We start from the raw sequence: 122,781 nt of genomic DNA, 5'->3' as shown, positions 1-122,781 counted from the left end.
AATGACTTTGTTAGATTGTTTCCTTTTCCAGGAGAGAAGGGGCGATATTAACAAAGAATAGAAACAAAAAGAGTACATATCCTGTGCCGGCACTTATGTGGTAATTCCCCACAGGAGCCGAATATAGGTGGGAATTCGCAGACATGAGGTTAAAATTACACTTCAAGGCAGAAGAATGTATGCTTCACATGAAAGTGTCTGCCTTACGCTTATTTAGGCATCTTGATAACAACAGAATTAATGCCGCTGTGCAGACGTGGCCTCAATGCCGATGAAACCGGAATGTGTAAAAACAAGGCTGTACTTATAAGCCGTGCATTATATTTACACGGATATGATTCTTCTGTCCGTTTCTGTGGAAACACAGGCCGATAAGAGACAGAATTATCAGCGAGATTGACTGGGTGAATTCAACATGTCTGGATCGAGGGTAGTGGAGACAAGGAGGGGGCCCCGGATTCAGTCAGCTAATCTATCAACAGCGGTTGCCCGAAGGATACTGGTCAAGACAGCAGAGAGCCTCTCTAACTGCATGATCCGAACCCACTCTCCTCACTATTGTTCAGAATGGCTAATCTAAATAATTAAAATTTCACCACTGCTTCCCCGAAAAGAAAGTTAAATGGCAAACCTGCAGTATAAACCAAGTCAGCAAAAACATCCCTTTATCAGTACTAAAAAAAGGAAAAGGGCACCGCTGCCGTCGCTGTTTTCCACGCTGCTGATGAATAGAGGACGATTGTGTGTCATTTTCTGTGAGAAAACATGATTATATTTGTCACAATGGTGTGTACCGTGTGTGTGTGAGTTTCCGAATGACGGCAGAATAAGAGCATCGAGGAAGAATTATGGAAATATCGGATGGGTCCCGGACTATCTGTTTCAATAAATCAGCACATCTGGCACACTAAATTCAATCTTTAGTACTGGTGAGCTGTGAAATTAAGCTTCAGATGATTACAATCTGAATATAGCACAAAAGATGTTGAATCCCGGAACCGCAAACAGTGTGTCCAGCCGAGTGGTTCTTTAAAATCCACTTGACTTACTTTGTGTGGAGTTTCCTTGGTGCAGTAGCAGCAACCCGTTTTTTTTTAAAAGGATGTTGTACATGTGTCTGTAAATGCTTGTGTGTTATAGACGAGGTATTTTAATAGCAGGTTAAAAGGCAAAAATAGACCCTTATTTTGAAAGTCTATAATAGTCTATTTAAGAAATTGTTGTTGTTCTGAATTTGTACTTATGGGTTGAATGCACTTGTAATGTAATTTATAGTCTATAATAGAAGGTACCAAACCACAGGACTTTGTAATTCCTATATTGAGGCTGTACATGAAGATACATTACAAACTTACATAGAAATTGAATAGGAAGATATTGGACAGTTTCTGTGGTAATTGTGATTTGTGCAAAAGAAAATGGCAACTGTTGTAAGTTGGTAAGTGATGACACACATAAGTGGAGCCGCAAAGTGTTGTTGCAGCTCACTGGGAAGTGAGAGAGGACGCGTACTGAAACCAGTGTTGCATTAAAACATGATGAAAATAGCAAGCTAGCCAACAAACCAGCTACCTGCTAGTTAGCTAGTCAATTCGATAATGCTTTAATGCTACACTGGTTCTAAAAAATAAATAAAAATAGCAGAATGCATAATGCTCCACTAATGTTACTCCACCTTTAAATGGTCACTACAAAACTTCACCTCAGTCCGCGGCTCTGTGTCCGTTAAGTTTAAACAGGTGTTAGCCTTCTACAACAGCAATGGCAACGGCACACACAAAGATGGCCGCCACTCTGACCTCCCTGTTATGTGGATTTGTTTGGGAATGTGTGATCTGCTTCAATTTTTTACTGATATGAAAACTTGTTTAAAAACTGTGTCAGTACTCTGATGATAATGTGCAGAACTAGAAAATACTTTCTGTCGCACAAGTTTAGGTTTAATAATCATCCAACAATTGCCAACCATGTCTTCTTTTGACCTGAAGGTATAACAGCGGGTGGTGTTGTAATAAGTCCTACAGGGGACAGTTTAATGCTAAGCGGAGCGCCACACATATTACAGTCGACCAACTTCCTTGTTCTCTCTGACGCAAACAAGTCGGTTAAGTTAAATGTTCTGCCCTTTGACCGTACAGCGTGTGCGTGAAACGAGTTATCCTGCTGCTATTGTGACAAAGTCTAAGTAACAACCCAGGTACTTTAAGTTGATGTCTGGGGGTCGGGCATCAGAGAGGAGCCTCCAAATAGAAGTTCATTGTAGCCCCGTAGACACGGGAGAGGAGGGAGGGAAGGAGGGAGAGAGAAAGGAATAGCGAGTCCGCGCGTGCGATCCAGCGCTGACAGCCGTCGATGAGGAAGTGTAATTGAACCTGCTGTGTGTGTGTGTGTGTGTGTGTGTGTGTGTGCGTGTGTGTGAGTAGAGGGAGGAAAGCGTCTCATCGTGGCTCCTGGAGAGAGCGTCGCTCCCCAAATAGCGCGGGCTGGAGACCACATCGCAGGCTACTGGGAATTACCGGGATGTCACGGGGGATAATATCAGTAATCATGCGCCTTATCGGCGCAACCTCAGCGACAAGGTTTGCGGAGAGAAGCGACGAGGAGGAGGAAGAAGAGGAGGGGTAGACAGCCCTGGCAGACAGGTGCGACTCCGCAGCCCGTTTCATTTTTCTGCGCGGTCCAGAGAAGTAGTGGCGCCATGGATACCCGCAAGGAAAACAAGGTAAGGAAAGCCATGAAACCCAAAACGACTAAGCGCAAGGAGAAGAAACACAAAACCGGGAGGTTTGGCAGGAAGAGATCGCTGCGATCTTTTGGGAATTTCATGGGGAGGATCCTTAAAACTTTGGGCACTTTGGCGCACTTTGGAGACGCGGAGCCGACGGACGTGGAGGACGACGACGGGGGCTTCGGGCCAGACGCGTCCGGGGGTTTCAAAGACGACGGCGCGCAGGTCGCCCGGGAGGGAGCCGCGAAGAAGAGCTCCGCGGCGTCCTCCTCGCACGGCTCGGTGAAAGGGAGGCTGTCGTGGTGCCACGGCGACAAGACCCCCGGGGTGCTCGGGCTGAAGAACCACGGCAACACCTGCTTCATGAACGCCGTGGTCCAGTGCCTCAGCAACACGGACCTGCTGGCCGAGTACCTCGGGCTGGAGCAGTACAAGTCAGAGGGGTGCCACGGGAGGGTGAACGGGGAGGCGAGGGGCGAGGAGCCGCAGGCCGCCAGGGGAGAGGTGACCGAGCAGCTGGCGTCGCTGGTTCGAGGTCTGTGGACCCTGGAGTACACCCCGCAGCTGTCCGTGGAGTTCAAGGTGAGGACACACTGGCTGGTCGTGCTGCTTTTTCGTTTAGCAGTGTGCTGTTATTACCTGGTAATACATGCCTCAGAGGGAAAGAGTGTGACGGACACTTAGCTTAATTTCCCGGCATGTCATTGAGGACATGATTAGAAATGACTAGAGAGAAAGAGAGAGAGAGAGAGAGAGAGAGAGAGAGAGAGAGAGAGAGAGAGAGAGAGAGAGAGAGAGAGAGAGAGAGATTTTGTCTTTATAACAAATGGAACAACTTTTTATAACTACACAAATACCAGTTGGGTTATGGCAATTAGCAAGGTGGATAATAGAACGGCCATATATCTATTTGAATAAAACATCCATGGGCCCCAGACCCCAAGGGGCCCCGAGGACCACCCCAAGCCAAATAGTTTGTCAATTGATTTCTGGTTATTTTATTAACTGCTCATTTGTCTGTGAGTGTCCCCTGCTGCAGAACAATAAAACGCAATACCTAGGGGCCTTGGGGCATTTTAAATCCCATTAGCACACAGCTAATTGACACACGGCCGCAAAAGCTGCAGCCAGGTAGTTTATTTTCCAGCGCCGGTGGGTGTCTGGGTCTCTGAGCTAAACATAATTAAGCTGCCGTGAGTGGCCTGCTGCTGTGTGGTCTGCACTCAGCGGGTACTCGGGGAGGACACAAATACATTCACATTGAGAGGGTGGTGGAGAGGGGGGAATAAGGGTTCAACAAAAATGTGTGCCCTCCCCTCTTCCCTGTGAGTTACTCCTGGAGTAAAGATACGTCATTTTCATCAGGTTTTGGTTGCTGCTACGCATTCCTCCCATGCGAGCTCAGCAACTAAGCCAAGTGAAGGCTCAAACGTGGACGTGGTTCAAAGGCCGATGTTCCACCAATGCCTGTCCTGTGAAGACGCTCAGGCCCTGCGTGGGCGTGTGTGCATGTCACGTGAAGCAATGACAATGAAAGCCACTCCGTCTCTCAGTCTCCAGGTTTTTTATTGATTCTTGTTTGTTGAACAAGTAGTGTAGTCACTGATTACACACTGGGTGCAGCGTCTCCACCCGACTCACCTGCCCTTCACTCAGGTGGTTGATCTGCATTCCCAGTGCGGGGGAAGTCGTGCTCCTCATCTCATTCTGAAATTTTTTAAACGCAGCATGTGACATTAATACAAGGTTTCTCTCTCTGTGCTGAGTGGATGGCAGTCAACCGTCAGGCGGGCATCCTGAGAGGTAACTGCTCTGTTGCGTCAACAGACGGCCTGGGGGAAGTTGTAAAGGGGGTGGGGATGCAATATGTGTTAATGTACGAGAGGCATATGACTTATCAATAGAAAAAAAAGGTTGATTTATGACAGTGGATTGAATGGAGCCGTTTTGCTCATCCACAACCACAAATTAGTAAGGAAGTAAAAAAGAGAGAAAGTGCAGTTTGTTCCAAAGCTGTGTTGGAGAGGTGGTTATTAACTAAGAGGAAGAAAAAGAAAATGCAGTTTTGATCAGAAAGAAGGATCATTAATGCTGAGCACCTGCAATGTGTGGCCAGGTTTAAAGCGCTCGCTAACTTGAGCCTGAGCCTTATATGTTAAAAAGTCAACATGAAAACCACAAACAATTACGAGAAGTGAATTAAAAGGAAATACAAAGACAATCAAGATATTTATTAAAAATGACCTCTTCTGAAGTGGCTCATCTTGATCAGGACACCTCAGTACTAAATATGTGAGGAGCTTACTGGTGCTCTAAGTTAGCGCTTATATCAAGTTGAACCCTGGGACGAAGACTGGTAACATCCATCCATCCATCCATTATCTTGACCGCTTGTCCTCATTAGGGTCGCGGGGCGCTGGAGCCGATCCCAGCTGTCAAGGGGCGAAGGCAGGGTACACCCTGGACAGGTCGCCAGTTCATCACAGGGCAGACATATAGACAAACAACCATTCACACTCACATTCACACCTACGGGCAATTTAGAGTCCAATTAACCTATGCAGCATGTCTTTGGACTGTGGGAGGAAGCCGGAGAACCCGGAGAGAACCCACGCTGCCACGGGGAGAACATGCAAACTCCACACAGAAGGACCTGCCAGACCAGTATCCGAACCCCGCCCCGCCCGGGATCCGAACCACAGACCCTCTTGCTGTGAGGCGTCAGTGCTAGCCACTACACCACCGTGCAGCCGACTGGTAACATGTCGCGCCCAAAATATGTCAAAATGTAAAACAATGGTCATTTCTAGGCTTGGAGAAGTTTTGGTAAAATAAATAAACCCAGAATGTTTCGTAAAAGGGGCATATGAAAAATGGTGTCACAAACACCTGCATAATAACAAATACGTGGTTTAAAAAAGGCTACACTGATGTTCTGGCAGACCACAGTGCAACTTGAAAGACACGACTTAAGAAAGAGAGTAAAAATGTGTATGAGTCTTAGTGAGTCTCATTCAGGCCCCTTTTGTCGTAAAAATGTTTTGAAATAGTGTTTGATATCAGTCCTTATACTTATTATAGGTAGAGGTAGTCGCTCTGGTTTTACCAAAATGCTTTTTTGGGACGCCGATTGGTCCGCTTTCACAGCCATGTTGTGTGTGTATGTGTGCATATATACATATATATATATATATATATATATATATATATATATATATATATATATATATATATATATATATTGTGGTGTAGTAGTGTTCCTCTGTTCCTCTGTAGCCCAATAACTATATATTTTCTCATCATAGTGGGCTGCACCAAAAGAAAAAAGAAAAAATCCATGTCTTCCACTCCCGCTTTTTGTGTTTTCTCGCCTTGCCCCATTGAATCGACACAGTGATTTGTGTCTGTCTGCTCATCCCAGGGTGAAGCAGGAGAGAGGATGTTTACTGTAGCCAGTGCATTCAGTCTGGAAAAAGTAGGATGCACACCCCTCCCCCTCTCCCCTCCTGCTGAGTGGCCTCCAGTTGTGTGCACTCAGAGGGAGAAAGAAAGAGATATGTAGGAGGGAGAGACATCACTACGAAACAAAACTACTTCTTCCAACCTGTGATCCTCTTAAGACGCCCCCTGGGTTGAAATTTGGGAGGGAAAAAGGGAACAGTCAACTTTGACAACTGATGGTTAATACCAAGTCCCTCCACACCTGAAGAGGGGCAATGGGCTGCAAGTGGAAGTGAAAAAAATACTTTTTGTAGTCGGACACTTTTCCATTTCCTTTACGGCTGTAATAATTTATGAGCAGGAGTTATGCGGCTTTCAGTAGAAATCCCAATATCTCTCAACCGAAGATAGCAGAATGACCTAAGGCCGTTACAACACGGTGTTAGGTCAACATTTAAATGTTAGGCGCTGCTCTCGAAAAGTGCCACTTGGAGCTGGAAAACAAGTTTCGTTTGACTTTTTTTTCAGCCTTTGAAAAGCCAAACGGCAGCGTGTGTCTATCATGCATGGTTTTCATTTTATCCCCTGTATGATGTCAATTTGTTCCCAGAAAGTTGCTGTCACTGCTACATTTGAAATTCAGAGCGTTGATATAAAAGAAAATAACTGTTGGCAATGCAAAAGATATGGTGGAGTAAAGATGTCCTGAGGCCCCGATCACACCGCTAGCAGCGCCATAGCGCTAGCTCCCCTCTTGCGCCACAAGTATTTCTAGCGGTTTGCACAAAACTCATGTACTCAAGTTTTCTGCGCCAGGCGGCGAGTCGCTTCACTCATCTGTATCACTTTACTACTTTACTTTAGTACTTTTTTTTATCACTGATTTTGTGGTTTGACGCCAGTAGGTGTGGTAGGGCGAGCCAGCTACTTAGCTGTTGAGCTGTGCGACAGGTCCGGAGTATGTGAGAGGGAAGGAGGAATGAATATCTCATGCCGCGATAGTTTCATGTCGTCCACAGATAGAGAGGGAGCGAGGCTGTGACTTTATAACGCCGTTCAGAGACCCAGGTTCGCCGTTAAGGTAAGGGCCACCTTCCGGTGGCCTCCTCATGTAAACACAGTTAACTCTGCTAGCACTGTTTCCTCTTGTTGGCGCTGTTAGCATCACCGACCGCCATTTTCAGCCGTGTGAAGGCACTATATGTGCTCAATGATGAGCACCTTTTAACAAGTGATGGTTGTGTTTCATAAAAAGTGGGCCGTTTTTGTTCTGAGGGGCTCATTCCTTATTGCACAGTAAGAATAATGAGCAAAGTGAAAAAGAATGTAATTTTTCCCCGATTGCTAAAGGTTGCTCGCCTCCGCAACCCATTCGATCGCTCGAAGCCCTGCATTTTAAGTCGGGCTGCTACGAAGTGTGTTGCCAAATGCTGCTCTGCTTGCAAACAACAGCGATCAGCCCACTGGGAGTGCTTGCGTTTAAAGGTCACCGTTTCCAACCCTGCCACCACCGCTTCACTACACATTTTGACATTGATGAAATCTGGAGGGATGAAGTGTCCTTTTATTGGTGCCTCCAAAAGTTGTCTCCATCAATTTAACTCGACGGTGGAGCGAGCTCATTCTTTTTTGTTACCGCCTCACACTCCTGACCTTCTTTTAAAAAAGAAGTTGTGTTGCAGGAGCCCGGATGCATCTTTTTGTGTTTATTTATTTTTACGCTTGATGGAACGCAGCTTCCGGGAGGCCAGAAGGAGCTTAGCCGGGAAGAGGAAGCCTGGTGTTTCGGTGTTTTGGTGTTTGTGAGTACAAATGCAGTACAAGTTGGGTTTGCCACGAAAGGCTCGTTCGACTTCGCCTGGTCTCCCATGCTCGCTTTCGGGGCTGAAAGATGTGAACTTTTCTTTTGCAAAGACTTATGAAACACAAGTTGGACCACTAACAAGTTCGGCGAGCCGCACTCCGTTTACACCTTCAGCCGCCAGGACGAGAGGAAATAAAGAAACACAAGGAGGAGCCGTGTCTGTGTTGAAAGCGCTATTAGACCGTTCTGCACCAGGTTTCATTCCCCCTCCCGTTATGTGTGTGCCAAGCTTGAACGACACACTGTAGGAAACCATAAGGGGTAGAAAAAAGGAATAAAAATCAATCTTTAGCATCGGGGGATTCCATTCCTGCCATCTCCGCATCACACGCGCGCAACTCTTTTTCCCGCCTCATCTCCGTGGTGGAAATGGAGTTTGCGTTCACACGGCTCTTAAAGGTGACAGATGCAGCTTCCAAGACTCCCAGTTGTGCGCACGTGCAAAATAAATTAATAAATAATGTCCAGCCCCAACGGTGAATCCTCAAGAGGATCAGTTTCTCCGTTCCGGCAGAAACCAGGGAGCCTGTGTAGCATTCAGAGGCGATTATTTATTGTCGCATCTCATTCATTCCTCCTTAATTACGCACTGATCGCCTGTAAATTCCACATGGGCGATCCACATAGGAGTTATAGGGTCCGGTCCCAAGATGTTGCATTTTGATTTGTCATAAAAAATAGGTAATATTCACTCCTGCCTGTTTTCTGTTGTTCTGGAGGTGAATCCAGCGTAGCCCAGGAAGTAGAGGGCTGATTAGATTTGGAAGGATGGCTTAAGGAGCAGACGGGGGAAGGACAGGTGCTGCACTGTGTGTGTGTGTGTGTGTGTGTGTGTGTGTGTGTGTGTGTGTGTGTGTGTGTGTGTGTGTGTTTGTCTGGAGCTCAGCTGGGACTGATTTAGCAGAGGGGAATGGTTCTCAGATGACACAAAGAAAAAGAGAGACAATAGAGGAAGAAATAGCGTGTGTGTTTGTGTGAGACAAGAAAACAACAGATGAAACGCAGCATTAGGGAGAGAGAGAGAGTGAGAGAGTGATACGTAAGTGCAGACTGTAAGTGATGACTGTCCTGTGTCCAGAGGTGAGCCGGCGACACCAGGCCGCCTGAAAAATGGAGCAGCCAGTAATGACAGATTCTATCCAGCCTCATTCCAGCCACACCTGAAGGGGTGTGTGTGTGCGTGTGTGCGCATGTGCATGTGGGGTTCCTCTGGTTATGCCTCATCGTTATTTGTCAGCGTCCTTCTGCGTCCGTCATACAGAACTCCGTCCAGGCCTGTTTTGCAGGCCAGACCACAATGTGGCCGAGGTGGAGGTAAATGTTTTTTTTAGGGAGAGGGAGAAAGAGAGGAGGGTCATTAGCTTGATGTATGTCTGAGGTAAGTTCCTGGCCCCACCAGCACTCAGATCCGTCATTGTTTATAGAGTAGGGAGATGGATGTTGGGGTGTAATGGTGTGAGTTGAAGCGAGGGTGGGGAAAGGGTGGGAATGCCAAAGCAGACATGTTCCAGGTCGTGGAAGCAGGGGGAGGTTGCCCCTTATCTCCGCCGACCACTGGGAGGTCGTGACCCCTGCCGCAGAGGCCGCATCTGGTTGAGCATCTGTCTTTTGTCGTTCACTTATCTTTTCGCTTTCTTTGTTTGTAGAAAAGCTGGTCGGCCTTGATTTTTTTGTTTTGTTTTATTTTTTTGCAAGTCAAGGCAGGACATTTCATCAAAAGGAGATTGTTTTGTGATGAATTCTGTGAAATACATTTACTTGTGCTACTACTTCCACTCCTGTTTTGTAATTTAAGTAAAAATAAATATCAATATTATATATCAATATGCATAATATTTGCAAAGTCTATGGATCGCCATATTTTGGGTGATATAAAAAGGCAAATATTTCAATTCAATTTAATATTTTGCTTGGGAATAGGTTGACAAAGGTACAACGATATTAATCAACGCTACAACGTCATCCGAATAGTTACGTTGCTAATCGTTAGACCTTTCTCTCTCTTTACCAGTTGCCACTTGTGTTTGTCCTCTTGAAAATAAATCGGTAAGTTTGGCACATTTGGCAGCATCCTTCTCCAATGCCTTTCTTTTTTTTCAACCTGGCTTTTTCAGCCCCTCCTGCCCTCTTCCTAGCGTCCATCCTCCCTGACGCGTAATGTTGCGGTCGGGCTGGCCCAGCTCTCGGTGGCCTATCTAAGAAAACTTTTTGGAAAAGACGGGCTACGAACGGAACCAACTCTATTTGGGAGGGGTGAACTTCCTTGCATGGTACAACCCATGCAGAGGCTGCGGTCTCAGAGTGCGGTGTGTAGCCCACTTTAAGAGAAGATGGACTAACGTGACAAATGTCAAATAAAATTCTCGACCAGGGTTGAGAATCGGATCCTTGGTCAAGACTGATCAATAGTTTCTTACAAAAGAAAAATCTCCCTCAAGTTGACCGTTACCCCTCCCCCCCCCACCTCCCCCCACACACATCCTCTCCTCAACTGCCTCTGGATTGTTTGCTCAATACACACTTCAGATCCGAGTCGAGCTGCTCAGGTCAGCTTTGAATACCGGCAGCGTTCACAGAGAAGCTCCACGTTATGACCAACCCGCCATTTTGGTTCTTTGTGTCTTTCCCCGCCGTTTCTTTTGTGTCCGTTTCATCTCCTTTACTGGAATTCAATAAAAAATTCCCACACACACACACATGCACACGCACACACACAGACACACACACACACACACACACACACACACACACACACACACACACACACACACACACTCAAACAGAGTTAGGAAACAGCACATGAGGCCTTAATGGAGTTGTGACCTCTTGAGGTCATCAGGTGTCTAAGCCCCAACTCCTGTAACCTCGGCAACTGTCTTTGCCTTGTTTTTTCACCCCACCTATAAATACAATATATATATATATATATATATATATATATATATATATATATATATATATATATATATATAATGTATATTTTTTGTACTTTCTTGCCAGTTTCTCACTTCTCACCACAACAGCGTCGTCCTTGAGAAAAAAGAAAAGGAATAAAAAAACCCTCTCCGGTTCTGTTGAACCTCCGCCAGCGTCTCCTCCCTCACGCCTCTCCTCCCGCTCTCCATCTGCCCCTCCATCCTCTGTCAGTGCTCCCTCACAGGGATGAAGCTCATTAGCGGGCTGTCTCCTCCAGGTAGTCCTCCCCTCCCTCCCGTGTTTATATTTAGACGCCGCAGGTGTAATGTGGTGATTTCTTCCTTTAATGAGGCGTGGAGCCATCGGTCACACACACGGAGAGGGACAGAGCAGCGGAGACAAGTAGCCACCCAGCAAAGTGTTGACACCACCGTCACTTTAGCGTGTCGATTTCTCCGTCTGACTCATAAAGTCACAACTCCCTCCTCATAATTTAATTAGACTGCCAGACCTTTTTTTTTTTCCCTCTCGTAACACCTGTCAGGGTTTTGGACGTCCTCTGCGTGAGTCTGCGTGAGTCTGCGTGAGTCAGCGTTCGGCGCGCTGCAGGATGACGGCGGTCTGATTTTTGTTTACTGATGCCGTTAAGCTGTCCCACAAATAAAGAGTTCTTTATTTCAACAACGACAACAACAAAACAAACAAAAAAAACTTTTAAAGAGTTTGAATTCTGCATGAGTTTCCTCAATATGGCGATATGTTTCAGGGCGCTGTTAGTGAACTACGAGGTTGGTTTAAATCAGTTATGAAATGCCAAACATTTGCTGGTTCCAGATTCTTGACTGAGAAATTTAGGCTTTTCTGTCATAATAAGGTCAATATAGATAGTTGTTCAGAAAGAAAAAGACATCTGAAGATTGCAAGTTGGACCGTGCAAGTATAAAAGGCACCTGTCACTGTTCTTCAATACCAAATAATACATTGATTAACAGATAAAATCATTTTTAGTTTCTGCTCTATCTGACCCATGCATCTTCTGCTCTGAAGTCTGATTCATATTAATAAAGGGCGCTCTGTCTCTGGGTTTCTTTTTTTCCCACCACCACTTATTTTGCCAGAGTGCAGCGACCAAAGAGAATCGTGAATGACTTCATTACTTGATCTTATCATAGCCAAATAATGCCCGGTAGATGTTCTTAAATGAGTCTGCATTAAGTGGTGGTAAGAGAGAGAGAGAGAGAGAGAGAGAGAGAGAGAGAGAGAGAGAGAGAGAGAGAGAGAGAGAAAGAAATGTCCCCAATCTTCTTTTTCTTTCATCTCACTGTTACAAACGATGAGTTCTTATGTTCTATGTGATGTTGGTCTCATCTCATCAAGGAAAGATGTCAGTATTTAATGACTCCTATTGATTCTAACTTTTCCCCGTCCCTCAGAGCATGGTGGCCAAGTACGGCTCCCAGTTTCGAGGTAACTCTCAGCATGACGCCCTGGAGTTTCTCCTCTGGCTCCTGGACAGAGTTCATGAAGATGCAAATCCCAGCCCCAACAACAACAACAACACGAACAGCAGCAGCAGCAAGACCAAAGCCACCACCAAGGTGAGTCCACACGCCATCATTAGCCGCGGGCTATATAGATATAAATATTTGTGCTGTCAAGCGATTAAAATATTTAATTGTGATTAATAGCATTTATGTCATAGTTAACTCGTGATTAATCACTTTATTTTCATGTTAATGCTCTTAACATGAAAAAGTGGATTGTTTCGCTTTATGCAAATGTTTGATTTTATTGAAAAAAACAACTGCCAAACAGGCTGGTTCAAATTAAAATTATAAAGTGCATATATCAGGTAAACAAGAGTTTACAAAATACAATTATTAAATGCACATTTCAGGTAAGGAGTGAGAGAGAGAGAGGTAGAAAGAGAGATCATTTGAATTATTTATTGTTTAATTATTATTTTTGTTATCTGTATAAGTTGTATATTTCTATGTTTTTCTGATCTGTTTTGATACTTTGACAATACAATTAAATGCAGTGATAAAGTGCACATTTCAGGGAAACAAGGGCAAGAGAGAGAGGATATTTTAATCATTTATTGTTTTATTATTATTGTAGTTATCTGCATAAGTTGTAAATTTCTATGTTTTTCTGATGTAATGATGCTTTGGCAATATTGTTGTTGCAACATTCATGCCAATTAAGCTGAGAGAGAGAGAGAGAGAGAGAGAGAGAGAGAGAGAGAGAGAGAGAGAGAGAGAGGGTTAGCATTAGCGGTGTGCTCGGCCATCGAGTGGTATTTCAGACTGGATAGCTACGATAATAGCTCAGTTCACAATGACAAACGGCTCATAGCACTTCGGTCTTGTCGTGGGAACCGTCTGACAACTCGTTAAAAGTAAACTTTCCATTTATTAGCGTCGTATCATTTTGCCGTATCGCGCTCCCCATTCATTTCAACCCGTAACGTTAGCCTAGCTTCCAAGCGCAAACGGCGTGCCTATTTTTTTGCTTCTGGTTGAGCTACAGCCGGTTAAACTACATCCGGCTTTGAAAAATGAAAATGTGTTAACGGCATCAATAAAATTAACGCCGTTAAAATTGGTTTGCGTTAACGCCGGTAATAACGTGCTAATCTGACAGCACTAATATATATATATATATATATATATATATATATATACATATATATATATGTATATATAATAAGCCATCCTTTGCACTTTACTCATTTTGTTGTTTCTGTCTCGTAAAAAGAAGAGTTGTTTTCCGAGGGAGTCTTGGAGCTGGTTCTCTGAGGACCCTCCCAGCTCCAGTTAAGTCTAAACCCATTGGTCCGAGATGATCCTCTGTGCGCAGAGATTCTTCTCACTCTTCTGTGAGATGTCAAAGGAGAAAGCGCAGAAATGGCCGACGTCTGCACGCCATCTCTCTCCCTCTTGCTGTCTTTGTTTTTGTCCCCGATGTGTGAAAGATCCACTTCGCGACCTTGCACTTGAAAATGTGCTGGGACGTGATGCGGCGAGAGGAAATGAAGGGCAGACGCATCAGGACTGAGTTGATGACTTTTTCTTTTTTCTTTTATTTCCATCATGACCAGAGTTGCCAAGGCACCGATAGCCAGTAAAATGTGTCTTTGATGTGTACATTTATTGGATTAGACTGAAGTGCACTTCAGAAGAAATGCACATGAAAACAACAGCAATAGAGAACATAAGAGGAGATTGTAAAATAACTATTATTAACTCACTCTGTATGCCTTCTTTATTCATGTCATGTGTACTCTTTAACTCTTTACAGCTTTGAAAATGGGTCAGTGCATTGTTTTACTGTATATTTACATTTAGCTTAATTACATTTTTCTGCCGATATGTGACCAAATAAGTCCAAAAAACATGGGAAAAAGGAGTGACTTGTTAGACCATTCTCTTTGTCTGTGGCAAGTAATTGAATGTCCAATTTTGCGAGTGTGTTTTTGACATTAAACACAGGATAAAAAGAGCTACTGTGATCATCCAACGTGTCAAACTCCCTGCGATTAATCACATTTGCTCAGTATTTTTCTCCCTGTCGTCCTGGAGTTTGGCGGTTCCGCCTCCACGCCCACCCAAAGTCCTTGTCGATAGAGGAGTACTGTTATGAGCCGAGCTGTCGCAGCACTGTCACCCAGTTGGTGCCGGCTCGCCCTCTTCGACGGCATTGCTAATGGAGGCTGCTTTTGTGGTGCGTTAACCAGCTTACGGCCGCCGCTCTCATTAAGCTGCCAGTGAATCGAGGTTTTTACACAAAAGCCGGCTTTTCTCCACCGCGAGGCGGAGAAGAAGAAAATCACTGGCTTTTTCACACCAGGAAGGAACATTAAACATCTGATAAAAAAAAGAAAAAACAAGGAATGGTCCAGTGGAGCATTTGGAGTTTTTCCATTGGAGTTTTCCCCCCATAAATTTAAGACTTTAATTTTGGAAATGTCCCTACATTGGGCCCCTAATACACTGTAGGGTTAGGGCTAACCTTAACCCTAACCCATGCATCTTTATATCGACTGAGACGAGTTAAAACATATCACTTCTTTGGTTTGCTCAGTGGCCTGACTGAAGTTTACTTAAACAGCAGCATGCCTGTCAAATAGTCTGCTAACAACCGACGTCAGCTCCTTGGGAGCTCTTCACGCGAGAGTAACTATGTTTGCATCCTTACAACCTGTGCATTTCATGCCTCTTTGTCACGGTTTTTGACAGCCTACTTATAACTTCCTCTTTTTTTCTTCTATTCATGTCATGATGTATCACTCAGGAGGTGTGGGGGAATCCTCAAGGAACAAGGGTCAAGGTGAATCCTCTTTAAAATAAGTACAGCTTGGCAGTTGATGTTTTGATTGTCGGGAAAATGTCTACACGACACGTATAAGTTCCCACGAAGCAAATATGAGCGGGAACCTTGTGTCCACTCACATGTTTCTACAATCCGTTTGAGCTGGATATTGACACAGTATGGATATATCTGGATATTTATATTATGTGTGTGTGTGTGTGTGTGTGTGTGTGTGTGTGTGTGTGAGTCTAAGTTTCTCACACAAGCCAAATATATTTTAGCTGAACAGGACACCGTAAATGATATTACTGCTGTAGTATTTTGGATTCCCAATAGACTCAAAGAGGCGGCAATCAATCCATCATGTTTTTTTAATATGGCAACTTTCCAACAAATCAATTGCAATTCAAAGTGTTTTACAAATGAGGAAAAAATGGGGAGAAAGTGATCAGACAAATGCAAAAAAACTAATTCAGTACATTGAAAGTGTTAAAAGAATACAAAAACTAATTCAAGACTGAAAAGAAAAACAGTAAAGAAAGGAAATATGAGCGAAATATATTAAAACAAGTATATGTATAAATAAAAAATACAGAAAGCTTTGTGTAAAATTCTTTTCAAAGAAGAAGTTGTTTGTGCAGCACACCTGCTGTGAGCAGTGTGACCAGTCCGGCAGCTTCACCCGAGCGGCATTACGTAACGCGAGGCTGTGAACACACACAAAGGCAGCCGAGTAATGTTAATCCTCCTTCCAGTGGGACCTCGCTGAACCCGCCTGCTCTCTCTCTCGCCTCGCTGGCGGTGGCGGCAACGCATTCCTCAGCCGGCTGACAGAGCCAACCAAACCCGCGGCGAAACCACGGCTCGGTGCAACAACGGCCTCTCAAAACGGCGTGACAATTGTTGTTCGTCATCTTCGTTAGCTCACAACAGCAAAACAAACAAAAAAAACAGCAAAAAAACGAGGCGTAGCTTAAGCTAGAAGTGAGCGAGGCCTGTTCTTGACTTAGGGTTGCCGCTGTCTTTGAGCCAATAGATCACATGATGTTAAAGGTCAGGATCGCAGTGCGAACCGTTGCATTATGTTCTCCACTTAGCCCCCAGCAGTTCTCAAAATATGAATAAGAGCGGTTAAACTATGGACGGTGAGAAAAAAATCAATAACCAACAAACAGCTTGGTGTTATAGGAGCTCGGCATACATTTCCCAGTGTTCACCAAGTGAGCACACTAAGCGCGAGCTACGTTCATTTTACGTGTCAGGCCCTGCTCCGCGAGTGGGATTTTGAGCGAGTACATTTAAAAAAATGTGTCCATCTCTCCCCATGGACAGTCGGTTTTGCCGATGCAACACCAGTGCCAAATCATTACATATGCATTATTCCATTTTTAAATGTCGATACGGGGCGGATTTTCTGCCCCAGGAGGGTCGACCATGGAGGGAGGGAGAGTGAGAGAGAAGAAAAAAAAAATCATATATATCCCCTTGGACCCCGGAGCCAACTGGATGGACTTTGAAATCGGGCCGGTGGACGTGGTAATGCGAGCATGCCCTTTTATCAACACAAACAGAATTGGCGAGTTTGATAGCTCTCCAGGTGATTTTAAATGACGGCCCCCTGTCACCGCCGATGATGGGTCTCTAAACTGGTGCCTCCCGTTTCTGTGTCAATCATTAAGCGCCCTGAGGTCACATCCACACAGCATATCCTATGATCCAGACGGTCCTCTATATATGAGACGTATAAAACAAGAGCAACTGATTGAAATATGATGGAAAGCTGCTCTCTGTTAGCTTCAGGTGGCTTTTGCCTTTGTCGAAAAAGAGTTAAAGCAATAAATGGAATTATGAAAACACATTTGCCAAAAACAATTCTGACTCGGACATATAACTCACAGCTGGTTCGGCTATCGGTTGACCTCTCCTCTAAATGAGGTGAAGGGAGAGGCGCGGGACCAGCCCCAGTCCCGGCTCGACCAGCAGCAACAACAGCGCCGTGGCTGTTAATGATTGAATATGACTGCAGATATAAACACACTGACAGTAACACAACCAGCATTTCACTCACCAAATGCCCATAACCCTCCGTAACCACTGTGCGAAAGGGGTCATCAGTAAATCCACTAGCAAGTCAGAGATTCTAGGTTCTTGTTCTTGTTCTTCTTACAAAAGGTGCATTACTGTCACCTACTGCCGCTGCATCAATGACCAATCACAGCGCACGTTAATGGTCGTGCCGGGCCTTTTGCCGAAAAACACACTTCAATAATCTTAGCAGCTTCTGAATTCTCAATGGGATAATGCATATTTTGAGAAGAATCACATGAAATGTATTGATAAACTGAGTTTTTTAACTATGTAGTTTAAGCCGCTCTCTATTCCATAAAGAGACAGAGGCGAAATGTGATTGGACAAGAGCTCCGCAGGCCTGAAGCAGATCAACAGAGGAAGACGACTGTGCAATGAGAAAATAAGCTAATAGGAAAAATTAATTACAATACATGTTGTGTACATTTGTAGTGTAAATTTATATAAATTATAAAACAGGTATAACTTTATGATTCTGTTTAGCAGAGGAGGCTTATCAGGCCCTGACGGACCACCACTGCTCAATTCCCTTCTCCACTCTCCATCAAACACGGTGACATCAAAGCAGCGTAACCCCGCCTCCCGCTCGGCCAACGGTCTGATTTTAACCGCGAGTGACATTTCTCAGATGCCACAAATTCCTCCTGACAGAGCGGGAGAGCGCGAGGGGGTCTTTTGAATGAGAACATTGTTTTGTTTTTGACATGACTTTGTTTTTGATGCGTTTCTCAAAAAAGAGTTACCGTTGCAAACAAAAAAAAAGGAGGTCGGGGGGGATTGTGCCTTTTCAGAAGACCGATGCTCGGTCCATCAGACAGAAGTAAGATGAGCGGTGTCAACATTTTTCAGGAGTGATTGTAAGATCTCCTGTATCCTATCAGTGTGAAAACAGTCTGGACAGAGGCGCTGGGGTCAGCTAATCCCCCGGTGGCAATCCTTCTCCTGTAATGCGATTTACAAGCGCAGGGAGGAGGGAGAATGAAAATTTGGGGAAATATTCCCTCAACATATACATTGCCTGGCCAAAACAAAAGTCGCGACCAAAAAAAAAGTCACACACACTAATATTTCATTGGACCGCCTTTAACTTTGATTACGGCACGCATTCACCGTGGCATTGATTCGTTAAGCTTCTGCAATGTCACACGATTTATTTCCATTCAATGTTGCATTCATTTCTCACCAAGATCTTGTATTGATGATGGTAGAGTCTGACCGCTGCGCAAAGCTTTCTCCAGCATATCCCAAAGATTCTCAATGGGGTAAAGGTCTGGACTCTCTCTTTCACAATTTGAGCCCGATGAATCCTGGCATTGTCATCTTGGAATATGCCCGTGCCATCAGGGAAGAAGAAATTCATTGATGGAATAACCTGGTCATTCAGTATATTCAGGTAGTCAGCTAACTTCAATCTTTGAGCACATACTGTTGCTGAACCTAGAACTGACCAACTGCAGCAACCCCAGATCATAGCACTGCCCCCACAGGCTTGTACAGTAGGCTCTAGGCATGATGGGTGCATCACTTCATCTGCCTCTCTTCTTACCCTGATGCGTCTATCACTCTGGAACAGAGTAAATCTGGACTCATCAGACCACATGACCTTCTTCCATTGCTCCAGAGTCCAATCTTTATGCTCCCCAGCAAATTGAAGCCTTTTTTTTTCCGGTTAGTCTCACTGATTAGTAGTTTTCCCAATCCCTTAAGTTCCCTTCGCATTGTGCATGTGGAAATGCTCTTACTTTCACTATTAAACATAGCCTTGAGTTCTACTGTTGTTTTTCTTCGATTTGAATTCACCAAACGTTTAAGTGATCACCGATCATGATCATTCAGGATTTCTTCCTCAAGGACGATGGGTCCCCACTATCCTTCCAGTTTTTAAAAATGCATTGGACAGTTCTTTACCCAATTTTAGTAGTTTCTGCAATTTAGTAGGGATGCACGAGAACCGATACTCATGGTACCTTTCGATACTAAAATATAAAAACGCAGACAATGCCTATTTTTTTTAAGTACTGTGAGCGCCGGCGCTGCGTCTTTTCTGGAACTGATAAGGGCAGTGTATGCTTCAGTGTCATTGTTTACATTTAGACAACAAAGATGGCAACTGCGGCTGCAGCGGTCGTTCCGCATTCTGACCGCATTCTCTACAATCCATGCAGAGGCTTCGCCGTAGCGGCTACTCCGAACTTCCTCGCATGGGTTTTACCATGCGAGGAAGTTCACCCCTCCTTAATAGAGTTTGTTCTGTCCATTATGGAACCAACCAATTCTATTTGGGAGTGGAGAACTTTCTCGCATGGTACAACCGGTGTACCATGCGAGGAAGTTCTCCCCTCTCAAATAGAGTTGGTTCCGTCCGTAGCCCGTCTTTTCCATAAAGTTTTCTCAGATAGGCTACCGATAACTGGGCCGGCCCGACCGCAAGGAGGATGGACGGTAGGAAGCCAGGATGAAAAAAAGAAAGGCATTGGAGGAGGATGCTGCCAAGCTAACCGATTTATTTTCAAAAGGACAAACACAAGTGGTAACTGGTAAAGAGAGACGAAGGCCTAATAATTAGCAACGTAACTATTCGGCTAACGTTGTAACCTTGATTCATTTAAAATATTTTAATAAAGAAGTTCATGTTTCAATATCAAGTACATGGAATCTTTTTTTTTTAATTGTAGTATCGAAATTGGTATTGAGAATCTTGTTATTTTACTGGTATTGGCACCAACTACTGAATTTTTGGTATCGTGACACCCCTACTCTTTAGATGTTTTCTCTGCTTGATGCATGCATATGATTTGACCCTTCACAAACAGACTAACATCTTTTCCACGACTACGGGATGTGTCTTTTGACATGGTTGTTTAAGAAATGAGAAGCAACTCATTGCACCAGTTGGGGTTAAATAACATGTTGCCAGCTGAAAGATAATCGGCCATGCAGTAATTATGCAATAGGATGCTCATACCTATTTGCTTAGTTAAATCCACGTGGCAACTTTTCTTTTGGCCAGGCAGTGTATTTCTGCCCCATCTTTCCTCTTCGCATATCCTTGGTCCATAATTCAGCGCGTTCAAATGTGTTCTTTTTGTTTTAAGCCTCTTTTTTGACGTAATGTCTCGATCTATCCTGCTCGTGAGTGTCGAATGACTGAGTAGGGCCTTCTCATCGCCTGTCTGTCACAACCACCCCTCTCTTTCTCCTGAAATTTCTTTAGATGGTGGCCGTTTAGAGATGAAGCGAGACTTGCCTTGCTGCAAATGGCGTTGCCCAGATGTTTGTCCCTTCTGAATTGCAGGCCTCTGAAATTTCCCCTCAGCCTCATTGTCTCATTTGTTTCAGAAGATTTCGTAAAAGAAAGACACGGTGAGAGATTGGGGCAACTGAGAGTAAGAGGGAGAGGGCGAAGAGGGTTGTGCTCGTGCAGAAGGAAGAAAGGCCAGAGGACATTATTATGTTCATTTTTGAGAGTAGTTATGCTGGAGAAGCTGCTTGGAGATGAGAAGATGGATACTACAGGGAGAATATAAGAGTATTTGAGTCTGTCGAAGTACTCTTTCAGCCCAGTCCTAAAACCCGAAAACAAAAAATAAGTTTATTAAATATTAATAAACTATCAAAAAGAGCACTGCATCACATAAGAAAATTTTGAGAAGGAGTGAAATGAATGCAGCAGTGACGCATAGTTCTTCCTTACCACAACTTGACGCCTACATTGCCCACAATGCAACTTGCAGGCTGGCATTCATTTCAGAGGTCAGGGTGGTTGTGGCTACAAAGCGATGCCGTCTTGTGTAAAAGTTTTTACGCGGTCACAACGGTTCATGTTCATGTGTTCATACAATCGGACTGATTTTTCCTTGCACAATCCTAAAATGCCTTTTGATGTTCTTTAGTAGCTTGATATATGAAATCCCTGGATCTAAAATAACTTGAATCAAAGCGAAACCAAGGCACAGCAACAAAAAATTGGGCAGATTTTTGCGAGCAGAAGGATCTGAATTTAGGGAGTCATCACCCGGCCGTAGAAAAAGATGCCGTGCTGCGGGAGGTTTTAAATTATTAAATAAAAGCCATATCGGGGGCGCAACAGTCGCACAGGCAAAGGAGATCCATAAGCAGCTGCAACATTGAATGAACACTCGAGAGATGGCAGCGAGGCGGGTGACACCCTACTGAACCCACCACCAACACCACTTCCTGTCCTCTCTAATCTTCACTTACATCCTCCTGGTGTCCCCTCTCCATCTCTCTCTCTCTCTCTCAGTGTGTGCTCGTGTGGGATGGCGGACGGAAGAGTTTTCTGGGGGAGCTTTTTAAAACCCTCTCTTGCATGTTTGACAAGAGCAGACAGTGATGGCCTCGCCTGCTCTCTCCTTCCATCTTAGCTTCCCATTTTTACCAAGCACTGATCCTCTTTTAGGTCAGGAGAGTGTGTGTGTGTGTGTGTGTGTGTGTGTGTGTGTGTGTGTGTGTGTGTGTGTGTGTGTGTTCTTTCAGCTTGCTTTTCCATAGACACACACACGTGTACAGATAAAAAAAGTACAGTAACTCTGGGTGGGCATTGCCACCAGCAACAAGCATGCAGGTACACTTTCTCTGTGAAAGCTTTTTAATGGATCGTACTACGTGAAAGAAATATTCAGGGAATTTCTTTTGGAAACATTTAATTAAATACATTAATGTTTCAAAGGACGTCCTTCTTTAAATAGTTCAAGAACATCTGAAAGATAAACTTCTGTCTGTGCCGAGCGAGAGAGAGAGAGGACGGGAGAGGGAATGAAAGTGAAAGTCAGACGGAGAAGAGAGTGGAGGAAGAGAGGAGGGGCGTTGGTAGAGAGGTTCCTCTAATGAAGATGAGGGGTGACTTGAGGACTGGATGGGACGTTAATGGAAATTGGACCATAAATGCTGCAGGATTTGGCCTTTTCAGCAAGAGTTCGGCACAAATGTTGAATTTAAAGACCTTCACATTCCATAGTGTCCTATCTTTTTTTCTAAAAAAGAGGTGAAAGTAAATTCTGAGTTTGAAGGCCTGGAAGAAAAAAAGAAAATTAGTCCCCCTTTCAAACCAACTCTCGGTAATAGTTGTCTACTTCAATGGAGCTTTGTGTGTGTGAAGTGGTTTGTCGACTTCAATTTTGAAGACTCGCTTTGGGCCGTTGCCACCTTTTTGCTCTGTCTCCATCTCGGCTTTCTGCAACCGGAAGTGACACTAGAGGGCGGAGCTTGAGTACATCCCACAAGACATTTGCAAGCGACCAGAATGATACAGTAAACTCTCATGAAGTGAGAACACACTGTGAAAGGGTTGAAGTTGAAAGACGAAAATATGAACAACTCCCAGACCGGACAATGCCTGTCAATCACTAAGGTAGCCCCGCCTTAAAGCATACGCTGCTGTATGGTCTATTTTACTCTAAGTGGGACCATCATTTCTAAATGAACATTCATGCTGTATTGAAATTAAAAATTAAAACTACAGATTGAGACCATAAACTCATGTTCTCATGGACTTCTATACAACCTGACTTCTTCTATCAAACCCCTGGTGGACATCAGAAAAAAATGCAGGTTTAAGACACTTCCACATTCGTGTCACTGTACACAGACAATACTTACTTACAATTCATAGTTGGTTTGGATTTCTTCATTGGATTTGTTGACAGTAACAAAAATTTCCCATTTAGTTGAAATCTTAAAACTAGAACAGATATTATGTATAATTATACACTGTAACTCTATATGTTTACAATAGCAATACACTTCCCAGTATCAGAAGGTCATCTATTAGGATATTTGACTTACACTGTGATGTGTAAAATCATAATTGTCCCCATTGTTGAGTCCCACAGTAAGTTATGTTATGGATTGCAGCCCACCTCCATCTCATTTGATCTAATCCTTGCAGGCAGTCGGATTTAAGCAACCGGTTTCCTGATATGACGGTCTGAAGGAGATGGTATTTAAAAAAAGTCTGTGGATTCAGGTGCGATATCTCACATGTGGTTTTCCTGCGGTAATTAATGTGAGCATAAAGATCAGTAGTTGGCTGTTAGTCGCTCATGCTGTCACCTTGGGGAAGTCTAAAACAACCAAACATCTTTTGTCCCTCTCATTGTCGTCTTTCCTCCGTGTGATCAGTGTTTGGCGAGGAGAACTGGTTCCTGCTGGGAACAAAAATGCTTGTTGTTGGCCTCATTCAAGTAAACCGCGTCTTTCTCCAGCAGGTTCATTGTCTACCATACTCACCCTTTGTTTTGTTTTTACAAGCTTTTCCTCCTTATATGGTCGTGTCTTCCTGAAGCCGGCGCCTGTAGAACGTGACATAGCAGTCTGACCTGTTCCTGTCACCCTTTCAGCTGTTCGTCATTGTTGTCTTCAGAGGCCTCAGCTGCTAAGGGAAACATTTTTGTGCCACTTAAGTTATTTTGGTTCACATTTACTCATGATAAAAAAAACAAAAACGTTCTTTACAGGTGATTGAAATTAATCAGTGTCGGATTAATCTACTTGTTATTTGCAGTGCGACACTTTCGATTGAGGTCGACTCTGTGTGGGCTGTTTTGTGTTTGTGTGTGCGTGGGTGTGTGTGTGTTCTCCCATGGCACTTTGGCTTAAGTGTTAATGTGCCAGTGTGGCAGATTTTGCAGAAGGATAAAGGATTTAAAAAAACAGACGTGGACCTTGAGGCTCAAAATAGAGGCCCTTTACACAGTGAATCAGTATTGTTAGTTACTCAGATCTCTCCGTGTGGTCCAATGTAAGTGGTCATTTATGAATACAAAGAAAAAAACACCCCAGATAGACCAACTATGGCTTTAATAGTGACATTAAATGCAACCTTTTCATTCATTTTTTCTGGTAATTTCTTATCTTAAAGCTTAGGAGCAAAAAGCCAAATATTATCCTGGTTAGTTTGTCACGTAATGCATGTGGATCACATGTCAATGCAATAAACATCTCTTGAATATGATATTGTATTTCGAAAATTTGTCAATAAATGCCATCGTTCAGCCGGTGTGTGCAACAACCAGTACACAATACAGACTCCACACTCCAGCTTCCAGTGGCTTCAGTTGAAATGTGTCTCTCAGCTCAAGCAAAGCCAGACCTGGTTCCCTCCGGGGGAAGTGTGGGGAGCGAGAGATCACGAGGATATTAACCAGCCTTACGAGTGCTCACGTTTCGGTTTCAAGTTCTCAGCTTGTCTTTTTTTTGGAGATGAGATGTCTCTTCCGCCTCTCTCCCAGAATGCCAAGCGTGGATCAGCAATGCTGCTTCTTTTCTGTTCGCCGCCGGTTTGCTCAAAGCTCAGCTCCTCTCAGAGCGAAAGGGCAGACGCCCTCACAAGACCGTCCCTCTTTAGAGACTAATTAATTATCGCCCCCTCTATCTGGATCAGGCGTACCAGTTGGTTTATTTCTCTCAATAATTTGTTCTGATGAGAGTCACAGAGAGTTAAAGAGAGAGAGAGACAGCGAGAGAGAGAGAGAGAGAGAGATAAAGAGAGAGCAAGAGAGAGAGAGCGAAAGAGAGAGAGAGGGCTCTCGTCCCTGCTGCAGACCTGTCTGTCAAAGCCGTGCACTCTTGTCTGAGGCTGCTTATTTTTCTGTTCCGCCTTTGTTTTGGGCCGACTTGGCATCTCCATAGTAACAGCCTGAGAGTGGCAGCGGCGGGTCTGGTGGCACTCGGCGCTGCATGAAGATGGAATTGGGTACACACAGTGCTCCTCAGGTCGGGATGAGCCTAAGGTTAGAGGGAAGTCACGGTGGAGCTGTTTGGTCCGCACAACTGAGTGACACGAATTAACACGAGTGAACCAAGGGGGGCATCTGGGTTTTTCCAAGACGCCACGGATGGTCACATGATCGTGGGGCAAGTTACAACAAAAATCACAGGCCTTGATTACGTTGTTTTCACGTGCCGTCTATGGAGGACTTACAATGCCTTAAATAAATAAATAAATGCATGAATAAATACAGGAATAAATAAATAAAAGCTTAAATAAATGTATAAATAAATACAGGAATAAATAAATGCTTGAATAAATGCATAAATAAATACAGGAATAAATACATGCTTAAATAAATGTATAAATAGATAAATAAATACAGAAATATAAAAATATAAGTTATACCTAAACAAGACATCATTAAATAAATCGATTTTATTCTATCTTCATTTATGTATGTCTACATTTATGTGTCCACACGTATTTCTTTATTGTCGTTATATGCAAATGAGCTGGAGCTTATTGTTAAACCGGATTGGTCAAGTAGGGGAGCAAGACAGAAGCAATCTATCCCGAACACATGGCCCCTTGTAGATGAAGTCAAAAAGCTGTCGAGGCGAGCAGCACTCATGGCTTCGACCCGGCGGCCGCTGGCAGACCTGATGGCAGACCTGATGGCAGACCTGATGGCAGACCAGGGCCCTGTTTTTTGTACCTCGTTTACTGAGTTAGCTGGACAATTTTGAGGATAAGATGACGTAGTTCAGGCTTTTCGGTTTTTCAAAGCAAATTCAGAAAAATCACCATAACCTGGTCTCGAGCAGGTTTAGTGCTTTTTGTGCCACCGGACAAAAAGCAGCTCACTTCCTCATTGATCAAGGAGCGATATTAATTATAATAGTTTTATAAGGAAAGAGTTTTTCTAGATCACCAAGATCCGTTCTCATATCATGACATCATGAAAGGCGCAAGACCACAGCTCGCTTTTTTGCGAGTAGTACATGTTTGTGTGTCCGCGCTGCGTAGAACATCATGAAAGCACACTCTACTTACCATTATTGTAGAGCATAATTACGGTGGACTTGTGATAAGAAGAAAACAGAGAATCACACACAATTTATTTTCACTATGAATAATACATACTGGTCCGCCCATACGCATATTCATGAATATACTAGGGCTGGGCAAAGTTGAAAAAAATTAACTGATTATTGCACGATTTTTCTGCGATTAATCGCCATTAATTGCATTATGCACCAAATTCAATAATGAAGTAAAAACTAGTGTATTACATGCTTTTATTTTAAAAGTAATGTAATCAGAACACTATAAGAGGCACTCTGCAGCAACAGCAAGTTAACATATATAGTTTATAAATCTGTTTTCTTCTTTTTCTAAACAGGTACTGTTCAGTAGTAAGGGTGCCTGTGAGGGACAAACAACTCCTTCTTTGGTCCATGTTCAGTATGTTGCTTAGCTTAAAGATGTATGTTAAAGACCAGCAACTGATTAATTTTTATACAAAAGCAATAAGCGCTTTTCATGTTTTCAGTTCAGTTTTTCTTCCTCAGTGAGAAAAGTCCAGTCTGTGTTGTCTTGAACAAGTGCACTGACGTCTGGTTAAATAAGGTGAAAATGTGAAGGACAGCTGACAGGAATCAGCGGCGGCTTTGCGCATGCGCGATTAATGTTCAATCCGGGGTCGCGGAGCCTGCAGCGCGAACCTGCCGGTAGACTGAGCGCCTGTGAAGCTTTGTGAGGCAAGCGACTCGCTCGTGCTCGTTGAGAACAGAAACTACAGAACAATACGTGCTTTCACGTCAGGCTCAAGTCGGCAAATCATCCGGTGAGACTACGGAAGCCCTCAGCACACCTAACTTAATTGCCTTCAAAGTAAAAGCCCCAAACAATTAAAATAAAATAAAATGCACGATCAAATAATTAACGCCGTTAATCGATTGAAAAGTTAATGCGTTTTTATTGCGTTAACTTGCTTAGCCCTAGAATATACACATATATAGTACATGCTACGCGCATACAGTACATAAGTATTCCTCATAAGTATTGAAGCGACCCTGCGTCAGGAAGTTGCGAGACGTTGTCTGGCTTATTGTGTAATTTATTGGAGAACAGAACAGGCTACTGTCGGCCGTGGCCGTAGTCTTTGCATTCAGTATCCGTTCGAATTACGTAGATTGCGCAAAAATTCTAAATGTTACGGTCAAATTAGTTTTGATCCAGTTTGCATGTTACTTTATGTCGCCGGCGCTGTACTAAAAGGGTTAAATTGGCTAAATCCCCAGTTAATTTGCATATAACAACACTGAAATAAATAAACAAGTGTGGACACATAAATACAGACATAAATAAATCAGGAAATACAGAAATGTAGAAATACATTTAATGATGTTCAGTCTATTTATAACTTATATTCCTTTATTTACTTATTTATTTAAGCATTTATTTATTCATTACTGTATTCATTTACACATTTTTTTAAGCTTTTATTTATTCATTCCTGTATTTATTCGTTTATTTATTTATTTATACTTAAGTCATTTGAAGTCCTCCATCGCCGGCTTTACTACGGCGAGTATAAACTAAGCTTTTAGAGGTGACAGAGGGAGAGGAGGTCAAAAGGGTTGAATACCTTATGGTTTCAAACCGCTATCTCTCAGACTGCCTCGTCACCGCGTAAGCCTGCTTTGAATAGGCCGCATTAGCGGCAGCCGTCCGCAGCTGAAAGAATCGGGTTGAGTCAGCCGCTTTACTGCGCGGACAGCGTTTCTTTCATTGCTCCTCTCTGGATATTTTATTCCAATGCCCACCCTCTGTTGTAAGGTTTTGAACCGAGACACATAGTGACAAAGTCCTGCCTGTCGGGTGGATCTGTTACAGTAGTGTGTTTTTTTGTATCGCTCTTTCTGAGTCACCACGCTGGAGTTTTCTCTTCACACTGTGCGAGACGTGACGAGCCATAATGACCTCACTCCTACTAAACCGAACACTATTGTCACCAGTTAATGGGAAGACCTTTTAGTGTTGTCGAGTGATCAAGACATATTTCTCTGAATATCCTCCTGTCACACCGTGCGTGGCGTTTGACTCCTCGTGTTTCGGCCTTGAACATCCTTTCCCCACCAGTTAGCGGCCCTTTGTGTAGTGGCTTTGTCTTTCTCTTCCGTTGCTCCGTCACGTTGACCTCACACGACCTCTGCCATGCTGCCTTTTTCTACGCCGTTCACTTGAGAGCAGAATCAGAGTCTTATAGCACAGCTTGATTCGCTATTAGCAGCTGTTTAATTAGGAAAACCTCCAGTCCTCTCACAGTGTTGACAAACTCAGGTGTGACACATACACACACACACACACACACACACACATGCTTGCTTCCATTAAAACCTGGCCTGTGCTGATATGTGAGTGTCATTCAAATGGTGGAAAGGCGCTCTCTGAAAGACACGAGCGGATCCGGATGTCTCCTGAAGCAGCCGGCAGCTATGTCAACATTGCCTTGCCTAATTCGCAGGCTCAGTGGGAGACGTCATCTCCTCCTGCAGGAGGTCGAAAACATCAAGCTGATAGCAGCAGCTTCAGTGTGGGCTGCTTTATCACACGCACACACATACATACACAAAGACAAACACACTCAATAAGACAGCAACCGCTACACACAACTCTTCAACACTGAATACTTTCATAAAGGTTTGTGACAGTGACCAGAGAAGGTGAAGCGTTTCAGAGATGGAGGGAGAATATTGCTAGTGGTTCAGCTTAGTCTTCTGCTAACCTCTTCGGCCATCATGGCCGCTACGCCGCAGCAGGCTGAGTTCATACGGCGGATGTAGAGAGTTGTTGCTAAAAGGTTTAACTATTAGAGAGATGAATGTTTTCATGCAACACCAGTAACATAAAAAGATCCGAACAAAGTTGTTGACTGTCTGGCTAGTTTGCGAGCTTCCTTGCTAATTTCACTATGCTTTCATGCAACACTGGTTTTAGAAAATGAACCCCACAGTGGGCATTTGCTGCCAGGTCTCATGGTTCCCTGCCTCAATCCTCCCTACTAGAAAACCACTTTGCTGGGAGGAGTGCCGGCAGCTCTGGAGATAGACATGCTAGCTCGCTAACTAGGGGTCTGCTAATATGGTCCCTTTGGTTAATGTATCTAAAATATCACCGCATTTCAAAAGTACGTGACTATCTTGTCACTTTACAAGAGGAATGATGTGATCAGCTTCCTCACACAACAGGAAGTTTAACAATATTTAGGTGAAACTGTTACAGAGGAACAGTGGCCATTCTCAAAATTCCTCATTGAGGCCAGTCCTATGGCCTGAGATGGCCCGAAAAATATTAGATAACATGATCAACTCACTCCCAAAGCCAAAAAGTAGAATGCTAAAACTTACCGTTTGTGATCATATGCAGCATCTCCAGACTTTTTCCCAATGACATCACAAGTATGAGACTTTCTGTATTTCAGAGCTGTTCATGTTCATAAATATTTAGGCCATGGAGATACCACATATAGGGATTCTTAATTTAGGTGGTGTTCAACTTTAGAACCAATTAGCAGTGGTTGTGAAACATAATTCATGGTTTAATCAAATGTAGGGCATGATATTAATGAAGCCAAGTTGCTTCGGAACAGACATAAAAATGTGACGCAACAGGTGCCATACCCGGAGACGTTTGATTCCTACCCCCATTTCAAGTTTCCGTTGTGCTCGGCTGTCGCAGTTCTGCTTCATTACCTCAGTGAACGTCCTCACTCTTGCTTTGGTGACCACGAGCCAAACGATCATTTAATCAGAAATCTCTTTCTGAGGGAAAATCTGCACTTTTATGAGGTTGCTTGAATGCACAAGAAGTGAAACAGAAAGTCTGCCCCTGCGAGTTAATATATTATAGTGTGTGTGTGTGTGTGTGTGTGTGTCTGTGTGCGTGTGTGTGTGTGTGCGCGTGTGTGTGTGTGAGAGAGCGCACAGGGATGACTCAGAGCGGTGGCTGGCAGCTCAGGTGAACGTGTTAAGCCCCTTGAGCCAGCCGGTTGATTAGAAATGTGGTTTGAGCCGATAACTGAATCAGCGTCTCTCCTCAGTCGGACGCCATTTATTATTATAGAAATGATTTATTTTTCAGTCTCAATAAAAGTTGTTTTTCCTCCCTAACGGCGGATGTTGTTTTGCTCACCACACAAACAGTAGCATTATAATTAGGGCTGGTTGAAAAGTTGAAAAAAATTAACTGATTAATCGCATGATTTTTCTGCGATTAATCGCGATTAATCGCATTATGCCCCAAATTCAATAATGAAGTAAAAACTAGTGTATTGCATGCTTTTATTTTAAAGTAATGTTATCAGAACAATATAACAGGCACCCTGGAGCAACAGCAAGTTACCATACATACATATTTACAGTTTAGAATTTTTTTTGAACAGGTACTGTTCAGTAGTAAGGGTCCCTGTGAGGAACAAACCACTCCTTCTTTTGTCCATGTTCAGTCTGTTGCTTACCTTAAAGATGTATGTTAAAGACCAGCAATTGATTAACTTTATTCAAAAGCAATAAGTTCTTTTAATGTTTTCCAGTTCAGTTCAGTTTTTCTTCCTCAGTGAGAAAAGTCCAGTCTGTGTTGGCTTGAACAAGTGCACTGAACATCTTCTGATGTGAAGAAAGTTCTCCTCTTTGAGAGTAAAGATCCAGAAGTGATGCTGCTTTAAAGTGCTCTGCCATAGTGGAGCAGACCGCAGGGTCAGGAGCTTTGCGCATGCGCGATTAACTTTCAATCTGGACCCAGAGTCTGCCGGTACATGTACAGTGGTCCCTCATTTATCGCGGGGGATACATTCTAAAAATAACCCGCAATAGATGAAATCCGCGATGTAAACAGCTTTATTTTTTACAATTATTATACATGTTTTAAGGCCGTAAAACCCCTAACCACACTCTCTTATTTAAGACACTCTAAAAGTTCAAACTTTTGCGGATTTAAAAAAATAAGCCCAAACATTTTTAACAAATTTAATTTTATTGATCAATCTACGAGGTCCTCTGACGGCTCCGCCGGAGCCGCTCCGCCGACTTTTTAGCCAAACGTATTCTGTACCAAACGTATTCTGCACTGTACAGGAGACACTGCACGGAGGAGCTTGATTGACAAGGGTGTACACTACAGTCCCTTAGCTAATCGAACACAATGCGCGTTCATACTGTACGCCGTGGAAAAAAAAAATCTGCGAAACAGCGAGTGCGCGAAAGGTGAACCGTGTTATAGCGAGGGACGACTGTACATGTCGTGTATTTGCCCGCCTGTGACCACGTGAAGAGGCTCGCGGCAGCACCGCTGCTTGTTGAGAACAGACGCTACAGAACAACACGTGCTTTCACGTCAGGCTCACTTTGTCACGATGCCTGCCTGCAAGGCTACAGAAGCGCGCACACACATAAATCCCCTTCAAAGTGAATGCAGTGTTGTATTGCGTTCATGACGTCTATCTTATTTATGTTGGATTGACCTCACGCGGGCTGGACTGGGAGAGCCGTAAGACGGCCAGGTCTGAACTACGCTGTCTGGAGAGATTCAAAGAGATAAGCCCCTCCAAATGTAAAAAAAAACAACAAAAAAACATGCAGTTATGATCAGGCATAATCAAATAGTTAACGCCGTTAAAGGATTGCCAGATTAATTTGCCCAGCTCTCATTATAATTAAAAACAAACAAACATGTCCTTATTTTTATGGTATGGAACACTTTCCAGCGGACATGTGACATGTGTCGGTGTTGAAGGGCAAGTGTGTAGGATTTGGAGGCATCTAGTGGTGAGGTGGCAGATTGCAACCAACTGAAACTTCTCCCGCTGCCAAGCAAGTACGAGAACGACGGTGGGCCTTCACGAAGAACTTTAGCATATCAGTATTTGTGGTCATGCTCTCTGTCTCAACCGTAGCTCAACCGTGGTCATGTGATGTGCCATTTCAAAACACTTTAGGAATACATATTATAAGGACCACTCCAGAATACTGCAGGTGAAAATTCAGATTCACGTGTGTGTGTGTGTGTGTGTGTGTGTGTGTGTGTGTGTGTGTGTGTGTCAGTCAACCAGATGGTTTGAGCAAGTGAAAGCTCCGTGTACGGTCATTTTGATACTTAATAATAAATCATAAAGAGCCCATTGTAATCGTTCCCAGCCGTTCTGCTCCAAGACAGCGGATCTCCAAATGTTTTGGTGGCACTTTTCACTTCAGTGGTTGCCGTTTCAAGTATAATAAAAATCATTAATTATTTTGTTTACTGATTGATGATTAAATCAGTGTGTCATAGGCATGGTTGTAACGTTTTTCAGCAATAAAAACTCGGCCACCCAGTATTTCCCGTTGTTACCGTAAAACTATACACACAGACTTTAAACCTGACACCCGCTCCCCGCCACGCTGCCGTCTCACATGAATGCGTGTGCGCCACGGGGAATCAGCGGGTTCTTTTGATTGCTGGGTATGTTTTCATGTCGGGATTGCAGTGAGAGGATCTCTGGAGGGGGCTCTGCTAGAGGCACTGGGCCGGAGAGATTCACAGAAGGCTGCACAGGAGAAATGCTTCCCCGAACACACAGAATTGAGTCCCCAAAAACCCAAAGCGGAGGAGGGTGCAGAAGAAGCCGTCTCAGGTCACAGTGAGCGAGACGCCAACCATCTTGCCAATGGGATGGAGGGATGGAGGGGGGGGGCAACCGGCCGCCATGACTTGGTCCTTAATCTTGTCTCACACTGTGCTGCGGGGGAGCCCTGATGGGATAAAGATAGCACACTTCAATTGTGTGCTGACAAACATTTTTAAAATTTTTTTTTTTGCATCTTTTTTTTGCATCTTTCCGTGACGTGAGAGTGGCTTTGCCAAGAAGAGATGGGTACGATGCAGCTGCTGCAGGATGCCCAAGACAGCTAGAGGAGCAATCTGCTCTTTGTGTTTAGCTTAGCTGTGTGCATTTAGTGCTGATTACACACACACACACACACACACACACACACACACACACACACACACACACACACACACCAGGTGAGTACCAGCCGTGAATTGAGGCTGACTCAACGCGTTTAGAGTCGGTCGCCGTGTGGTTGCCGCTCTGCGAGGAGAAACGCCCCGTTAGGTTTCACAGACACCGTGTACGATTGTGTGAACAATAACAACACGTCCGGTGCGCAGAGGAGACAGCACGTCCCCGTCTTTAATCTGGCTGTGTGTCCTTGAAGGTTTTTTTCCCCGCCGTGTCGTATGAGAGCGTGCCGAAAGCACAACAATCTCACTGATGCACAATACCCATGAGTCCTCGCCAAGCTTTGTTGGAAAAAAACAAAAACAAACTGAGGCTGGGCCAGTCGAAGAAGCCTCGTGACCCAACACTTTTTGTTATGTTATCTGCTGTTGGAGTTCCAAAGATGTTCAAAGGAGTTTTCGATGCGATAGATTTTGTTCTCCGAGCGAGAAATAAACCCGAGCATACTCCAGAGATCAACTGCTCTGAACACAGTCGTATATGGTTCCTCCGTCCGGGGCCAATGCTCAAACTTTATTTTAAACTCCTCCTTTCTCACTGTGGAAATAAGGACTGTAAAGTTTCACTTTTCTAACGATGTCTTTCCCGCTCAGGCATGTTTTTTTTCTGACCATTGTATTGTATTTACATGGGTTTCCAAAGCGCATTTAAAAACAAAACAAACTAAAAAAAACATGAATTCTTTCCCTGTCATACATTGAATCCAACAGGTTCAATGTTAAATCACTCAAAGCACACTCCATCAACGCTTCTACTGATAGATGTGTGCCCATGACATTGAATACCCATCTCCAACAGCTCCCATGGCGCCGCGATGTCGAGCTCCGCTGATGGCCGCTGATGTGTGCCCGTTTCGGCCTCATTATCGGGGCAAACAGAAAGGGAGAACAAAGTCGGAGGACACGCTGTTCTTTTCCCATGTGACCTTAGCTCTGTTTCTTTTTTTACACCCGTGAAAGCTTCGGCGTAATAATAGAAAGAGGCTCAGTGTGCCAAAGTCACTATCAACAAATAATTCAATTCTTTTTCTCGAAGGTCCGCGTGTCCGAATCCCGCTGAATCTCGTTGCTGCGAGACCTCCAGGCTTTTGGCTCGGACACTCTGATTAGATCAGCTCTTTGTGCCGTAATCGACCAACTCCTGGCAAACAAGATAGAAAACAGGCTCTCAGCGCGAAAGAATGAGCAGAATGGAACTGCAGCATGACCCCCTCCCCAAAAAAAGCCTTTTATTTTTAGTCCCAGAATAATTCTTCCAGGCTTTTCCTTAGTTGTCACTTTTTATGCCTACTTATTGCTCTGCTACAATTTTCTGAAAGACGCTTGTCCACAGTTTATCACTACAGCCATTAAGAGAACAAGGCAAATACCGACGTTTCAGCTGTAGCACGCTGAGCTCTGGAAGTAAAAGTAAATCTGAGGAAATCAATTACACCGCCCGAGGGAGAATGGGGGTGTAGATGCTGCCGGTAATTTTGTCCCCAAGCAACAGGAGGCGGGTGAATGTGGCCTAGATCTGTTGGGAGCTTCTTCTTCTTTTCTTTTTTTTTTTGGAATACTCCCAGTGTGACAATTGCACAGCTTAGTGCTGCTGAATATTAGTATTCGCTTGTTATTGCCGCGGCCGGCCCCCGCATCTATTTTTGGCGGAGCGACGACGCGGTGGCATTCGTTTTTCCCTTGGTGCTAAATAGAGAGGCGCGGCGAGGTGCTCTGTCTCTGTGTTTTAACTGTGCGTATCTGTAGCATGTGTATACATATATATTTCTGAACACACACACAGCATGTGTCTTTGCTGCATATACAGTTTCTGTCCGCTTACCTCCATCTCTCGCTGTCGCACAGTGGAGCTGTCTGTTTATCTGCTCTCAGATCTGCCTCAGAGGTTGATGACCTGCCCCATGTGGTGCCGCGGGTGAAAAAAAAAGTCCCGGTTCGGATCAATTATGCATCGAGAATTAAGTATCAAAGCCAGTCTTTGTCTCCCACTCATATTCCCCGTCCTCTCCATCACAAACAACTTTCTTTCTTGGCACTTTGTGTCCTCGCTAGGATTAAATGTGCATGAGTGAGAATGCAGGAAAAGGTCTCTGCAGTGTGGGGCTTGACTGCAGACGAACCGCTGGTGGTGGATCAGACGTTACGGTGGAATCTCCTGTGTGTTACCTTGAGGAGAATGTGACGGCAGTTTTTGAATCCCACATTGCAAAGTGATGCATCCGATCTACGTGGGAATTGTGTGAACAGCATTATCTTGCGCTCGTTCTAGTGCTCTTCTGAGGAAAGTTGTCACAGTACTTCAAACCTGTCTTTTGTCTTTCTATGCTATTGATACAGATACTTACTTTGCTAAATACTTGTGTAAGATTATTATTTGCACTCATTCACACACAAACAGAGAATGACTCTGGGCTCGTTTTTTTTTCCTCCGGCCACACTGGCTGATGAAAAAGCCCCCTGCTCCCATATGTTGATCGAGGGGGAATGAGGCCAGGGTTGCCATGGCGATGCTTGTAACCTAGTCCGTCTCTCGAGGGTCTGAGGATCGTTCTGCATTGTCCTCCAGAGAAGAGACGGAGTCCCCCCCCCCCCCAAAAAAAAGAGGCCGAACTTGAGAGCCAGTCACAGCTCGGCCTGTGATTTACAAACGAGAGACGGTAAACACGGCGTGTGAAAAGCATAAACCGCTGGGACTTCAAAATGACACAAATCGAAGAAGCCGATGACGGAGATCTCATTGGAATCTGTGAAAATGTGGCCCAGCTGTACAATCAAACATACAAAAACTAAATCCAACTCAAAATCATATGCGGTCAACAAAAGATTCAGAAGCCTTACGTATGCAGGATGACTTTAGTTGTAATCCTCTTCTTTTTTTTTTGCGCCACCAAAGGTGATGCTCACCAGAAATTGCAGTCCACTTTAATGGCCCCTGCTGCGGCGCGTGGGCCCCCAGGTGCAGACAAATCCCTCGTCCAATCAGAATTGCCGCACCGCCCTCGGTTTAGTTCACACCTCACCCCGCCTGCTCTTTTCTCGCCTTAATTCTGCCTCTATCTCACATGTCGCCACGTCAAGATGGATATGAGGTTTTTTTTTCCTTCCACTCGCCACTTGAGCAGATGGCGGAGGTGTGAGCATGCGGGAAAACACGGCTCCCCAACAGCTGTTTGTAGCCGATCAGCGTTTTGCTTTTCCGGTGTGTCGACTCTTCGGCGACCTCGCCAGACACCGAAGTGCTTAATTGGAGCTCTCGTCTCGCGGTTTTCTCTCGGGAACAACGGAGATATAACTATTGCATTATGCGGCGACTATAAGAATAATGAGCTTTTATGCTAGTGTTTTTTTTATCCACTTAACATTCAAGTAAAGACGAGGCCAAGACTGGAGACAGGCTGAAGGTGGAGCTTGAAAGTAAACTGTCACACAGGAGATTTCTCTCTCTTTTTTTGTGTGCATTGTGCTTTTGCTTCATTAGATATTCTAGAAAAGAGCAATCCTGGGAGAAGATTTCCAAAAGCATTTCATCTTTCAAAGCGAACGCCACAGCGATTGTGTGTTGTTTGAACAGCAGCGCATCGTCATCAAAGACGGATCGTCGTCACACCGTTTCTTGGCACTGTCCTTTTTTGGAATCCACGGTGATTGCGGTCATCAAAGTTTCCAACTAACCAATCTCCAAAACCCGTCACCTCTCCGCCTGACAGACACGACTCACACGAGATGCGAGACAATGTTTACAAACTCATTTTAAACCAGTAAAAAGTGAACTGCCGATCACACCACGGCTGGTTGTTCCCAGATTGCATCGTCAGCATTACGAGTAACACCTGTGCTTTTTCTAAACTATTGCAAAATGTCTGCAGATCAAAGAAAAGAAAAGAAAACATGGTGTATTGTTCATGCTGGCTCCGTGGAAAGTCCAACTGGGACCTTTGATGGAACCGAGAGGTCGTTACCAACGGTTGCTTCACCTGTGCTTCTCCGGTCACCTCAGCAGACCTGTTACTGCCCGCGCTGCGTTGGTGTATATAGACTGCACTTTAACGTGCCCTTCCTTGACTTGCTCATTAGTTTTGTTGCAACCCGGTTCCACCCAGCCTCAACCTGCCCGGAGGTCTAATTAGGGAGGGTAATTGGGAACACCTGTGTGGGTGCACAGGGCTTTTTAAACAAGTCTGCGGTGCCAAGGACATGGTGTGACAGTTGTTGGAGAGAAATACAAGGAAGGGTGGTTTCTATTACTGTAAATACAAGCTTTTATAGAAAACAGGCCGTCATACACAGAGTGGATGCCTGTTAGCCGGACTGAATCATGTTGCTACAAACACAACGATTGTTGCTGTGCACATGTGTTATAGCTTGTAGGTGCATTGCTGCTCCACTGTTCCTACAGCTGAAAATAAAATAAAAAACATGTTATGATCAGGTGGCAACCCGACTGGTTCTAATAAGTGAAGCCAACGCAGAAGTGCTTTAAACTTGCATTGTTTCTGACGGCCAGTAGGGGGTTGCAAAAATAATCCATCACCATTATTCTCACTTGATTTATTACCTCAGTAAGTGAATAAAGAAAAATAACAAACACAAGTTATGACATTAACTTTGTTCAAAAAAGAATAAAAACTTACAGCTCAAGGCTAACCAGTTCCAACTGAATTAAGTCTGACAAGCAACCTTTTCTGTTCATGCACATAAAAGCCTGACTTCACTTGCAGCTTTGGTCCTCTCAGGCACAGAAAAAATAAATAAATCCATTACAGGAAAATGAGATTTGAGTCTTTTCATAATATGTCTCAACAAAAAAGATAAATGTTTGCACATGTCTGCAAAATGTGTGTAATAAACTCAAAATAAAATAAAGGTTGACTCCGTTCACAACCTATTGGTCAGGTTTTTAGGTTAGTTTTTGATAAGGAGATGCTGCCTGTCCCTGGATACACCAAGTGGATCCCCTCTTCATCATACATTGATCATGTTCTGAAAATCACAAACACAAAACAAAATGCAAGCACAATCGTTAAATTGCACACAGTTTAACTATTCTTCTTCTTGGTTGAATTACATTTTTTTATATTCTAATTAGGTTTGAAAAAAATTCTTACTTATGTGTTTTCTGGCCAGATGTCTGACACCATTTTCTTGTTGCCAGTGTGTTAATGTCCGGTTTTAGGTCCTGGGCTTAGGAAATCCGTAGAACAGCATGGAGGTGGTCATCAGTGATACGAGATCTGTGCTTGTTTTTGTTTAGATTTATTATTGAATTGAAAACATCTGTTCGCACAGGTAGGTGCTCCCAAACATGGACAGAACACGGGCAGCATGTAGTCAAAGCTGTGGCATCAAATCAGGAGGCAGCAGACGGTAAAAGTCATGGATTGCAGCATCCTGGAACTTTGCTCTCAGGCCACTTTTGCTTTGAAGCTCAATTACCTCCATCTGAAGGTGTTGGGGTGCAGTGGAGACGTCAGTGGTGAAAGGATTGGCAAAGATGGCAAACCCAGAGTGCTGTACTCTGAAGTCAAAGAAGCGCCGATCAAACTCATTTATTAACCGGCTCAGTTTGGTAGCCATGTCCGGCGTCAGGCGCAGCATCAAGCCGGTCGCATATTTATTCTCCTTGTGGAGCCACGCGACCGCGCCAGTGTTTCTGAGATTGGACTGTGAGACACGGAGAAAAGTTGATGTCATCTTCATAAATAGAACATCTTTGATGTGACGCGCCAAGTCTTGGCCAATCAGCGTTAAGATGTCTCCTGCGGCCGTTTCTCAACATGCGATCTTCTTTGTACTTGATGAGAAAACTCACAACTGAAAGCTAACGTTTTCTGAATACTACTGTTGTTGAGTCACAAAATTTAATTTTAGGAGGTTTTCAGGCTCATTCTTGGGCAATTTGTTGTTTTCCTTGAAGGCCAGCATTGGTATACTTAGCTCTGTGTTTTGTGTCAAAATGCCGGCATGGATTGTACTCTTTAACAACAGACACTGCCTCATAACACAAAAGACATACCGGTCTTTCTGCTTGAAGCATAAACATGTATTCTCCTTCCCATCTTTCTTGAAACAGCCTTCGATCTGCATCAACTTTTCTCTTCTTGGACATTTTGGGATCATCATTTGTATTTCTCAATTCCACTTGCTCGCATTGATGTGGACACACTGAATTTGTGTATCTTGCATTTAACACTGGACACACTTGTTCGCATTGCTGTAGAGAGACTGCGCTCCAGTAGCGGGATGCCGTCACTTTGCGGAAAACATAATAGGCATCCATTGTGGGGAAATGTAGTTTTTGGTCAAAGCAGGCTTTCGACCTATTTATTTTTAGACAATCAGACCTTAAGGCAAAGCTCTCGCGGGCCGCCTGAAATGACTTGGTGGGCCACATTTGGCCTGCGGGCCTTGAGTTTGACATATATGCTTTAGGACATGGCAACCTTGTGATTGACAGGTCACTACTCGACTGTGTTTTCGTTATTAGAACTTTAACCTTTTTAAAGTTTGCGGACGTTAATCATGATATTTTTGGTTGCCGTAAAAAATGCCGTATTCAGCGTTCAATTGTTCAAGACAACCCTAATTTTTCAAAATGCCGAGACAAAGATTAAATTCAAACTGTTGCTCTATTTTCTAAAGTCACAGTCATGCATCTTTTATTCATCGGCGTCATTCTTTTATTCTCATGTTTATCCTTGAAGTCTCTCTGTGCCACCCCTGCTGAGTCCGACGCAGTGTGCGGGGCGACGCAATCATTTAGTTTATTCAGCAGACATCAGCATGACACCGTTTGACATCTCAAATATTTTTCCTGACTCCAATCTGTGTTGACTGATTAGCATTTAAACTTTCCTCCTCTTTTCAGACAGATGAAATCCCCCTCGACGATAACATTTTACGATTCACCTTTTTTTCCAGCCCACCATTTAATTCAATTCACTCTGTCTGGGCCTCCCTCTAAATCTATTTCCCTATGTCTCTGTTTGATCGTCTCCTAGTTTATTAAAGAAGTACATTTTCTTTGTACAGCGTATTGTCTCAATATACTGCAGGGAAAGGGCAAAGTCCAAGAGACGGTTATTCTTTGAGCTCACATTTTGTAGACATCTGTCGTCAAGTCTTGTGAAAGCTGTTCTTTACACGAGAGATCATTGGCTTCTGTGAAGGAGAGTTTTGCATTATCTTCCCTTGTGCAATAAGAGAAGCTTTTGCCACTCATACAGTATATCTGATGCCTGATATTGACTTGGCAAGCAGAGTAAAGGCAAATGGGAAACACTACTCTATTGCAGCCTTGATTCATTTAGTGTGGTTTGTAGGAAACGTGTGTTCTTATTCTTATTTAATATCGTTCCGAAGACGCTGGGGTGTATTTCGGAGTCTGCCCGTGAAGGATGTTCTCAAAAATGTATTCCATGTCCACTAAAGCGATCGCTTGTCTCCTCCCCCCCTCTCTTTCTGCAGGGACCCAGCTCATTAGAGGATCCTTCCAGCCCCAGTTCAGCCGGCACGCAGCAGCCTCGAGATCGACACAGTTTTGTCCACGAACACTTCCAGGCTCAGTACAGGTGAGCAACGTGGACACGTGCAGGGCGCTCAGAGATAACCGACGTGGTTGTTTTTTTTCTAACTTAGCGGATCGATGATCTCAAATCCAATCCTTTCCAGTCACTCTAACTCTAACTCTTTGTACAAAATTAAAAAAAACATTTCAAGGGGTTTCTTCCTGATAGAATAAGTTTAACCTAAAAAAAAAAATCTGTCAAACTCTTAAAACTCAAACTAAATTTTCCATCTCAAGTCGGATCTGATCAAATATGCAGCAGGCTTTCCACCAGGCACTTTATCTGATGTCCTGAGGTTGTGCTTAAATAAACAGAGTGCCGTACATCCCATTAAAGAGGAAAGGTATTCAGCACCTGTGGGTAGTAGCTTGAGAAAATAGGTCAGACAGACTTGTGTTTGTGGGATTTGTCTTTAGCGGTGCCTTCTGGCTCTCTTGCCTTCATCCACAGAGTCAAAAATCAAGGTTTTCTGTTTTAATAGCAACTTCCGCTCCGGAACCTCCACTCAAGACCTTTCAGTAACGTTTTCAGCACACTTGGCGGTGCAGAGTCACCTCTTACCTTCCGATCCACTGGATTACAGAACAATAACAATTGTATACAAGCTAGTAAATAAGGAGAAATCAGCAGACTTTAATGTTATGGTAATAGCAGTAAGAGAAACATATTCTCTGTCCTTGCAAACTTTTGTAATGAACTTCAACTCAGTGTTTCTAGCTAATAGGTGCAGTGTGGCTAAACAGGTCGCTGATGTCTGATCTTTGGAAGGTGGAAATACTGTCCTGGATAAGTACCAGCAGGAGATCAAGGGAGCTGGATGAATTATTCAGCTGTTGACAGATTTATGATGATTGGTTTCGCCAACTCGTCGGGGCTGATGAAGCTTGTCGAATGTCTCCCTGGTTGCTCATCTCTGTGGGAAATGAATGGACTTTTGCCGAATTTGGCCACCCATTTAGAGTTTGCAATGAACTGAAGTTCGACAAGCAAAGGCTTATTTGTGTATGGGTTGAGGGAAAGATTGCATCCCGAACCGAAACAGACACAACTTTCGAACGAGCACGGACAACTAAGTGAGTCCTGTGCTTCTCAAAGCCGTTACCCCCCACATAGGAATTACACAAATATAGTCAAACGTGATCACGACGCTTGCAGTTGGAACACCCGGAATAGACCTCTCACGTTTGGTCTGACACGCGCAGTTGAGCCGCAGCCAATCAATGACGAGGTCAACTTCTGACACTCATACTCGTATTGACCATATTGGCCGTATTGACTGTATAGCGGGGTTAGCTGTTCATTTGTGGGACCATCCTATTCCCTCATCAACCGATGATGGATTGTATGCTTAGATGCCGACTGTATCTCCACGGACCCTCGTATCCCATGATGCTGTCCGGCTGACAAATTGAAAACAGCTCACGCTGCATCAATTTGCTGATTCGGTGGGAGAGACCAAAGGGATGAAGATGTTTGTTATTTTTTCTCCGTCTCTTCTTTATTCTTTGTCACACTATTCACACTCATTTGAGCAACACCACTCCCATGTGGTCTACATTATTTTCACATTTACCCAGAAATGATTGAAAATAACAAATATTTGTAGCCATTACCCTGTTAAATAGCCTGTGAATCACTTATACTAATAAGTGATTATGCTAATTGTTAATCCTTAACAATGCTGCTTGAGACTTAAGTCTATGAAATACTTTTTAATAGTGCTTTTATTATGGTGATCCTTTTAGCATGTATTTTTATGAGGTGTATGTATGTGTTTGTTATGGGATGTGTGCAATACGGTAATTGTCGTTTGGCTGGGGATGTATTGTGTGTTTTCATGTAACTCAAGGCATTCGTGACGCACCGCAGAGAGTCCAAGACAAATTTCCTCGAGTGGGACAATAAAGTTTATTGTATTGTATTGTGTAGCTAGTGCTAACAACTAATGCTAACAATGCATACACACTCACTAGCCTTTCACTGAAACTCAAATGAACAAATATGTATTTTGACACTACTTAGTGACTAATTAGACAGTCACTTGACAAGACTCCTACCTCAAGATAATCATAACAATAGTCAGCATGCTAGTGATTAGCTGCAATTAGTGCTGGCGGTCAGAGAAAGTGAGTTACAGGCTAATTGAAAGGATAACGCCTATCATTAACAGTAATCTAAAATCTGTTTCTCGCCATCTGAATGTCAAAGTAACGTAGACCAAGCAGTTCATGCAGTGTTTTTTTTCATATATTGTCTCAAGCGTAGCATTAGAGCTTTAAAGATGGTTTAAATCTAAAGTTGGTCCGAAAAAAATGGCCGATGCTACTTGAGTCGTGACCCTCAACCTAGCATCCAATCACAATCTACGATTAACCCCACCAAAATTCAACAGTTAAATCAATCAAATCCGGTTAGTGGGATTAAACGTTTGAAGTTAAACCCCGCCCCTTTCAGTAGCCTTTAGCCAGGTGTCACTTCCTCTGCTGACAATTAAAACCTGGATTACGTCAGTGTTTGCTCCACACAAAGCCCTAAGACTAATTATTTATAGTATATATATATATTGCCAAGTGGTCCATACAATACATAGACAATCCTTTTCATCTTCAGTATTAAAAAAAAACTGCCAGAAATTCCCCATCATGGTTTTATAATTGTTGGATTAAAATATAGTAAAAGTGCTGACAATAAGTGAGACACATGTACACACACACACACACACACACACACACACACACACACACACACACACACACACACAACCCTCATCTATAAGTAGTCTGAGTCTTTAATGCAGAAGCATCTTATTTTGCCAGTTATGTTTCTCCCGGTGTGTCCATGAGTCATTACTGGTTGTGACATCCTCGCTTACACGGTTACTGTGTAACTGCACACTGCACATGTGTGACTGTGGGATATACCTGAGGGGATTTTGAGAAAGATGTTTATAAATAAAGGGAGAAAAAAAGAAGCAGAAGAGGTTGTTTTTTAACTGCAAGGTCCCTGCGGGTTTTGAGAACAGTTACGACAGACAGAACAGACGTTTCTCATCTCTCTTACTTCCCAAAGAGTTTATGTAAATACAGTATTGTAAAGGGTAGTGTAATCAATTGTTGCTTAATCTGACGATTATTTTTTAGCTACTTCTTTTCTCCCTGGTTTTTCAGTTTATAAATTCTCTGAAAATATTCTAAAATGAAAGTTTGCCTTTTTAAAATTCAAAGATATTCCATTTACTATATCACTACATTATTGGTAAGCCACATGAACAGTGATACTTGATCATTAGTTTCTGAAAGGCTTTACTCATCTCTTCAAGCATTATTTGAAGCATTATTTAATAACCTGCCTTAGTATGGCAGACAGAAGACTAGACTCTTCTACATCTGGTACGTTTACATCCCAGAACAATGATGTCAATGAATGTGTCACTTCATAACTATAAATTCATAAATGCAGCGCTCATCAAGCTCACCACCCAATCTCCATTTACTCACATAACCATTTCTGTTTTCTTCATATCATCGTAGAAAAAGAAGGAAAAAAAAGTGTTTTTCATCACTTTCCCAGTCCAGGGCCTTAATGAACGCTGGCTGCTGCGCGACAAAACACATCACCAACACAAGTTCCGCTCTAATTGAAACAGCCGAGTGTTGATTTGTTCTCTAACTCTGCGGCAGCACCGTCCCCCGATGACTCGCTCTCATTTAATAAATAATGGTTTTTGAATTTGTTTTCCATCAGACCGTCTTCAGTGTAAATATGCCTTTCATATGCATTTGTATTCTCGCCGCATTAGCGAGTTTCAGTCTGCCGAGTCGGGGGACCGTCGTGTGCTCTCCTCCTCTTTACTTTGTGTAATCACCGGGGGATCGGAGTCACTCCATCTCTAAATGCACTCCGACAAAAGAGCAATCACTCCCTCTCAATTTCTCAGAGACTTATTTTTGTTTTCTTTGTCTCTCGTCTGTCTCCATCTCCATCTCTCTTTTACGCTGGCCTTTCCTCCTCCTCTCTCTGCCTCCATCACTTGGTTGATCTCTCTTTCTTCATCGCTTCTTCCTTCCTGATTCTTTTTATATCTCACAGAAATGCTCCTCAGAGGCATCCAGTGGAGTTGTCTGATCTGAATAAATGTTTGCGATTAGAGGCCGGGGCTGTCTTGTGGTTTGGGCTGCCGGTGTGGGAGTCGGCACTCAAGTCGCTATGTTGCGCCGCCGCGTTTGAATGAGCCTTTGTCAAAAGCCTTCCTCGCTCGCTCGCTTCCTCCCTCCCTCCCTTCTTCCCTCCTCTGTCTGTCGCTCTCAGTTTGTGGCATCTATTTTTAATGGCCTGGGAGACGTGCGGAAAGCCCCGGCCTCCATCTCCGTCTTAACAAACAAGATAGCTGATGATGGTTACTTTAGTTTTTTTCTTCTAAATATCACAGTGGCTTTTATTTGGATGCATATTCGATGTGAAAGCGTTTGGGATATTACACAGTTTGTGTAATAAACGTGTCGAAGGCAAACAAGAGTTTCTATGATTTCCAGGTTTATAAAGCTACGGAACCAAAGCCAGCTGAAAGACACATAGACGTACATTGTTTTTCCTCAGTCCCTGACTAGTGATATGTTGACGATTGATGAACTACTGTGCCGTGATTGTGCTATGTGGGGGGATATCTGTCCAGCATGAGACACTCTCTGCACCAATCATATACTTTTTTTCACGGCAGATCCTTTGAAGACTCAACGCTTCACAGGAGAGTGCAAACTTTCTCTCATCTTCAAAGATGGTCCGCAGGGGCTCCACTTTTCCCACTCAGGTTGGGAGGTGCTCGCGTTGACCCCTCCGTTTGGTCGCTCCGTCAGCGGCGCACAGCAGCTGAGCGGCCGGACCCAAAAGTGTGGTCAGACTTTGTTTGACCTCACTTACTTTGATTTTAACGCTTTTGCCACCAACAGTTCCTCACACACGGCACCACTCACCCACCTTCACCCCCCTGCTGGTGTCACGCAGCTCCCTGCAGTACCAGGCTTTGAAGTGGGTGCTAGCCGGTTAGTGCCGGGCGGTACAAAATGGAAGTGATTCTTTGATCTCTTTTTTTTTCCTTTTTTGTTTTGCAAAGACAAGTCTTCTGCCACCTCACTTACACCTTACAGTTATCCAGTAGTTTACAGTCACCTCACCAGTGAGCACATGTCTGAACCACCAGACCCTGAGATGACCTCAGAACCACAGACCGTAAGGAAGAAGTGGACGTATTCGGCGTGGCCATTGGTTTGTGGACTGGTGTTTCATCAAGCGTCAAGTGTCAAGTTAGGCATTTTTGACTGTCACCGTCCTGTCGGCTTCATGCTTTTTGGCTGTCGCCATCCTTTTTCTTGCAACCAGAAGGGACACGAGAGGTTGGAGTACTACCAAACTCTGAAGAAGACATTTTGCTGCAAATAAACTTTGATGAACTAAAAAAGGGTTAAAGTTGAGAAACAACAGAAAACAGACGATGCCGTGGTAGCGACTTGTCGATCACAATTTACGTCTATACAATCAAAGAGAGAGAGAGAGAGAGAGAGAGAGAGAGAGAGAGAGAGAGAGAGAGAGAGAGAGAGAGAGAGGGAGAGAGAGAGAGCTGTGAACATAGCAGTCAGGCTTCGTAGGTCCTGTCGATATAGGAAAAAGGGTGACCAGGAACTCAACAGTTATTTGTCATTCATAGCGATGGCAGCGTATAAGTTTGTACCCAACAAACCTCAACATCTTGTACACAGAACTATACCACTGCCCAATTGTTTGTCCCACGACGCAAATCACAAGGGACATGGAGCATCGAGCCTACAGCAGAAAGTAACGTTAAAAAATAAAGATCTTGAGACACTTTCAAAGCCTGACACACTTGCAAAGTGTTGTTGATGGACACTCAAAATGGTCGCTGACTCTGCTTACATCCTAATTGGCTTCTCTCTCTTTTTTTTTTTAGGGCTGCTGTTTTTCATGTATTTTGTGGGGTTTTCTGTTCACTCACTTTGAACACTGTGTCTGTATGAGATAGTTCCAGTGTTTTAACTCAGTGCAGTGGGGTGACAGCTGGCAGACCAGACAAACAACGGATCTGACTGCAGGCAGCCAATACCCAACTCCGTCCTAATCCTTATCTCCATACTTTCATATTTTTGTTTTGATTTGTTCACACAACTAGCATGTCTCTGCTGCTTTCACCGTTGTCGACTTGAAAAGTGATTTGTGTGTGTGTGCCAAGGTGTCTTCTGTTGCTTATTAAAGGGGCTGACAAGAATCCATTCATCAGTTTTAACCAGGAAGGAGGAAACTCACATGTAGGAAGGTTGCATTGAGAACAGGCAATTGCAATATTGTCTTTAAACTTAATAGACTTTGCACAGTTTGATTTGCATGTCAATATTTTTTTTTAACTCTCAATTGAGTCATGAGTATTTCCCAACAGAATTCAAATATTGCTTAGCACACTGCTTAACTGTTCACCAGAGGGAACTCCAATCCCCCCGGAGCAGTTTGCTAATTTTTGTCCAATAAGCACGCAAATCTATTCAAACCTTTTTTATGAGGTGTGTGAAATGTGCCAGTGTCGTAAATTGGCATCACAGCCGGTTTTGAATAGTTTTTATGCAAACTGTTCACAGGGTTTTTCATGTCCTTTATTCCTCACAACCCCCCGGTGTAAAGGCCTTAAGAGGGAGAATTAACACTTCTAACAGTGAAGGTGAGAGAGAAAGTAAGCTTGTATGAGATTTATCACAAGTGTGTGTGTGTGTGTGTGCGTGTGTGTGTGTGTGTGTGTGTGTGTGTGTGTGTGTGTGTGTGTGTGTGTGTGTCTCAACCGCCCCTTTAGCTGAATTAATTTCCCCTGACAGGGGGTCTCCACTCACACTCTCTGGTAGAGAGAGATGAGTGCCCTCCAATCCACAGCCAGTGACACATGACTGACTGACTGACTGACTGAGTGACAGCCGAACAGAAGAGGGAGAACTCTCTTGATCTCTCGCTCTCTTTCAGTCCCTGGAGGAGCGCTGACCTGTAGACGACCATGGGATAAAGTGCCGCTGTGGCGAGAGGTCACGTTTTATCCAGCTCTTCAGTTACCTTGAGAATCACTGCATCAGAGCCGCAGGGTGTGTGCCGTGTGTAACGTAGGACAAGCCTGAGGCTGACTCATGAACGTGCAGCGATGCTTCGCCCGTAACAATCCAGCCAAGTGTTCTAAATAATAATAAGCACAAAGCTGTGGGAGGGTCAGAAATAATAAAAAGGTATATCTTCACCCACATTTTTCTGGTGCGTACCATCACATGTTTCTCCTTAAAAGATCATGAAGAGCTCTCAGTGTGGGGATGTGATGTTTAGCATCAGCGAGAGAAACTTGATTAAAGGGTCATAACGTTTTTGACCTTTTGTCTTTTTTGGGAATGCGTTCTTTAAAAGAATAAAACTCTCCACCTTAATGAGCCGAATGGTTTCACCAGAAGGTACATCAAGTTTCTTTCTTTTTTGTAGTTGTGTTTACTCCAAGTATAACTCCCCAGCAACAAACGTTCCACCTGAGCTCGGGCCTCCGTCCATCACTGTTAGCGGAGCTGACGTCCGACACCTTAAATAAGGTCAAGACAGCTGTGACTAAACAGTCAGCTTTTTTGTGACAAGAACGTTAAAGTTTGGTCGCTGCTGGGCACAGCGCTGTGCCCAGAATCCTGTCTGAGGCAAATGAAAAGAGGAAAAAAACACTGGAACTGAAAGAAATTGGAGCCGTTACCAACCGTAAGTCTTTAAATCAAAAGTATGGGATCAAAAGTGGCAGCTCAATGTTGTTTTGTTTGTGTGTGTGTGTGTGTGTGTGTGTGTGTGTGTGTGTGTGTGTGTGTGTGTGTGTGTGTGTGTGTAAACTCCCTGCAACTTATATTTATTCACTTATTTATTAAGATTGCCACACAGGTCCTCGCCAAGTTATTGTTAAATTATGAGTTGATCTTTATGAGTTTTAGCCCCCGAAAACAAAATCTGCAGTATATTCACAAAGAATAATCATCACACTTAGCACCCGCAGCTGCATTTACACACTTAACTATTAATACTAAAAGAAACAATTTTAAGTTGGAGTAAAGTTTTATTTCTTTTTGGTAGGCTGGCAAATAAATTATATTTCAAGCAAACCCTGCAACTCTGACATCAGCTCATCGCTGACACTGTAACTAATAGATCACACAACTTTGACACTGTGTGTGTCATACCCCAAGACCCTGACTACATCATTCCCTGCATTGTGCTGCAAAGCTTCTCAATTTAGAATAACGCTGTTTAAAAAAAAGCAAGCTGGCATCGTACGATGTGATGCTGCATAATGTTTAGCGATGCTGCCTGTGCGAGTGTTATTTATTTAGCCCCCAGCAGATCGAAGGGATGCTGAGCAGCTCCCGCTTTCTTTCGTAATGAAATATGAGCGGCTGCTGCTATGTTTGGTTTGTGGTACAGCTCCGGGTGTTAGGTCCGGACTAAAGGATGGAGTTCTTGGTTTGACTTCTGAACCTCGCTATTTCTATCAATAAAACATCAGCCAGAATACATATCGCTTGTTCTCCTCCAGACTACAAACTCTTTTTTTATTTTTGGTTTTCCTGTATGCACATGTGAGAATTTCGACATAAGTAAATGCACAGTTTCTGGGTGTGTGCGTGTGAGCGAATGCTGCCTTTCAGTCCGCTTTTCCCCGGGTACAAACTGGAATCATTAGCGAGCCCGTGACTGGCTTTCACGGCACAATGGTTGCAGCACTGACAGCGAGGTAATGCGCAGTTTGAGCAAACTGATGTATTATTTCTAGCGTATTTGTACATTCGACAAGTTTGCATCTCCACAAACTGGGAAGCAGCTCAACTGGCAGGAATGATCACGAGACACAGGGAGATGAAACGAGCATCTGGAAGCACACAGACACACACACAGGCATAGATGTGATCGCACTTTTAAGCTGTCAGTGTTAAGAGAACATTATGCAGCAACATTGGAATAATTTTCCTTCAAGATCAAGTCAAATAAATAGATATCAACATAGGTATCAAGAAACCGCGTTAATGCTTTTCGGTGCAACACAGAAGTCTCATTAAAGATTAATATTTGGCAACTTATTAGCAATATCCACACTTACTTTTTGTTAAAGTTACTCTTTTTATATAACATTTCTATAAAATAAGTGGAAGTTGCTGCCTGAGTTAAGTTGAAAAGTGAAACCTCCATTCTCTCAACTGGCCAGCAGGGGGCGACTCCTCTGGTTGCAAAAATAAGTCTAATACTGTAGTAAGAATATGAGAAAATGACCCTAATTCGAACTTGATGTACCTCCGTAAACATTGTAAACAGGAGTTTATGGTCTCAATCGCTAGTTTCAAGACTTCTCCATTACAGCAGAATGTTCATTTAGTAAATTAGAGTCCCATTTAGTGGGGAAAAAACATTAAGCAGACTATGGTAGGGCGGGGCTACCTCGTGATTGACAGGTCCCTATTGCAACCAGAGACATACACACCGTCTCTACTTCACTCAGCAGCAGTCCTGACGTGGTCACTTCTGTTCACTGGAAGATAGTCCAAGATGGCGTCAGCCAAAATGCCGAACTCAAGGCTTCAAAACAGCAGTCCACAAATCAATGGGTAATGTGACAATGACTACGTCCATTTCTCATATACAACTTTACTACTAATCGATGTTGACAAAAAGTTTGTTAAAAGCTTATTATCTTCTGAAGTGTAATTGGTTTCCCTTTGATGGAGACACACCTCTTTCAAGTTGCCTAACAAAAAAATTGCCCGACTTAAAAAGGCAATGGTTTGAACCGGTGCTTTAATGTTGGCTTAATGAGTGCAGCGTCAGGCACACACAGCTGCCAAATTGCATTAGATGATCTCACGTGAATAAAAGGATTTTGTTCCGGCACTGTGAGGGGATTATGTGACTGGAGAACAAACTGAACATGGTGTTTTCACTTGGCAAGACCAGATTACCGTCAGGTTGAACTTAGGACAACGGGGTCATTCGAGGCCAAGGTTTGTTCAGATAAAAGGGAAAGCATCATTCACACCAGGAATGTGCGTAACTGGAAACTTGTTGCAGATTTGTTGCCATAGCTACATTTCATTGTGTTTGCTTACACGCTCCCACACTATTCCAGTGCCAGGCTACTGCTTCTTGCCGTCACGCAATCTTCTGAAGGACTCCTGGTAGTATTCTGCAGTGAAGACATATTGAGGTCTTGCTGAACACCCTTGTGACAAGCACAGATGTTGCTTGGATCATTATGAAACACATTAGAGCAGGAGAACACCTTGATAGCTGACACAACAAAGCCAAAAACACTTATCACAGAAGTCGTATAGCAGAAAAAAAAGAGAAGAGCTTGTTGGTCCTAGGCTGTGCTATCTTGTCTTCAAGGAAAAGGAAAAGATATGTGCTCATTCCCGTCTTTGCCAAGAGTTAGAGGAGATGATCGATACCTCTTTGTGTTTTGCAATAAATATGAAGCTGCAGTCAGAAGTCAATTAGCGTAGCATTAAGACATGGAGGTTAGCTCGCTTCAAAGAAATCCACCTACCAGCACCTCTGAAGTTCACTGACCACGATTGAGACAAGAATTACACCCCGCGGTCCGTCCACCTCACTCCCCCGGCGCTGAGAAACTCCTACGCCGGGAGGAGAGCGGGCCGCTGTCTCCGGATCAACCGTCTGCTCTCCATACTCCTTTATTTCATAACATAGGTTTGTTCCTTTAGGGCTGTTTCAAAACAATAGATGGCGTTTTAGGGCACATTCATGAAAACCATGTAAGATACGGGAAGAAAAGTCAACATTAACACCAGTGTTGATGTGTCCAGATGCTTGGAACTATTTTCTGTCTCTGGTTTTCTCTGTCTCAGATTTTTGCTGATACCGGGCCATAGATTGGTCCGCATTTTTTCCACCCTCGTGTTGGTCTTTCACTCTCGCCCGTCGACTCAAAGACCTTGATAGGTCCTGTCTGTGTCTTTTATTGTGTCTTTTATTTGTATTTTTTTCTCCTATAAGCTTCGCTTGCTAGTTTTCGTCAACTCGTCTGTCCTGCTGCCAACCTTCTGTTAGTTTTTAATCTGCTCCCACTGAGCTCCGCACTTTGTTGTCTTCCTCTTCATCTCCGTCTCTTTGCTCTCCACTTTTGTTTCCTCCGCCTGTCCCACCTCCACCGTCTGCTTCCCTTCATTTTAGTCGAAGACGTCTTTGTTCCTTCCAGCTTCACGGTTTCTCTCCGCCACCCTCTGTGCCTTTAAATACCCCAATCCACCTTTCATCCTTTACCTTTGCTCTCTGCTTTCTTCTCTCTCCATACTTCTCTCTGCAGCTCACTATGCTCTTGAGGATGCAGCCTTAATATAACATAGGTTTGTATATATATATATATATATACATATATATATATATATATATATATATATATATATATATATATATACCTACATTTTTGCAGCAAAATCTCACCTGCCTAACTGCTTTTTTTTTGGCAAAGAATTTCAGCATCCCACCTCTGTTGCCTTGCTGCACTTTTCTCAACAGCAGATTGAGTCCAGATGGCCTGATTCTGTCCGTGTTGTAAAATTCACATAAGACTCAAGAGGCAACGTGAAGATTTGGCATGTGGGGATGGGCCGATATCTCTCGATCCATCTGTCTGACGCTGCTTTTAGAGTCCTATCAAGTTAATAGAGCTTCTCTCTCCGCTGTTTGAACGTAAGCCTTGTGATTGGATTGGCTTGATCAAATTAGGACAAAGAAGTGGAGGAGAAGGAAAAAATATGTAATATTTCTTTCAAGACTTATCAGATTGTGTACTGAGGTCGTGTAGAACAAAAGAAATATTTAAATTGCTTTTTTTGTCTGTCCGTTGCCAGGTCTTCTCTGACGTGCCCTCATTGCCTTAAGCAGAGCAACACCTTCGACCCGTTTTCGTGTATCTCCCTGCCTATTCCACCGCGACAAACCAGGTGATGTACAACACACAACTAGTAGAGTCTACCTGTGCGTGTGTATATATGTGTGTGTGCGCGTGTCTGTGTGTGTTTGTTTGTGTCTATATGTGTGTGTGTGTGTGTGTGTGTGTGTGTGAGAGTGAGATAACTACTGTATGTGTTGATCCCTCTATATTTATGTAAGTAGTAAACCTATTAATGCAGTTTTAGCAATCATACCATGATTTTACTTTTGGTCTCGTTATGGCCATTATGGTGGCGAGTAAAAATGTTTACTGTCTATGTTCTTCCATACTCTAGTTTATTGGGTTAATCTTCCGTAGGGCCCCATTGCTCACCCAAAACTGTTTATCCAAGCAAAAGCTTCTCTGTGATGTTGGGAAATTGACACTGTGAATATAGGAGAATATCAATGATAGGTAGATGACGATCTACACTTCCTAATATAGCAGTCCGGCGACTCTAACACATAGAAAGAAGAAGAACAAGAACAAGAAGAGAGGGAGTGCAGATGCTCATAGGACTCACAGTTTGACAATAGAGATCCAAAGAGAGAGAGAGAAGACTTTGTGGCTCCGAGTACGCTCATACATGCTTTTCACACCCTATTTTAACCGTTTAGAGTCCGTCTCAGAACTCAATCACGATTGATTGACTTCTTCTTCTTGATTTTCATTTCAAAAGACCAGTAATTAAGGAGCAATTAATTAATGCAATCTCTGTTAATGTTAGCTGTTAGCTCAGCAGGTCTTTGCTGCTAACAGGTAACATTTACAAGCCTTTCCCCTGCTGAGGTCAACACAGACTTGTTGTATGCCATGCAGCACTGTCAGGGGTAAGATAGGGTGGAGACTGGATAGTGAGTTTACTGCGTCCATTCATATTGTTGACCCCATTTGTCTCGACTGAAGTCCCGATCCCTGAAATGTACGGCACCTGTCGTACCATACAAACAAGTCCTGGCATGTTTTCAGAATTTTAGCCTAGCGAAATATCAGTTCTTGTGATATCCTTGTTCCCGTCAAAGCTTCAACCCAACATCTACCTTAGTCAAGGTCTAATCACCCTTTAGAACTGAAAACAGGGCCTTTAAAATAAGCCGAATGAGGGACGTCTTGGTGACCAAGGCATACTGGATAACCACGCCATTGTAGCTTTAGTCACACGTTATCCTCTCTCTCTCTCTCTCTCTCTCTCTCTCTCTCTCTCTCTCTCTCTCTCTCTCTCTCTCTCTCTCTCCACATAAGACATCTTAAAAAAAAGAAAGAAAATTAAACAAATATCAGTTGTATTCCACAATTTGCTTCCATTCGGGGTTTAGTGAATCCCTCTATCTTCAAACATACAGACGTCGCTGATCTGCATCCTCTCTGCACGAATGACTCCACAACCCCATTTCTCTGACAGTGTGTGGTCTGTGCCCCCTCTCCCACCCAAAACACACGCACACACACACACACACACACACACACACACACAGTGGCCTCATTGCATCGTCCTGCTGCAGCGGTATCCCAGCAGAATGCCTGATAAGTCGGAGGGCCCCCAGAGACACAGCAGGGTCTGGCTGGCAGTAGGGCATTGAGGTCTGGGTGCTGCAGATAATCCTGGTATGGTGGAGTGGATAGTCAGACGGCAGTATCTCTGAGTGTTTTCTCCTGATCTAACCTTGCACAGTCAGTCTCAGTATAATTCCTACACAAGTTATTATTTTCTGAAAAGATCGAGTTGCACTGTGGGTAATGCAGAAGGCAGGTTTTTGACCAGGTAGAAGGATGGAACAAAACAAGATGATCTCGTTCTGCTCCACCAATTTCCTTTTTTCAAAACTGTGCACCACTGTTACAGGAGTGCAATGCTCTTTGAAAAGGTCTAATGCAATTAATAATGCAAGAAAGATCATGTCGATATTTCCGAACATCCCCAAATGGAAACCAACCAATTCCCAAAAGTCTAATTTTATCAGACAGCACCTGAGCATAAAGGCTGATTTGTACTCGGGTTTTACGCAGAGACGCAAGCACGCAAGACACGCATGGCCGACCTTGCGTGGTCAAATCGGCCATTTTGCTTGCTTGCGTGCGTCAACCCAAATTTCTGACTATCCGTCAATGCTACGCGAGCTCTACGCAGCCCGGAAGGCTGTGATTGGTCCGCTAACCACATCCTTTCCGAATCTCGTATTTCCGGTTTCATAGCATAATACCGCCATTTTTAAAAGCCGCAGCAGAAACACGAACGATGGATGCCGTCGAAGAACGTTGGGCAGAAGAGGTCCGAAAATATGAGCACTTGTACAACCCGTCTTTGAGTGAGTGTCTGGACAACAAGACTGGGTATGTAAACAAACCAACGATTTCCACGACTTCGACGCCCAAAGAAGGCATGGGATAGTCGACTCTAAACGGTCGTTGCGCCACCTACAGTTCTGGCGTACGGAAAACGCAGCGGAACTGAAAATCAAAACGAGTCAGTCAATCCGACTGCGTGGCCAGCCGGAGTTGGAGTTGCAGGAGTATAATTCAGCCTTAAGACTTTTTAACTCAGCTTTCATCACTACAAAATAATGACAATTACTATTAAGTATTGCGCATGTTGATTAACTATTTTCAAAGTTTAAGGTGTTAAAGAGTGCATTGTCGAAATTTTAACATGATCATAGCTCCAACATGGTTCTTCGGGACCATTTTGAATGGTTTGAACCCATGGAGAGCACCGTGCGCTCTTGGTGCTTCTTGTGGCAACGTATGAGAGGGAGCTGTTTAATGAGGACTAACAGGCTCTGAGCCAGCTAGAGCTTGGGAGGTTGCAACCCCCTACAAAAAAAAAACCCTGCTTTGTAAGCTGACATCTCCATTTCCTTTTCCTCTTCAGTGTCATCCTACACCTTTCATCTCGTTTCATTGCACATCTCGGTGTCTCATCGCGGAGCATCTAACAACGCAAACAAAACATCTGCCTCAGATCCTCGCTGCCGCAAAACACGTTAGACGCCTGAATAATGCACGATGGGAAACAGGAAGTGGAGGCGTCTTCTTTTTTTCCGACGCGAAGGCGCAACCTCGCTCCGTCTTCCTGCTCCGTCCTCTCCTCGATGCTGGCTGCTCTCCTTCATGTCCTCTCCTCTTCCCTGTACGATTGTTTTCTAATCTTCATCCCTGAAGAAGGTGCTCCGTCATGCGGGACCGTCACCGACGTGCTGGAATAAACATCTGAATAGTTTATTCACTTCAGATAAAAAGTCAGACACAGACAATTCTAATGGTTTATGCTCATGAAATTAGATTTTGTACGACAGTATTGTCAGAGGAAATCTTTTCCCCAATCTTATTAGACATAAAACTGCTCAGCAGCGTGTCTCAAAAGTCTCATTTTATCAAATGTTTTGTTTTGCTGTTTAGCAGCAGAAATACATCAAGACTCGACACATCTCTTGAACAAACTGACAACACGGTGTCTGTTGCCCCCGGCGTCCTTGAATTCTCCACAGCCACATTATTGTCTCCCTCTTTTTGGTTTTGCTTGATGTGTGGATCACTAAACGGTATGCGCGTAACGACTGGTGTGTGTGTGTGTGTGTGTGTGTGTGAGTGTGTGTGTGTTTGTGTGTGTGTGTGTTTGTGTGTGTGTGTGTGTGTGTGTGTGTCTGTGTGTGTGTCTGTGTGTTTGTCTTGTGTGCATGCATACAAATATGTTAATGACTCATTGTGCCAGGGTGTGTTTGGAATCTGTAATAAATGTAAACATGCAAAATCTGAATTTCAAAACAATTTGGCACTTTGCTCTATTTCATCTGTTTCATCGAGTTCCCTCTGTCTTTCTACCCCTCCCTCCCTGACACACACACATGCACACTTCCTCACCCTCCCTCCCTCTGACCGCCTGTTCTATTTGCCTCACAGGCCGATGTGTGTGACGCTGGTGTTCAGTACAAAGGGTCAGAGGTACCTACGAGTGGGGTTGGCTGTACCCCTCTTTGGTTCCCTGTCCTGCCTGAGAGCCATGTTGGCGGAGCAAGGCAAAATCTCCCCGGACCAGGTACAGAAACACACAGAAACACACACACACACACACACACACACACACAAATGTCTGCTCTTTAAAATTGGGCCGTAAAATAATGCCGGAAATTATGGGAGGTCACCAGACTCCAGAGGTGCAACAGGAGAGTGAGGGAGATGCCAATAAAGCAGCGTGTGCGCTCTCACACAGTCCTGAGAAGAGGTCGAATCAGGTCGAATAAGTGGAAAGACGCATACGGGTGGATTACAAGTATTCATGGGTTTTAATGAAAGATATATTTACGGAACCCAGCTTTCTTTTTTGTGTAAAAATGCCAAACACTTTGGTTCTCGTATCTGAAGACTGAGCATTTGCTGCTTTGCTCCGTTATGTAGACCGATTTACAGCCGACTTTAAGATTACGTCTCAGTGTTAGCTGGCGGTAGAACAAAGGAAACACTAGAGGCACGAATTACCTCAAGGGTAGCGGGCTGAAGTTGCACATGAAAAATGTCATCTCGCTCTGTTGTTGGGTGCCAGAATCAAAATTGCATTTGTTTGAGATGAGAAACTGTGATTCAAGGCTCGAGCAAGCTACAATATTGGGCGCATGTTTTTGAGATAAAATGTTGCTTCTCGTTTAAAAGTAGCCGTCTGCTAAACTCCTTTGGGGAGAGACATATGTTGCTCCTAAACCAAACTATAAGAGAGATGAAGAGATGGTTTAATAAGAGGGTTTAATTTCAGTAACCAGTGTTGCATGAAAGCATGGCGGAAATAGCAAGCTAACTAGCGGGCGGCTAGTTACTTAGCTGGCTTGTTTATTCCTCCGTGCTCTGACGCAACACTTTACAGAAAAAAATCGGACTAAGTTGCACTTCACCCAGCAATGCCAATGTACTTTCTCTACACTGGGACAAGAGTGTGTGTATGAAGCATTAAGTTATTAAATGTTATGAATTTAGCAGCTGGCGAGTTAGCTTATTGGCCTGAGTGACTGTACACGCTGAGAGAAACTGATAGTTTTGTTTCTTCAGCCATTACAATGAATGAAAACAAGTAAACAATAATTATTTTAACAAATATGTAATTTAGATAACATGGTTAAATGGCAAACGTAAAACCCTCATGATTTAATGCTTCCCACTATGACGGCTTCACTTCCCCAGTCCTGAGCAAGGAAGACAGTCACTTGAGAAGAAGACCAACATTGCGAAACATTTAAACCCATGCTCCAAACAAAATAAAACAACAAAACAATCCAAGAGAAGTCTCTTTTATAGAAGGGTGACACTTTAATGTGTCCACACAGCTGAAATGTCACCAGCAAGATAAAGGTTAGAGGAAAAGGCTCCAGAGGTGTCTGTTCACAAATCTTTCACCTGCTGATCCAACATCTGATGAATACTTCTGGGTTTTATAAACCCATGTCCACAGCAACGTGAGAGTAACAGAGAAGCAAAGACTCAAATGTCCCCATGAAATGAAAAATACCTTTTTCGTGGCCCACAAGTGGATTTTTACACCATCTGTTGTAATGGAACAAATATACCTTCATGTTGAAATCTCTTCAAAAATACACTGTATAGAGGGAGGAAATTCATTTTAGTTCACAAGGTGAGATTTTCTTGTAAAGCTCATGTTGGGCTTAATTAACATCTCCTACACTCTTCTGTTAGTTTTGTTGCACTAGTTAAAGTGGGGACATTTACACCTTCATCTCGTATTGCTTCTGCTTGTATTTCTGCCAGCACACGCCTTAAGTAGGTGGGGTTTGCGCTCGATATAAAAAACAGGTGAGGCCATCCAAACTATCATAGATTTCAGTTGAATAGACCCATGGCTCGTTCACGTTTCAACACAGGAATTTAAGTATTTGAATGCATTTTTAGATTCATTTCTCACGTATTCTGCGTTCAAGTATAATTTAACTTAATTAAATAATATATTATTTTTATAAACAAAAATAAATAAATATGAAAAATACTTCTCAGTCTGCACTTAAAATACTTACCGGCACAAAATATTCATCAGTGTGAATTAGATCGCTCTCCTCGCTTAACACAAATGTTCAGTTTGACAGTCAGGGCCCCGGAGATCTCTGACTTGAGCATGACAATAGGAAATACACTTCTCTGATGGATAAAAAACTAAGTGACTTGTCCTTCATATTATTCCCTCTCCAGATGTTCTTATCCTGAGTGAATGTGTATCTTACTGCATCTTCCTCTCTGCTTCTCCAAGGTCATCCTTTCCGAGTTGTACTCTACGGGTTTCCAGCGTTCCTTTTCAGATGATGATGACCTTACAGCAATTGCTGATAGTGACGTCATCTACGCCTTTCAGGCTCCTCCCCTCTACGGTCGCGGAGGCTCGGCACCGCACTCAGGTAACCACGGCAACAGGATGTCCATCAAAAAACATGGACCACGCTGACTTCTCTCCCTACATTTATTTCCACATTTCCAATGGTTTTCCTTTTGAGTTCCTCACAGTCCTCCGAATTAGGTTTTATTCACAGTGGTTCACAGTTTTACACTTTCTGTGAATATTTATCACTGCAGAATTTTCGCTTTTGTGAAGAGAGGGTCTTTGTCTGCAATGGGCTTTGTATTCCCTCATTATTCTGTTTCTTTATGCATGACATCACCCAAACATACTAACTTCTGAATGAGTAAGTATGTATGAGTCCTCTCACCAGGATGAGCTACTACAAATGATTATTTATCTAAAACTCTGAGGAGTTAACAGATTGCGGCGACTAAGAACTATCGGGAAGAAAACAGCTGATGTCACAAAGTAAAGTTATTCATGCGCTGGCTTCTCCTTTCTTGTTTTGTTCATGAGGTAAACAGCGACAGAAGAGCTTTGTGATGAGATTCATGACTGCTCTCTATATATCTATTATCATCAGGGTAGATGCACTACATTCCAGAAAGGAACTGGCTTATGTGATTGCTGTACTTCATACAGTATTATATAAACACTTAATATAAACATTATATATAATCCTATGTATAAATTGTCAGAATAATTCCTGTGAATGGAACTATTCATAAATCAGTGCAATTAAAAAAGAAAGAAAAGCAAATACATCAGGAACAGGACCCTAGAGACCAGTTAATCTGACATCTGTAGTATGCAAGACAATGGACAACCTCATCAGGACACACAGTACCCTGTTAATCATGTGAAATTACGGAGGATCGACTATATTTCAGCTCCTCGCGGTTCTTGATGGTCTGCAGCTTTGGATAGAGGCTGGGTAGTTGATTGTGTATTTATATATATGGTGTGTGTATATATACATATATATATATATATTTATATATATATTTATGTATGTGTATGTATATACACACCTGTGTGTCTATATTTTAAGAATCTTTCAATCATACAGTTCCTCATAAAAGACTTTGGTCAAATTAAAAATCCTACTGCATAGATGAGTGACAGACTGAATAGAACGCAGGCTGGACAATGCCAGTTCAGGCTGGAAACCAGTAAGGTTTAGGATCTTTGTTGGCCACTGTACTCTTTGTTGTTTATATAAATGATTTGCCTCGTCGGCTGCATACTGCCGAATGCATTGTTAGCAGTAGATCGACCCTCAAACACACTTACTTTCTGCTTTGTGTAGCTAAAAGACAGACTGAGCCCCTTTTGAGATATGCACTTAACCCTCAGTTAATGTGGCAGCACTTCAGAATCAAATTATCATGTTTAAATTATTAGTGTTGAAAGCAGTCAGAAAACCCATTGTTACGGCCTAAGTATCTCAATAAATGTGTTATAAAACAGAGAAACCATGTACAATGTCTTATGTGGCATCTGGGTTGTCTCAACAACACATTTGTAACAAAGACCCTGAGTGTGGAATTTAATTGTCGTGGGTGTTATCCAGGCCGCGTGAAGATACTCTTTGTTGTTGATACTATTAATACGCCATATGTCACATGACAACAGACAGGAGCTCAGACAATTCAGGAGGAGAGCTTCTAATTATAGAATAATGTTTAACAACAACAAACCAACATTATTTATTTGACAGTAACCTCATGTTTAGCAACTCTGTTAGAGACTTTAAAAGGTAACCTGGGTTGATAGTGATCAGACTCTCATAAATGATACCTGCATCATAAGTCCCAGCGGTGGCTCCGTATCGGAATAGTTTGTGCACACTACAGGCAGCAGTACAGTTTATGTTTGATCAAAACTCATGTGCTAAAAAATACCCTCTGGGCAGTTATGGTCGTGAGTTGTGCAGCAGAGGGAGCCAGTGGCTCATACCAGTGGGGAAAGTGAGGACACTGGGAGGGAAGAGGGAGAGGTACATGGAAAATGTTTGGTACTCTTTGTGCTTTGCGGCAACATGGACGATAACATTCAGGACATATAGATGTTTATGGGACCGTTAATCCATCTCTCCCTTTTTTTTCTAGCTTGCGTTTAAACAATTCAATGAGGAGGAATTGTTCTTATGTACAGCTGGGAAGTGCGTGTTAATTTTATTTTAACTTTGTAATCGTAAAAAGTCCTGGATTGCATTCTAATTCTAAAAAGATTTTTTTTAAATGTATGTCTAACCCACAAAAGGAAGTTTAATCAAAGTAATAACCTATTTCTTTAGCTTTAGGCTGCAGCTTGGGCACCATTGGATTGTGTAAAACACGTCTAATGAGTTGTAAACTCTATCGGGAAGACTGATCAGGTTCCAGGTGCTGAGACAACTGCCAGTAGAGTTAATGAAGCAAGAGCGAGCATCGGCCCTCTCGCTGTGGATGGGTGGCAGTCAAGCTCTCTTCTCCTGGAGGGTTGTGACGCTCCACCTGCTCCCGCCGAAGTCGCCGTCACGCTTTGGAGGAAAAGAGAGCTGTAGGTCTTTTATCACGCAGCGATTCATTAAACAGATCAATGTTGGTGTCTAAAAAGAGTCATATTACCTCCGTCAGCGTCGGGTTGCCAGTTAAGGAAGTTGTAGTTTGCCTTTGTCCATTGAAGCCTCTATAGGAGGAGGAGTTGGGGGGGGGTTAGTAGAAGAATGACATCAATGATTCACACATGTGCTCAAAGTGCTCATGAAATATTAAGAGTCTTCACTTTCTCAACAGGAGGCGTTTCTGTTGTGACTTCACACGGTTTAAGAACAGTGTCACATTGATTTCAATCGCAATCACACACCAAAACACGTGTGCATGAGTAAAAACAACCACGGGTAATGAATCCATTAGAGTTACACTGGGGAGTCCCAAACACACACACACACGCATGCACGCACACATGCACACACACACACACACACACACACACACACACACACACACACACACACACACACACACACACACACATACAGAAATACACATCTAATGACTAACACTGAAGTGTTCACCGGGAAACGAGTCTGTCGCTCTCACGAGCGACCTCAGTTCCTCACCTCGGGAATATAATCCACGAGGTTGCAGCGGACCAAATTCCAGGATTAATTTTCACGACTTCACTCGGTGGTGAGATCTGCGTCACGTTTCGTGGAATGTTGCGTGTGCATTTTCCCGATCGTTACAGCTGAGAGCCTTGCGTGGAGATAAAGGATGATGGTGGCAGGCAAAGTAACGCAGGGGGACATTTTTACATTGAGCACGCACACACTTACAGACACACACACACACACACACTCACACTCACTCACTTCTATGGGTTTTATTTCTTCATAATCTGTCAACATCAATTGTGACAACTCTGGGAATAAAACCCCGCTGGTGTTGAAACTTTCCAACGTAATACTAGCTAACTATTTTGTCGAGTGAATTTAAAAAAGTTTAAAACTACACAAAGCCGTATAGGTTTGGAGCAGTTACTATGGTTACTGAGTTTATGTAAGACTCTATTGCTCTGGGGCTTAAGGGGAGGGCACACTTTTCCAATACAGTGTTGTTTCTCTGCTGTAAATCTGTTAAACAGTACAGTACATAATGACACAATAGCCAGATTATAGAGTGTGTGTGCGTGTGTGTGTGTGTGTGTGTGTGTGTGTGTGTGTGTGTGTGTGTGTGTGAGTGTGTTGTGGGGTCCAGCTGTTTGATTTGGTCCTCATCACATATGTCAGGCGGTGCAGAGGACTTTTCCTCAGACTAAACAGCCCTTCAGCTCTGGTGCTGAAGCTGTCCATCATGGGAGTGTGTTTGTGCAGCCTCGGTGAAAAAAGCAGACGCCCGCTGCTGCCGTGATGGATGGCTGCCGGGAAAAAACCCGCAGAACCCAAAATCTAATGAAGAACGTCCCGAGGAGTCACAGTTTGGTTCACTCAAAGAGATGTGAGTTTGTTTGGCATAGTCATGTGTGAGTGGATATACTTAAAGAGGCAGAAACAATCTTTTTTTTCCTTCAATGTTTTATTATGATTCATTACTTTGACCATTCCTTTTTATTTACAGTTGTCTCTGTGTTATTTCGTCTCAACCCACTTGGAGGAGTTGTGGAGAGACGTTTTTCCAATAAAAGAATCCATCGAGGTCGGATTCTTTTATTTATTTTCAATGAGTTGTTGTACACGAGCCTTCTTCAAATATGACACACAATAAGTCACACAATGTTGGAGGAGCCAAGGGAGGGGTTGGTATGGATCAGTGAATGATCGGCCATTTGTTTAATAGCAAGCAGGTATGTAAAGCTCACAGTCGAGTGCTTTGTGAACATTTATTTATTTATTATTTAACGTTGGCGAGGGTTTATTGCACGCAGGGTCTTCCTCCTTCGGCACAACCTGCTGTAGTTTCCCCGACTTTATCAGTGAACTGTTTCCGAGGATATTGAATCAACGGCGCTCCCAGGTACAATAATGAGATTTCAGCAGGAGGTCTCCTGATGAAAAACACTGCAAAATCAATTAGGTCCAAAGTGCCCCAGTAGCATCCTATTTCACTGCACAACAATTTTGGTTATTTGCAAATAAATGGAGTTGTAAGTAAAGAAGAAGAAGTAGAGGGAAGAAAAAAAAGACTGCGCTGATTGGCAGCTCAGGGAAGCCGAGCGTGCTCACTCCGTGTGACGCTCACGAGGTGCCCTTGGAGTTAAAACAGTTAAGGTCTCCGCGATAATGGGGGAGTCAGTTAAGATTTGAGCAGAGTGCATTGTGGGAGCCGCCTGCACAGACACAGACTAACTCGGCCGAGAGAGAAAGACAAAAAGTGTTTGTGTGTGTGTGTGTGTGTGTGTGTGTGTGTGTGTGTGTGTGTGTGTGTGTGTGTGTGTGTGTGTGTGTGTGTGTGTGTGTATGTGGTAGACATTTCTTAATGGAGATAAAGAGAGCTGTCAGGGATTGACAACAGTCTGAGATTAAATGCAGGAACCAAAAGTCTTTCTTCTCTCCTCTCCGCTCCTCCTCTCGCACACACACTTCACCGTGGCTCCGCAGCCGGTGCTCTTGAGGCATTCAGGTCTTTTTTCTTGAGGACCTGCGAGGCCGAGGGTAAGCCACCGTGTCGTTTCCCATCAAGCCCTCCACCTCCTTGGGGCTGTGTGCCGCTGCAGAGAGTCAGGGATTACTCTGAGGTATTAATCAGTCGCATCCTTCGATCAGCCACTTTCAGTCCAGGTGTTGCGTCTGTGCAAGTGAACACATACATCACATGCACACATCACATTTACACACATCAGCGCAACAGGCGGATCGCTTCCGATACTTTTGTGATTCTTGTCATTCACAAGATCATAGAATGTCTTCATGTATTTTTATTTATTTTTGCAACTATTTTTCACAAAGCAGTGCTCTAATGGAAATAAGGGGGAATACATGCTCTCCACATATTAGACACTCAGACAACTGTTCTTTTTATCTAATAAAACTCCTTTTTCTGCCTCTTGGCGGACAACAATTCACAAACGTCGACATTTCATCAATTCTTTTTTCTTTTTTTTTGTGAATTGTGTTTATTTTCAAAACCGTTATACATTGCACAAGTCAATTCCCCCCCAACAACATTCCACCAACACATACAGATTGCACTGCTACAATTGTCAAAATTCACAAATACTACAATATTAATAGCTCAACTATTCACCAAAAACGAGTAAAATGGTGTAGGAGGGTATACAGACAAACAGAAACCTGTAATTAGTTTTAGAAATTGGAAATTATTGCTATTATTACTTCCTACAACAGCATTAACTAAATTAAAAAAAAAAAACGTCCAAGGTCACATAAATGGTTTATGTCTCTAATAAGACTTTTATCACTTCTTAAATTAATGGAGCAGATTTGCTCGAGCAGTTGCTCATTTACACATTGAACCGTTTCGTTGGAGTCGTGTTTCTGATCACCTGATCAGCCAAAGTCCTAAAATTCCCTCTCTTTCTCTGGCTTATAAACAGTAGTGATCATGGGTTGCCTTGCGGCAGGAGGCGTAGCCTTTGGGAGCACAAAGGACATAAAAGTATGTGCTCTTAAAGACAAATACGAGACGCGTGCAAATGAAACCCTTGCAAAGTACACACTCCATTAAGGCAATTACCGGTTGCCCAAAGCAAACTCAGAATGGCAAAAAACAACAACAACAACAGGACATGCCAGGGACATTCACAGAGGACCCTCTCGTCCCCTTCGGTAGGATTCATCTTTCAGAAATAACCTGAAGAGAACTTCTGCACGAGGTGCTCTGATCGCCGCCGCCGCCGCCTCTGGAACGTGACCTCAAATCTTCGGGGATATAGGAGCGACGCCCGGCTCAGCTGCCTCGTGAAGAACAACAACACCAGCGACGCACGAGTGCCTGTGCTTGAAGGCTTCCTCTGCCCACGGGCCTGTCAGAAGTGAACCTGTGCCGTAATTGGTAATCTTGACAGTTAAATTTGCGTTGGAGACAGCCAGCCGGCGGCGCTGGAGTCGCCTCTTTTTACAGTTGCGTTGACCTGAGAGCCCCTTTTCTGGGATCAGTTCATCCTCGTCGTCCCAGTTGAGACTTAATGTAACTCAGTGCAAAAGAGTAAGATGAAGTTTGTGCAGTGGAGGAAAGAAAAGAAAAGAAAAAAGAGGGCGGCATCAGGTGTGCTTGAGTTCCCTGATCTGTTGTTGCTGTCGGCAGAAAGCTCAGGTGCTTCGCTGTCAACGAGGGCATTTGTGGTCAGATGGCTGTTTGCTGCTGCGACCACTGATTCATCCGGGGTTAAACCTAACGCACCCCCCCTCTCCCGTGGGTATTTTTAGCCAGGTGTGTGTCAGGGGTCACTCATTTGGTCCAGAACCATCTGGGAGAGGTGTCAGTTCCAGTTAGGGATGTGTATGTGGCCAAAATCTTTTCTCGTTGCCTTTTCTTTGTTACACAACTCGCGCCATCTTTTTTGCAACACATCAGTAATGAACAACCAGAGCAGTTTTGGGGGGGAAATAAGAGTGTGGAAAGACTTTTGCCTCTGGTGCAACAGCAAAATGGGATTGTCTTTTTAAATTAAGGCCGGAAGGAGCAGCGGGACCATCGAGAGAGCTCATTTCTAACAGCGTCAGTTAGAAATGAGCAAGTTGAATGAGAAAGTCATCCTCACCGACGAACACTGTGTCACTGAGCCGCCTGTTGAGTTTATATTAGTTAGCCTGCGAGCTTTAGTGGTGGTAATAGAGACGGGAGCAAAGGAGTTATTTTAAGTACATAGTTATCAAACATTCTTACCAAATCGATTAGTTTCACAACAATAACTAGATTGGTCTGATAGGTTATATAAATCAATTATAAGTCATCTGTCCAACTTTGTAAAAGTTATATTTGCTTCTTTTTTCCCCTGCTTCCCCCCGTTACTCCAAACCCTGATGCGGTCCAGACCGTGTGATTGCGATCTATCTCACCCCTAAAAAGCAGACGATGGCCATGATGGATAGAGTACCTGGGAGAGAGAGAGAGAGAGAGAGAGAGAGAGAGAGAGAGAGGAGGGTAAGACAATGCAAAAGGAAGAAATGGAGGAGGGTGATTGCCACACGAGGTGTCGCGAGTTCTTCAGGCTAAGCGGTTTAATTAAGTCTCTTTCTCCCTGACTTCACTCAGTCACTTCGGTCCTGGTGTTTATCTTTTAATTAAAAATGGCAGATTACAAACAGATTCCCACAGCGGCCGCGACTTTGCCACAAAAACAACAAATACTTTTAACGTCGCGCTGATTGATCGTCACGCGATGCAGCCGGTTGTCTGCCTACATTGTCTTTTTTTCACTTTGGCAATTACTTTTCAAAACAACCGCTGCTCTTGTTCTTTTGATTCCTGCTCTCACTCTCACAGCCTCACCCCCCCGCTCTCCTCTCCCACACACACACACACACACACACACACACACACATACAGCGCACACCTCGGTCCGTCTCCGAAAGGGAGGGAAAGGGAGGTGAGGATGAGACCTCGGGACGTGTGGTGGGTGAAATCACGCTCCTCGCCATGCACAGCTTATTACTTTGTGGCTTTGACACCAGCCACTAAAGTGCGAGTGCTGTTGAGCATTTTTGTTGAACTATTCAACCCTGTCTCCACGGTTTATTCTGCATGAGGAAACGTTGTTGGCAAACATGCGTATTTATTGAGTTGCAAATGTATCTGTAATAGTGTTTCATCTGGTTTCGCCTCATCGGTTTGTAGTGACTAAAGCTTTTATGGTACTTTAAGGTGCAGTGTGTGAGATCTAGCTGCATGCATCCTAATAGCAGCAGCATTTCACGAGAGAGCTTTCTGCTCCTCCCACTCTTTACCTGAAGTTTCATGGTACGTTTTATATGTTGAAATACTGAGTAGTTGCTGAGGAAGATGACACACAGTGTGTAATGTAAAGTTTTCAGATCCGCCTCGAAAAAAAGCACTTTTAGCATGATTTTTACCTTGAAATGATGCGTTCGTAAGCTTTAAAATTCTCCCAAATCCTACCTCAAAGTTTTAACATAATTTTTGCATTGTTTTACTTTGATAAAGTGAAGCAGCACAAAGTTAGAGAGGATTTAGTACAGAAAAAAAGTCAGGCGAGGGCTCACATTTGGTCACATTTGGAGAAGAAAAAATAAAAAAATTCAGATTTTTATTTTTATTTTTTAAATTCATAAAACAACCTATATTTCCCTTTAAAATAAAAAAGCACACACATTAACAATTATCAAACTGTAAAACAAAGGCAAGCAGTATTTGCTGATTTTACAACAATAAAGCGATTCATGTTTCTGTGCTCTTTGGCTCATATCTCTCTGGTTCTTTGAGGTGGAAGGATTTTGAAGGCATGTGTGGAATCTGTGTGGAATTGTCTTGCTTCTGGACATCAGGCTTTTTCTGATAGCACCAAGCTACGGGTTGCTGGTTCTAGAAACATGCTGATTTGGGCTTGATTTTGGGCTTTTTTTTGTTTTATACTTTTATGATTATCTTTCTTTCTGTTTGAGTTTTTTTTTTAAATGGCTGACTGATTCTGATAATTTGGTGTTTCACATCAATATATTTTCTTGTGATTTATATGTTGTATTTGCAAAAAATACGTAAAACACCCATATATGGGTGCCATGGTTTTTTTTTAAGGAAGAAATAATTATCGAAAATTGATTTCTTGGCGAATTGGAGGGTTATTGGTTGGGTGTTCATGCTGTAGAGTTTGGCTGGAAACAAGACACTCTTATAATCTTTTGCGTCTCAGCCGCACAAGTGGAAAAAAAGAGCAAAGAAGGTGACGGAGGGAGGGGTGACAGACGAAGAGAGGCGATGAATGCGCTGTCCAAAGGGCAGCCAATATGCATAGCATGTCACATCGAGCTGCTCCTGTCTGCCGGGAGAGAAAAACATCACCGAGTGATTCAGTAGCACGAGACACAAACGTTCGTCAAAGCTTCTTTTTTGTTTTTCTCCAATTTTTTGAGCTTGTTTTAACAGTCGGCACTATTTTTGTTGTATTCTTATATTATACTTTTTGAATCAAATTTGTTTTATCTACTTACTGAAACTTCGGTTTGCTAAAATTGTTTGTTAAAAAAAAAAAATTAAGATTTTCACACCGCACTTCTTTGTGTCTCCACGTGTGCGTGATACTTTCTGGTGCAGCCGTTCCATCCGAGCTTTACATCTATTCACACCTGTGTTCAAGTCGGTTCTATGTGGGAAGCTGCGAGGTGGCGGCCATTAATTACTGGCTGGGGGATCCGACAAGCATCGTTTAATTAAAGCCTCTGATAATGTCTAAGTTTATGTTTGCTAGGAGACAAGAGGTGGGGCCTTCTGTATCCCCCAAGCTATTACCCGCAATTAATCATGCGCGCGTTTGTGTGTGTGTGTGCGTGTGTTAAAGCACTTGTGTGCTAGCAAATGTAATCCATCTTCCAGCTCCTCGGGGTAAATAAGAATCAAAGGGCAATTCAATATTAATGGAAATGTTCTGAAAATGTTCTCAGTGTAAACGTGTCACATTAGACGACGTCGCTCGCTGAGTGCACTTACTCACTCTAGTACCCGAAGGTGTTTTGTAACTCAGGTGGTCCATTTCACTCCCGCCTGCGAGCGGGAGAGAATATTCCCCTCAATTCAGATTTATTTTTACAGAGCCACGTAAAAAAGCAGAGTCAACGTGCTATACATGGAAAGAAAACAACAAAAGAAGAAGAAGAAAATGCTCAAGTGGAAAGCAAGGTCTTCGGTTTTGATTGCACTGCTATTTGGAAGTGGTAAAATCAGATCTTTGTGTCCAGACAGCTCGCACTGTCGAGTCTCGGTGTAGAACTCGGAGCTGGTGTACGTTACGATGTTAGGGGAAAGCACCAGAAACTCCCAGCTGAATTTACTTCAAGGTTTTCCTTCTGATCACATGGTTTTAGGGATCTGGACTCGAGGTTGTCTTCTGTCAAATTTATATAAAATTAGTAGGGCTGGGCAGATTAACGCGTTAACTCAGCGTTAATCTGGCAATCCCTTAACGGCGTTAATTATTTGGTTATACGTTAACTGCATGTTTTTTTCATCGGAAGGGGTTTAGCACTGCCGGACACAGGTGCTGCACTTTAAATCTCTCCAGACGGCGTAGTTTAGACCTGGGTGTCTTACGGCTCTATCAGTCCGGCCCGCGTGAAGTCTTTAAAAAATGGAAAATGAATAAATAAGATGCGCGCTATAAAGGGCACTGCTTTTACTTTGTAGGCGATTTATGTACGTGTGTGCGCGTTTCCGTAGCCTCACCGACCGGCAGTGTTGACAACTTGCCGACTTGAGCCTGACGTGAAAGCACGTATTGTTTTGTAGTTTCTGTTCTCAAGAGCCGCTCCTCCTCACAAAGCGCTCACGAGCGGTCAGTCTATCGGCAGGCTTGCACTGCAGGCTCGAGCGGATCCGCGTACAGATTGAACACTAATCGCGCATGCGCAAAGCTCCTGACCCCGCGGTCCGATCCACTATGGGAGAGCACTTTACGTCGAGATCACTTTTGGATCTTTACTCTTCTCTCAAAGAGGAGAACCTTCTTCGCATCAGAAGATGTTCAGTGCACTTGTTCAAGACAACACAGACTCGACATTTCTCACTGAGGATCAATTGCTGGTCATTAACATACATCTTTAAGGTCAGCAACAAACTGAACATGGTCAAAAAAAGGAGTGGTTTGTCCTTCACATGGACCCTCACTACTGAACACACTGTTTTATGTTGTTCTCTGATAAAAAAAAAACAAATGTTTTTTTCTGGTAAAAAAAAAAAAAAGATTGCTGTTGCTGAAAACTTGCTGTTGTTCCAGAGGACCTGTTATATTGTTCTGATAACATTACTTTAAAATAAAAGCATGCAATACACTAGTTTTAACTTCATTATTCAATTTACCGCATAATGCCATGAAACCCGATTAGTCGCAGAAAAATCATGCGATTAATCAGTTACATTTTTTAAACTTTGTCCAACCCTAAAAATGAGCTTTTCATACTATATACCCTTTTATTTGCTTCCAACATGTCCACGTTCATTTTTAAAGATATTGCATCTTCTTCCGCTTTTGTGAAACAGTTGTGCCGTCCTCTGTTCTGTCCAGGGTATCACCACAGCCTCCCTTCCTCCCCCTACACCTCCACGGCTGGACCTGACAGTCAGAGGTTACCGCCATCCGGCACGCTCTCCTCCGAATACCTGAACCAGGGCGGCCCCACCAAGGTCCTCCTCGTCATCTGCAACACAGCAGGATCTGGCCCGCAGGCCGTCAGGTGAGCTGCAGGCTGACGGAGTTTCCAGTTGTTCTTAGTTAAGCCGTACAAGGCATCAGGTTTTGGGGGGTTGTCCGTCCATTCTCGTCAGCGCATGTCACAGGAATGTCTTGCGGGAATGAATGTCTTCATATTTGTCCCAAACTGATTCAAATGTGGTGGTCAAAAGTCACTCAACACATTTTTGGGCCAAAACTCAAGAATTGGTATGCTAAATATGGCAATTTCACACAAATGTCTCGTGGGAAGAAAAGAGGAAGTGATGACATTTTGGACTAAGATAAACGGCAATTGGATTTCACTGCCTTGAACTTGCATTCTCATAACGGGCCATCAGGGGGCGACTCCTTTGGTTGCAAATAGAAGTATGGTTGTATAGAAGTCGATGAGAAAATGACTCTCGTTCTCACTTTATTTAATCCTTCAATCTCTAGTTTCATGTCTTCTTCAATACAGCATGATGGTCCATTTAGAGACAAACATAAAGCAGAGTAGAGTGCTTTAGGTCTTACAACTTTAACCATTTCATGGTAGGTTTCCAGTTAATGAAAGTTAATTCTCACCTTTTTGGTCGCATTAAAATGTCTGTGAGTGCTCGGCTGTACTTAGCTTCACTCTTTCGTGTAACTTTTGGTTGCAATAAAAAACAAGCTGACGACCAACAAAATGTCAAACTAAAAGCTCTAAGACGGCCGTCCACAAAGCGATGGGTAACGTCACTGTGACACGTCCACTTCCTATACACAGTCCATGGCAGAGGCAGTACCGCCTCATATTGACCTGACATCACGCACACAGCTGTGGAGTTTAGGCTTTATATTATATACTGTGTGTTTTTTCAACACACAGTAGCAGAGTCAATTAACTTATATCTTTGAGACAGCTGTAGCGACATATTTTCTACTGCTCCACTGGGTCTACAGTCTTAAATAGAATACCTTATTCCTTTTAACTTTCATCATCCAATGCGGCCTCGATGTCAACATCCAACTTGTGTTTCGACCTCGACCTGTACGTGTATTGCATGAAGGCCTCAGACGGGGCTGGTTTTATTGAGCTTGTGCAGCTTGAGCTTCCGTTCAGTTGACAGCCTGGGAAAGCCAAGACTGATTCTGAAATTGAAGCACTTAACCTGTGAAAGGTGGGTTTCATTGGTCGCCATATGTTTCCCTAACAAGGGTGCGCAGGTTTATTAAGTGGCGGCTCGGCCCCTCCAATGCATCTGATGTACAGCAGCAACACGGTAAAGGCAAACAAACAGAGGCAGCAGCTGTGATCCAGCTGCAGCTGAATGGCTGCTTCATGTTTACCGCCCACAGGTGAGTCGCGTTGTACTGCGTAGAGATAAATGTCCCACAGGGGCTGAATTCAGGCTTTGTAAATCAGAAAAGAAACACTCTGATCATGTCTACTTCCTCAGCAGTGAAGTTGAACCGGAGGCAACATCACAAATATAGAAAAGCATCCACACTCTTATAAGACAACACAATTTTGTAGTCCGGGTGGAAGTGATTCATGCTGCCAAACCAAGTGGATGCATGATTTGCTACTTCAGTGTCGAGTATAAACATAAAAAAAATACACAGCAAGCAATGTTTAGTTATTCCTAACAAGACTTTCATTTTGCATTTGAGAGGGAAATAATTGTTCGCTGTGGTTTCCGCTGCTGGAGGCATTTCACGCTGAGGTTAAATTGCAGTAAATGTAAGTGATTGCAGAAAATGTAAGTGAAGGGTTCATGAAAAAAATATTTTTTCTTTGAACGCATTAGAAGACGCTGTGTGCTTCTTAAAACAGAGCGTCATTCTTATGGCAGGGTTCATTTGACCCGAGGTGGACTGTGTCCATCAGAGGGCCTCGTGGAGATTGAAGTAGCAACAGTAATCCTCGGATACCGCGGGGCTTTGAAAAAATCCCTGTCACTGTTATTAGTGCCCTGAGATCCTAAGGATGGCTCAGTTTCCCTCACAGATCAATACACCTGCTGTCACCCGGTTTCAGTCATCACGACCGACAACAGGCGCTCCTCTGAAAGGCCTGATAAATGTCAGAATGTGACATTTGAGGACTCATTTGTCAGCATGACAGACACTGTGTGTGTGTGTGTGTGTGTGTGTGTGTGTGTGTGTGTGTGTGTGTGTGTGTGTGTGTGTGTGTGTGCGTGTGTGTGGGAGTAAGCACCGTGGCTGCAGGGATTCGCTCCAATCCGAAAGAGTACGACTTAGAGTCAGCGCTCGCAAAGGCGTTTGGAGGGCAGCGAGGTCAGGCGAGTTAGGTTCTTTGATTACCGACTTGGAAAACTATTTTATTTATTTGCTCTCATCAGACGCTTTAGCTCTTAGGTTTCCCTAAACTAAAACTTATCTTGCCAAACTCTTGTGAGTATTATGCGGAGAAGCAACAAACAACAGCCCCACAATCCACAACCTCCATAATGGCTGTCACATTGAAGCAACGTCTCTCTAAAACACTCTAAAGGAATTGGGATTTATTGCTTGGATGTTGTTCCTTCTGCTGCGTTAGTTTAAGCTCGGTGTACCTCCGGCAATGAACTGGCATTTGGGTGTGTTTAGCGCACGTGCGTGAACCTCGGGACTTTCATCTTCAGCCGTGTATGACTAACTAACCTGTGAGAGATCCTGAAGTACTTAGCAAACGCACAACTGCGTCTACCATTAACCTCCAGCTGCTGCGCAGTCAGCCTCCAGTAAGACACAGAGAACCCATTACGAGGCATGGACGCAGTGATGATGTACAGACTGGTTTCTCCCATTTATTTGGCCCCTGACGCACATAATGTCCCTTCTCGCTGTCAGTTCTGGAGCCTTGATGCACTTGACGCCTGACAGCTCAACAGATGTGACGACGGCACGATTTTACACCGGAACAAATTGAAAAAAATGTATGTTTTTCAGTGTGGAAGATGTTCAGATTTGACCAATCTTTGTCATTCTCTCTCTCTCTCTCTCTCTCTCTCTCTCTCTCTCTCTCTCTCTCTCTCTCTCTCTCTCTCTCTCTCTCTTTCTCTCTTTCTTTTCCTTTCCTTTCCTTCCCTCCTCAGGTTTGGGCCTCCATTCCTCATGCGCGAGGACAGGAGTGTCTCCTGGGACCAGCTGCAGCAGAGCATCCTCAGCAAGCTCTATTATCTGATGCTGAATGGATCCCAGGCTCAGGTAATGCTCTCTCTCCATCATCCACTCTATTTCTCTGCCCTCGACTCCAGTGCAGCAAATTAAAATAGCAGCACAGGGCCGAGAGTCTTTAAAAGTTTAATCAATTTTCATCCTGGTTGGGTTCTGTGTTTGGATTAAATAGTTCTCATTGTCTGTGTACAAATGTCGGAGTCACATATCAAGCTCAAGAAATACCAGAAAACAAGTTTTCTGTGACTACAATATTGTGTTGGCTAATAATTTATTACCTACTTTAGTTCTCTTTTTTTATATCTCAATAAGTACTCAGTCGTCACACCTGGTCAATGCAATTCAAACGTGATGTCCTGGAGTTCATTCTGCTCTTCCGATCTCCAGACACTGCCAGTATTGAATGAACTCACTGATCAAACGCAAAAGAGGACACCCCAGGACACACACACACACTTATTCCAAGCCTTTTATGAGAGCGTAATAATGGTTTAACGTGCTGAGCGTATGTTTAATTATGTCACCGCCCACTCCGAATCCAATAACACAAATCCGCCTCTTTACCGCTGTAAAAGAAGCTCTATGTTTCCGACTGGTGAGAGGAGATAGAAGGCATATTTAAATTGCCTTGTACTGTTTTAAAAATGTGTACAATTTCTGCCGCATTCCTGAATATTCACCCGGTTTCGCACCGCGAAGCCACAAGCCGATCTCCAACTTCAGGCCACGAGCCCTAAAACACGCTTTTTCCACTCGGGCAATCGCTCTGTCCCTGCCGCCGGCCCTCAAGTTGCCATGGGCGACACCACGGTGACGGCAGTATTTGAGGTGGCCTTATCCACAGCAAGCAGCTTTTCAAACTTCATCAGACAAGAACTAAGGCGCAGGAGAGAAGAGAAACGTCACCTTGTTATTTACTGATCCACATCTCGGATTCTAAGTCGCCTCCTCCAAGCTTGCGTGGACAGATACGAGCTCGTTGAACATTTTTTTCCTAATCGACACAATCAGCAGGGCCTTTTGGTTGTAGATTGAGCGGATATTTTCTGCTGAAAAGGCCATTAATAGCCAAAGGGAGCAGGGCTTCAACGTTTTTGCTGATTCTGTTCTCATTCCTGAAAGGGAAACAAATTGTTATAACTGCATTTCAGGCGCTTACAATAAACAACAGTGTTTTTGTTCTCCATTGCCTTTAATGGGCAGACAGTGAACCAGAACTTTGGTTCAGATAAGATACTCCTTTATTTGTCCCACAGCAGGGTGTTTGTAGTAATTCTCACTGCTTCTTTTTCTTTATTTATGCAATGTTTTGGTGCCACCCACAGGTTTATTCAGTGAAATACAACTTTCCTGTCGAGAATGAAAAAAAGGAAACATGTGATGTTCCTGCCTTGTATGCCGGTAGAATACATATCCGCACACGTGAACCTGTGCAGAAAACACTTCATTTTCAGCTTTCGGCCTGAAGGGCCTTTATCGGAGCATAAAAGGCTCAGCTGGAACGGCGGGTTTAGGATCAAACAAATCACTTTCCAATCAGACTGACTTGCATGTCAGAAAGCCCCGCTCCTCCTTGCCAACTCTGACGGAAAAGAGAGGAGAATATTAAAAGTGCTAATGCACCGGGTTGTAAGCTGAGGCCCGTGGGTGGGCTGTGCCAAATTTCCGGGCTGGTGGAAATGTTTCAAAATTAAATGAGTTGGTAATGTGTTGGAAAACTTCCGTACAGGCTTCTTTTGTACATTGCCACTTTAAGAAGTGAACAAGTTTTAGCTTCACCAGAATGTTCACCCATGACATGACAGAGGACGCTTTTATAAATTGAAAAGCTTTTTTTATTATAACAGAAGGGAAATGACTTTTAACCTATGTTAAAGTATTTTTTCCTCTTAAGTTTCAAAAGCCTAAATCCTCTTACAGACATTTTCGTAATTCAGTTTTCTACCTTTAATCCTTTTCATAGGGAAACCAATCAAACTGTTATATTACAGGTCATAGACTCTATGACATGGGTGTCAAACTCGTTTTAGTGAAGGGGCCACATGCTGCCCATTTTGATCTCAAGTGGGCCGGACCAGTAAAATTACAGCATAATAACACATAATTAACAAATATGTTTCTTCATGTCTAAATCATTGGTGAAGGTTTTTAGATAATAAACTGTATTTTAAGGTCTTTCAACAATTACCTAGAAACATAAAGACCAAAAATTCAGACATCGTCCCTCTGTTTATCTGCCTGCGCTCTCTCTCCTCTGCAGATTCCCTCGCTTTGTGACACGTTTGTGACGCCACTTTTATGACGTGATCCATGTTTAACGACTTCCAAAACAATAATATCAGTGCTCACATCAATTGCGACTGTGGATCAGAGGTGTGCATCTCCGTCTTATAAGCAGAGGATCAGAGGTTTGAATCTCAGCTCTGCTAAGCTTAGTCTTTTTTTTTTTTTTTTTTTGATTGAACGCCCTGGCGGGCCGGACTGGACCCCCTGTCGGGCCAGATCCGGCCTGCGGGCCGTATATTTGACACCCCTGCTCTATGACCTGTAATATAACAGTTTGATTTAGACATATGTCATAGAGTACACCAAGCTTTTTCACTCTCTTTTTTTATTTTCTTGAATATATCATATTTATCAAATCATATTTTCACTTTGCACGAGGTGTAGAAATATTCATTACAGTCATCTGAGTCCTTGAGGGTTATGTTATTGATGAGGAGTTATGGATCAACTGTTGCAGGTGGAAATACATACTGAGCTTGAAATTCTTTCAAAAATATTCTGTCTTCTGATGTTAAAATATCCCATAAAAAGTACCTCTGTTATTTCCGTGTATAGATTTTGCAACACGCTCATATTCTCATGGCCACTTTTTGATCTTGCTAGTTTGTACTGATTCCTCACAGAGTAGTGCAAACTTTTGCTTCAATGAACAGTGTGTGCATTTAGAGGGATCTAATAGCAGAATATGAGAGTGTTGCAAAATCTATACATGGAAATAACAGAGGTACTTTTTATGGGATATTTTAACATCAGAAGACAGAATATTTTGAAAGTGGACTATGTTATTAATAAATATGTTTTGGGCAGAATTGAGTTTTTGAGTTTTTTTATTCAGAATTGTGTTTTCTTTCCTTCGAAAGAGCCGCTCATATGGACGTGCACAAGGGTCAGCTATGTTGCCATGTTTTTACGGTGGCCCAGAGCAGACAAACCATATGCTGCCTGGAGTCAGTCAGTCACATTGAAGATTACTTCTAAAGATGAAGGCTTTGCGTATTCAGATTCTCACTAACTCAAAACACCCCTGGGTTTAGTTCGGGGTCTCCAAATCACTCAAATTCCTCACTGGTGTTGAGGGCTCTCATTCCATGCAGATCACAGATTATCTCCTCGAAGCTTTCCGATCCTTAGCTCTCCGAAGTTCATTCCAAAAGTGTACCGAACTCTGATGTAGATACTCATTACCTTAAGAGCGTAGCTCTTCAGCGTTATACTCCAATAGAAAGAAAACGCTCGTCCAGGCCCTTAAGTCTGAAGGGAGAAAATATTCCTCTTTCATTTGCTGCTCTAATAACCAACTAATGTATTTATTTAAATGCATGGCTGGGCTCTAACGCTGGTCCGTTTCAAATGAACGCATTAGCAGCCTAAATCAGCCCTCTCGCCTTAATACGTTTTCTCTATTCCAGGAACAAGGAGGCGGCAGGAATAGTTGCGTGACATATATATATATATATATATATATATATATATATATATATATATATATATATATATATAAATCAGGGCTGTGGAGTGATGTTCTATGTAAATCCTGCAGGATTCGGGCGTTGTTTGATTTATGCAGCACTCAGATGTTGTCCAAATGCTAAAAAAGGTTTGTACAGGTGTTATGTAACTCTAAAGTCCTTATCCAAGTCCATTAGGTCCATTCAAAAGGCTTTAACCCCATTACCCATGATGCTATACTTGTTTCTTTCCGTTCCTTTAGAGAACTCCTCTTCATGCTTAACTGTAGACAGAAACATACAAATAAAAAACTACAGAGTACATGTTTCGTTAAGGCCGTAATTCACTATTATAACATTGAAAATCATTATTCATACAATATAATGTAATATTATCAATAATATTACATTTGTATTATGTAAATCACAACATATGTTTGTTTAACAAGTACAAATGAAGAGGGCCATGATTGAGTGATGTATATATCATACACATAGTCCTGTCTCTCGGCATGAAATACAGCAAATTAGTGCTGAATGCAAGATAATGCTGTTATTGATATAATAAATGACACCAGGAGCTGTTGGCACTTCAAAACATGCCAGGATGATAACGTTTGAATTGAATGTGGCCTACATTCAACAATAAAAACACAAGTAAGGTCACGATGAACAAAGTCTTTAAGAGCTGAACAATTCATCATCTCAGATAACGACAACTTGTAAAAACAAAAGGAACACTTCCCTATGATCTGCCGTCAGAACGTTGCAGTGACATTTCTCACATCGGTGCCTCTTTGTCCCTCTTAAACATGATTGTGGCTGCAGAGGGCCACCGTGCTGCAGGATGTGTTATCCAGACTCGTCTGTCCGATGTGAAAGACAGTTGTAATCACACATATTTAGTACGCTATAAATCTGTCACACAACAACTGCATCAGTCCTGGAAAAATGATCTCCAGAAAAGAGTGGGATGTTGCCTGTGTTTTAAAACTGTTATAGGATTGGTTTAAAGCAGGGGTGTTCAACTAATGTTCAACGAGGTCCAGTTTGAGAAAATGTCGTCATGCAAAGGTCCGGTACGTCACAACAATGTCCAACTTGCGCTATGATTTAGTCCCATGTGTATTATAGTAGCAAGCAGTTCTTTCAACATCTGTATGAAGTCAACAACTGACTGTTAAATCAAATAAAGAAAAAATAATAATATCTGAACAATATTTATTATCAGTTTTCAAATTTAACAGGATGAATTATAAATAGTCTAATAAAAAATAAATATTCTTCTCTCATTGCAATTAAAATACGGGCTTGATTTAACAATGTAAAAAAAACCATTACTTTTTACAAATTTAAATGTAACTTAATTGTCTTTGCCTTGTAGCTTTAAAATTCAGTTAATTCCGGTGTCTCGTGATGTCAATCAAAAAAGCCAGGACATTATATTATGTGTGTGAGGGACTATATCTGATATATATATCGGTTATTAAACCACTTGGTTTAGCTTTCTAGTATCTGTTTACATTATTGTTAAACAGTGAATAAATGTGTCAGGATTCTTATCATAATGGCTCTTAGGTTCTTGCTTGTGTTATGCTTTGTCTTGTAGCAAAGCTTCACATTGAGCTTTTAATATTGTCTGAACACATGAGACATACAAGTTTTTAACTGCCTTTTAAGCAGAATGAACATAGAAGACTCTGGTTAAGGCTCTTGTTAAAGACTCTGGTTAAAGACTCTGGTGAAAGACTCTGGTTAAATAAAGACTCTGGTTAAGACTCTGGTGAAAGACTCTGGTTAAATAAAGACTCTGGTTAAGACTCTGGTTAAAGACTCTTGTTAAAGACTCTGGTTAAGACTCTTGTTAAAGACTCTGGTTAAGACTCTTGTTAAAGACTCTGGTTAAGACTCTTGTTAAAGACTCTGGTTAAAGACTCTTGTTAAAGACTCTGGTTAAGACTCTTGTTAAAGACTCTGGTTAAGACTCTTGTTAAAGACTCTTGTTAAAGACTCTGGTTATAGTCTCTGGTTAAATAAAGACTCTGGTTAAAGACTTTGGTCTCGCTGTTCACGTTTTCTTTTTTGGAGAACGCCATGTGAAGTAACTTCTCTCACTCGCAAACCTTATCGAATGTTCCACCTCTCGTCACTCTCTCACTCAAGCCGCGGCACTACGCATATTTGATTGGCCGAGTAGCATCCCGTGACGTGATTTACATGCATGTGATTGGTCAAGGTGTTTCCTGGTCGCCGGTTCAAATATTAGCGCTCTGTCAACTTTTAATAATTCTCAACTCTCCATCGGTCATAGGTCCACGGGGACGGATACAACAGCGTCTGTTAGTGACCTGTTAGTGACCCGTGGTTTTAAATACTTACTCACTTACTTACTTAGCCTTTTCCCTCCATGCCTCCACAGTGAACTGTGATTTATAAAAATGAAGTTAATTGTTGATGAAATGAACAGCAGCAATATATGAACATCCGTCAAACTTTTCATCCTCAGTTCAAAGTAACAAATTGACGTACAGGCGGTCATTTCGGGGATGAAGCGTTCTTTCAAGAATGGAAATAAAAAAAATAAATAAATGTCTTGATTCGTTGACAGTCATGAAGTCGTACCGGACTGCTCGCCACCATTCATCACCATGCCGCTTGTGCAACGAGGAGCTCTTCGTGGACTCAGTTGTATTAATGTGTGTTTTTATCTCCTCTGCAGAATGCTGGAGTGCTGTTTAAGATCAGAGTGGTGGGAGGATCGACCGCCAACAGCTACCTGTCCCCACAGGACAGCAGGCCGCTGTACCACCCGGCTGTCGACAGGTTGGTCACACACACACACACACACACACACACACACACACACACACACACACACACACACTTTGCACAAACAGTTGTTTGCTAGCTGCCTTTGGAAGTATTTCAAAGCAAGTAGACAGATCATTCAATTTAAGGCTGAGGAAAGGAAAGGACGGGCTTATTACCGTCCTGTGACGCACTTTATCCGTCATGGCGTTCGATTCATTGATCGCTCTCCAGATGTATGTTGAGTTTCAACAAAAGTATTAAACAACCTTAAAAAAGATGATTTCCAACCCTGCATTTAAAAACATTAATAGACATGACTGCATAAACCTATATATTCAAAACCCATGACGGACAGGTTTTTGTGTGCATTAAACAAAAAGCTGCGATTTCTTTCAGAAGCAAATGGCCCTAAAAAAGATTAAGGGAAAGAAAGAGTGTAATGAGTTGACACTGTCTTTATTTCCTGAGTGATAAAGAGCATGCAGCTGGAGGGTTCGGTATAAGCGTCTGCTGCTGTTCCACTGAGCTAAACTGAACATCAGCCCTCCATGAAAGAGCTCGGAAATGAGATCTTCCAGATTCGACTAGTTGTCCAATACCATTTATCACGCAACACCTGCAGAAAGATGCTCTCATTCACCGTTCGTACTCATCCTGCTGAGTCGTGTGGAACGAACAGTTGGCTCCCCGTGACATCTCGCCTCACACACCCAGGCCACGCCCCTAGATCCTCACAGGACGCCGATTGGGCCGAAACACAAACGGATCATTTAAAGCCCGACAAGATGGGTTTTTGTGCTATATGGGAGAATCTAGCTGCTTTGCGGATAAAGATTTCAGCGCCCCTCCCTTAATAGGCCTTTTCAAAACTGCCCTAGAAAACACAGCCAGAACAACACAACACACAAACAATGACAAAATACCCATCGACCGTCAGTCTGCCGACGGAAAAGCGTCTGAGGGTCAGAGACTTTATTTCTGGGGTTCAGGGAAAGCCAGTAAATGTCTGGTCCGAGGGGTGTTGTGTTAATAAAGGTGAAGTAAGATGAAAAGACCAAACAAACATTCCAAGATAGCCGTAGGGTTATTGTCAGCAGTTTTTTTTTTCATCCAGAGTCGGGACACAGGAGTTGCCGTTGAGTTAGATACTATTTTCACCTCTCTTGAATGTGTTCACCTGTACCAGAATACAGATGCTTTGCAAAAAATAATCAAAATAAATTGAATTTTGACGAAACGTTTCTGCCTGTGCTCCGCGTGTTCTGGGAACTCAAACAAAAGCAAACAGCCCTGCGTGTTCGCCGAATGTTAAATCTGTCTCGGCCTTGTATCAGCGCCGTTTTACCTCCCCCACCGAGATCAAAGCTGTAAAGGAAAGTCCTGCGTGACACCAAACAGGTGTGGAAAACGTGTACTTTTCAGTAAATCTTCACTTAGATGCAAAGAATGACTTGATGAGCCCCAGTTGTCCCCAGTTGTTCTTTACCTGAATATTTAAGTTCATTACGGCACAAATATGATATCGGAGAAGGTCTTGGTGAAGCTTGTGTGCATTGACACAGTCATGGAACATCTACAAGGTCCTCGTCTTATCTAAATCTCCCAACACCTGAAAGCTCTCAAAATACCCAAAACTATGAAACAAAAACCAAATCATACGTTTCTTCATGTTGAATAAAATAAATATACATGACAACGGCTCAGCATCAGACTTTGCATATTTATGCGTAATGTGAAGTCAGGGTGTCTGTGCAATATGGCCCCATTTTTAATGTGTGCGTGAGTGTGTGTGTGTGTGTGTGTGGGTGTATGTGTGTGTGTGTGTGTGTATCAAGGTGAAATCAAATGAAAAGCACAAACAAACATTTAAGGATTTTAAGACAGCCTTGAGCAGTTCTGTCGATCGCTAAAGGACATAGATTTCAGCCTTCCTCAGTTACCGTCATAACGTTGGTAATATATTTTGACTTCTTTACTAATTTCCCTCCGGAGATCAATATGGTATTCATGATGATCTGTATTATTTTAATTAGATATGGAGATCATTTTTGTTGTCTTTTAGTTTTATCTGCGTCCTAATTGTTGTGTGACGTCTTTGTAAGTCGACTTTACAGGAAAGAACTCTAAATGCCGAGTGTTGTTCCATTGTACTTCTTCTCGCAGGTGTGAAAATGTTTCATTTCCGAGTTGTCTTGTATCTGTGCTTTTTCTCCTGCTGTGTTGTAGAGCTCTGAAGTTCTGCGGCCCTGGAGGTCCTCCTCATGTGAAGGTCGTCATTGAGTGGGAGAACAAGACCAAAGAATGGTCAGCATCAATCATTCCAACTTCTAGTAGAGTCTGATAGATTGGAAACAAACATGGAGGCCGAGCGCAGGGCTGCTGTGCATGTCTTCCTGAGTGCCACTCCAATCCAAACAAAGCCCTGCAACTGAGTGAGAACAATAAACTGTGTGTGTGTGTGTGTGTGTGTGTGTGTGTGTGTGTGTGTGTGTGTGTGTGTGTGTGTGTGTGTGTGTGTGTGCGTTTGTCTCTCTTCAGTCTCTTTGGCAGCATCCAGGAGGAGGTGGTCAAGGACGCAGAGAGTGTGAGGAGCCAGCAGCAGCAGCACCTGCAGCAGCACAGCTGTACGTTGGACGAATGCTTTCAGCTGTATACCAAAGAAGAGCAGGTGAGACGGGGAACAAAAGTTCATCATTCACAGCTGGAGTAAAAAGCAAACCGAAACAGACATTAATTCAGCGGTATGAATGCTGCAACTCCACCAATACTTTAAATTAAACTCTGTTTACCGGTCTAGGACCGTATCCTCTGAATATGTGCATAAGGCTTTTGTGTTGCACCAGAAGAAGCTGTGTAGAATCTGATTCATTTCATCAAGTGGTGTCACTTGGGTCAATGTCAGTTGGACCTGAAAAGTAGTAATGGTTTGATAAGGAAAAGATCCGGGGTCGTGGAGTTAGAAAGACACAGGCCTCAGTAATCACTCTTACTGCACCCGAATCCCCCGAAATTGTAATTGTAACAAAAATAAATAGTGTTAAATAAAATAAGGGTGTTTTGTTATGTTCGGTGATGTGACAATGTAGGCGTGTAGTGTTAAATGGGTAAAGTGTTCTTCTAAAATAACTGCAACACACTTATGAGAAAAACATATTAGTCATCTCATTGCTCCTTTTAATACCTGCAGGTAAGTGGTGATTTATTAAATCTTGTTAACCATAATCCACTTCCTGTTCTGAGTGACCGTGACATTTGCCAAGGTGTACTGTCTCGGAGCTGCATGCTCGTCTTAAGCCTGAACTCCCACAAGCTCACAGCGGAGGTGTATTGTTCTTTTGAGCACAGCGAATGGGGCAATGACAAGAGATTTGTTAGCTGATGGACATAAATCCTTGTAAAGCTTCAAAGTATGGAACATTGCAGATAGTAGAGTTACAAGAGGTCAGAATGGGAGACTGATTTTCTTATTTATTTTCATGTTGGTTTTCTTGTAGAAGGAATTTGGCACGATAAAATGGACAGTACTGAACATTTTTAGCATCAAATTGCAAAGACAAACATGTGTAAATATTTCCTGATGTACACATTTATTGATCACGTTAAACTGAGAGGTAAAAAAAAAGAGAAGCTTTTCAAAGAATAGTTTTTTTACATTACAATATCTCAATGTATGATGTCATCGCGATACGATTCAATGAAAAAACTTTCAACTTTACCCAGATGCCACTTGTTTGCTGCGTCATATCATAACTTCGTAATAAATAACTTTGTCCTAACTTTGTCAACGTGTGATCAAGAAACACTTTAATAACAGTTGCTGGCAACGCGTGGCTCACTTCGTTGCTTGTGTTGACGCAGAGGAAGACCATTAGCAACGTGCGATCCAGCTGCAGCATCGGTTACTGTTGACACTTCAGATGTTCAGATGACACTTGATTGCAATGGCGGTCTACGTTAGGGTGCCCCAATTACCCCTTGACTATCTTCTCTATGTGGGAGGAGCTAAGAGTGAGACTCAAGTGAGAGCAAACAAGGGAACAATCAAGGAAATTGATTTGTCTTTTCTTTCACTATGGAAATCACACTTGACAATCATGTCCCTTGTCGGAAACATAGTAGAGTGTCCATTTCATCCATTTATTGTAGCCGTATGGCAGGAAGAGACTCCACTGCCTACTGAAAAGCAGCGCTTTGCTGCTGACGAAAAGGACCGCTGGCGCCCACACGCTAATTATGTTTGGTTTAGTGATGCAGCAACACGAAGCGAGGGAATTGAATGACCTGATCTTGTGTCTAAAAAAAAAACTTGTAGAAGAGAGTGGAGGTTTGAAAGGGGACAATAATAGGCAACAACAGACAGATATATAAATGGGGATGACTGTGTCATGCTTAAGGCAGGATTTTGCTAGAACAAAGGAATTTATCTTTTCAAGGAAGTCAACCTCAACAGTGTGAAGAGCAAATACTCTGCGAGAAGTATTTCACCCGAGTCAGATCAACACACGCTCAAGAGAGGTGGGAGGACTCTTTGCTCTTCATCCTCTGCAGAGTTCTCAGTCTGCACTTTAGAGAGCCAAACCATAAAGCAAGAACCCCTTAAAATAATCACAAATATCAATAAACGTGTTGCGCTTCTGCTAAGAATTTTATGTCTTTCACCGTTTAATGCGTCTTTTGACTGATTCCAGCTTGCCCCAGACGACGCCTGGAAGTGTCCGCACTGTAAGCAGCTCCAGCAGGGCATGGTGAAGATGAGTCTGTGGACTCTCCCTGACATACTCATCCTCCACCTCAAGCGCTTCCGACAGGTACGTGTGCCCGAGAGCCGACTCCTGGGGAAAAACAAGCGCTCTAGTTAAGAGCATCGAATCATTTACCTCTTAAAGCTGCACAAGTTGAAGTTTTTAAGTTGACAATTGCTCAAATGACGAGTACGACGTAAAAGTGGGGTACCTCACGATGACAAACACCCACTCTACAGGTCCAGGTTTGCGGGATATATGTGAAAAGGCCATTGTTTGTGAACACATTTCCTATGAAAGCTGTACAAGTCAATTTTGTGTTGACAAGCTGCTGCCTTTCTGCGTGAAAGAGATTAAATTCAATGGTGACCATATTAAAGAAAACGTCTCTCTTCGTAATTGCTGCATTCAATATTCTGCGGGCAATAATGATTCGAGCTCTGACAGTTTGAGGAGATATAAGTGAGGGGGAGGTAAGCGTTGAGTGCGAAATGCATTAAAGACAGAAAAGTAACATTAAATATTGCATTGGGAGACTTGTCGCCCAAATAGATGGAATTTTGGGTTCCAAAATAAAAGAACAGCTGGTCCTCTTTCAAGCAAAGTTTTACACAAAATTGGATGTCCCAATCATCGGAACATACCCTTTGTGCCGGTATTCTTTTTTCTTTTTTTTTTTTTAAATCAGCACCGATACTTCACGAATGACAATGACAGCAACCCTCTCGGCTTCCACTGGCTGCAGGCAGAGCGGGAGTGTTTTTCTCTCTTATGCACGCTGCAGATACAAGTGCTCTTGCTGTAGCTGAGACTTATCAGGGCAATACAACAATAACTCAGAGGCCAAGGCTGCGTTGTCTGAATTTGAGAAAAGGTAAGCTCAATTCGTGGCACCTGCACTTCATAGATGCATGTTTGGTTTTCACTGCAGATGCCACTAATGAAGTAGGCAGTTGCCACTAATTCTACAAGATGCCAGGGCTTTTGCCACTAGTTTTAAAGTTGTGGCACCGACACCTCGTATAACACTGGTGTTAGACCCGTTTTCACTGAGTCACGAGTCTTTGCGTGGGCAAAAATAACACTGTGCTTTTATTTTGAAGGGAATTTTTAATGCAGCAGAGTGCACTCTTTACTTGTGTGAGTAAACACACCAGACAATTTGTGATAGTTCGCTACTTTAAGCTTGTATTGTGTATTTGGGCAGCGCTCTAGGAAGCAGTGTTTAAGTGTAAGTTTCTGAGACTTTTATTCTGAAGGTGAAAAACGAAAAGAGAGGTGCGGAGAATTGTGAAAAGAGAAAGACATCAATAAAGTAGTTGCTGGCTTGGTTAAACTAACGAAACATCGGGTTGTTATTTTATTATTATTACACAGTATAGGCACAAAAGGAACCCTCGGCTACACTACTATTTGTGATGTGCTTATCATTGCCAACTGACATAGGAATATATTAGCTTAATATAAACGAGTAGGTATACTATTACAACTGTGCATTTTTCTTTTTACAACTACCAACAGTCATACCTTCCAGGTGCCTTGGTGCCCCGGCATCTGAGGTGGGATGCCTGTAAACTACCGCCAAATTTTGTGGCATTCCATAGAATTAGTGGCAACTGCTCCAAGGTGCCGGTGGGAAGCGGAAGTACCGCCACGTAATTAGTCGCAACTGCTCGTATCATAAATAGTAGTGTAGCCAAGAATTCCTCTTGCGCCTATGCTGTGTTATAATAATGAAATAACAACACAATCCTTCGTTAGTTCAGCCAAACCGGCATCTCGTTTATTTACGTCTTTCTCTTTTCACATTTCTCCGCACCTCTCTTTTTGTTTTCCCCCTTCAGAATAAAAGTCTCAGAAACTAACACTTGAACAATACATTAGCAAACTATCACAAATAGTCTGGTGTGTAAACTTACGCAAGTAAAGATGGTTGCATTAAAAATTCCCTTCAAAATAAAAGCAGAGGGTTATTTTTGCCCACGCAAAGATCCGTGACTCACTGAAAACGGGTCTGACACCAGTCTAGGAGGTGCCGGTGCCACGACTTAAAAACCAGTGGCAAAAGCCGTGGCATCTTGTAGCATTAGTGGCATCTGCCTACTTCGTTAGTGGCATCTGAGTTGGGAACCGGAAGTGAACCGGAAGTGCTTCTACGTCATTAGTGGCATCTGAGTTGGGAACCGGAAGTGAACTGGAAGTGCTTTTACGTCATTATGGCATCTGTGGTGAAAACCGGACATGCCTTTATGAGGTGCTGGTGCCACAAATGGAGCTTGCTCCTACGGCTTAATTCACTGTTGTGAAAGAAAGTACTCCATTGGAAAAACACAGATCCATTTGCAATATCAGGCCTGTAGTCCTCAGATCGAAGGTCCTCGTTCCTCCGTAGAATCAGAAGGATCTTCGACATTGGAACAGTCACTTGGCGGGATTCGTAATCCCAACGTAACATCATTTAAATTCATCCGTTGAAGGACCTTTTCCTTGACGTTGCGTTTTCCCGTGTTTTCTGATGTATAGGCTGTGCCAACGTGAGCAGCGATTGGAGCCTCCCGGTAGAACCACAATCTCTCGAGGCGTAGCCTTCTTCGAAGCCGTGCTCCGATCCGACACTAATTCTGAGCAGGTGTTGGAAGTAATTAGACATGTTGTCATGACATGTCACGGTGGGGAAAGCACTAGTGTGATTAATGAAACTAAGCCGGCTTTAGTCTCAGGATTCGGGCTCACCGGGACGCTGGATGAGAGCAGAGCCGCCGTTAACGTTATTTGCCACACCTGCGCTTTTCCTCCCGCGACAAGTTCAAATGACTGCTGTGCAAAAGTTATTTATTATTTTATTTCTCGGGCAATTACAAGCACCTACAATAAGAGCCGTCCACCTGCAAAAGCACATTCACACACCCTCTCATTTATTCTTTGGGACAGACTCCAACTTGGTAGCGTTCACCGGGGACTCATTAGTATCCACGCTCATGCTCTCTGTTATAATGGTGTGTGTGTGTGTGTGTGTGTGTGTGTGTGTGTGTGTGTGTGTGTGTGTGTGTGTGTGTGTGTGTGTGTGTGTGTGTGTTATTCTATATTTTAATCTAACAATTATAGAACCATGGTGTTGGAAATTTCTGGCAGTTTGTTTAATACTGAAGATGAAAATAAATGTCTAGTATAAATAATTAGTCTGAGGGCTTTGTGTGGAGCAAATACTGATGTAATCCAGGTGTGAGAGGCCATATTTGTGTGTCTCAAGATTAGTATTTGAGTAATTGCTTCTTCCTTACAATACCCTCACATATCTTGGTGCACATACTTGTTAACCACTGGGTAGTGATAATTGGTTAACCTTATAATTGGAAGTGTTGACACACTTTCACTTCTGTGTGTTAACTGGCTGTTGTTATTTAAACACACAACCCCAACAAATAAAATGTCCAGATGCCTCTAGCCTCTACTATATAATTTTATTGATAATAATAATAATAGACCTTAAGGCACCTTTCAAAAAACTAAAAAGAGTTTTACAAGATAAACAGAACTTATTTGAAACCCAAAGAGAAAGCCAAATACAAAACCTGTAAAAACACTGACAGTAAAACTAACCACACATTATTATTATTTTTTTTAAAACACCCCCAACAAAAAATCTCAGAGAAGCAATTCTAAAAAATTGATTTTAAAGATGATCTCTTCAGGTCATTCCACAGTGGCATCTGAGGATCTCAGGGTGAAGTAAGGGGCGTTGGGCAAGAAGAGATCTGAAAGATAAACTACCTCAGGGATTTGTACGTGATCAATAATATCTTAGCCAGTGTGGGAAAGCCAAGCTTGATAAAATGTTTTTGAGGAATTGGATGAGATGGAGACGTGTGATGTTTGCTGATTCCAGAGAGGCGGAGAGATCAAGGAGAGTAATCAAATCAACTATTTATGAAAGTGTGGCTAACGACTTCTACATTTTTAGGAGAAATGGTCTAATCCTCAAAATGTATGAGTGAGAAGTGGGATTGTAAAATTCATTTAACATGCTTGTCAAAAACATGTTTGGAAACAAGTTTTGATCCAAAATGACAGAGATTTCTGCAGTGAGTTTTTGAATGGGACAGAGAATCAAGACTTGATATTTGGGTGATTGCGTCATCTTGACTTATGATCAATATCTCTGTCTTAATCAGCATCTTGCTTCAGGGACCTTTGTGACAATTCTGCTCCGCATCCACCCCTCATTCAATTATATATATTTTTTATTGTCTAAAATTACAAATGACAAATTTGCCTCAGAGGGCTTTACAATCTGTGCTCACACGCCAGCTTCTATCCCGGGACCTCACATCATATAACTTCCTATATCACAACAGAAGCATTGATCAGACCGTGATGTGCGTCGGATTTGACTCCCCCAATTTGAATGACACGGATTTACAACCAGAGTATAATTATTTTGTTGTTGCCTACATTATAGATTATAATAGAATGTTCTCTTCTTTATATTAAGGATACAGTACTTTTCTGGTCGATCCATGTATATTGTTGAGGGGTAGCATTTGTGCGATTGGGTTGTTCCTTTTTTTTCCGTTTTTTGAAGTCACTGCCTGTTAAAATATCTATGTATGTCCCTGCCGGATGGCCAAGGCCAATCAGGGCATTTCAATTCCATATTCGGCACTGCCTGAAAAAGCATTATACAGCTGGCCTCCTCTCTACTGCTCTCACAACGTCTGACTCTTTGACACGACACGTACCAAAAAAATCCTTTTTGCAGCCAAGGTTAAGCCAGAGCTCTACCTTTACCTTTGCCCAGTGCTAGATTGGCACCCGTGTGCCTCATCTGACAAGTAGATGGCACCATGTTGCGCCCTGAGCTCAGGCAGGCCAACTGGGTTAAACCCCGGTCATGGCCATCAGCCACTTCCCTGCAAAGCTATCGTTCCATGCCAATGAGATGTTTTAAGTGATACAGAATGTCACAAGCTTCTGTTCTTGTTATGCTAAGATCCTGCTGCGACATCTCTGTGAGGGTCGTAGTCAAAAGCGCATGCTTGAAGGTTTCAACTTTAAGAGACAGTTTTATTCCCCTTGGGATCAGTCTTGGATGTCATTTTTGTATTTGTTGCAACATTAATTTGACAGCTGCTCAATCAGTTGATTTCTATTCTTTCCGCTCCTCACAGAAAGTCTGTTATTTTTGATAGCTGTACATATGAATACAAACTTTTTTAAAACAGGTAGGGGAGCGAAGGAACAAGCTGTCGACTCTGGTGCGCTTCCCCCTGACTGGTTTGGACATGGCCCCCCATGTGGTGAAGCGGAGTCAGAGCATGAAGAACTTGAACTTAGGGGCCTGGCCACCGCCTTGGAAGCAGCAGTCAGGCCAACATCACCAACCTGCCGACATGATCCTCCCCTACGACTATCTGTACGACCTCTACGGTGTGTGTAACCACCATGGAGGCATGCACGGAGGACATTATACTGGTATGGATTTGATACAGTATTCATGTTGTGATCAGAGGGGCAGTGTAACTCACCGCTTGCAGCTTGTGTGTTACAGTCAGCATCCGGAGGTGTGCCGGGAACGAGGCACTAAAGGACTACACTCATACATAAAATAGTCTGGTTTATTTGTTTTATACAATGGAAAGCATAAATGATTGTCTCACATATCATTTGCTATTCGACCCGCTACAAGACACATTTGTTCGCAAAACTCTCAATATTGATTTGAAACTAGAAACAATGTGACCCAACCCTACAAGGATCATTTGCCTTGTCTTAGTTCCATGTCACGGGCAGAACCGCAGAACTTAAGGTGTTAATTTAGGCAAAGTGGTGGAAAGGCCCCACGTAAACATATATATTAGGCCTGTTTAATGATGTCACCTTCTCATCAGCAGCCAAATTGAGCCATTGATTGTTCTTGCCCATTACTCATAAGTGTAGTGTCTTGAGTAGGTTTCCTTTATCTAGAATTAATGGACACCATGCAGCCAATCACTCAGACGCTTGAATAAAAGGCTTAAAAAGTCTAAAAGTGTCCTTTTCAATACAACTCTTTGAGAATTTGGGACTTCTAGTAGTAATTGCAAGAAGGGTAAGTCCCTGCATGTGTGATGGATTTTCAGTAATTACCAGCAGTACCCATTCAGGCGCTAACAATGCCAGTGTGTGGAGGAACACTCGGACCACTAATGAGTAAAACTCACCGTAATACTGAATTCACTGGCTTTTTCATTTCATTGTGTTATTATCCCTACAGAACTACAAGATAATATCATTCATAATTTATAATCCTCATCCTTCCTTTATGAGTCGTTCCTGATTAACTTTGAAGCTGCTAACAGCACAAAACTAGTAACGACTCATCAATTACTCATTACTGGACCATGAATTACTTTTTGCCTGTTGTTTTCCCCAAGTAAAACACAACATCATACAGTAATCTATCAGGGTAGCGGTATCTCTACAATATAGTCCTTCGTGAGGAGTCGTTTGGGAAATATTTCTGGGGCCATTTCCAGTCTTACATGCCTTTAGATTGTAGGAGTCACTTACAGTCTGGGAATCTTGACAAACAGGTCAGGGGAAGCCAGGCCGATAATTGCAGGAGACGGTTTGTGCAGAATCACAGCACAGAGGAGAACAGGAGAATTGGAGACAGCAGGAGATGAAGAAAGGGAAGCAGTCGTCTCCATGACAGCTTGTCTGACAGTCGCCTCCTGTCTCTGACTGAAATCACCTGGGAGTTGTTTTGGTGTTTCTGTGGGTCATGCCTCCGTACAATGTAGCTGCATTGTTGTTGTTTTTTGTGATATCACGTATCTAAGCCTCTTTATGACGAGTTTGGATCAAGTTTGCTCATTTATGATGTGTTGCACAAAAATAGAGGAATTAGTCTGGCTTTAACAAATCCCATAAAACCAATTTAGCCTTTTCCTCCACGCAGCAGATTTGAAGTTTTGCTCCACTAAATGTGAGCACTTTCTCTTAATTGAGTTTGACAAATGCTGTTGTCATTTTCCAATCCAGCCTACTGCAGGAACTCAGTGGACGCGCAGTGGTACAGCTACGATGACAGCAGCGTGGACCTGGTGCCAGAGGGGGAAGTGTGCACCAGAGGAGCCTACATCCTTTTCTACCAGAGGCGCAACACCATTCCTCCATGGTCGGCCAGTTGCTCCGTCAGAGGTAGGATGTCCAATGACTAGCAAACAGGAATTAATCGATTAAAAAGAATGTTTAAATTGATGTGTTCACAACACACACTGCTCATATATTCATTGAGCCACAGAGCTGTCTAGCAGATTATGATTAAACCTTCTAATAAATCAGCTGATCAAACCAGTCAGGTGAGGTACAATGTGGACATCTTACGAACATATCATTATCTCCGCCGGGAGAATCATGCGAAAAGGGTGTCATCAGAGAATAGATTGCTCTGTAGTTGAGCCAACCCCTAAACAGAAGACATTTTACCCGTGGCCTGATCCATCTGCAGTTCTCCTCACACACCCTCTGTCTAAGAACTGCGCTGATCTGTGCATAACAGCTATCCAGACAAGCAGTGTTAAATTATGTGAACCCATTTTATTCTACAAGGCGACAGGTACTTTTTCCCCCTGAGGGTTTCAGTTTCCTCTCTGTCATATTTTCATTGAGAACGTTACTTAAATTTATATTCATACATGAGTGTATTGGATTTGGAGTCAGCTGCCCATGCTATTTGTGTCCTGGGAGGCTTTGTCAAAAGAGGTTAATTTACACTAAATGTGTATTGTCAAATTAGCGCTTTTTCAATATTCAGAGTATAGATGTGGCTACCAGGAAATATTCTCTCAGCTCACAAGTGTCAATAGCTTAGTTCCTCAAAAGCCTTTTTCCCTGTTCCCCTGGCACGACACGAGGGATGAGAATGAGGGCGCTGTAATTAACAACACAATGTGTGTGTTGTTTTGTAGAATAATAAGTGGACTCTTTATCATATTTTCTTTTTCTTTTGTGGACAAATAGAATATGATTTCACACGGCAAATTTCCTGAATAATTAATTGTTCAGACGAAGGCTATAATATGTGTAAATAATGATGAAGCAAGTTTTATCTTCAAGGTTTTTAAGTGGTAACTTATTATTAAAAATAATAAGAAATAATATTCAAAAATGTCCAACAGTCGCATAGTTCTAAGTCATAAACTATCTTTTATTTAGTGTAGAAATGTGTCTCTTTATTCTACTGCAATATATGTACAGAATTCCTGACTAGGACTGACTGAACTGATAGCGCACACGTTCTGCATGCATTCCTATAATATATCATGGAGCAATACTATAAGCTGCGAATAACACAGGTAAGCGATTTGAGTATTGAAACTATGGGTATACTAACACACCCCCTTTACCCTATGATGTTTGAGTTAGAATATTATTAAAGTATTATGGACTTAATAGAGAAGATGTGTAGCCCAAGTGTTCAAATCAGTTTATTTTGTATAGCCCAAAATCACAAACACAATTTTATCCCGATGGGCTTTACAGTCTGTACGCAGTCTGTACATCCCTGTCCCGGGACCTCACATTGGATCAGGAAAAACTCCCACAAATAAAGATAGTAAAAACCCATTCACAGGGAAAACAAGGAAGCAACCTTCAGGAGAACAACATAAGAGGATCCCTCTCTTTAGACCGACAGAAGCAATAGATGTCATGTGTACAGATTAACAACGTAACAGAGTTCCAGCACACTCAATGAATATAAGTAGTAAGCATGGACCACCATCCAGATTACGTCGATCCATGTCCGCAGAGAGGAGGTAGAGAGGACGGGCATCAGCATGCAGGAACAGGCAGGACCGGCTCCACACAGCCGCGATCCATGGAAACTTGAGGCGAGTAGGCACAAAAGGCTCCCGGAGATTTTAGATTTAAAAGCAGTCAGTGTTATCAATTCTTTGAGTTCTGAAACATTCTGCAACATATTCCATGTTGAGGGGGCAGAGTACACAAAAGCCCTCTTTCCCATTTCGGTTCTGGCCTTTAGGACAGTGAGCATTAAAAAAATCCTGCGAGCGTAGAGAGTACTGCCCGACACATCTCTATATTATATAAACACACAGGTAGCTTGGGAGCAGACTAAGGATTGCTCTATCGATAAAAAATGTACCAATGACACAGCCTACGGGTTGCCAAAGCAGGCCATCCCACCTGAGAGTATAACTCACAGTGGTGAGTCAGCGCTTTACAATTGGTAATGAACCGCAGTGAGGCCTGGTAAGCTGCGTCCACCCTACACAGACAGTTAGCAGAGGCATGCATATAAAGAAGATCACCGTAGTCCAACACTGGTAAAAAATAAAAAAAAAAGTAGCAGAAACTAATCGCTTCTTTTCATTGTATGATAAACACAGCTTATTTTGAAAAGAAAAACCCAGTTTCAACCTCAACTTTTTCATCAGATACTGAACATGTGGCTGAAAAGTGAGGGAGTCATCAATCAGAATACCCAGATATTTTTAAGAATCAACAACCTCTATTTCACTTCCTTCAAGAGTGACCACAGAAGGGATTCTGTGGTCTCCTCCGACTATTTGAAAACAACATAAGCTTTGTCTTATCTGTATTTAAAACAAGTTTTAGTTGAAATAGGGTATTCTGAACGACATTAAAAGCATTTTGCAGGAGATCAACTGCCTGCACAAGAGATGACGCACAGCAATATATCACAGTGTCATCAGCATAGAAGTGACAGTTAGCGTTCGCCACATTTTGGCCCATATTATTTATATAAATAGTAAATAAAAGTGGACCTAATACAGATCCTTTTGGCACACCGTTACAGACAGCAGCAATGTCGGAGTATAGACCCTCATATCGAATGCACTGCGACCTATTCTCCAGGTAGCCTGTGAACCAAGCAACCGCTTGTTCCGAGAGTCCTGAGTTGAGGAGCCTCAACCTTAAAATATCATGGTCAACTGTATCAAACGCTTTGGACAGATCAATAAAGAGCGACGCACAGTGCTGCTCCTTGTCCAAAGCAACACAAATGTCATTTACAACCTTCAGTGCAGCTGTGATAGTGCTGTTTTTTCTAAAGCCTGACAGGTAGGTTGATAAAATGGCATTGGAGTACAAAAACTCCTTAAGTTGATTGCTCACAAGAGATTCCAGAATTTCGCAAGTACAGATACATTTGATATTGACCTATAGTTATTTAAAATTGCTCGATCACCACCATTTAAAAAGTGGGAGAACAAAGGCAGATTTCCATTTTGTTGGTATTTCGTTATTTTCCATTGTTAAATTAAAAAAGTGGCTCAGCAACAAAATCAGCAGCCAATTTCAAAAAGTAAGGGTCTATAAAATCAGGCCCTGAAGGTTTCCTCTGATCTAGGCTTTTTAGGGCTTTATGAACTTCCTGCACAGGAAACGGGGTAAAATTAAAAGCTTGTCCAGTATAAACTGGAACCCCGGTAGAATGTGTCACAGACCGTGGACAACAAGAGTCAAACAGAGAGCCAGAAGATATGAAGTGTGTGTTAAAACAATTCAGTATCTCCATTTTGTCATGAACAGCGACAGAGTCCTTCATAATACAAACAGGTAAAACTTGTGAGTTCTTGCTCATAGAGGGGGATTTTATAGTTTTCCAAAATCTCCTCGGATCATTTAAATTTTCAGTAGTAACAGACAAATCATTTTCAGATAAACATTGTAACCATCCAAGTTGACGTCATCATCAATAATTGATTTTGTAAGCCATGTTTCGGATATGTGTGTGTGAATGTGAGCGTGAATGGTTGTCTGTCTATATGTCTGCCCTGTGATGAACTGGCGACCTGTCCAGGGTGAACCCTGCCTTTGCCCTTTGACAGCTGGGATCGGCTCCAGCGCCCCGCGACCCTAATGAGGATAAGCGGTTAAGATAATGGATGGATGGATGTTTCGGATATCACAATGATGTCAGCATCTGGTGATTTGACCCATATTCTAATCATATCCATTTTTGGTAACAAGCTGCGCACATTTAAATGCATAATATGGAGACCAGGCAAGGCTATGAAGTCAGCTGGCGTCTGAATACACTGCAGCACAGGGCCATGGTTAGGCTGCACACTACCAGATATAAGTGATAATAACACAATCAACCACCTCTGTTTAGTAACATTGCATGTCAATTCCTTTGATATTTTATATCCGAAGTCCGAACTAGTCCTCGCACAGGACGCAAGGTAGTTATTTGAAGCCAGAAGGCTTTGAAGGCGGGGTAGGTCTCTGAGCATACTCCTTGAAAAGTTTGTGTCCTGTGCCAACTGTTTCGGGGTTTGCACGGATTGTGCTACAGCCCTGCAACAAGTGCCTCCATTAGAAATGTCCGACGGGCAGTAGACGTTGTCTGACGCACTCACCCAGGTACTCCCAAATCCCACACACAATGCACAAAGCAGCGCTGCGAGGAGCGCCATTGTCTCTATCCAGAGAGAAAAGTGTGTGCGTGTCTGTGTGCTCGCGCACACCCTGTAAGCCGTGGGCAGAACAGCTGACACAGCGCTGAGAGGCGAGGAGGAGATGCGGCGGCTCGGTCAGATGGAGACGCCAGGCAGGTGATGGTGCAGTAAGCCCTCGAGACCGAAAAAGAGAGAGATTTTCCGAGGATTGAAGCAATGTGTCTCGATTAATGTTTGCAGTGGCACTCCGTGTGTACTTTGCTTTTTTAGTAAAATAATTAAATAAAAAAAGACTTATAAGTAAAAAACAAAACAGACAACACTGAGTACTGACGAGGACATGGCAAGGATGTTTTTCACTTAGAATTGCTCTAATGTTTGAAGCAATTCTGCTAATGGCCTTCTCTGACTTTCTCATGTGCGGCGGATATACAACCAGTTATCTCTCCTTAAATCCTCCGCATGATCTCATTTTCTCTGATTGAACCTGAGAAGAACACACAGACTCAATATCCCCAACTATCTGGATTGAGGGAAGATTTTGTTATTTACCTGTTAAATCTTTACTTTGTTATCCAAAGATAGATCTTGCCACTATTTGCTGCCCTTTCTCTTCCTTTATTATATGCCTTAATAAAAAGGATGGTATTATGATTTATTAACCTTATTAAGAAATTCATCCACAGCTGAGTTGGAATGAGTAACTCTACCAAGATTGTACATCAGCAATGACCTCGGACCCATGACGGTGTGTTTGCCTGAGTGTTGCTAATGACTTCACTGCATAGTTATTATTATAGTATAATCACCTCGTAGGTGAGGAGCTTGTGTGGAACAACAGACTGGGTTTAATAAACGTTAGAAAGACAAATTGGCTGACTGAGTAATTGCATCTCTGAAATATGAAAACAGGTCAAACTAAAAAAACAAAGAAAACCTTCCACCATTCCATCATTTTGTGTTACACAAAATGATGGAACTAAAGTTACACAAAAAAAATCTCAACTTTGCACTGGAAAATGCACTAGAAGCTGGCAAACATCTTGTTTCCTCTTTCACGGTAAATACCTTTTTATTTGTTATGTGAAGCCTTTCCTTGGCCGGAGAAAAAGCAGAGGAGTCTCCATAAAGATATCAGCTGTTCACCTCATCAGTGTTTACTTCCTGAAGGCTCATTGTTCATTATGAACAGTCAGTGCCCTCTTTTCAATGACGTATTTTCCTCCTTTGTGAGTTGCTACGATACTATTTCGAAGTCGCAGCATGGTGTTCAGACACAAACTGAATTTGCAAGTACCTAGTTCAGGGAATTTTGTGAAGGAGACACTCATTCCTGGAATCCATAATCAGGCCTTGACATTAAGCTTTTCCCCTTCGGGCAATTACTTCAAATGTTTTACTTGCCCGACGTTAGAAAATGTAGGCTTTATTTAAAACATGAATAATATCAAAAGGGATTTGGATAGTTATCATAATTTACGTATGCTCTCCTCAAAGCCACTAGGCTTGACATAAACAGCCATTTTACCTGACCGATTATTGTTAAACACATTCAAACTGGACAGAAACTAAATTAAAAACACAACAAAAATCCCCAACGCTTGTTGCTTTCTACAGACGCTTGCCCATCGGTAGTTTTAGTTATATAATACAAGCCCAACAGTTGGGCTCATTTCCTGCAACCACTGCAGCGTTAGCATAAAAGCACAGTGAAGTTAGCAGAGTAACTCGCTAACTAGCTCTAGCTAGCTAGCCGCTCAATCAGTAAAATGAAACAACTTTGGCACCAAATAATTTAGCCTTCAATAAAAAAGCATTCAAGCAGCATACAATAAAGTAATGACACCCCCACAAAGGTTATGAATCATGTCCCAGCAATGTCAAACACAGGCTTGACTGCACAGCGGGAAGAGCAAATGTGTGCACTGGTGGATTCACTATCAGAGCCCCCATTGTGTTATCCTGCTACAGGATAACACACGAAAGCTACAAGTCTTTCGAGTGAAACACATCTCCACACACAATGCTCCACACGCATGTTTCCATCCCCAGACTTAAGTGCATTATTTACATCCAATATTGTTCCTGGTATTGGGTTTGTCAGCAGCAATGGAAAATGCAGAACAAATGTGAAAACTAAAATTATAAACAAAACAAAAGGAAAAAACAAAAGTAAAAACAGACCATAACTGCTTACAGCAGAAGAATAAATGCATTCAGAAATGACTCAACTTGCAGATGAAAAGGCAGACTGAAGGAACAGAGGAAATGGTCAAGCAGAGGAAGTTTATCAGGGATATTAAGGTAGAGTAGTGTGGAGAATACAACATATTTATTTCAATGGTTAGTCGGCGCACGCTTGATAAAGGTCAGATAAATGTGTAACTTTATGAAGTGGCCATGGCTGCTCAGGGTAAGGCATGCCCATACAGATAGCACAAATGTCAGAGGGCATCTTATGAGAAAGGTTTAACCTTTTATCATTATGAACTGTGCTTTTACTTCCACTATACAGTACATTTCAGAAATAATGTTGTACTGCTGTTTAACATGCACACATTTGGTCGACATAATGTACTTTCTGTTTTTCATCTGTGTCTGCTGTGTAAAATATGGATTAGATGAATGCAGCATTTATTGTAAACGTATAGCTATATATATATATATATATATATATATATATATATATATATATATATATATATATATATATTCATTCATTTCCTACAGCCCAATAAACTGCTTTAGAGTCAGTTTAATAAAAAAAATATATAATTCAATATTTTTTGAACACGTAGCTAAGTTATAAGTATTTTTTTTACCTTACTAAAGCAATACACTTTTCAAATTTCAGGCTTTGTTATTTTAATATTTTTTTCACAATTTGTACTACTGTGAGAACCATTTAACTGTTGCATGCTATTTAGCTATTGAACATTTGTGATTGACACTCTGCTCACATAGCTGCTGAAAAATGCCCCGTTTCAGTAGAAATGCATTGTATTTAACATCATTTTCCTCCACTATTGTGCTCTTTATTCTTCTTTTCCTCAGGAAAGGATTCACAAACACACATTGACAATTAGACAAACGCGGTGGCAGTGAAAAATGCTCTAAAGTCTGTGGGTTGGGGGAGAGTTTGACTCTCCCACTCAAACATGTTCATATAGAACAAAAATCTAAGTTGCTTTGGATAAAAGTGTCAGCTAAACGAAATGTAATGTAATGAGAGAGAATTGAAACATCTTAATGAAGGTGGCCCTCCATCTATTACAGGGTACAGGCTGGAGCACATGATAAGGTGGAGGTCCAGGTAATGGACATAAAAGCACTGCTTTTTGTCACATTTAATGATGCAGGGAAAAACATGTTGGCTCACAGCAGTGATGTCGGGATGAGCCTGCCAGAGAGTGCTGCGGGAAAGTCACCGGCTTTCAAAAGGGTTTTTGGTTTGACGCCTAAAATAAGCACAAGCCTTTTTTAACATTTTGTTCCAGACCATGAAGTATCTCAGTAAATACCCCTCTCACATGTGGAGCCAGACCTTTTTGAAGAGCTGACACTGTGCTGGGTAGATAGGTCTGGCTATGCCACTACTCCTCAGTTAACCTGACTCAGAAATGTACGCGTGGAGCCGCGTCCCTCTCTCTCTGCTTCCTCTTCAGCTGTTCACCTTTTCATCAACAACACGCCAGCAGTGAGGTTGATGTCAGAGATTCTGGCACGCTGTTATGTTTTATTAGACAAAGCGGCATCCTCCAAACCCTAAAGGGGCTGAAAAAATAAAGCTCAAAAACATTCATTTCTCATACGGCCACTCGAGGAAGCGACTCAATCGCGGTGGACCCGTGTTAAAAGAAAGCTAACTTTCCAGCAGTGAGTCAAGTAAAATCAGAAAGTGTTGCTCCATCTGTTTAAGAAAAGGATTTAAATAATTCCTTCACCGCCGCTGTAATGGAACTTGAGCTATCTTTGTGTTTTTTACAATCTTATTTTAACTTTAAATCTGAACTTTCAATTCAGTTTATTTTGTATAGCCCAAAATCACATATACAAGATTTGAATCGGAGGGCTTTACAATCTGTACACATGACATCCCTGTCCCAGGACCTCATATCGGGTCAGGAAAAACTCCCCCAAATAAAGATAGTAAAAACCCTTTCACAGGGAAAAAGGCGAAAAAAAACCTGAGGGAGGCTGCGTCTCCCAGGATGGACTGTTTTTCACTTTGTGATAAACAGTTTGAATAAATAATACTAATAATGTGTTTTATTCGTAACGCACTTTTCATTTAGAAGATTCTCAGAGTGCCACAGAGCCAGTATATAGTAAAATAAAAGCATGGTTAAAACAAAGTACAATGAAAAAGAAAGGAGCGAGCGGTTTGTAGATTTGAGAGTGCGGGTGGAGGTTTTAGGGAGTAATGAGTTCTTGTTGGTGCATGTTTGTTTATGCATTTATGGGTAAGTAGTATGACTTTGTAGTCAATCAGGATTGAGACAGGGAGCCAGTGTAGTGAGATGAATGGGTGTTATGTGCTCATATTTCCGGACTGGATCCTGGCAGCGCTGTTTTGAATGTGTTGCAGTTTCTGGATGTTCTTGCCAGTGATCTCAGTGATCCCAGTGAAGAGTGAATTACAGTAGTCCAGCCGAGAGAAGATGCATCTGAAAGGGTTAAAGTGGATTGGAGTTGGGGGATGTTTTTGAGATGATGAAAGGAGGTTTTGCACAGGTATTTTATATGGTCATTAAAAGTCAGGTGAGGGTCAAACCTGACTCCCAGATTAGTGGCTATGGAGGAGAGGGCTAGGACCTGACCGTCAAAGCTGAGATGACTTATGGAGGATGACTGAACCAAGTGTGGAATGCCAACAAGGAGGGCTTCGGTTTTGCTACTGTTTGAGAAAGTTGATGCTCATCCGTGCCGTGATGAAAGATAAACTTAAAAGAAAAGAACATTAGTTTTCAGGTCTTGAGAAGTTATATAATGTTCTGTAGCGCCACAGGGCGATGAAACAAAGTCTGAAAATGTAAAATTTCTGTTGGTGTGGAGTTAAAAACAAGTGATCTTACCAGACCTCTGTAGCAGTTCCTCTTCTCTGCTTGAGGCTGGACCAAAGCGTAGGCGTGCCATTTGCATTGTTGGTAGAAGAATGCGTCAAATCTTACATCTGGTTCTGCTTCATCAAACATTCGTCAATGCTGTTTTAAAATGATGGTGAGGTACTCTGTTACGGTTTAGACTTCTATTCTGATCCCTTCCCTCTATTTGTCTGACAGGGTCCACTAGTTCATCAATGTCCGACCACTGGCTTATCCGGCTGAACGGGGATAGCAAGAGAGGCAGCCTGGTCTCTCGATCCTCCACCACATGCCCGTCCTCCTTACCCGACTCGCCTGAGTCGCCGGTCTTCCTTGAAAATGGCTCTAAAGAGGAAAGAGGTAAGGGGTCACACTCAGTATTGTCCCTAAGTATCTTATTTGTTGCTTATTTCAAGATTAAGGCTGTACAAAGTCGTCAAAATCAAGTGTAAAAGCTAAAACATTTTTCCTTTCTATGTTATCGTCAGGGGGTTTTGAGAGCCGGCCCTTCATCAGGGGTCTTCAGGGACGCAGCGTGAGCATGAGAGCCCCCAGCAAGACCAAGGACACCCTGAGCAAAGTGTTCCCCCTGCGCTGGTCCTTTGGTTCAAAAGACAGACGTAAACCTGACCCAGTGCCTCCCTCAGCCCAAGATCCTGTCCCTGCGGAGCTGGTGCAGTACTTGGAATCTGGCCGGCGGCCCCGGTGCACAAAGGATCCAATCGCAACATTGATGAGTGAACCGCGCAGGTCGAAGGAAGCTGCCGGGGGCCGGGCTTCAAGCAACATCCGATCTGCGAGCGTTGGGAGCTTAAGTTGCGTCAATAGGGCAGTGGATGAGCTGCCGCCTGACTCTCTGCAGGTCCCCGAGGGCCAGAGGAGAGCATCAGATAAGACAGCCAGCTTGAGACACAGTAAGGGGAGCCAGGCAAGAGAGGAGATGAGCAGCAGCTCTGCTGGTAACACCCTGACCAGCAGGAAGGATGCCAGGAGACAGAGCTCCTCCAAAGCCTCCCAGGACGCTACTGAGATAAAAAGGAGTTCCAGTGCTGGAGTTCAGCCCAGCTACAGCACTCCTAGCCTCCACGATGGGACCTTGAGAAGACAAAAAGCGGAGAGGGCTGATAAGGAACACCACGGTGCAAGTGAAGGAAACTCAAAGACCAAGAAAGAAGAAGTGCCAAAGAACCACGAGGGACTGCGCTCCTTCTTTAAAGGTAACTTCCTGAAGAAGGATAAGGACTCCAGGAAGTCCAAGGAGGGGGAGTCAGGGAGGGGAGGAGGCGAGGAAGGAGGCAGAAGGACCCTATCGAGGCTGTCGTTGTCCAACGGGGCTGCAGCAGGAGGAACCGGGGCGGAAAGAGGCAGGTCTAACGGCCCGGGTCATCCGGGCGAGGAGCTGGCGAACGGGAAGACGGGACGAACCTCGGCAGACATCAAGCGCTCCCAGAGCTCCTCCAACATCCCCACCAAAGCGGAGCAGAGCATGCGAAGGACAGCGTCTCTGCATCGCAACGGGATGTCCGCGGCGCCACCGCGCAGCCTGACGACAGACAAACCGTCTGACGGCAGCCTGCAGAAGGCCCGTTACAGCACGACCTCGCTGGGACGCAAAAGGACAGTTCCCGAGTCCAGCTTCTGAAACGAGGGGGACGCTCCACACGAACGCATAAAGCCTTTTTTTAATCTGTCATGAAGTAAATGACGTCCGATCCCGGAGATCAAAGCAATAGAGCTCAATTCAGAGTGGTGGGCCTTTTTTTTATGTCTCCAGAAAATGAAGTGGCTCAAAGTGGCCTGCACCATGGAGTTAAGAGACACGTAGCAAAGTAATGCTGGGATATAATCAAACATATTGTGTTTTTTTATGACTTAAAACAAGTGCCTAAGCAACTAATATGCAGTTTAGACCAATGAGTTTGTCTGTTGCAGCACTGGAAGCATGATATTACACACACACACACACACACACACACACACACACACACACACACACGCACACGCACACACACGTGCATACGAGCACATTATCTGCATTTGTGTCTTATTACTGTAGTGGAAGTGCTGGAAACCACCGCTCCGTGTTGAACCCTCATGGTTGTCTGCTTCCGAGCGTGGCGCACTGATTGTGTTCATTTATAGGAATGTAACGTGGCCAATTGATTAGGGGAGTCGCTTTGTGGGCGCAGTTTCCAATTTACATGAATTATTCACCTTTATCCCGTGTTTAATGTTCGTTTCGAGCACACAGGACGGCTTTGAACTCAAACCAGTGTGCCGGTGAAGGATTGGCTTGTCCCCGTGTGACCTTGAGGAGTGTTGTTCTGTGAAGTCGCTGACCTGGGTCTCTTCATCATTTGTTGACTCAGATGTTGAATCCCTCCCAGGATCGGTTCACACTTTATCTGTCTCCTGTGAAGTGTAATTTCAGTGCAGTATCCACCTGTAGAAAATCTTTTCTATGCTTTCTATAACTTTGATTAATCATACTAAATGCATTCCATGTTTTGTTTTTTGTATCCTTTTATTCTGGTGGAAGCACTGTGCGTAAACAGTTGCGTTGTTGTGGTTTGTGAAGGTGGTGACCGCAATTAGCAAAACCTGTGAGTCTTTCTCTAAACGATTGAAACCACTTTCTCTTTTATTACGAGGGATTTGTCACCGCTGGACATATTGCAGCCTGACGTTGACCACATGTGACCAGTTATCAGAGGAAAAAATACTCTACAAAACAACAAGTATTTTCCTTAAACTATCCCTAGTCTGAACAAATTCCTTAAACAGTTAAAATACCTAAATTAAAACAAAATTCACAGAGAAATAAAGTGGAATACAATACACATTTTCTTTTTATGTATGCATTTACTGTTTTTACTGTAAGCGAACAAACACGAATCAGCTGTCAACACATGGACAGTCCACCACTTGAACAGTCAATCAAATGTAACTAAACATGCAGTGAATAATAAGAACAACATGATATTAGACAGTTGTTTTTTTCATTGGACCGTGCGTCTCAGTTCTCACAGAAACAAATCCAGTTCCTGACATTTGTGTCAAGACAAAAAACAATTCATTTGATTATTATAGATGTTATTTTTTTGTGGATCCACCATCATTGGTATTATGATCAATTATGGGGGCACAATGAAGCATAATTGGTAACACTTTATTTAAAGGGGTGTGCACAAGACGTGAAGGAGTATTTGTGTATGTTTGACTGTCATTTAGTCAATTATGACATTTTTAATTGTCTTGACAATGTGACATTAACCAATATTCCAAATGTACCACTGTTGTTGAGGTCAAGTAAGTTATTCACGACACAACGTACAAACCAAACACATGTGGCAGTCAAACCTCAACAACTGCAGTCATTACATTACATTACATGTCATTCAGCTGACGCTTTTATCCATAATAAGTGCATTCAACCGTAAGTACGAACTAGGAACAGCGGGAATCAAGAGAGTACAATTTCTTAAATAAAGTCAAACTACAGAGTGCTATCAGTAACAGCCATCTAAGTGCTGCTGCCATTGTCTTTATTCAAGGTCGAAAGAGATGAGTTTTTAGTTTGCGGCGGAAGATGTAGACACTTTCTGCTGTCCTGATGTCAACGGGGAGCTCGTTCCACCATCGAGGAGTCAGGACTGCAAACAGTCGTGATTTTGTTGAGTGTTTAGTTCGCAGCGGCGGAGCGACAAGCTGATTGGCTGAAGCTGAGCGGAACGAACGAGCTGGTGTGTATGGTTTTACCATGTCCTGGATGTAGGTCAGACCTGATCTGTTCATAGCACGGTACGCAAGTACCAATGTCTTGAAGCGGATGCGGGCGGCCACCGGCAGCCAGTGCACGGCGCGGAGGAGCGGAGTTGTGTGAGTGAATTTCAGGAGGTTGAAGATCAGTCGAGCTGCTGCATACTCACTTTTGGCTCATGTGCAGCTGTGAGCACTTCAAAATACGTTAAATAAGTGGTGTAGAAAAGCAGGGTGCTGATTTCCATTTCCTGGCCCGGATGTCAGGGACTCCATCAATCCAAATGTGTGGCTTCCTGGTCTAAATTGTAGCGGTAGTAACGGTATAACAGCTCGTCTGAATCGCCTCGTCTGTGGCTGCAGTGATGTGTCCAATGTTAAATGTGCACAGGAATGTCCCATGATGGCATCTCAGGCTCTCCACGTGTTTAACTCCACGTGTTTGCACAGTGCTTCATGAAAAGAGAAAAGTGCTGCATAAAAAGAGAAAAGCACTCAATACTGTTGGAACACCCACACACATCCTATTTTTAATGTTCGTAACTTTGATTTGTCTTTAAACCTGAATGCCAACACTATTTGACTCTGAATACTGGATTTACGCTCTTCTGTGCAATCTGTTTTGTTTTTGGAGTTCAGTTGACTGTTTGAGTCAATGTGTCGGCCCGGAAAGAAGCTCTGTAGTTTGTTACGATGTAAAGAGGGAAGCAGAAGTTTACTGACCTGAGATAAACCTCTGGCAGGTGCACTCCTGAATGCTTAACACCAGCATATTTTTAAGACATCATATCAGCTTTAGAAATCTCTACTCAATCAGTCTGGGATATGAAATGCATGAGATCTATCGCCAAGATTGAGAAACTCTGCAAACAAAAGCTTAAAATGAAAGTGTCATTTGTAGCAACGGCGTTACCAGTCTTGATTTCTCTTTGCCTTGAGCTTCATTCTCAGCACAGCGTAGATGAATCTAGATTTTAAAGGGAGACTACACCCATTTTCATACAGTCAAAGAGAGTCCAAAAAACATTATCAACTCTCCAAAATCCCCAAACTAGAGTACTATATTTATAGAAGTAGAATCAGAGTAGAACGAACACTCCCATTTAAGTCAAGTGGCGGGATGCTCAGAGCGGCGGCCATTTTGACCTTTTACCACTTCTATTGCACACGTTGTCGCGGTTGCTTAACTTATTTTTCATACAAACAAAACCGGCTTACGTCAAGTAGTAAACTCAGGTGAGTTCAGTCACGACTAAAACAAGCGGTGCAGTACTAATTTCCCTAAAACTGCACAGATGGCATCAGCGTTTTTAAGTCCATGCACTTTGTGGAAACATTTTTGAATAGGCATCTAATGTTTCTCATCCTATCATGTACGAAGCTGAATATGTTCATTTGACAAGTAATTATTGAAAATTCATTCACGGTTTTAAAAAATAAAAACGTATATATATATATATATATATATATATATATATATATATATATATATATATATATATATATATATACATATTTAAAAAAAGAATGACTCAAACACAAACGTTGTTTTGAGGCCGTCTCGTATAAGCAATAAGAGTTGAATGTCTCCATTCAAGTTGATCCTTTGCACACGTTTTGACCTTGAAGCCCTGTTAATAAAACATGTGTTCTTTGAGCATGCGACAGGCACAGGAACCTCTGTTGAATACAAACACGAAACTGAAATTAACTATTAATAGCACAAAATCAGATGCATTGAAACGTCAAATGGGATTGACTGTAGCTGCTTTTTCCACGTTCTCCTCTGTGATTCCACCAAACCTTATAATTGAATTCGCAAAAGGCTGTCAGTCAATCGAAACACATGGGCAGCAAACGGTACAGCAAGGAAGGCAGCTGCTAAATTACTCACCAGTTGTTAAAATAACCCAATGTAGCTGGAGATTCGTGCTCATTATAGCCACGTTCCCCTCAACTAACAGTGCCGCGAGGACAGCCCTGTCTTTGTTTTGAACACTATAATGGATCCATTTAGAATCTACTCGGCACCGTGCTCCACGCCGAAATGAGTGTTTCTTAATGTTTGAGAAGTCGTAGTGTATTGTAACTGAGGAAATAACTAAAAACTCTCTTTGAAGCTTCAACTTATATATCTGAGCCAACTTTATGTTATAATTACTATGATCAAAACAGGTTTTTACAAACAATTTCCCAGCAAAAAATGCAGTAACTTTTCTGAATGAATTCACAAAGCATTAGCATAGAATTTATTCGAGAGATACCTTCTGGAAGTGGAGTTCAAATATGGACATGAAGTCTGTGTTGCTTTCTAAATGTGTTAAGTTTGCTTCCATTTTTAACTTTGCATGGCTCAATCCTCATGTGGCCACATACACACAATGTTTACTCTGCCAAACTGAGCACACCTGTGTTAACAAAGGTTGTTTTTTTTGTGAAATATGGGTTGAAGATGTTTGTATATGCAATTTTTCTACATTTTATTCAAAGAAATGTATATATTTATGGTTACACAGATGGAACTGTGTTCTGGTGTGTATGTGTGTGTGTGTGTGTGTAAGAGAGAGATAATAAATGAGCGAGTTATTATTGACGATGTACTGATTATGGAACAAGATGCCACGGTATCCAACTGCAACCCAGTCGCTTAGATTATATGTTATGTAAACCCTGTTTCAGAACCATGTTCCATTAATGAGTTTCATCAAATCGCACATGTGGTTAACAATCGTTAACAGAACAACTTGGTTTAGGGCAGAAAAAAGATCTATGTTTATAGAAAACATCCACCTTTAGTGGACTTTTGTTACAGAACACAATGATGTAACAGCGGTCTCCGTCGTGAAAGACGGAATGCGAAACTATTGATGTGAAAAGAAATGTGCTTTGCAGAAACGTACATTGCAAACACTTTCCCTGGCAACTTTGTTGCCAACTGAACTCACATGCAATGTATTCCATGTTTTGCAATATTGTGTATCTATTATGCTTTCACTGTAAAACAGTTTCTGCTTGGATTGTCTTCTGTACATGATGGTACATTGTTTTATTTTTCAATACAACAAATAAAAATGTATTATTTATGACTATGGCCGACAGTCTATATAAAAAAAAGGGAGGGAGGGCAGGTGCTCTGCTGTCAGTCAGGACGGCATGACCAGCTGTAAAAAGCTGTAGGAGCAAAAAATAGCAGTAAAAGTATCTCAAAAACATACTTAAATGACATGCAATACATGGGTGTATGTACTTAATAAGAGCTTATTAGTTGATTGTTTGATTGACAGAATAGGAATTTATCATTTAAGTCCTTTGTTGAGCCAATTACAGCTTCTCTAGTGTGAGGATTTGATGCTTTTCTTAATAGTTCATATAACTGAAAATGTTTGGATTCAGACAGTTATTTAGCTGGCAACAAGCAATTTTAAGAAATGCCTTTGTGCTTCCAGGAGATTCAGTGTTATTGACATTTTGGAGACAAAGCCATTAATCGGGAAGATAATTGCTGTATTAAACGTATTTTCAGCAGTTTCTAAACCACATTAGCAATCATATGAAGTCAAATTTCTGGCATAAACTGTTTTTAAGAATTCAACATCGCCAGATAATCACCCATAGTTTGTGGACTGTGTTTTGGGAGGCGCATTCTTGTTTTTTTGGCGCATGGTGTCTGTCGAAGTCCAAGATTCCCTGTTTTATCTCTGTTTTTGGTCTCCACCAACAAGATCTGTCTCTCCGGTGTCTGTCTGCGGTTTTTCAGTGAAACCAAAACAATACAGCGAGAGGAACCCGAAACAGTGAAGTGCCGACAACAGTAAGCTAAAACTCACCGTGAAACATAATAAATCATTTCCTCTAGTTATCAGTGTCACCCGGGGGAGGATTGCACGCATCCTACATGATAGAATTGATCGGTCTTGCTCTGTTCAGTTCAGGTGAAAGGAGCTCCAGACCACAATCGATTTTCTGCTGGAGGAAAATACTGCGATTCAACGAAAAAGGAGTGTTCCTTTTTTTCTTCAGTATAAAGATTCTTCCTTTTTTTGAGATTCTTCCTTTACTTTTTTCCCTGGTCAAAGGCTGCTGTTTGCCATTGTTTGTTAGCAGTACATGGCTCTGGTTTTTAGTTTCTATTTGTCTGCCTGTCATTTCTTTGTCCTGCTTCAGTCCTTCATCCGATCAGAGAGGAGCAGCCCCACAGAGAGACAGCAAGAAGAGTTCTCTGCGTACAAGAGCACAGTGAGCTGCATTGACTTCACTCACATATGGCCGTGAGCTGCTTTTGCAACAAAAGGATGAACGTCTGCCGTGTTTGCATCGTCTCCTCCGTTAACTCCCAGATTTACCTAGAAAAGCCCTCATGGCATCACATTCCTCTGCTGGGAAAAGAATTAAGCCGATGACAGAGGCTGTGGGGACATGGCTGTCGGGAATGATGGCAATGATGAGACAGGGGATGCGCTCTTGGTGGGTAATACAAGACAGCGCTGTAGACCCAGACCTCTCGGAGTGTCCTGTTGCTCCTCATCATCCGGCTTATCTGCTCTCCCCATTGAACGGTATTTGGGGAAATAAAAAAGATCACCAAGTCATTATATTATAGCCCCAGTATACCATTAACTAATAATAATAGAACAAAACAGCATGACACCAGCTCTCTGGGTGGAGAATTTGCAATCACATTATTCAAACTCAACGGGGGCATTTATTCACAGAAACATAACATCCTCTGACTCATTTTTGATGCATTACTTCTAAGTAAAGGCTTAGGTGGTTATGGTGTTAGGAAGACTAGCTGAGGAGCTGTTCTGAGTGGCACAGATCACTTGTTTGTGAGCACTCCCCAGGAACTGAAAAGATTTCAATGGCAAATCTTTGCAGAGCGGGATCCCACCAGTCTCTTGCGTGCATGTTCACGCTCCAAGACAGGAAGCACTTATTTACAGGATGCTCATCATTAACGTCTCCACAGGATCAATTATTTCAAACGTTTTCAAGGCCACACTGACAGAGATTGAGCGCACACTTTTCCAGTAGCCCTAACACCCATGGGTCATGAGATCACTGTGGCAGCGCTTATCACTATTGAGCAACTTCTTGAGGGATGTATGGATCGGGAGTAAAGTTACTGTTATATCTGGTTTTACCGCAGTTGTTTTTTTATGGATTCTCAGATGTGAGACAATATTTTTCGCCATGCTACCTACATGGCTCTAGAGATGGGAATGTTTGTAGGTCAGTTGGTTGATCCTTCAATTTTGTCCAGACTTAAATATCTCGTAACAGACAATGCATACTTACCAAATATGATTTAGTAATATGATTTAGTTGAACTCAAGAAGTTCAAACGAATGGATGGGATGAATTTGTCAAGCCAGTAGTGTAGGGAGTCAAGGTGCGGAAATGTCCCCTAAAAACGAGGAAACACGAAGATAAGTGTTGAGAGGAGATCGGCTGCTCGGGCCCAGGTGTGTCCAATGCTGCTGATTACACTCCATCACAGCTGCAGCTGCACGATTGATTGCCATGAAGCTTTGGACAGAGTTGTATTGATTCCCGTTTGGATGAAGCCTTCTGGTCTTGGTCATCCCCGGACTTTTCCTCCAGCACCCCCAAGAAGTCAAAGTTTTCACTTATGCTGTGAAACATCTCAACATCTGCTTGATGAATTGGCTCAACATTTTTGCACACATGGATTGTGTTCATTAAATGAATTCTAATGACTGTGGTAATTAAGCTTAAAGCCACATCCTCTTGACCTCATAAGGGGACACATCACTGCAGACAGCTTGCATCTGCGGTGGAAACCATGTTCGCCAACTTTTTTCTGCCATCTAATATGAAACAAATTAATTTTGAATGAAGGTAACATTTTAATAATAAATACATTTTTGTAAATATTTTGAATGTGAAAATTGAGTTGTTATTCTTGTAGTGAATTGAGCATTTAAATACATTTTCACAAATGATCATAAATATATATACGCCACTTTAGAAAGTCAAAAGTGCTTTTTTTTAAAAGTTAAAATAAACCAGTAGGCGCAGAAACATTCTTTTAGGGCTGACATCAAGCTAACCCTCAGGTGCCATTTGAGGAGTCACTTCAAGTCGAGTCGATTTCATAGACGTGGCCCAACGTCAAGCAGTGGAGAATATTTTCACCTTCGACAAGATAATACCTCCCTGAGAGCATTCTTCTGCTTCAGTTGCAGAAGTGCTTCTCTGTGACAGCAAATGGATCCTGCGCCGCTCCGTCAGTGACGAGGCAGCATTGGGGGTCGACCCCGACCACTGCGGAAGACGATTGGCTGTTTGAAATAGAAGGAAAGATACCCTCTCGGCAAGTTCTGGATGGGTTGTCAGGAGCAGAGCAGATATAATGACATGTCTACATGGATTTTTTTCTTTTTTTTAATATGACATATTTGGCAGCTGCATCTCTAAGTGCACACTGTGATGAGAACAACTACAGGGAATACAGGGAGAGGTTGAAGCCATCGTTGAAGACTGTTAATGTCAAATCATCTCTTCACCACTCTTGAAGATGGTCTTTTGAGTTCAAAATCAGTTTACAAACCCGGCATAAAGCATGGTAACAAAGGTTACACATGGATATTAATGCTTATATAATGCTCTCTTAATAAACAAACATAAGAGACTCTGCAGATATACCCTTCGCCAGGCAAAACATTTAAAAAATGAGATTCATGAAAAGGAATGTAACCTTATCAATCTGTTATAGATGAAACACATGCGATGTGAACACTTAAATGTCTTTATTAAACAGAAAACTTGGAATAATTCATTGAATGGACGGAGCTCTTCACCACAGATGGTTCGGGGGTCTGACCCTGAACAATAGGTCAACATGAGTTTTATACATCGACAGTTCTTATTGAAATGTTTGACCTTTTCCCCCTCCTGCTCCTCCTCACAGTGTCTTCCCTTCATGCAGCAGGCCTTGGTAGCATGAAGGGAAGATGTTTGGCCCGACCCCTGAGAGGCAAGGGTGAGGGACACAAAGGAAAAGCAACCGATGGAACTTTAAACAATGACATAAATTCTGTTGCACCTTTTTAGAAAGAAATCCCTGAATCCTGTGCCGCCACATCCCGTCACCCCCCTCACTCTGTGTACAAGGAGAAATACCAACAATCCGCTTGACCTAAACAAACAGTACAATACTTCACACAGCTTTAACTTCCGCTAAGAAAATGATCCTCATTAGCTGGAAACATCACACATACTGCACACCGGAAAAGAACTAACTAAGATTACCTGCATTGAAATCTGTCCACCTCAGTCATTAAAACTCCTCCATCTGGTCATCTCTCATGCATTTTTTACAAGCTGGATTCCATCCACCTTATTAGTATTCTTTGAACACTTTCACATCTGCATCTGTATGCACTTCTACACCTTCATTAAAATACACATACACGCACAATTCACCTATATACACCCCCATATACACATCATATTATCATCATTGATATTAAGACTATTATATCACTGCAAATATAAAAAATACATACACATTACTATTGATTCTGTTCAAAATTGTCTAATTTATTTATTTACTTATTTTCATGATACTTTTTTGATAATATAACTGTATTTATTGCTGATTATCACAATATTATTTATTTTGTTTTATTTATTAAAACTTGTAAAATGACAACTAAAGATATAAAATGAATACATCAATACTTCAAACACCCAAAAATATCTAAAACATGGTATTACCGGTGCATCCAACATCTTGTTTTCCTGTCCTGTATTCATTGTTGTTGTCTCCTTTCTGTTGTTTGGGCTGACTGTGGGTGGTTGTGTTTGTGTCGGCGGCCATTGGCTGTGATTCAGAGGGTTGATTAAAGGCGGGTGTCTTTGGATGTGCCTCCTCTCTGTGGTGAATCTGGCCCATGCAGCAAACACTGCTGAACTCCCCCTCCATGGCGCCTCCGTCTGTGTGTTTGGCCAATGCCTCGGATATTCCCCTCTGGTTGGAGCATATTTTAGATATTGTTTTAAGAATCTATAAACTAACTTTTAACCTTTAAAAGTTAGTTTATTGCCCCTTATGGAGAGTAATCATTTCATTTAAATCCTTGCACTGAAGAATACTTCACTGCACTGCACTGCAAAGGTAAAACAAAGGAGCCCAGTCTGGCTTCGGAGAGATTTATAAACCATAATATATACCACTTAACTTGGCAGCACACATACATCTTGATAAAACAGGAAAACTCCCTCATCTCTGGAGGATGTGAGAAAAAACACCTTGAATCTTTAAGGAGTATTTCATCGACGCCTTGGGAGGATTGACAAGCCTTAATTTATCTTCTTGTGAACAGCTTTCCAGCTAACTCAGCTCTTCCTGTCCTTTCAGCCCGACCTCTTTTCAACATTATAAAACACAATCTGTGATGAGCACGAACAGAAACTCTTGCTGGGAAAAGTAACGGGAGTAATAATATCTTCCATTCTTGTCTCTCTGACCACAGTCCTGTCCATCTGGTTGTTGTACGGCTGATGACCAACACCTGCCCTCCATCGTACATCCCAGACTTCCATCTCCAATAAATCCATTTTATCATCATCCAGTCTTTGTCACGCTGTGAAAATAACAACGCAGAATGCAAACAGAGTGTTTTTGTGAGGCAAATGAGGCCTTTTTGATAGAGCACTGTTGCCGATTCAGCATGACCTCTCATCTAGACTCTAAACTGCAACTTCCCTTCTCCAAGCATTGCCAGATATTAAAATGGAGATCAGACAATACAGAAGGCTTTCAGTACTCTTATGCGGCCTTGGAGGTGCTTTCTGGCTTCATTTCTTCTCTCCAACTGCTCTGATCCATTCAGGATTAAGTACATGGTTACAGATAAAGATCGGCTCCTGTATGGGCTTGTTCGCAAAGAGGACAAATGAAGAGGCCGAATAGGAATCTAAACCGGAAGATGGCATCCGACAAAAGGTCTCATGTTGCTTTTCAACAAACACATTTTTTAAATCGTCCAAAATGAATTCAAAATGAAAATATTTTGTAAAATTCTAATGCAGACAAAAAACAACAATTGTCACATTTACACATATTGATTTATTGAAGTTGTCAATGCTCACAACAGTACGCAACTTATTGTTTCAGTCAACGAGGAAGCAAAGCAGCCCGTGTTTTCTTCTTTTTGCCAAAAGCAATAGTTTCACTCCAAGTTGTGTTTTGTTTCGCAGGTCGGAGGACATTCCTAAAAATGACAAACACTAGCTGTTTGATTTATTTTTCATTTCAAAACTTTTTAATCAACTCTGTGAGGGATCTATTCAGAGCTTCCTTCAACCCTCTTAAAAATACTGTACACAAACAGGCTACTTGTATAACAACTTCTCAACTCTCATTGCTGACATCAAGTCTGTTTAGACACTCTGAGAGATGTCACGCCAGATAAGGCCGAGATTTATACTCAGAATAATACATTTTGTAAAACCATTCCTCAACCTATAATTTCATCATCATCAGTCATAGTGAAAGATGTCGGGCAACATTACCAACAACTCATTTGCGAAATGGAACTTATTTATAGATTTGGCATTTCAGCTCATTCAGACCACACACAGCCCTTCGTTTAAATTCCTCCTTTAAATTTCAGACATAATCAATACGCTGGCACTGCTTGACATATAACTATTTAATCATCGTTGAATGTTTTCAGATAAACTGCAAATTAATGTGTCTTCTCTGTGGGTTTGTCAAGATAACTCTCAGTTGCATTTTCTTTTTACACAATGCTAAATGTGTTAAGTCATCTTCACAAGCTTCATCTTCCATTGTGACCATTTTGTGTGAAATGTGTGAAATTGACAAACCTCAAACTCAAATAGCTACTGTATGAGTTTTCTGTTGTTTTTTAAAATTATTATTGTGATCATAACATTGCAAACTCCTGCTTAATCCATCCATGAATCTGCTCACAACAAGGTCTGTGGATTATATTGACCAAAAGGTCATGATTGAGACATTGTTGTTGAGTTTTTGTAGACTTTGAGCACTTAGAGCACAGTGCAATATAATCCCATTCTATTGAAGAAAAAGCTGACATCTCTATGGCCGGTGTTTCCAACAATAGGTAACTTACACCAAAACAAATTATGCTTATAAATAGCACTACAGGTAAGAGGAAAAATGTGTAATTGAATTTTGAGGTGAACTGTCTCACAGATACAGCAAATATATATTTACACAGAGGAACAAAATAAAGCTTTCAAATTCCTTTTTTTGCACATCTTGGCGTCTCCTCTCTGATGATTCATTAATGTGAAGTATTTTTTTATTGTTTGAACAACAATTACATTATATTATGACTCATAACAGACAATTTTCCCTGATTGGAAGCCATGTCCTCCACATAAAGCATTGTTGCCATAGTGAGGAGTCAGACAAGCATCTGGTTTAAAGTCATCGCACAAACACTCACATTACTCGCTGCTAAAGAAGAAAGAAAGAAAAACACAGGACACAAGAACAAAGATGAATACGTGATCAAAATCTCAATAACATCTCTGCAAGTCCCGGATGTGATACTGCTTGTCAAAGTGCACGGATCACCGAAGGTATAGTTCTTGGCGTGTGTGTTGACGGGAGTGTATTTACAATGCAGTGTTTGCTCCACCTATTAGGATGTCAGCTAAGACCCGCTAGTATTCAGGTGTGTTTATTTTACAACCTCTCGGCCTGTTAAAGTGACAATAGGACGAGGTTGTTGTCCGCAGCTCCTGTTTCACGACCGCACACGTTGCAAATGTCTCGTTAAACATTCATGTGTGATCACCCGAGTTTCAAGGCATACGAGCAGAACAGAATCATTTGGCATCTATGGATTGACTCGAGAAACTCTGCGTGATTCTTCTCTCGGTGGTTGTCCGCTGGCTGCTTGCAGTTAACAACAGCTGTGCATTTAGTCTGAACACCTTTAGAATTGAGAAACTAACCTTCTTACTGGTCTCAAACACAGCACGGGCGTAATATATATCTTTGCCGTCAAAGGGACAATTACAAGATTGTCACACGTGTGATTAAAGAAAAGGTTGTATTGATTGTTTTTATATATGTGCAAGCTCCATTTAATTTACAGTACAGTTTGAATCGACGAGTTCAGCAAATTGGCCAATTTGACTTTACTGTAAGCTTCCCTTTTTTCTTGAAAGTGTGTTTTCTATTTTGCAGGTGTAAATGAATATACTGAACGGTGTTCAAGCCCCGAAGCAGACTGGTATGTAAATCAGTCCAGCTGCGCTGCGACATGAATATGAGCGATGGGAAATGCTGCAAAAATTAACTTCAGTAAAATGGTCGATTGGAGCTGATGTGCAGACTTGTTCAGTAACAGCATGTGTTCTCGTGCTAATGTCCTATTCCCAGTGCTTCATCAGATCCACAGTGATGCTTGGTGAAGTCATTTTAAATTCCTATTTAATGGGGGGCCATGTTGGACGGCATCATCCTTCCAGACGCCGGCTCCTGCCGAGCTCCTTCGGGTACCATTCTCACACTCACGCTGTCCGTGGTGCTCGGGTTCACGCGGAACTTTCCATTGACCGGTCGCATGGCCCTGAGAAACAGCCTCTTGAAGGTCTCATTGAGGACGATGTAGAGGAACGGGTTGATGCAGCTGTTCGCGTATCCCATGCCGATGGCTATGTTGTAGGCATAGGAGAAAGCCACGCTTGGCTTCTGCACCCCGAGGTGGATCAGCTGGAGGATGTAAAAAGGGGCCCAGCAGATGAAGAAGGCCAGGCAGATGGCCACCGCCATCCGGGTCACCTTCCTAGTGCGCACCCTCAAACTGCGCGGCGGCAGCGGCGCCACGCTGGTGGACATGTGCTGGAGGATCTTGAAGAACACCAGGCAGATGATGGCCAGAGGTACGGCAAACGCCAGGAAAAACTGGTAGAGCGTGAACCAGTATATGTCAGTGACGGGCAGGAGGAGGGCGCAGGCCACCAGGCTGTCTGAGAGGGGCATCAGGCCTGTGTACATCCACACGGGGATGATGGTGAGCAACGACAGGCCCCACACCAAGCCGATGACCAGCGAGGCAACACAGGGAGTGCGGATGTAGTTGAAGCGGATGGGATGGACCGTCGCCAGGTAGCGGTCGAGGGTCATTGCAGTGAGGATGTAAGTGCTGACGATCTGGCTGTTGGAGTCAAGTGCCGTGATAACGGTGCACATGGCGGCTCCGAAGTGCCAGGTGCCGTTGCCCAGCAGCTGGTGGATGAGGAACGGCATCCCGAGAAGGAACAGGAGATCAACGATGGACAGATTCAAGATAAAAATGTCTGGAACAGTTTGCTTGGCGCGGCACTTGGTCTTCTTCATGATGGCGTAAATGACAACGCTGTTCCCTACGATCCCCAGGAAGCAGATGAAGCCGAAGACGACGGGGAGGATGACACTGCAGTGGAGGGCCCCGTCTGCAGCTGGAGACAAGAGCAGCAGTTGAATATCAAGCAAATGCACAAAGTGATGTCATGCTCTGTGTGAAATCACCCCGTATGATATGGAAGCTTTTCATGTCATATCATGTCACAATGTTGGATGACACCAAAAGCAAGAGCAGCAGAGTGGTAGATCAATCATTCTGGTTTGTAAAGTATTATTATGAGGGCTTATCTATCATCAGATACCACAATTAATCAGTGACACATTTATGGCTGCTTTTTAATTTCAGGTTGGACATGATTGATTTTTGTTAAATGTGTGTGTGTTTGTGTGTGTGTGAGCTCTTTCACAGAGCAGAGTGCAGACATATGAAGATGAGGGCTGAAGAAAATTGTGTTTGTAATACTATCATGTTAGAAGAATAGACCATATCCATGCAATATACGCAATAAGTATATTTTAAATAGGAAAGAACGTAATAGAAATGTGTAAAATTAAGCTTGCCAGACATGCTCAGTGGCTTGACTCATCTTTTTTTTCTTTTTTACATTAATCATTAATCAATTAAGCAGAAATCCTGGAGTTTTCAGCGATTTAATTTCGGAAAAGATTGTATGATTAAAAGAAATTTTGACGATAATTAGGGGATGCAAAATAAAACAGAATGATAAAAATACTTAATTGTACTGTTTTTATTATTATTGCCATTGCCATAGTTGACTGCAGTTATGTTGCTCATGAACAATGTGTGTGTGTATAACATGTAATGTGTAACGTGTAATGACACCGACGCGCTGGCTGCGCAACCTACCTGTTGTTGTCGAATTAAAGTATCCGAGGGATACATTTGAACCGTTTGAGAAATCCATCGGTAATCCAAAGTGTATCCAAGTAAAATAATTTCCAAAAAAAAGTATCATCAAGTGCGTGCAGGAACATTCATCTGCGGCATCGTGCAAACAAAAACCCCCGCCACCATCTCACCCCGTCAACTCTCAAAGGGTGAGTCCGAACATCATATTTTGTATAGTTAAATTATGTACGGCGCTAGCTTATTTCCCCCTGTCATCCTGCGCGCAGCTCTGTGCGGTCAGTGGCAATAAAGCCGCTCCTCGGTGAGCAGTGAGGAGGCTGTAAGAGCATCTCCAGTTGTGACGCTCTCAGCGGAGTGGCGACCTGCGAGGCGCGTGTCAGTCAAGCTCAGCGCTGGATGACCCGCAGCCTGTCTGATGTGATCCTAGAATGTGTGATTGTGTTTGTGTGTGCGTGCGCGCGTGTGACGCGTCGTAGTGTGTCCAAATGTTTTATTTAACTTTGTTTTTCCAAGGAAAAGGTTGACGGGAATGTGGATGTGCAGCAAATGCAATGAAAACAGCCATGACATTATTTATTTATTTTTTAAATGAAGAGCGCACGGCCTGGTTTTTAACTTAGAACAACTGTGTGACGCACGCGCAAAGAACGCAAATCAAGAAGTGTTTTCCGGCATTAGATGGCGCCTTGACGTGTCCAGGAGCGCGCGCTAGTTTGTGGACTTTCGCGAAGCAGACAATAAGCAACAGGTGTTTCCACTTAGCCACTAATTAATCCACGACTCCCTTGTAAGTTCCTGTTAGGTTTGAGCCGCTTGAACAGGTCGTTTCCCACTATGACTACTACTACTATGGACGATGCTGCGGATCCCTCAAATGCACTTTCTGGGCACATGGCTTGCTTTCTGGCGATGCAGCACGCGCTTCCAACGGTATTTGGCTGTGCGCGACCCCACATAGTCTGACGTGTTCCACGATGAGCCACTAGATGGCCTCGCTTCCTCCCATGTGGTGTCCTCGCACGTCCCCCTTATGAATGTTACATGTCTTGAGGCTCATGAACATGCCCACTGGAGACCACTGTGTGTGTGTGTGTGTGTGTGTGTGTGTGTGTGTGTGTGTGTGTGTGTGTGTGTGTGTGTGTGTGTGTGTGTGCGTTCGTTTATCTAACGTTAAGGGGACATCGACATGAATACACACCAACACCCTGGGGACCAAAAACACCATGGGGACCAAAACCATGGTCCCCACGGTGTGAACTAGTCCAATGAATAGGAAATGACGTTTCAAGATGGCTGGTGAAGTTTTCTAAAAAGTCCCTTGGAGGCTGTTTTTTATGACTTTGTGTGTGCTCTATAGCAATCCCAGAGCCTGAACCTGGTATTGCAGTGTTTTCAAAGTCCCCAGCAATTCGTTTTTCTCACATTGTGTGTTTGCTCTATATCACTCCCGGAGGCCAAACCTGTCATTACAGTGTATGAACTAAGTCCCCACCAAGCACTGTTTTTTCAGTGTATGAACTTTTTATATGACTAAATGCCATTTTTGTCATTAGAATGTGTTTATTATCCTTTTATACCATTTTTGTTACCTGATTATTACAATTTGGGCCTCTTAGCTTATGAGAATTTTATAGAGTTCGCTTTTGTTTGCTTATTTGTTTAATTTTGTATGCTCATTACAGTTCTCTTTTCTTTGTGCTTTGAATTTTCCAGGCAGAGTTAGTGAGGTATTGGGTGGTGGGTTCACCCCCTAAAAGTTTACCATTTGTACATTTAGATAATTATAAATCTTGTGGTTATCTTAATTGAATAATTTTGTGATGTTTTTCAGTTGTGAAACACAGTGAACACACCACCAGTCAGCGCAGACTCGTTCAGTGAATTTACTGTAGAGAATAGTGTTGTGTCACTTGCAAACATACTGCACACAGAGAGGGGACTCTGTCATGGCAGGAGAGTGATTCTCATTCAGTTAACGAACTGCCGAAAGTAGCGCTCTGTGTCACTCACTTGCAAACCTATTGCACACAGAGAGAACTGTCGCTGAGGACGTGATTCACGTTCATGTATTGTGCTGAAAGTAGCACTGTGTCACTTGCGTACTGCAAACAGAGAGAACTGCCACTCAGTGCAGAGGACCTGATTAAAGTTCAGTTACCATAGCCTACTCCTAAAATTAGTGCTGTATCAACTTGCCAACATCCGTGTAGCATGTTCAGTGAATGTACTGCACACAGAGCTGAGGACTCCCATGCAGTCCATGTATACCACTCAAAGTAGCGCTGTGTCACCCACTGTGTACTATGGTCCGTGAACACCGTCCTTCAGTACGTGCGGTGAGCGTGTTAAAAGAGTGAATGTGAAGCTCAATCCGGGCTGAATCATGAACTGAATGACGGATCATTTGGCTGTTTACCAGTTCAGGGAGTTAGAGAACTATACATGATGCAGTCAGGGCTCCTGCTAAGCACTGAATGAGCCAGTGAAAGCATTTTTTGAATGTATCTTTTTATTGAACAGATTCTAGTGATTCAGTAAAATCAAAAGAACTGTTTTTCCCATCGCTAGTAAAGCGGTTCAGAAGAAAGTACTCAGTTGTGGCAGAAACATAACTTTAACCTGTTCAACTGTGTTAAAAGTAACCATATATGCAAGTAATCTCATGTACAAATGTAAGCTGTAAGGTGGCTATAGAGCTCTATAGAAAGAAAATGTTTTTTGATACTCAAAATGGCTGGCGACAAGTCCTGGGACACTGCAGTCTCTGCCTGCCTCTGGTCCACCTACACTAGCAGGAAAACAGTGTAAGAAGTGGTGACTTGATGTGAAAGACAGCTAATAGAGACTGGCTACAGCCATGTCTTCTCCCTTCCCAGCATTATTCAAGTGCTAACCCGCAAACTTTCCTGCTCTGAGGTCACTGCTCTACAGCCGTAAAGCAGAGCTTACTGTTGTGACTCTTAAAGAGTGTGCCTATTGACACTGAATAAGAGACTAATCAGGCTAGATAACCACTGGGTTACAGCACCAGCACAGCAGCCAGAGATCTCTGTAGTAGAAAACAGCTAGCATTTATCTTTTTTAAATCAGTGCGTCATTGTCAATGTTAGCGGCCAACAGCCAGCAGCTAACAGCTAACATAAGCACTTTTCTGTTAACAAATTAAGCATCCTTAAACACTCAGAGAACGTAGGCCCCTCTGTCATGCTCACACAGTATTAACAAAACTAATTTAGCTGTCTCCAAACTCTTTCCACTGTCTTCCTGAGTTCTAAGCTTATCACTTGCTGTTGTTTCTAATTATCAGTGTTGAGGGAGACTGCAGTTGATTTGCAGATACATTTTTAATAATTATTTATTTCCACAGTACTATAAGGTTTGGGTTAGATTATGATTAGGTTATCAGCTGTTCTAGAACACCCCACTAGTGTTCTGCACAAATGCTACTGTATAGTGACCAAATGAGTGGATTTTTTCCTGTTTAATTTTAAAATGGGCTATCTTTATTCTCAGGAGCTGTAGCCTACCTTAGATGTGCATCACTGAAGCCATTTTGTGTGTTTTAGAGCAGAAATGCGGCAGCACGACAGAGACAAGATGTGAGGTTTTAAAATAAATTTGTGAAAACTTTTACTCTAAGTGTTTGGGTTAGATTATGAGTTGACAGTATATGAGCATATCTGCAAGTCAGTTAAAAGTCTTCATTCTGTATGATAAAAACCATAACTGATATTTTTTAGCTTTTGTAATTGGTAAGTCCTCCAAGCATATACCCTAGGTTCTCAGCACTATAGAGCGTATTCACGTGATGTCAGCATCTCAATCACGCCATCTTAGGGTCCACTTATTAAATGTCAGAAGACGTTGACCTAGCGTGTCCGCTGTTTGATTATGCAAGAGCCCTGCAACCTCATGTCCTTCTGCATTACCA

General features: G+C 42.7%; 3 protein-coding genes across 3 annotated transcripts in view; 2 read left to right on the top strand and 1 right to left on the bottom strand.

Annotated features, from left to right (window-relative positions):
* The window catches only part of cfap52 (cilia and flagella associated protein 52), a 10,470-nt gene extending 10,468 nt beyond the window's left edge, over nucleotides 1–2 (top strand). The window contains exon 14 of the mRNA XM_068592224.1: nucleotides 1–2. This exon is cut by the window's left edge and continues 377 nt beyond it. The gene's annotated coding sequence lies outside the window, so the exon portion shown is untranslated.
* Nucleotides 3–2,419: 2,417 nt separating this feature from the next.
* Nucleotides 2,420–106,175, top strand: usp43a (ubiquitin specific peptidase 43a). The gene is made up of 16 exons (XM_068592487.1): nucleotides 2,420–3,310; nucleotides 12,383–12,547; nucleotides 40,609–40,712; nucleotides 52,634–52,726; nucleotides 56,614–56,749; nucleotides 58,958–59,102; nucleotides 70,724–70,892; nucleotides 73,954–74,065; nucleotides 80,489–80,592; nucleotides 82,807–82,884; nucleotides 83,119–83,248; nucleotides 85,269–85,388; nucleotides 90,545–90,794; nucleotides 92,346–92,504; nucleotides 102,040–102,201; nucleotides 102,330–106,175. The coding sequence occupies exons 1-16, from the start codon at nucleotides 2,699–2,701 to the stop codon at nucleotides 103,481–103,483; spliced, it is 3,693 nt and encodes a 1,230-aa protein (XP_068448588.1). The 5' UTR covers nucleotides 2,420–2,698; the 3' UTR covers nucleotides 103,484–106,175.
* A 10,615-nt stretch (nucleotides 106,176–116,790) lies between these two features.
* On the bottom strand, nucleotides 116,791–118,905 carry mchr1a (melanin-concentrating hormone receptor 1a). Its single transcript, XM_068592568.1, has 2 exons — nucleotides 118,848–118,905; nucleotides 116,791–118,074 (listed from the first exon to the last, which is right to left on the bottom strand). Exons 1-2 carry the CDS (start codon nucleotides 118,903–118,905, stop codon nucleotides 117,065–117,067), a joined length of 1,068 nt encoding a protein of 355 aa, XP_068448669.1. The 3' UTR covers nucleotides 116,791–117,064.
* Nucleotides 118,906–122,781: the final 3,876 nt, after the last annotated feature.

The sequence above is a fragment of the Clinocottus analis genome, unplaced genomic scaffold (genome assembly GCF_023055335.1).
Source record: "Clinocottus analis isolate CAN_PGR_092001 unplaced genomic scaffold, fCliAna1.0.p SCAF_27, whole genome shotgun sequence".
Classification (NCBI taxonomy): Eukaryota; Metazoa; Chordata; class Actinopteri; order Perciformes; family Cottidae; genus Clinocottus; species Clinocottus analis.
This window is presented reverse-complemented; position numbering and strand designations above follow the sequence as displayed.

What these genes read in the sequence shown, in the direction of transcription:
- usp43a (XM_068592487.1), top strand. Translation starts at nt 2,699, where the DNA reads ATGGATACCCGCAAGGAAAACAAGGTAAGGAAAGCCATGAAACCCAAA. An exon ending in ATTCCACCGCGACAAACCAG is followed by an intron (nt 52,727 to 56,613) that starts GTGATGTACAAC and finishes TTTGCCTCACAG; the next exon opens with GCCGATGTGTGTGACGCTGG. An exon ending in AGGCTCGGCACCGCACTCAG is followed by an intron (nt 59,103 to 70,723) that starts GTAACCACGGCA and finishes TGTTCTGTCCAG; the next exon opens with GGTATCACCACAGCCTCCCT.
- mchr1a (XM_068592568.1), bottom strand. Translation starts at nt 118,905, where the DNA reads ATGGATTTCTCAAACGGTTCAAATGTATCCCTCGGATACTTTAATTCG. An exon ending in CTTTAATTCGACAACAACAG is followed by an intron (nt 118,075 to 118,847) that starts GTAGGTTGCGCA and finishes TCTTGTCTCCAG; the next exon opens with CTGCAGACGGGGCCCTCCAC.